This window comes from Perca fluviatilis, chromosome 15 (assembly GCF_010015445.1).
Source record: "Perca fluviatilis chromosome 15, GENO_Pfluv_1.0, whole genome shotgun sequence".
NCBI lineage: Eukaryota > Metazoa > Chordata > Actinopteri > Perciformes > Percidae > Perca > Perca fluviatilis.
In genome coordinates this window covers 6,011,122-6,148,781 of record NC_053126.1, presented here as the reverse complement: position 1 = coordinate 6,148,781, position 137,660 = coordinate 6,011,122, and the positions used below count along the sequence as shown (strand labels likewise).

The 137,660-nt window shown below is 41.7% G+C and overlaps 9 protein-coding genes across 11 annotated transcripts; 2 read left to right on the top strand and 7 right to left on the bottom strand.

The window, feature by feature from the left end:
- Positions 1–652: 652 nt before the first annotated feature.
- pdgfbb (platelet-derived growth factor beta polypeptide b) lies at positions 653–14,122 on the bottom strand. 2 transcript variants are annotated; one of them, XM_039825742.1, is made up of 8 exons: positions 13,183–14,122; positions 7,414–7,510; positions 6,584–6,640; positions 4,696–4,889; positions 4,345–4,527; positions 2,785–3,592; positions 2,092–2,242; positions 653–1,954 (listed from the first exon to the last, which is right to left on the bottom strand). In XM_039825742.1, the coding sequence occupies exons 1-7, from the start codon at positions 13,246–13,248 to the stop codon at positions 2,109–2,111; spliced, it is 1,539 nt and encodes a 512-aa protein (XP_039681676.1). In that variant the 5' UTR covers positions 13,249–14,122; the 3' UTR covers positions 653–1,954; positions 2,092–2,108. The 2 variants fall into 2 exon arrangements, with proteins under 2 accessions (XP_039681676.1, XP_039681677.1); XM_039825743.1 differs by lacking the exon at positions 13,183–14,122 and having other exon boundaries at positions 7,418–7,504.
- Positions 14,123–48,554: 34,432 nt separating this feature from the next.
- Positions 48,555–53,643, bottom strand: tmem150b (transmembrane protein 150B). Its single transcript, XM_039825328.1, has 6 exons — positions 53,219–53,643; positions 51,440–51,499; positions 51,235–51,302; positions 50,858–50,985; positions 50,551–50,728; positions 48,555–48,691 (listed from the first exon to the last, which is right to left on the bottom strand). Exons 1-6 carry the CDS (start codon positions 53,281–53,283, stop codon positions 48,558–48,560), a joined length of 633 nt encoding a protein of 210 aa, XP_039681262.1. The 5' UTR covers positions 53,284–53,643; the 3' UTR covers positions 48,555–48,557.
- Positions 53,644–55,055: 1,412 nt separating this feature from the next.
- On the bottom strand, positions 55,056–66,005 carry adsl (adenylosuccinate lyase). The gene is made up of 12 exons (XM_039826323.1): positions 65,699–66,005; positions 62,103–62,306; positions 61,811–61,855; positions 61,470–61,549; positions 59,565–59,736; positions 59,396–59,442; positions 59,068–59,158; positions 58,346–58,415; positions 57,748–57,895; positions 56,443–56,623; positions 55,729–55,905; positions 55,056–55,250 (listed from the first exon to the last, which is right to left on the bottom strand). Exons 1-12 carry the CDS (start codon positions 65,840–65,842, stop codon positions 55,164–55,166), a joined length of 1,446 nt encoding a protein of 481 aa, XP_039682257.1. The 5' UTR covers positions 65,843–66,005; the 3' UTR covers positions 55,056–55,163.
- Positions 66,006–66,817: 812 nt separating this feature from the next.
- si:dkey-110g7.8 (GTPase IMAP family member 8) lies at positions 66,818–75,240 on the top strand. 2 transcript variants are annotated; one of them, XM_039826322.1, is made up of 7 exons: positions 66,818–66,938; positions 67,469–68,096; positions 68,955–69,510; positions 71,573–71,670; positions 71,790–71,921; positions 72,266–72,856; positions 72,995–75,240. In XM_039826322.1, the coding sequence occupies exons 2-7, from the start codon at positions 68,066–68,068 to the stop codon at positions 73,066–73,068; spliced, it is 1,482 nt and encodes a 493-aa protein (XP_039682256.1). In that variant the 5' UTR covers positions 66,818–66,938; positions 67,469–68,065; the 3' UTR covers positions 73,069–75,240. The 2 variants fall into 2 exon arrangements, with proteins under 2 accessions (XP_039682256.1, XP_039682255.1); XM_039826321.1 differs by having other exon boundaries at positions 66,837–67,233.
- A 1,609-nt stretch (positions 75,241–76,849) lies between these two features.
- On the bottom strand, positions 76,850–79,846 carry atf4b (activating transcription factor 4b). Its single transcript, XM_039826319.1, has 3 exons — positions 79,677–79,846; positions 78,418–78,873; positions 76,850–78,258 (listed from the first exon to the last, which is right to left on the bottom strand). Exons 2-3 carry the CDS (start codon positions 78,767–78,769, stop codon positions 77,258–77,260), a joined length of 1,353 nt encoding a protein of 450 aa, XP_039682253.1. The 5' UTR covers positions 78,770–78,873; positions 79,677–79,846; the 3' UTR covers positions 76,850–77,257.
- A 189-nt stretch (positions 79,847–80,035) lies between these two features.
- Positions 80,036–93,024, bottom strand: LOC120575492. Its single transcript, XM_039826318.1, has 13 exons — positions 92,882–93,024; positions 89,578–89,676; positions 89,340–89,480; positions 89,091–89,246; positions 87,821–87,934; positions 85,925–86,038; positions 85,641–85,727; positions 85,153–85,248; positions 83,157–83,285; positions 82,589–82,663; positions 82,407–82,446; positions 82,192–82,246; positions 80,036–81,036 (listed from the first exon to the last, which is right to left on the bottom strand). Exons 1-13 carry the CDS (start codon positions 92,897–92,899, stop codon positions 80,298–80,300), a joined length of 1,863 nt encoding a protein of 620 aa, XP_039682252.1. The 5' UTR covers positions 92,900–93,024; the 3' UTR covers positions 80,036–80,297.
- A 1,980-nt stretch (positions 93,025–95,004) lies between these two features.
- On the top strand, positions 95,005–104,584 carry napsa (napsin A aspartic peptidase). Its single transcript, XM_039826320.1, has 9 exons — positions 95,005–95,191; positions 95,551–95,704; positions 96,733–96,856; positions 97,890–98,008; positions 98,173–98,372; positions 98,960–99,082; positions 100,677–100,821; positions 102,061–102,159; positions 103,381–104,584. The coding sequence occupies exons 1-9, from the start codon at positions 95,124–95,126 to the stop codon at positions 103,540–103,542; spliced, it is 1,194 nt and encodes a 397-aa protein (XP_039682254.1). The 5' UTR covers positions 95,005–95,123; the 3' UTR covers positions 103,543–104,584.
- A 2,546-nt stretch (positions 104,585–107,130) lies between these two features.
- mief1 (mitochondrial elongation factor 1) lies at positions 107,131–111,524 on the bottom strand. Its single transcript, XM_039824609.1, has 5 exons — positions 111,383–111,524; positions 110,943–111,096; positions 110,628–110,808; positions 109,942–110,213; positions 107,131–108,012 (listed from the first exon to the last, which is right to left on the bottom strand). Exons 2-5 carry the CDS (start codon positions 111,087–111,089, stop codon positions 107,131–107,133), a joined length of 1,482 nt encoding a protein of 493 aa, XP_039680543.1. The 5' UTR covers positions 111,090–111,096; positions 111,383–111,524.
- A 3,177-nt stretch (positions 111,525–114,701) lies between these two features.
- On the bottom strand, positions 114,702–125,548 carry LOC120575455. The gene is made up of 4 exons (XM_039826251.1): positions 125,464–125,548; positions 120,012–120,474; positions 119,467–119,868; positions 114,702–119,100 (listed from the first exon to the last, which is right to left on the bottom strand). The coding sequence occupies exons 2-4, from the start codon at positions 120,453–120,455 to the stop codon at positions 115,195–115,197; spliced, it is 4,752 nt and encodes a 1,583-aa protein (XP_039682185.1). The 5' UTR covers positions 120,456–120,474; positions 125,464–125,548; the 3' UTR covers positions 114,702–115,194.
- Between the last annotated feature and the right edge of the window lie 12,112 nt (positions 125,549–137,660).

Below are 137,660 nucleotides of genomic sequence, written 5' to 3'. Positions count from 1 at the left end.
ATGGATTATTGGTCACAAACAGCATCACCAGTGTGTTTCTACGTCTTGTTACAAATGGAAATATAAAGGACACAAAAACAATATCTACATTTGAAATGTTTGGCTTTTTGATGTACTTGTTTTGACCCTTTTAGTTTTCTGTAATTAAAATGTCAAAAACAATGTGTAGTAGATTAAAGCTATAGTGCGTAGTTTCTGTCTCCCCCATGAGGACTTCTAAGTATTGACAACAAAACTGTCAGCGCGTCCACATGACACAAGCCTTCTGTGACTGCGCACGCGACCCCACCCCTCCCCCACACAGTTGCTAGTAGCCAAGGAGGACACGGAGGATAAAAAAAAAACACGATGGACTCTTCAGAAGAGGTCATTATCTCACTTGAGTTTCTGCGCGGGAAAGTCACCGGACGCCACAATCTTCTGAACATAGCCATACTGAGAAATACAGAGAGAGGTTTATGGAGCTGATAGCCTTAATTATCTTTGTATCAACTCCTTTGGCAATGGCTTGAATGAAACGGACGGTCATTAATATCAAAAAGTTACCCACTAAAGCTTTAATTAAACAAAAACAGTAGGGGCACTTAAAGAAAAATGTGTTGTAGGCTAGGTGTCTTTCCCCTCCTCCCAGAGTTCAAAAGGAATGTGATTGTTTCAGCGGAAGAGAGACATGTCTTTATCAATGAGAGAAACAGATACATGCTTCTACATGGGTATTGAGATGCATGACAGAAGTGTACAGTAGTTGTAGGCACAATCCATTGCACACACTACACCACACACTTAGGCATACAAAACAAACACACAGTTGTTTTTTTTACATATTTTTTACATAGAAGTTTAACACTGCATGATCCTGGGAGGACATCAAAGGTTTTTATCTTTTTTTGTTTTATTCTGTCTTTCTTTCTGTTTGAACCACCCAGCCATCACAAAGCACTGTTACGTATCTCAACCACATCTTGTATGCAGTATTCGTATAAAAAGTTAATCCACAGTAATGGCAGAGATAAATAAATAGGAAAAATAGCACAACGTCAGGTCGCAGGTGTAACGCTATCACCTCGTGTTCAGATAGCACCTTTTTCTTCACACCTACAATGAGATTTTGAAATGCAACATTTTCATGTTTTTGCCCTCCAATCACATCTGTGTAATTCCAGTGTTTGCAAGGAGTTAAATACAATTTAATATGGTTAAAGAGAGACCATCACTGTTTTTACAGAGCTAATAAATGATATCAGGCCTTAGTAGGGTAAATCTACACAGCTTTATCTTCCCAACACTGAGCCCTCAGTATGAATTTTATCACACGTGGAAATATACTGCTCATTTTAGTCAACATCCTTTGTTGTTGCAGTCTATCGATGATTGTCTCTAAGATTATCCAATTACAATACAACAGATTCTTCAATGAAACGAAATTGTTATGTCCATTTTTCCACCAAATCGTCCGTCTCATCGTTGTTACCACAAAAGTCTTTCAGCAACAAACGTCATTTAAACCCCATGTAGACTCGGTTCTGTCAACATACGTATAAGTGCAGTTTCTCTCTGTTGATATCAAAGCAAGGTTTCAAAAAGAGTTTCGAAATTGCACCATTGTCCACAGTTTTACAGCGATGCAGTTTCACATCCCCCACAGGTTCTGTGCTCGCACACAATTTGTCAGTTTCCGGGTGAAAATTGTGACTTCATACCAGCAACTGTTGTTGCAGAGCCAAGCATTTTCTTGACCAGGTCCCCCTTTTTTTATTTATATCCCATTTTCTTCTTGCCCTCCTCTTACTCCACACAGGTGTAGTTACAGGTTCACCAGACAGTCATTAGTAGTGTTACGGAGGAGATCTCACAGGACGAGCAGGTTACTGACACGTGAATAAATACTTATATGAAGGGAGTCACTCTGCTTCACCTCTGGATCCAAGAAATACACCATGTTCACTTTGTGTCCCTGAAGGGGGAAACATAGGAAGAGATATTTTGAACTGCGTACATACTGGCACAGTGAATTGAATATAAAGCACCTTTATAATCAGTAAATATAAATATTACATTCACTTTATCATGTAAATATCCGGGGGAACTCACCTGGCTTTATTTTAGCTTTACATTAGCATTGCTCTCATAGCTGCCTTGCTGATTCGTTTGCGATTCTTCCTCATCCTTTTCTTTGGACGGGCTGGGGGTCTGGGGCCTGCTGGAGCTGATGGCTGCTGTGTAGTTGTTGTAGATGTTGTCGCTGTCGGAATAGGATTTAAATAGTATTAAAATGACCAAAAGTCTATGACTTTTTCTCTTGCGGCTCTGGTTATTGTGAGTTAAAAATGCACGATAGTTAACAGAACAATAAAAATAAAAACCTGTTCATGAGTTTCCTTAGAGCACATCGTTTTATCATGACAGGTTACTAAATGTTAGTATTCTTTAGGGCTGAACGATTTGGGGGGAAAAAATTATTGCGATTTTCCTGCCAGATATTGCAATTATGATTCAGTTTGCGGTTTTTCTAGCTACATATTGCACCTTCTACAATACTGTTAAATAAAGTAATACAAAATAAATGAAAAATCCACTGTTTCTGTAAACAATCAGCATGTATCTTAAGAAAAAACAGTTCATATAATAATGAAAAGAGAGATAACATTTTTTACTTGCGCTGTTCAGGATTACCTAATGGCATTCTTTCAAATCGCGATTTCCATTTGAAAGCGATTCATCGTTCAGCCCTAGTATTCTTATTTGTGTTTTTAGTAACCCACAGTTTTCAATAATGTCTTATACCTGTTTTCTGTGTTGTAGTTGTTTGCAGATGATGATGATGTTTACCATGCAGGTGATGTCTATCCGTTTCCTTTTCTTTCTCCCTTTCCTCCGCTTCACGTTTCATCTGCTGCTGTCTCAGGATCTCCTTCTCTTGGTCCAGCCTCTTGTGGAGAAGTAGAAGCTCTTTTCTCTCCTGCTCCAGTTTTTCCTCCTCGATCTGTAATATCCTCACCACCTTGGGAGTCTCATTGTCTCTTCGTCTCGCCTGTTCTCGAGGCTCTGGATTTGGCTCTTTGGTCGGTCGGAACCTGCTCCCAACTCTCTCACCGGGCGCCTCAGTAGGACTGAGCTTGGCTTGAAAATTTGGAGTGACAGGGTGTGAGGAACCACTCGTGTGGCTCTTTGAAAGTTTGGATCTGTCTTCTTGCCAAAATGGACTGTACGTTTGCGTGCCTTCATCCCTGCTCTCGTTTCCCTCGTTAACTTCCCCTTCAGTGTTGTTGAGCAGCAACAACTCCCCACCTTCTACCAACTGGTTCTTTCCCTCAGCACCAAGATTGTCCACTGAGGAAATGTTCTCCTGAATCTCAGTTTGGTCTTTAGTCCCAAGGAGCCTGGTGGAGTTATGTGCCCAGTGTGGAGCAAAAGGAATAGCCTCTCCAGTGCGAGATGTTTCTTCCCTAACCAGGCTGTATCCTTCTCCAGGCTGAGTGAAGGTGTCTCCTCTGGGGCTCCAGTGATGCTCCAGGAGGTCCTCCAGGTGGGCCCTCTGGTTCTGCTTCAGCTCATCCCACTGATGGAGTTCATCCTTGGAGTGCACCTTGACCTTTCACAAAAAAAAACAAGTTAAAAAATTAAATTCAGCTAGATCTCAGCTTAGTCCATTGATGCTCAACCAAAGTGTTAGTCCTACACATTTAAAGCTTTAGTGCGTAGCTTTTTGATATTAATGAATGTCCGTTACATTCAAGCCATTCCCAAAAGTTTGGCAAGTTGCTACAAAGCTAATTAAGACTCCTCAGCTCCACAAAAATTGATTATGCCTTTAATTGTGAAGCAGGTGCCAGAAGTGTTGAGGTGTGATAATGAACGGAAACAGACACCTTGTTTCTTCAGGCTAACAATATTAGCTTTAGCCAGGCAGGGCCAGCAGCTTTCTGCGGTGAAAAATGGCCGGGAGACGTCGTGATAATGTTGCATTAATCAGGTAATTTAGTTCGTCTTTGCAGAGAACAGAGATGCTGATTTACAAGTTACAGATGGAGTCTGGAGATGATGTGGGGTACTTATTGTTTACATCTTACTTTACACACTTCAGGCTGTTGCAGCTAGCTCAGGGGAGAGACTTTATGACAATAGGTGGTACAGCCTGAGACATGCACAATAAAAAAAATTGCCTTCTGCAGTTTTGTTTTGCTTTTTCCCTCCATTGTACCGATCTCGTACCGAACCGTGATGTCTAAACCGAGGTATGAACCGAACCGTGACTTCTGTGTACCGTTCCACCCCTACTACGTAGTGCAGTAAAAGCATTCCCCCAACACCAGGTAGGATGCAAATTAGCATTTTATATTTTACCTGTCCATGTCCTTGGCTGAGTGTCTGGTTTCGGTGCTGGTGGTTATGCTGTCTGCGAGATGATTTTTTCTTGGGCACAGAGGGACGTGGAGCAGGCTGACATCGGCACTCCACATGATCAACCACTGACACCACAGCTTTAGCGTAAGTGGGTCTTTTGTTGATGTACTCGATCTTCATGACCTGGAGAGGTTGAGAAGAAGATGGGAGTCAGATCAGAGTTAATTCTGAGTATAACATAAAGACAGCGCAGCCTTTCCGGGATGTTGTAGATGTGTGTGTTTGGACATTTGTGTACTGTATGTTTATGTGTGTGTGTGTGTGTGTGTGTGTGTGTCTGGTAATGCTTACCTGCAAGTATCTGGTGTGCGTGACGACAGGGACGCACTGCAGGCTCTTGGTGTTGCAGCAGCCAGAGCAGCGCTGCACCTCGACACAGGGCGGCCATAACAGGAAGTTAGCGTTGCTACGGTCCAACATCGCCCTGGTGACCTCAACCACCTCTGTACGAACTTTACACAGAGCCTGCTGAGCTGGCTGGGCATCTGAGGGATGAGATATGACTGTGTGTGAGTGTGAGCATGGACAGATTATGAAACAAAGGACCCCTGGGCACTGATCCTGAGCATTTCCCCTACATAAGAAAAAAGTCCTTTTGCATCTCTTTTTAGACAATTTGTATGGTTATTTTGCATCTCTTTGTCGTCGGTTTAAGTCTCATCATAGTTTTTTGTGTGTCAATTTGGAGTTGTTTCTACGTTTCTAGTCATTTTGCATCTCTTTGTAGTCGCTTTGTGTCTCTTTGCAGTCGCTTTGTGTCTGTTGTCGCTTTGTGTCTCTTTGTAGTCGCTTTGTGTCTCTTTGTAGTCGCTTTGTGTCTCTTTGTTGTCGCTTTGTGTCTCTTTGTTGTCGCTTTGTGTCTCTTTGTAGTGGCTTTGTGTCTCTTTGTTGCCGCTTTGTGTCTCTTTGTAGTCGCTTTGTGTCTCTTTGTTGCTGCTTTGTGTCTCTTTGTAGTCGCTTTGTGTCTCTTTGTAGTCGCTTTGTGTCTCTTTGTGGTCGCTTTGTGTCTCTTTGTTGTCGCTTTGTTGTCGCTTTGTGTCTCTTTGTGTTTTTAATCCACCCATGTTTAAGTATGACTGGTTGTATTTGTGTTCGTATTAGCATTAGTATTCAGAACATGCATGCATTATAAAAATGATCTTTAACTCTATTTAAATATTGAACTAGCCACTGACTTTAGAAAACCTCTTCAATTTGTGTGTTTGTTGAAGCAATAAGTAAAACACATTTGCCACCGAAATCTAAACCCTCCCAAGTTGCTAAGAGGCCTAATTACTTACGTACAATTCCACTACGCTTACTCATTCATCCACAGTGACTCACCTAGCTTGTTTGCATGGGTATTTTGTACAATAAGAAGCTCTCATCATTGAAGCACAATTCACCATTTTATACAATAGTGGCTTAAGACTTATGCAGCTCACCTACAACTATCCTGCATTCGCACCGCAGCATCCACTACCACCTGTTTCTATCTGCTGCGGATTATAATGTGAAACTCATGCATTTCAAATGAGTATGCCACAACTTCTTCAAAATCCGACTTGTTTTGATTTTTGCATTGTATTGATCTATTACACAGAAACTTGCATCTTTGTTCAGTTCTGTTTGAACATACAAGGTCACATCAAAATATTGGGCATAGTTTGGGGGCGGTGATTAATGTAGAGCCATTAGTATCTCCTCATGCTAGAGGGAATCCAGGAAAGTCACTCAGACTGTTGTAGATTAGTGTCCAGTAATTCAGACATCTGTTTTATCGTGATTGCGAAAAAAGGTTAATGGGAAGAATTTTACCGTGTCACTAGAGCCATACTTGTCACATCAATCAACTCCCAGGAAGGCAGACTGAACACAACCGCAGTCCTCCACTAATGAGGATGGAGTACTTTTACATTCATGAGGAAAATCAGGAATCCTCCATGTCAGCACTCCAACCTTCTATTAACATGTTTATGAGTATGATATCCACACTATACACATAAATATCCATCCACACAAACTGTCAGCCATAGCATGACAATGCTCTTTAAGATCTAAAGAAGCCACGAGAGTAATAGCAGTGATGTCTCTGTATTTCGTGACGTACAATAAATTCACATGTTGAGCGCAAAAAGAAACCCTTCAACCGCTACACTGTGGGGGAATAAAAAAAGGAAGAAGGGGGGGCTTGGCTCACCGAGGCTCCTTGGTAGTCTATGGCCTCCATTTGCTGCAGAAATCCCGTCCTCCTCATCTGAGACAAAACAATAAACAAACATTATTTGACTTATATAAACACAATTTATTCATGAATGGTTGTTTTCGGCATGTGGTTTATATTTTATTCTAAGGCCTTCTAGCGCCCTCTGCATGTATAGAGATAAAACAGGAGCTGAAGACCTTGCGTGTGGGTGTGTAGATGTGAGCATAGACAAGAAGACAAAAACAGGAGAGAGAGAAACAAAGAGGGTGTGGGGGTAGTTCACGTCACTTTGTGCTTATGAGCATGCACATCCCGAGAGAAAGAAATAGAGACTGAGATAGAAAGAGTTATACTATTTTCTCTAGTGTATTTTTCATGAGGGTGTGTGTGTGTTTCTAAGATCATGCATTCTCCCTGCTCCTTGTATCTCCGTTTGTTTGTCTGAATTTTTGATGTTTACAAGTCACAATTCTGGTAGAAAAGTAGCCACTTATTGATAGTTTTCAGTTCCTCATTGCATTGCCCACATGCGGTTTATGTATTATTTAGTGAACTCTTGATCACACGATGTTGAATAAAAAATGCATACAAAAGATTAGGAAACCCACCAGTGTTCTGGTTAGTACTACTGTTAATACATTACATTAGAAATGGTTTAGGAAAGATTCAGTTAGCTCCATGTGGTTATAAAGTTGAAAATGGTTAAAATAAAGATTTGGGCAGAAAGTTAACTGTGTTAGGATCCATAATACCACCCCAATACGGAGTCCGGTGTCAGCATACTGTATGTATCAACAGTAATATGAGAATGCGCTCGTCTTTACCTACGGAGTCAGTGAGCAGCAGCAGCTGAAGGTCCTCTATGGAGGAGATGGGGCTGTTTCTAACCAGCTCCACCAGGGCTGCAGGCAGAGGCTCCCCCTGAAACACACAATGTATAGGAATTAATATAACAGAGCAAAGAAATAACATTTTATCTTTATTATACCATCTTAGAACATGATTATGGGAAAAAAGGAAAAGGCACATAACCATTTTGACTTTTATTTTTTTTTAGCAGTGCACAAGACTACAAGAATAGCTTTTTGAGGATTTCCAAACAACTCCTGTGAGGAAATGGAATAAGACTGCAGCACGTCTGGGGCACAAAAAAGGGTGATCAAAATATAAACAAAATGGTATCCCTTCTATCAAAAACCAACCCCCCTGAGATTAGAAACATGAAGCTGCTGTCAGCCTTTAAAACAAAGACTAACATAAGGTTACCTTAAAGTTCGTGATGCTCTCTGGGGCTGTGAGAGTGACGGCCGTAAAATACTTCAGTTATGCTGAATAAAAAAAAAAAGTGACAAAAAATGCAGATCTTTCTCAAACTCAAATTCAAATTCAGTTTACTGTTACCGTTCAGGCCTTTAAACATCATCTACACTGACTCGTTCCGCTTATAACAATGGAGGAATGTAACACTCCATGCCACGGTCTGGCTTTTATGTATTTTTTTTTTTGTTTTTAGAAGACAATGGTGTTTCATAGCGTGGAGGCTATAAACAATATCAGGTTGTGGCTCCACAGGAAATACTTGATAGTAGGAAAATTCTTTTTTTTTTTTTTTTTTTTGTGTGTGGATAATAACAAAAGGATAAGATAACACCAGCCTTAGCGCCACACCAGAAACCAAGCAACAGCTCAAAATTGTGATTCTATGGACTGTCTGTGGGTTTAACCCCCCCCCCAACCCCTGAGTCATTAATGGTCAAAAGAGCTGAGGGGTGGTTGTTGGTGGTGGTGGTGGTGTGTGTGTGTGTGGGGGGGGGGCATTAACCAAAGCAGACACACAATGGTCACTAAGAGCAGGGTGAATGACTATTGGCGTTGTGTCTTCTCATCTGCTAACATTTAGGGGTCAAAGGAGCCAGGAAGGAGTCAGGAAGTGGGGGAAGGAGTGATATGGAGAGGAGAGAAGGGAGGTGCATCTGAAAAAAGAGGGATAATAGATGAATAAAAGACGGGTTAAAATGGAACGAGGATCAGACGTGGGTCGAGACATGTCCTCACATTGGTTTAAATGCTGTGGATGTGCTTCATTTGGCTCGCGAACCAATGGAGATGATCTCAAAGGAGCAAATGTGTCTTCACTGTCTTATAATTAACATACATCAGCAAATATATATAATATGTGAAAGGTTGCACATCTATTTTTTTTTTTTAAACACAGTTTGATTTTATAATGGATGTCCAGTCCAGTCAACTGTGTGTACGATTCCCTTCAGGTTCTGGAGAATATAATGAATCCCTACGGGAAGCAGGTTTTAGCCAAAGGAAGCAGCCATCCATGCATGGACATGTATTCTCATCCTGCCCCTACTATACACCGTTGACTTTCCCACATTGTTGGTTGGCTTTTCATAGTCAAATAATACAGCAGGGAAATGCTTGCCGCATTACACTTCCATCTCTGTTGCAGAGCTGTTGTTGCCCCTGAGGAGTCATCATGATGATTTCTTTCCTTCGCCAAACGGAGCAAACCCGTCTGCTTGGCTAATTGTGGCTGATGTTAATTATAGGATGTGTGCCTTTGTTCACAGTGGTGCCTGCCTGCTGTCATGACAATTTGTGTCTAAGCGGGAAATACTAAATAAACACTTTGGTTCTGATCAACAAAACAGATGTAAACAGATTCAAAATCCACAGACAGAATGTTTAAACACACAATGGTAATCTTCAACGTGCAACCACGGGATCAAGATTACGATACATTCAGTATGTCATGTTAATAAAATAGGTGCGTAGACGCAAATTTATTATGACCTGTACTAAGATATACAAGATCATAAAAGGATGATATCAGTAAGTAACAGCAGGACCCTATTCATTATAAGAGAGACAGCTGTTTGACAGGCATAATACAAATGTTGGCTTTCTGTCAATCTGCAGCAACACAGGAGACCTAGCAGTACCACTTCTAAGAGCTAGGGCTGGATGTCGTTCCAAAAATTCCAATACCTGTACCGTTACCAATACCGTGACTTCAATACCTGTTCGTAAACGGTACGGCGAAACGACTTTTCGATATCAATTTCATAAAACAAAAAGAAATTACAACATCACACGTTACGGCACAAATCTTTTCATTTATTTTTCAGCTCCTGCTACGTAAGCCACGTCTCTGTGTGTAACATAGACATTTTTCCTGCGTGTCTCTACGACGTGTAACGTTAGACAGCCAATCACCAGCATTATTAGATCTTGGTAGAAGCAAGCTGCATACCTATTGGCTCACTGACGCTAATGAGATTTACTCCTTAGGTATTGAAATTGGGTATTGAATGACGAGGCATTTTTCGGTACTCGGATACTAAGGAGGTAGTCTATATCCACGACATTCCACTTCCGGGATTGCTCCGGTGCCACTCGGAGGTTCGATACCTTTTGCTTTCTTTGTGTTGTAATTTTAAACTCCGGTGGATTTCTGAGGACTATGGTTAACTGCTCCTCAGATCTCTGCAGGGTAAATCCAGACAGCTAGCTAGACTATCTGTCCAATCTCAGTTTTCTCTCGCATGACTAAAACAACTTTTGAACGTACACACGTTCCACCAAAACAAGTTTCTTCCCGAGGCTATTTTGCAGCGGCACCATGGCTCTGTCCGGCGCAGCCCATGACGATTGTGATTGGTTTAAAGAAATGCCAATAAACCAGAGCACGTTTTTCTCCCATCCCGAAATGCTGTGTGGACTAGCCAGACCTTCCTCCGCAGCGCTGTCGAGGAAGGTCTGGCAAAGCGAGACTACTTAGGAGGCAATTCGGTCGGTGCCGACCCAGCCCTACTTAGAACTGTATTGTATAACCAAACTGCTCCCTATATTGCCATATGATAACATTTCCATTTTAATATCATGAGAATTCAAGTTGTCCCGTATACTGTTTGCCATTTTACACGGTCCAAAGGAAAAAAATATTCTGACATAAATAAGCATTTCTAACCTAAAGCATCCTCCCGTGCCCTGAAGGTTTGTTGGACATATTGAGGAATGCCAGGTACAGGCAGCGGCTGCAGTGGCCAGGAGGGGAGAGGAACATCTAATAGAACATAATTAGGGGGTTGAGTTTGCTGCCGGCGCAGCAGCAGCAGCACACGTGTGAGGTTTCACATGTAATCCCTGAAACTGCGCCCACACGCGCGCAAAACTGGAACGTGTGGATGAATGTGACTTTAATTAATTCCTTTGTCATAATTTATCTCTGAGTTGGAAAGGCGCCTAATGCAATTAAGGATAATGATGAGTTTGTGTTCCCTAAATGCAAATGTCTGGATTCCTCTTTGGTGGTCCACAGCTGAATGTACATATGCACTTCTTCATACGTTAGCAGCTTTTAAATTATCATTCACTCTTAAGACTAGACGTGTCTTAAACCCATTCTCTTATGATAATGTGTTGTTGTTGTTTTTTTTAAGTGCGTGTATGTGATTGAACCTTGCATACAGGCTCCATCATTTCACAGCTGCCATACTATAACTTTAAAATTCGACATGGGGGAATTCCTGGTTGTATACCTCAAAGCCTTTGTAACGTTCTCCCTCCAGAACACTTGGCCTGTCAAATTTGAGTTTTCTTTTACGTGCGCCTACACAGGCCGTAAAATAAAAAGACAGGTTGATGACAGGAATTTAAAGTCCTCCATCATAGCTGTGTTTCACCCTAAATCTAGCTTTATGTGAAGTAGTCATGGTGTGATGGTAGACTACATGCATACACTAAATTGTAAGGGTTCAGTGAATGAAAGGAGGAATTAAAGACGCCAGTTCACATCCTGCAAAAACTCTGTGCTTGTGTTCCACACCCCCCCCCCCACCCCCACACCCCTTCTTTTATAGTGGTTTTACTTTAATTTAAAGCAATATCCATAACCCTCCATCTGTCTGGATGGAAAAAAAGGCAAACTCACAAAGGGTTGTGCCCTCTTTTTGACTTGTTTGAATGTCCACTTCCCATGACTGACTTGTTAACTGTGTGTGTTTGACCCTGTTTAGTTTTAAGTGGCTGAAACTGGTGTTACATTGTGGAGATGAATTTCCTGGGTTGGAAACACAGCTAAAATGTCAACGTAGGCAGAAATACAGATATAATCTGATTCAATGTGCATCTGAACCTACTTCTATAGACGTTGTTCAGGCGAAAGATGGAAAGATTTATTTTTTTTTTTTATAAATGAACATAACAATGTCATTTATCATCGAGCCTCACTTGACCTAGACGAGACCCTCAGTTAAGTTTGGTCTTCCTGTTTGACCTCAGCAGACGGTCAGACTTTGCTCATCTATCCCACATCCATATATCACTACTGCCTGTTCATTTTCACAAGTTTCAAAGAACATATTTCACAGACAAATATGTATTAAAATGGAGCAGCAGTGCAAAAGTGGTTCACTGGAGGTGGAAACGGCAGTAATATGTGCATCATCTGTGTCTATATGGCAATATCCCTGTCACAAACTAAACTACAGGTTTTGCTCAAAATGTAATGGGGTTCTGCACTTAAAACATCACTAATGTATGTGTTTTTAGATGCCCGACATTTGGCAAGACAAGTGTTTTAAATTGTGTTGATGCATGACAAACACTTCACACCACAACACACATTTTGTGTCATCTTGCCTCTCGGATAAATTTCACCCTGGGTGTCAAAAAAGTGTCACCGCAAGTGCGGTATCTCCTGGTCGTCTACTGTAACTAACATTTGGCCTTCACAGCATCATGTCACAGTACGATGAATCTCACTGACTGATTTATGCACTCGCTCAACATCTGGAGCCGCATCCATGAGTGCATCACTCCACCACGTGGGGCATCCAGCTGTAGAATGGCCTATCATGGCAGCCTCTGTTTCCTGGCTCATCATCACCCACAGAGGACGAGCTCTGCGTGTCTGTGTGTGTGTGTGTGTGTGTGTGTGTGTGTGTGTGTGTGTGTGTGTGTGTGTGTGTGTGTGCCCCTGGGCGTCCATTCATAATGCCAGTTAATGGAAGGAATAACTGTTATTTTCTGCGAGGATGCCACCCCTCTCAGAGGCAATAAAGGAAAGACTGGATTTTTATTATCACACTAGACTGAAGCAGGTGCACTAACTCCAAAGTTAAAACAAACACAATCACCTGGATTTGATTATCATGTTGGTCTGTCTGTGTGTGTGTGTGTGTGTGTGTGTGTGTGTGTGTGTGTGTGTGTGTGTGTGTGTGTGTGTGTGTGTGTGTGTGTGTGTGTGTGTGTGTGGAAGGACACATACTCTTGATAATGTTATTCATAATTTAGTCCAAAGGAAAATAAAAAATAAAACAGAATTATAGGCCTATACGTGTTCAAGTGTAAAACGTAAAAAAACATACTTTAGGCCTAGTTCATTTTGAAGCAGGCTAATTCTTAGGGGAAAATTTGCTACATAGAAGCTTTTAAACTGTAGCCTAGCTAAGTTTATATTAGCCAGCATACTTTTTATGACAGTATAGGCTCTATATTGTGTCAGTGCTCGTGTATCCGATAAAACTCACTTGGTGCACTAAGTGCTCGTCAAACCGGGACTGATGCAAACTCACCTCGGCTACGCCACACTGCAGACACGCCGCCAGCAACGCGAGCAGCAGCTGGACCCACGAGCTCATCTTGCTGCCCAGCCTCGAGCCTCTTCGATGGACCGGGCATTTATGGAAGCGCGAGAGTCCCTCTCTCCTCAGCACTGCGCGCGGGGGGGGACAGCGGCTCGCCCTGAGGAACTGCGCGCGCGTAGACGGTCTGTCCACACTGTTGTCTCTCCGGTCGAGATATCCAAAGAAGAAGAAGAAGAAGAAAAGCGCTCGTGTTCGCAACGTTTAAGTCCCCCCTTGTAAAAAAAAATAAAAAATAATAATAATAATAGAAGACGAAAATATAGAAAAAGAAGAAGCTCCACCGTTCTGGGTGAATTATAAACCTCCAAGTTTTCAATTCAGGAGTTTCTTCAACGTGTTGTTCAGTCTTATCTGTTTAGTTCAACTTGCGCACAAGTGTGCGTTTTCGTCTAAAAGCGCAATAGCCTACATTGAATTAGCAGAAGACCTAACGGCAAGTGACAAACTTCACAAGACTAAACTATTCAGGACACTCAGAAAGACAGGCGAAGTTCCAAGGATGTTTCTTCAAAAAATACATAATATATCCAATTCACTTCTCTCTTCCCAGTAGCGTCTCTTTAACCGTGATGCGTCCCGAAAGTCCAGCTCACAGGCTGAACGTCTGCAGGAAAACAAAAACGTCGCAGGTCAGCACGGTAGTTTGCGGTCCTCTTCTTCCAAGGAGTCTTATCAATAAGCAAAGCGCTGTGTGGCTCGGTGCGCCTCAGCCCTGGACCTGCCTGATTACGCAGCGGCGGTGGTGGTGGTGAAGAGTCTCTCTCCCGCCCCCTGCCTGAAGAATGGGTGATAATCTGCGTATTAAGAAGCGACATTAGTCCACAAACGACCGCCCGTAAACCAGCCACTCTGAGCAATATTTCCTCTGTCGCGAATCATTTATGCAGCTATTCCCGAGGCTGGGCCAAGTCCTGTGGGCTTGTCTGTTGATCTGAATTCAGTTTCTGCCACATGATCTGGTTTGAAAGGTTAGTATTATTTACTCTGAGGGTGTAACAAAATATCAACCCAGTGTCAGTGGGTATAATACTTGAGTGGTCTTCTCAGGTTTTGTACTTAAGTTCAGTTTTGAGGTACTTTACTTGAGTATTTCCATGTTGTGTTCCTTTATCTACTCCACTACATTTTAGAGAGAAATGCTGCAATACTCCACTACATTTATTTAACAGCTTTAGTTACTGTTACTCTTCAGATTAAGATAATATCTTAATCTGAAGAGTAACAGTAACTAAAGCTAATGTATATTATACAAAGCATATGATAAGTTATAAAAGATGATGCATTGTTGTAGATTAATCTACCCAAGTACTAACTTCACAAACTACAATAGTAAAATGTTTCTTACACATTAATTCATCACTGGTATTAATTATAATATATATGTTGTATTTGTATTTTATTGACTATTTTTACCATGTTTTTATTGTCTATGCATATTGTAAAGCACTTTGTGACCTTGTCTGTGAAAAGCGCTGTATAAATACATTTTATTTACTTACTTACTTAATAATCCAATAATATATGATAATTAAAGAGGTTAGTATGGCAATTTCTTCGCTGTTTTCTCGCTTTTTGTTCACGTTTCTCTATAGAGCTCCACCTACAGCTCCGGAATAGATATTTGGCAACGCAGTTGTAAAAACTCATCGGCGACTCTCCCCCCCCCTCCCATCTTCTCCCTCTGATCACGTGCATGTTTTCAAAGAAGCCGGCGAACGCACAGAGCCATATCCACAAAATATTACCCTTCTCTCCCGGGTCCGTAACATTTTTCCTACAATGGACTTAGAACGCTGTCGGAGCAGAAGGAACTTGCGTTTGCCAAGATCAAGCTGAGAAGAAACTCTGTGGCAGGTCAAGTTTCCGATCAAAGATACTTACAAGTGCAACAGCGAGAACGCCAGGTCAGCGTCGGATTTGCAGGCTTCCGTTTGTCTTAGTTCACTCAGCTCCTATGTTTACTCGTGTCTGACTCCTCTCTCGGTCAGTCTGCCGTTTCCTCTTCCTCTGTTCCTCCGACAATGCTTTCCTAGCTTTCTGCTTCTTTTTTGCCGGCTCAGCCGTGACGATAGTGTGAAAAACTCCATCGCTATACCTTGTTCTTATAGCTAGCCGGTTCCTGGATGGGCGTATGTGTGCAGTGCCGTGAAGCAATTCATTACATCGAGAGACCTGTTATCACGCGGTACTTCCTGACGCTGAGACTGGCGGCTCGCCGGCCAAAAGTTGCAAGGGTGTTTTTTTCCGCTCACAGGCGCTAGGGGGGGGAGCGAGACGACCACCATTCAACCCGAAAAAAAGGTCATATAACCATTCCAATGACTCCGAAGCTGTTCAGTTAAGGCAAGTTAAGCTAAAAAAAACCACTGCATAGTTCCTCTTTAAATACTCACACTCATTTGTCTGCAAGCCAACTATTTTTACTTATACTGCTTTAAATACATTTAAGTAGCCTACTTTTACTTGAGTAAGATTTTGAATGCAACACTTTACCTTCAAATGGAGTAGTACTTCCCCATTGTGGTAATGCTACTATTAGTATGATTATTGCTAAAATACAAAAGTCAAAAAGAGTCGATCTCTGAATGCAACGTTACAGGGAGGAGATTAAAGATGGAAAGCTCCTAAAGCTTAGTTCCATATAAATGCACAGATAATTTGTTGTTTTGTCGTTAGTGAAAAACAATATTGACCTTGTAGTTGAAAAAGGAGCCTCATATAAAAACACTTTTTGACTGACAAGATGACGGCGAGCGGAAAAACCAACCGCTAAAGTGAGTTGTTGAAAACCTTTCTTTTTAGTAAACTCTGTGTACACAAACAATGTTCTCAGTGCTGGAGGTCATGTGTAGAGCCCCTGGTGATACAAAGTTTCATGTTGTGTCGAGCCTTCTTAGTGTTTTAAAAATAGCGATTATGATGCGATCATAGCAGTGCCCCTAGCTCTCCCATTCAAAAGGCCATTTGACCCAAAACGAAAATACGGACAATCTTAAAAGTGGCGCTTCCTTCCTAATTATGCTTTTAAACGAAAGTTTGACTCGGGTACATTCACAAAAAGACCCTAGGTTGCATTTAGGCGAGAGTTATGCTTTAAAGGTGTGTGATCAACTTGCATCCCGTTTTGATTAATTCAATGTATGTAAAACAAAAGATGCTTTAAGCAAAGTCTACATTTATGAATAACCCATGACCCTAAACTCAGCCTATTGCATAACAGACCTTTATGCAGCTATTGCTGGAGAGGTCACAGGGATAGTTGCCATGCCAACTGACTCTTCTTGTTACCTCAGCATCACCGCTAGCTGGGCTATCAGGAAACAAAAGGTGTTTCTAAATATCACAGGAGTTATTCTCAGAGTCCTGACCTTTGACGGTCACTTATGTTTAGGGAACATTTTTAAACAATGTCTGACGGCGACTCTGCTTGTTGAAACTCAGATGACCCAGGCCCAAATATAGCATATCAGCCAGCCAACCTTGTGGACTTCTAACGATATGTGACAGGGGAGAAAGAGCAAGAAAGTTTTTATCGTGGAGGTGCGTTCAAGAACAAATCTGCTGAATTCATACGTTGTTTCGACCGCAGGCATTTTAGACCATTTTTTGATCCTCACAGTTCTCTCAAACACTGCAGCAATGAACAATGTCCCCACAGTTAAGTCTTTTCTTCCACTTCAACCATGGCCTGTGAATAATAGGATGCTATTGTTTTTCTAACAAGAGTCAATGGAGGAAACAGCATGAGCTATGGAGCTATATTTACACTCTGTTTCATATTCACACGTTTGGCCAAGGCCACTGGCAGTATGGGTAACAATTGTGACTAAGGATACCAATGCAATGCAGCACATAGGAAACGGTGGTGATGTGACGTGAAATGATCAAATTGTACAGCAAATCGTCTTGTATAAATAGATGTACAAACGTGCGTATATTGCCATTGGTTTTCAGCCTAAAGTTCCAAAGATACTTCCAATTTTTGAAACTGAAAATACATTTTAAAACTTTACTTTACTCGGGGAAGTCTGTAGACATGACCACGGTGAGTAAAATGTGGGCTTGATTCTCATCACTAATACTATAATGTAATCCTATACCAGGGGCTAAGTTTAACTTTAGGAAAAGACAGCAAAAAAAAACAAGGTTTTTCTTACCCGTACCTATACACTATCATTGTCGCCAGTCTTACAGCCATGCACACGTCATAACATATTTTTTATTTTATGCTCAGGTTGTGGCTCTTAAAACGTGTGTGGCGTGTTTGGTTTCTAAGGAGAAGGAAGAGGAGGAGAAGGAAGAGGAGGATGAGGAGGGAGGGGGCAGGTTCTTGACTAGAGGTAGGGATTTTCCCACCGGGACCTGCATTCGTTTCACACGTTAGCGATCTTTCTCTCACAGACACACACACACACACACACACACACACGCTCACACCTGTGACTGTAACATCTAACCACAATCCCACAGAGAGAAGGCCATCCATCATTATCTACAGAGGCGACAACTTAATAAGAAACATTCATAAAAATACTGTACATGCAACCATATCCTAAGACACGGTACAAGTGCATGCACACATGTATCTTAGGAAAGTTAAATTCTTATATATTCAAGCACATACACTCTTGCATGCGCACACACACACACGCATAACTGTACACACAAACACACAGAAACCCAATGAAATTGCACATGAAGAGCATTCACACACGTTAAACCACTGTTGTGTGGAACAGATCACACCCCTTCAATGGCTCACACACACACACACACACACACACACACACACACACAAACACACACACACACTCACTGTCCCGAGCTGACAACCAATTTCACCATGAACGAAGGGACAGAGGGCCCTCTATGCTTAACAATTGAGTGAGAAATGACAGCACTCGCTCAAATATTTAATAGCCTTTCAGAAGATCCGGAGAAGGTCACAGCACCCTGAACTAATCTCTCGTATTGAACAATGATGCCATTTGATTTTGTACGTTTTTTCCATCGTTGGCTCAAAAGCTTCAGTGGTTAATTTGACGCAGTAATCGCATAGTTGGGTCCTCTCCCCACAGTCAGCTTTTCTAGATGAAAAACTGTATTTGTACTGTACTGTAATGTACTGTATTTGTGTTGTACAAAAGGGCCATGGGTTTGTGCACGTGTGTGTGTGTGTGTGTGTGTGTGTGTGTGTGTGTGTGTGTGTGTGTGTGTGTGTGTGTGTGTGTGTGTGTGTGTGTAGAGGTGCACTTTTGGCTGCTGTCACATGCATCAAAGTTAAGAGGGGAGACAATTGACCCTCCATTAGAAGTGGGGATAGACTCTCTCCAGCGCGTGTCTTTGAGATAATAGAGGATCATGTAGACCCAATGGACTAATGGGAAGTCATTAGTTGGCCCATCGAGCTTCGAGTATGACCGCTCACCCCGGCTCTCAGGTTTCCCAATCTCAGGAGGAGGAATGTGGCTGAATCAGATCAAAAGACAAAACAGGGGAAGATTCAGGTGAAAAGACCAGTGGCTGATTTGTTTTCATATTTAGCCACGGCATAAGCACAAAAGACAAAAAAAGAAGAAAAAAAAAACTCTCTCTGAGCAGTCATATCACAGTAATAACACAGCTTAGATGTGGGACTTTTATAATGATTGACCAATGATCAGTTTGACAGAGTTAAAGCAACTCAAAGCCTTCATGTCTCAGCAAGGATCTGTCAACAGCATCTAACGAACGGGTTTGAATGAGAGAGACTGACAGTGAGGAATTGTTGGAATGCACTCTACTGAAACAAGGACAGAGAGAGATGATGGTATGGAAAAGGAAAGACAGACGGACTAAGATAGGCTTTATAAAGTGACAGATTAGATTGAAACCCAGAGGAAAAGAGGCACAGAAAAAGAAATGACACAAAAAATGACAAAAAAGTCACAGCAAATCTATGTGGAAATATATTGGGGTTCATTTATGGAAAAGAACACACAGTCAATTTTTCTCAGAGTGCCTCTGGACGACAGCCAACAGCATTCCCTCTGATATTTGTAACCCCGCTGTTGCAACTGAAGCTAATTTAAAGGTCCCATGGCATGACAATTTCACTTTATGATTTTTTTTAACATTAATATGAGTTCCCCCAGCCTGCCTATGGTCCCCCAGTGGCTAGAAATGGCGATAGGTGTAAACCGAGCCCTGGGTATCCTGCTCTGCCTTTAAGAAAATGAAGGTTACCTCCCCTTTCTCTGCTTTGCCCGCCCAGAGAATTTGGCCCACCCATGAGAGAGAGACATCATGGCTCTCAAACGAGCAAAATGGCAGTTGGTCAAGGCCACCCCCACCCCTCTCCTCCTCAATAGCTACAGACACAGAAATGGCACATCCTAAGGAAAGCTCATTGTGGGACTGGCTCTAGTGGCTGTAATTCTGCACCAAGGCTGAATTTCAGGAAAGAGACTTCAGATACAGTATTAGGGGACCACTAAGGTCTATAAAAGCATCCAAAAAGCACCATGTCATGGGACCTTTAAAGCCATATACTGTAGCTCTCCCAGCTGATATTGACTCTTTCAGGCTGCATCCTATGCCAGTCTGTACCCCCCATGCAATTAAAGTCACGGTTGACCACACTCATTACTGCCCCATGGTGTTCTAAGTGCTGCAGTACACATAGATTTTTTTTATAGTTCAAAGGGACACCTAAACTTCTGTAACTTATTTATCCGTACACAAGCATATGGACGTGCAAAACTGACTCACAGTATCAGTGTGTATTCTGTTACAGACAGCACTGACTTTTAACGGGTGTCAATACTCAAAATCAAAATATAAGCATTAGTCGGGACATGTTTTTGAGCTGGATTTATCCAAGAAAATAGCCGTGTCACATAATATATTATATTAGAAGTCTAAAGGTATATTGGTAATATTGTGGGAAAATAACCTCAATTATCGCTGACATGCATGAAAAATCATCACCACAGTAGAAAATAAGTTTGTGGATGTTTTAAAAAAAATGTTTGATGTATTTCTCCAATGGCAGGCTTATGGGCTTACATTGACATTGTAATTCCCTCATCTAATTCGTTATTCTTCCTTCAAGCTTTGCCAATATTGAGTGTATGTCAACATTTCTTGTCTAATTTAGTTTTATTTCTGTTGGATGAGCATGCTGCTGACGGTGTCATTATGAAGACACTAACAGCTCCAGTGAGGATGGACCACACCGGGCTGCAGAATATAAACACCTCCATGAGGAATGCTTGGTTTTGTTCAGCTCCAAGAGGCTGCATTCAGCCGCATTCCTCTGCCAGCGTCCCCTCCCTGTCCTGGTTCACAGGGGACTTCCCTGCTCTCTACTGTACTCAAACTACTCTAATGAACACCACGTAGGCTTACTGTACTGTGAATGTCTGTATATTTAACGTCGCCATGCACAGGGCACTTTAAGTGATTTATCCTCAAACAAACACCCCAGTATACTGGAGGGAATTCAACGCTGTCATTCAAGTGGGAATGTGATCCTTTATTCCCAACATACTGTACATGTGCCAACTTGTCAATCATAAGTCACATCTATCAATACTGAGCCCACTCATTGGCTAGTTACTCAATTTCAAAGGCCACATTGCAGTAGGCCTAATACAGGGGTAGGCAACCTGTGGCTACGAAGTCCCACGCAGCTCTTTAGACCTCCCTGTGGTTTTGACAAAAAGTTATGTGGAAATGAAACTTTTTTTTTTTTTTACATTTAAAATTGTATGTATTGTTGTTGTAGGCCTAGAGTGAATCTCCATTTAGGCTACATAACATTTCAGTCAACTAAAATGTGCATGATATCCTACCAAGGGGGTAAGCTTCGCTTCAGAACTCAAACGTCCTATGGCGCCATTTTGAAACTATAAAACAATCACCTCCCGCTAGCATCCCATTGACTGCCATTCATTTTGACGTCACTTTGACAGCGAATAACTTTACATCTGAAGCGTTTAAAGACTCTATTTGTCCATTGTTTATTTCTAAAGAAACACGACAATGTATAAAAGGCTCCATTACCTTGTACCTCACGTTATGGCTCCGTAGTAGACGTTTTTGTAAAAATAGGCTAACGATTGTGTCATAACCAAGCGACTTACTGACGCATAGTAGAGGAATTACCGTATAGTACAGGAGAAGCTCGCAGGCAGTTTCGACTTACATTAGCTGTTTAGGTTTAATTACTAATGTTAGCTAGCATTTTAGTTGGCAATAATTAGCCTGTGCCCATGTTATCTCCTTACATATACCTACACTCTCTGTCTCTGCAAGATTGAGAATGATTGAGATTTCTCTTGGCACAGCTACCAGAAGACTTCCAACTTTCAGACAGGTTGCTTACGTCACGTCTGGTGCCTTATCTTCTAAATGTTGCCAAACCTCAGTAGCGGTCTTGAGTTTCCATAGACTATAGCTATGGATTACAAATCCAACAAAAAACAAAAATCTTGAAAGAAACTTAAGAAATGAATGATGCAAAGACAGATTAATTTGCTTGCTGCTGGTTTACCGCTATGCTTGATCTGTGGCGAGAAATTGTCAAATTTAAAAAGAAAAAAGTAATATTAAAGACATTACCATTGCTGCAGAAAGCAGAGCAGAGCGAAATGTACTTTAAGAGTTGGATCAAATCTACAAACTCCACTACTGCTGCTAGTTTGTAAATTGTGATTGTTCCGAAAAATAAAGATATGCCCCTCTCCGCAAAGACCGTCAAAGACAGGGCCATAAAAATGGCAACAAACATCACCATATTAATGAATGCTCATTTAGACCTATAAAGTAATGTTGATAGGCTAATTTACACTTAAATAGACTGTCTTTATAAGGCTCAAATATGTTTTGCGGCTCCACACAAATTTCTTTTAATTTTTTGGGGCCAAAAGTGGCTCCTTTGATAGTAAAGTTTGCTGAGCCCTGGCCTAATGGGTAAAAAATGCAAGCATGAGCGCAAAATGAGCAAAAAGATGTGTACAAATACAAACACATTAAAGTTATTCTTAAATCAAGTTAGATTTTATGATCCGTTTTATCTTCTTAATTACATATTCTTTATCTTTGTTTTTAGCCGTGGCTCTAGGAATAGCAACCTCAGTCAGATGGCCAGTCTGCCACTTTGGTCCAGAATGAAATATCTCTACAACTATTGGATGGATTAGCATTCAATTTGGTACAAATATTCATGATCTCTCTTCAGGATTAATTGTAATAACTTTGGTATTCTGAACTTTCCATCTAGCTCCATCATCAGGTCAAAACAAACTGAGCAATATGCAGTGACATTGGTGTTAAGTGCTAATTAGCAAATGTAAACATGCTAACATGCTAAACCAAGATGGTGACCACGTTAAACACAGACATCAGCATGTTAGCATTGTCATTGTTAGCATGTTAGCATGCTGAAGGCTGTAGACTCTTAAATCAAAGACCAGAGTTATGCTTTTGTCAACTCTGACATGCAATGAACCTGAAATGCAATGACCATTACAAATTAATTAGATGTTATTTTAGAACTATAGACTCTTGATAGTGTTCCTGTTTCTTTAGTCATGCAAAAAATAGATAAAAAAAGAAACATGGTGTATTCTGTATTACACAGTTATGTTATGTTAGCCTTCACTGTGCCAACAGCCTTAAGAGCAAAAGGAGTGAAAAGGAGAAGGTGAGAGGGTCTAGCAGGTGAGGGACAAAAAGGCAGCCAGGATTCATCACATAAAAACAAAAATAGAAATGGAAGCAGAATTAGAAAAGAGAGGATGGGGGGACAGGATTACAGATGAATTTGTAACAGTCAATCTATAAATGCCTCCATGAACTTTGTTTCTCTACGTTTTTGTTTCTGCAAAGTGGCGGAGCCTCCTCCCAGCCGTTCCTGTTTACAAGGTTGCTTCCTGATGACGTTGTGCTGAGTGTGTCATGGTCCGTCATCTGGTATTCCTCTCAGAGAGCAGGACCCCTGTATGTATGCTGTGTGTCTGTGCGTGTGTGTGCGTGCGTGTGTGTGTGTGTGTGTCTGTGCGTGCGTGCGCAGTGGTGTAGTCTACTTGATACGTGGGTATACGCAGTATACCCACTAACAAAGCTCCAGGATTTCAATATACCCATTTAAAAATGCCCAATGACCCGCAACAACATACTTTCCATTATATTTTTGATATATTTTGAATTGTCATCTGTGTTTTTCTTCTTTACATAGGCTAAAAAAGGGAATTTCCCCCGTAAATTGGTGCATAAAAGGGTACCGGAAATGAAGTCGTTGATGCTCAAAACTTCCCTGACCCCCCAGATTCTGTGTTTTTATTAATTGATCCTGCCCTTATGAATTGCTCCACAGGACCTTTATATCATAGATTTCAGACACACTCCTTCCATCTTTCTGATTGCGGATCCTCAGCAACCCTTTGGTGACGTGTTCACCTCAGCTGTAGGCTACACATGTTCACATCCTGGAACAGAGGACATGACATTGTTCTCTGACTTTATGAAATGACAAATTTGAAATTGTTGCTGTCATACTGTCATAACCTCACCCGTGGGGCAATAACAAAAATGGCAAATGGACACACAAATGTCAGCAAATAATAAAGTTTTAAAGTTTCTATTTTGACAAAGAAAATATACCAAAAGGGGCATTAAGTTGTGAGGTGTATTGCTTTAGTAGTGTACAAGTGTTTCGACAAACATATGTGACATGTGGCTGTTGATGTTTTGGAGTTGTTTAAAGTCACCTTTATAATACAGTTTTTTTTTTTAGATTATTATTTTTTGGGGCATTTTAGGCTTGTATTACATAGCACAGCTGAAGACAGGAAAGGGGGAGACGGGGGGGAGGGGGGTGACATGCAGCAAAGGGCCACAGGTCAGACTTGAACCCCGTGGCCGCTGTGGCAAGGACTGAGCCTCTGTACGTGGAGCGCATGCCGCAAGTGAGCTACCCAGGCGCCCTGTTTAAAGGCACCTTTGATTGAGCTGGGCTAAGTAATAAAAGTAAAGTAACTAATTCCTGAATAATTTGTAAAGTAATCGCATTTTTTCAGGAATAAGATGTAATCAGTAATTAATAACATGTTTTTAAATAACTTAAACCTAAACTTAAAAGTAACTTAAACTTAAACCAGACACATGTTTTCCATTGTGCTGTTTTTGCATTTTTGTATCTATTGTTATCACACGTGCATGGCTGTCTGAAATGTCTGCTGTGATTTGCTACTTCAGTTGCTCTTCTTGCTTTAAATTTGAGGCCACGAAAAGGAGAAATTTAGTGATAGATGTTCATTTTTTTGAATTTGCCTTAATTGTATCTGTAGATATCATTTTATCATTAGACAGTAGACATACTGACATTGCAATTCCCTTTTTAAGAAACATAAAAACTCAGTATAAACTCTGCAGGAGGGTCAGAGGGGTAACGATCATTAAGCACCTGCTTTAAAAGTCTTCACAAAGGCCTGCTGGTTAGTAACTATCCTCTATAAGCACCTCAGTGGGCCGTATGAATCTGTGTTAGGTCTGTTTAATGGAAAATAAAGACTCTAAAGATCCACTGTAAAAGTAAAAGGTCAGGAGGTAGCAGGTAATTCATGTGACACAACCACGCTCGACACCTTTGTAATTTGGTAGCGCTTCTCTTTGTTGCTTTGCCATGCAGCTGCGCACCCAAAGTTGAAAATCCTTAGAGCGCTATAAATTTCACAGATGTCAAGTCCTCCGCACAGATTCTTGGAAGGCTTTTATACAGAGTGTGCACACCTGCATTCACAGCCAAATGTATACTGTACAGCACAAACATGCCTGTGTACACATACACATACTGTACACGCAAACGCACACACACACACACACACACACACACACGTGCCTACAAACACTCACCCATCACTGCAGTCACATGCAGTCTCCGCACGGTATCTCACACATACTTAGTAGGAAGTTTTAATACTTTGGTTGAGCCGAGGACCCTGTAATCAAAGCAAACAATCAGACAGGTCCAGACAGCACAGGGAACACTCAGCAAATACCAAACTGCATCCGAAAATGCCTTAAATATCTCTGCCGTACCTGCTTATTACATTATAAAGGTAATTACTTATCCAATGGATTAGAGGGTGGCGAGGGGAGAGAAGAGAAGGAAAAGAGCAAGCAATGTGGCCACTTTCTCTCTAGGTGATTGGAGGAAGAAATGTGTACTGTGGATGAGCAAAGAAACAGAGTGAGGAAGATGTACTCTCGCACAATATACACATTTATATATGAAAATGTGTCTGTTACCACAACTTTAAAACAAAGGCTGGGAATATTGTTTTTTTACAGGTAAGTAATGAGATTTTGGTCAGATAGCATTGGTGCAATGAGGAATGGAGGAGAAATTTGCTGTCGTAAGTATCCAATAAATAATGCCATGCGGACAGGTTCAGAGCAGGTAGGCCCAGATGAGGGGGGGGGGAGGAGGAAGCTTTTTGAATAAAAGGACATAATGGTTTAACAGGGGAGGAGAGGAAATGAGAGGAGTGGTGCTAAATGAGAGGGTGAGAGCGAGGCGTTAGTTGTTAAAGAGCTAGGGAGAGTGGAAACGGGGAAATCCAGGCTTTACCTCCCAGAAGACGGGGCTGGGAGGGAGGAGGGGGAGGGGGGGGGAGGGTGTTGTTGGCAATGGAGTGTTGGTAGCAAGCAAGAAGACCTGCAACTGACTCTCTAAATGCCCATGAGGGTCGTTGAGTACAAAACCGTTTGGCGTCTACTGCAGCAGTGATTTCCATCCCCTCCTACTCCAGATACAATGAAAATTGTGTCTGCAAACAATGCCATCTGCAGAGACAGAGTGGGAGAAACTTTGGAGTGGCCCAGTTCAGCTGCATGGCAGCCAGGGAACTGTGTCAAGGATGTGATGTCTGGACAACTACAACAGAGCAGGGCCTCTGTGTTCCTTAGGGAAGGGCCAGTCTACGGTGTGTGTGTGTGTGTGTGTGTGTGTGTGTGTGTGTGTGTGTGTGTGTGTGTGTGTGTGTGTGTGTGTGTGTTCTTGTTTAACTATATTCGTGGGGCCCAAAACCGGGAGTCCAGTATACTTGTGGGGTCCCGACAGCTTTGTGGGGCCAAAATGCTGGACCCCACAAGTTTAAAGGGCTGTTTGAGGGTTAAGACTTGGTTTTAGGATTAGGGTTAGAATTAGGTTATGGTTAGGGTGAGGGTAAAGGTTAAGGTTAGGCATTTAGTTGTGATGGTTAAGGTTAGGGTAAGGGGCTAGGGAATGCATTATGTCAATGACGGGTCCCCACAAAGATAGTGCCACAAACCTGTGTGTGTGTGTGTGTGTGTGTGTGTGTGTGTGTGTGTGTGTGTGTGTGTGTGTGTGTGTGTGTATGTGTATGTTACTTTGTGCCAGTCTGTCTGATTTTTTAACAAAAATCCTTTTCATTATTATTATTCCTGTTTTTATTTATTTATTTATTGTGTCCTGAAGCAAAGCTGTATTTTCTTAGACGGCTTTGAGGGCGGAAAGGCGTCGGTATGCTTCTATCTCAAGCTGTTTTCATTCTTCAGTTAGCTACTTCCATCACTTTTTGTGCGACGTATGAATACATTTCAAGAGAGACTGCCTAAAACTTTGAACCAGTATGCCCATATTTAAACCATTATTGCGTCTCACCCCCTCTCAGCTATAAACACTTTTGCCTTCCGATTGAGCATCATTTTGAGCATACCATCACCTTAATGCCTGGTGCAAACTAGAGGATTTTCAAATCTTAATCTTAAAGACCACAGACATACCAACAGGGTTAACTGATTTTTTTTATATTTTAATCGTAACGCAAAGACCGAATGATCAGCACACAGGACCACACACTTTGCGTTATCCTAGACGATTTCAGAGTGGAGATTCTAGGGACTTTGGATCTCACCGAAACTCAACGATTTTTATTTTTTTTTTAATCGAAGACATGGCTGAGAAGATGGAATCAGCATGGCTTATACATTTTGCAGCGCGTGACCTGGAGGTGAGATGGAAATTTTAAAAAAAAGTGTCAAACTGGGCTGGTGCATGCTACTGCTACGAGCTACTGTTAGGCTATTGTTATCTGTACACGTGGAGGGGAGAATGAAACTGGTGATCATTAGAAATATAATTATATATTATAATATTAGAAATTGGTGACGCTTCCCAGTCAGCTCGCTCTCATTGGCTATTGCGGGTTTCTGCTCAATATTCCATCGCTGTTCCTTTGACACTAGTGGATTCAAAATCGGGGAGAGTTCGATCCAGTCGGTAACATTAAAATTATGTCTGTAAACTCTTCAAACGACAAGATGATTTGGTTAGATCATCTGTTCAGACCAACCTCAAATTAAGAACAGCCCTGCGATAGAATATGTCCGTTAAAAGCAGTATTGGTAAACTCACATTTAGCCACGACTTGTCTCCAGTTAACACTGTATTAATTTGGACCTAGAGAGCAATTCGAAAGCTTAGCTGAAAGATTAGCTTTAAAGGTCCAATGTGTGGGAATTTCACCCATCTAGCGTTGAGATCATATATCGCAATCAACTCTCTCTCTCACCACGCAGTTCAAAGTACGTATTACAGCTACGGTAGCCTCCACGCTTCAAAAAGCCAAGATGTCATCCACGTTTTCATCCAGCTTTCCCTCTGGCTATCAGGTCAGTTCGTTTTAATTTTCTTTTTCTGGGCGAAGGAGAAGAAAATTTGGATTTTGAATACGTGTGGTCCTCCATGTTTCCTTCTTCAAACTTGCCGGGGCCGGGAAGCTACGATACCCGTTAGCAGCATTAGCAGCTCCTGTGAGTTTATCATGTGACAGCGAAAACGCGAAAGGCGGAGCAGTATGTCCTGTATGTCCCTTACCGGCTAACTATTTCAAGATGGAGCATGAATATGGAGCGTCTACCCCAGTTCATGCGAACGCAAATGTAAAATTTCAAACCAAAAGGAATACTTGGAATTGATGGTGGTGGTAAATATTCATGAAAAAGGACACGTGTGTGAATAGGCAACACAGATTTTGAGAATAAACAACTAAATATGTTACACACTGGACCTTTAAAAAAAAACGCTCTGCTAACTCACATACCAGCTTCTTCTAAAGCAGCTCAATCGCGATGATGCCTCGCTGACGTGTAAACCGGAACTCGCTCTCTTCCGCGGCCTTCTTCCTGGACTCTGCATGGCTTCAACAGCAGCTGCTCAGCCTCTCTCTCTCTCACTCTCTCTCTGTTTAATTCCCCTCCTCATCCTGCCTCTCCTCTCCCTCTTCTTCCCCTTCCCTCCTCTGGGTTTATTTGTTCTCCCTCAGCTCCCAGGTGTTTTCCTGCACGGCTCCGTGTTCCGCTGAGCAGAGGGCCGCTTAAGCTCCTCTTCCGCTCTGGCTCAGGTACAGCATGGCGATGGCTTCCCCTCGCTGCGACGCACGACACGCTGATCAATACACACACGTGTGACACACCGTTCAAATATTAAATCAGAGCCATAAATCACACGCACATACCAAAAGTATGTGTCTCACACACTCACACACACACACACACACACACACAAGCTGCCTCACTCTTTCTCCCTCATCCAACAATAACACAACAAACCTTGCTTCCTGTGCGTGGGCGAACAATAGTGGGATAGCTTTGATGGCCAGAGGTGGTTTGTTGTAGATACTAACCCTTATCGGCCCCCGCATCGCCAGATCAGCTATAGATCCTGTCAGCATCCCATAGTATGGAAGAGTTTTATTCTTTGAGCAGTGTCAGGATGTCAGGATGTATGGATGACGTGCAACTGCATTAACAGACAGCACATAAAAAAATGGCTTGTTTTTGCAAGCGTTCTCTAATTAGCTTAGGGGATTTCAAGAGCGTATGCATATTGTTATGAATGATAGCCAGTTACATGTAAAGTGATTTTGTTCTAAATACCGACCCTACGAGTGTTACAGCTTAGTCTTATTCTATAGTTTTTTTCCGATCATTTACAGTTTACCTCTCCCAGCTGAATATTTTGTTGGTACATGCCTGATTTCACAAAGCATTCGCTTTTTATAACGAGGTACTTGCAACAGTTTAAACTCATATTGTCATTTGTAAAGTAAATAAAGCTGCACTAATCTATATTGAAAAAACAATCAAATGACTATATGTACGGCATGTGATAGGGTTCGCACGTAGTGATGAACAAACAGAATTAGCATCAAGGTGTTTCCCACAGCGCTAGGAAGCTTTTTAAGCTTATTCAGCTCATTTCTTTTTATAGTTTTATGACCCACAACTTTACTGTTTAAGTTTGGTTCAGCTTTGAGCACCACAAGCCGAGTGCTATTTAGTTATATCATATTGGAGAGAAGACAGACATCTCTACTGTTGATATATCTCCAACACTGGGCAACTCACACCAAAACAATCTAGAGCACATGTGTCAAACTCAAGGCCCGCGGGCCAAATCCGGCCCCTCGCACATTGTGATCCGGAAAATGTAATCATTGTTTTGCTCGATTTGCTAAATTCTAGGATGGCTTTGGAACTTTTTTGCTCTCTTTTTCAGGGCTTTATGTGGACCAAACTGTAAGTGAGAAGACTATATGATACATGCAATAATTGAGTCAAAGATATTTTACTTTAAAAGCAATAAACTCTACATGTCTGGCCCTTGGTGCGATTCTCTTTATCCAGTGTGGCCCTTAAGGAAATTGAGTTTGACACCCCTGATCTAGAGTGATAAATAGCACTAAAGGAAAGAGGAAAAATAAGTTAGTTGTTCATCATATCAATAGGTTGTTTAGGTAATTTAGTGACCTCATCAACTCTGGACTCCCCCATTGTGCTGCACATCCAGGTTTAATAATTTAGACAACCAAGTACAACGTTTTCCTCAATAGCTGTCAAATATTGTGTTGGCTTTCATGATATAACTCTGTCTTATACTCCTGTGTAAAATGCATTTTATCCTGGTTGGAGTGAGATATTTAGTTCATCATACTGGCACATATTTGTTCACACACACACACACACACACACACACACACACACACACATATGCACACGTCCTCACAAGGTTAGAGAATACATATGTGGGACATACACAAACACCAACACACAGGTTCCATCTCATCAACACACACACACACACACACACACACACACACACACACACACACACATCATATAGGGCTCAGAGTTTCAGCATTTTTGTAAAAACAATAAAAGTACACAAACGTAAACTCAGCAATACATAAAGCATACAGACTCAGCAACTAATCATATACACACACACACTGTCCTCTGTCCCCTCGTTCCTCTCCTCTGTTGTCTCACTCTCTCCATGTGTATCAATACTACCATTGATTCAATGAGGCACAGGCGTTAACGGGGTCAGAGCTGTGTTGGGATATCAGTTGCCCCTGGCAACATCTCCATCGGTCCGCCCCCACATCCTACATGCAGCCCCTGTCTCTTTTGTCCATGCACTGCACCCCATGCCCAATGATGCACCGTGTGTTTGTGGATGTGTGTATCACTATGGAGCTCTGGCTGACAGCAGCTGTGTGCGGCTGTTCAAGTGTGTGTGTGTATGTGTGTGAACGGCTGCGTGTGTGTTCTGCGTGGGAGAAAGGAGGCGATGAGTCATAGCACGCATACCACCAGGACACAACAGCTCCCCCTGTTGCCGGGGCAGGGGAAGCCCCAGAGGTGTGGGTGTATTGTCTTGGAGAACAGAGCTGACCGTGACATCATAGGACGTCTCGCTCCTACACCAGTCAGTGGAGAGTGGAGGGGGGGAGGAGGAGGGGGGGAGGGGAGGGGAGGGGAACAGGTGGAGGCAGTGGTTCTTTCTTTCTTAACGTTTCTTAACAGACTGGTGAAAGCAGAATCTGTCACTCATTCCTGAGTTGTAGTACCGTAATACTTTGAGAACGGCAGCTATCATCAGCTATTAACTTTTATGAATGAGCCTCACTGTTTTTATTTCGGTAGGATTTAACAAGAGCACTGATTGAGATGTGATGCCGAGGGAAGAAAACTCTTACTGTTGGAACTTACTATGACATCTACTTGGTGTGTGTGTGTGTGTGTGTGTGTGTGTGTGTGTGTGTGTGTGTGTGTGTGTGTGTGTGTGATCATATTTATTCATTCTCCCATGTAATGCGGTTGCATCAGTCACTGATGATATCATTTTCGTGCGCTGATCAAATAATTTTTAAAATGTGTAGTTTTATTACCTCCGCAAAGAAGGTTATGTTTTTGGTTCGGTTTGTCCAATTCGTTGTTTGGTTGTTTTTTGTGTGTTTTTTGTGTGTTTTTCTGGTTGTCTGTTAGCAGGGTTACCTGCTACTGAAGTACTGGCCTGATTTCCATGAAACTTGATGCAAGGGTGTAGCGTGGGCCAAGGGAGCGGATCCAGATCCGAATTACTAGGTAGATACACAAATCATTTTTCACTTTTTCTAAGATTGCGAGATGTGGGCATTGTGAGGGCAGTTGTGCTGCATTCATGAGGTGTCTGCGCTAGAGTTGGGTACCGAAACCCGGTTCCACTACGGAACCGGTTCCTACGGTCTGATTCCAACGGGTAGTAATCAGACCGGATTAGAACGCAAATTTCGGTTCCTCATTTCGGTTCCACTTAATGTGTTGACTGAAATATTTTCCCTCTGTCGCTCCGAAACAGACGTAAAAATATCACACTTTCTCTGTAGTCTACCGTTAGCTAGCTAATGTAAATGTAGGCTACTTTTAAAATGCCATATTTTCCCCTCTGGACTCACCAAAACGGACGTAAAAGCATATTAACCATTCACTGCACGTGATCGCAGTAAACATATTACACTTGCTCTGCTAGTCTATCGTTAGCTAGCTAGCTATTAGTGCATTTAAAATGCCTAAAGCAAAGCGGTCGAAAGTGTGTCTTTAAACTCTATAAAAGAGCCTTTCTCTGATGTCATTTTTCAGTTTTTCAAGAATCGGTTTGGGAATCGGAATCGTTTTAAAAGTACCAGTTCGGCATTGGAATCGTAAAAATCCAAACAATACCCAACCCTAGTCTCCGCTCCCCGAGTGGCCTTCTACTTTATGTTTTTTTTTTTGCTGGACTCATCTAAGTGTTACCTTTTTTTTGATGAAATGGTGCAAAGAAAAATAATAATTCTTACTGTGACATAGTGGAATACAAAACAATTACAGCAACATGTAGGCCATTAAAATGTATTTTAAAAAGGCACATGCCATGCTGCTACACTACAAAGTGTTGTATCTGTTTTTAGTGTTAAATGATGTCACAACATGGTGGCAACAGGTGATTTCAGAAAGTGTAGCATGTAAAGGTTTGATTCAAACATTGAAATCAGAAACCATGCGTGCGTGTGTGTGTGTGTGTGTGTGTGTGTGTGTGTGTGTGTGTGTGTGTGTGTGTGTGTGTGTGTGTGTGTGTGTGTGTGTGAGAGAGAGAGAGACAGGTCCAGTAAGTGCGAAACAGCATGTATCGCTCTTCAAGCCTCTGTACCTTTGTTGTAAGCCGGCCCAGCTCACTAAAACACAAACACACACACACACACACACACACATTTCTACACAAGGACAGGACCCGCGCACGCGCATCAACTCAAACACACGCACACGCAGCAGGGAGAGGAAACTGCAACACAATGATAAGGTCTGGAAACACAATGGGCTCAGCAGTGCACAGACAGAAGCCAGGACCAGTTTAGCTCGGAAAGGTCAACAAGCCTCTCCAAGCTTTCATTCAGTTCCCCCAGTTATTATTGTTCCACATTATAATGATTACTCTGATGGCCTTTATTTTGCAAATGTGGGAGCCATCCAGAAATACCAATGAAATATGAAAATGCTGGCCGGACCAGCGAGGAGAGAAGGGGGGGGAAAAAAGCGTACTTATTTTGGAGGGTGAACTTCTTTGACGTCAAGTTTCCCATGGATCGGCCCAGCCTTGGATTGGACTTCAGGTTCATCTGAGATCTCTGGTGAGGTGCCAATATACTGCTCATCTGCTTGTATCCACACAAAAGACTAATCCTTTCTATCACGATGGTGAACGTACTATTAGACGAAATAGAAGAGCGTGACATACTATTTGGTTTGTTGAATTGCAGCAAATTGTCAACAAATGTCAGATAATAAAATATACTTTAAAGCTGCACTTTTTAGTGTCTGTTCTTTGTGTCTGATAGCATTTCTACAAAATGAGTAGAAAGCATATATATATATATATATATATATATATATATATATATATATATATATATATATATATACACACATATACACACACACACACACACACACACACTACTGGTCAAAAATGCATGAATCTCAATAAAAACCTGGAAAAAAATGTCAAGGTTTTTATTGAAATTCATGCAGTTCAATGTATTATTGTACTCCGAAATAAAAGAATAGAACAAATGAACAATTTAAGTTAAAAAAGAAATCATGGAATCAATTTATAAACCAAAATGTATTCTACATTTTTGACTCATCAAAGTAGCCCCCTTTGGCAGATATAACAGCTGAACACACTCGTGGCATTCTTTCTACAATGGAAATCAAATATTCTTCAGAAAGTTCTTCCCAACTCTGTTGCAGAAGTTCCCATACATGTGTGGCACTTGTAGGTTGCTTTGCTTTCACTTTTCTGTCCCGTTCATCCCAAACCAGCTCAATGGGGTTTAAGTATGGTGACTGTGCTGGCCACTCCATGTTTTTAAGCTTACCATCTTGTTCTTTTTTGCTAAGGTAGTTCTGGCATAGTTGGACTTATGTTTTGGGTAATTATCTTGCTGTAGGATGAACCCCTGACCGACTAGGCGCATACCAGAGGGTACTGCATGGCGCTGCAAAATGCTGTGGTAGCCGTTTTGGTTCAGTGTGCCTTTCACTCTGTACAAATCACCGACCCTGGATCCAGCAAAACAGCCCCAGACCATCACGCTCCCTCCTCCATGTTTGACAGTTGATGTCACACACTGAGGAACCATCCTTTTGCCTACTCGACGGCGTATAAACATCCTGCGTGATGAACCAAAGATTTAAAATTTTGATTCATCAGTCCATAGCACCTTCTTCCAGTCTTCAGTAGTCCATTGACGATGTTTCTTGACCCAGGCAAGCCTCTTTTTCTTATTCTGACGTCTTAGTAATGGCTTTCTTGCTGCAACTCGACCTATCAAACCTGCAGCTCGAAGTCTTCTCTTTCCAGTTGAAACTGAGACTTGCTTATTACGACCACTATTAAGCTGTGCTTGAAGCTGTTGTCCTGTGAGCCGCCTATCACGCAAGCTGTTGACTCTTAGAAACTTGTCTTCTGATTCTGTTGTGGCTTTGGGTCTGCCAGACCTCTTCCTGTCAGAGTTTCCCCCAGTTTCTAAGTGCCTTTTGATGGTGAAGAATACTGTACTCACTGACACCTTGACTTTCTTTGCAATTTCTCGGTAGGAAAGACCAACATTCTTAAGTGGTATGATGGTCTGTCTCTCTTCCATTGTTAATTGCCTTTTTCCCGCCATTTTTATAGCGACACACTACTTTCTGTAGTACAATACTGTTCAAATAATGCTCACGAGGGTACGGTACCACAGTGTGTTCCAACAATACTTTGGAATACTTTAGGAACACCTGTGGGAATTGGTAGCACCAACTTTCAAGGCTTGATCAACCTCCATTGCTGCAGAACAGCTTTACGTTGTTTACCCATTTCTTGTTCCCTGAAAAAGGCCTTTTTGTAAAAATTCTGAAATGTACATTATTTTTCAGTTTTGGGTAACCTTACTTTTTTTTTTAACCTCAGGCAGTTCACCACTTACCTTTGTACCATTTCAAGCTATTCATTGGACTTGAACTGCTAAAATTTCAATAAAAAACTAGAAACATTGGGGTGTTCTAAAACTTTTGACCGGTAGTGTGTGTGTGTGTGTGTGTGTGTGTGTGTGTGTGTGTGTGTGTGTGTGTGTATATATATATATATATATACATACATATATATATATATACACACATACATACACTACCGGTCAAAAGTTTGGGGTCACTTAGAAATGTCCATTCCACTCCATTACAGACAGAATACCAGCTGAGATCAGTTGCATTGTTTTTTTTAATCAGGGCAGCAGTTTTCAGATGACATTATGTGCTTACATAATTTCAAAAGGGTTCTCGACTGTTGTAGAAAGAAGTGGCTGATCTTTAATGCAATATCTACATTGCACATTATCAGCAACCATTCATCCAACGTTCCAAAGCCACATTCTGTTTACTAATCTGATATCATTTTAAAAGGCTTACTGAGAAAACATTGGAGAACCTTTTTGCACTTATGTAAGCACATAATGTAATCAGAAAATTGCTGCCCTGGTTAAAAAAAAACAATGCAACTGATCTCAGCTGGTATTCTGTCTATAATGGAGTGGAATGGAAATTTCTAAGTGACCCCAAACTTTTGAATACTAGTGTATTCCACACACACACACACACACACAGTGTATTTCCAGTAGGTGAGAGTACTCTGCACATAAATCATTCTGCACAGCAACGGTTAAACATTCAAGCAAAGTAACAATAAGAAAAGCGCATTCTGTGGAGTAGAGGACGACTTCAACTTTCATCAGGGATGAATAACAATGCATTGCCAATTTGACACATTATGTACCGCGTGGCAGTGATAATGACGTCTTTGTTGTCTCACACCGCACAGAGTGATCCTGTGACGAGACGCTCTACTGTAACTACCGATGCTGCATCAAGACATCAATTCAGCCCACGAGTGGCGCCGACCTCGGGGCTCCGTCTGAGCCAACGTCTGACTGATCCTCAAAGCAGTGAAGGAGCAGAGCAGGTCACGGCCCACTCCAAAATGTCACAGCCCTTACATAATTCTGCCCGCTCTGAAGACTTCCAACAAGACAAAAAAGGTCAAGACATTAGAGAGGGGAGAATGGCTCTGGCATGCTCGCCTAGCATCATGTAAAAGGTTATCATGGAGAGTGGGAATTTGGACAATTAGAGAATGACCTAGACCTGACTTTTAATGCTGACTTATTGATTATGTCACAGTTATTGTCTGTAAGCGACCTATGAAGTTTAGCCTGGCTTTGTTAAATTGGTTTGGTGAGTGGGCAACTAGAAGCCTGTAACCTCTCAGATCACTGTCATACGAAGTGACTCATTTGTCAATTTAGTCATTTTAGGCCGGTTACACACTGGATACGTCACGCGAGCGTGTCAGCTGCGTGGCGTGTCCGTTTATATTTCGGCTCCCATGTTAACAGGTTAGAGCTTACACACTGCCTGCGTGACACAGCCGTCTCAGGTGCGTCTCAAGGCCGTTATATACTAGACGCATCCAAAGTGGCGCGCGACATTTTGACGTCAATATGACGTAATATCCAGCCGGCGCGTCCCATTTATGGCGCGCGAGCCGAGGTCGTGCACGGCTCTTTTTTTTTCAGCGGCGCGCGACAAAGCGGAAACGGAGGCCTGAATGAGTTTGCCGACAACCGGATGCCAGGACTCTCAGAGTGACTGCAGGTCTCTCTGGTAAACTTACTAGGTTGAGATGAGTTCTTTTATGGTGAATGAAAGGCTCGATCCGACGAAGCACCTCACTGAATCAAATCGAAGCATTGACGGCAATGCTGCTGCCAGTTCTGCCGTTATTTACCTTTTTCTTCTTCTTCTAGTCTGTAGAAAGAGCAACATCGGTAGCATTTGCTCATTAGCGCCACCGCTGTTCAGGAGAAGACTGCAACTAGTGTCGCGACCACCAGCGCAGGTATAAATACTCACGGCGATCTCATGACGTCACATTTGTATGCGCCAGCTGCATTGCGTCCAGTATATAACACGCTTGAGGCGCAGCACGAGCTGCGCCGAAAACGCGCGCCTGCTAGAAATAGAACCGACGCCTATTTTTCACGCGACACGCAAGCAAGCGTGTTGGAAGCGTTTCCAGGCAAAATAGAATAGGAAAAGATGTTTATATGTCATTTAGACACGAATACATATTAATAAATGACATGTTGATGTTTGAAAGTCTCTAGGTTTTGATATAAATGCAGATATAAATGTAATAACAAAGAAAAAAAAGAAATCGATTTTCTAATATTGCACCTGTCAATACAGAACTAAATATTCTGTAGCTTATTTTGCCATCAATACTGCCGACGTTGTCTTTGCCGTAATCAGATCAGTATATATTTATATTTAACGTGGTATTTCATTTTATTAATGGGAAACATCCATGTGTCCAGACAAGGCTAGCAGCAGCAGCGCCGCGTCAGACACGTTTCTGGTGTGTAAAGACATAGAAAACGCCACGCAGCTGACACGCAACAGAAACCCCACGCTCACGCCACGCAGGCAGCGTGTAACCGGCCTTATAGTCTGGATCAGTGTTTCTCAAATGGGGGTACTGTACTCCTAGGGTCAAATGGGGGTACTGTACTCCTAGGGTCAAATGGGGGTACTGTACTCCTAGGGGTACTTTGGAGGACTGCAGGGGGTACGCGAAAATGTTTTTCAATTACGAGGCTGTAGTTACTTCCACTGTCTTTTTTCTCTCCAAGTTTGTCACCTTTTTTTGAAGGTTTTTTCGCTTGTCTTGACCTATTCTTGCCTTTCTTCCTTACTTTTTACTACTGTCTCTTTTTTCAAAGTTTTTGGTCTGCTTTTTTCAAAGTTTTTTTAAGTTTGTCACTTATTTGAATTTTTTGTCACTTTTGTCGCCCTAGTGTTGCCTTCCTTCTTTCTACTGTTTTTTTTCTCAAAGTTTTTATTACTATTTTCAACCTATTCTTGCCTTACTTCCTTCTTTGTACCGTCTTTTCTTTGTCACTTTTTTTCATCAGCGTTTAAATGTTTTCCAGGTCCAAGGCTGTTTTTTAGTAAATCTATCGCTGACATCGCTGTATTGTTCCTATATCATGTAGACTTTTCTTTTCTACCAACCTGGTTAGGGGGTACAAACAACAAACTGTTCAAAGGGGGAACATTATAAAGCTTGAGAACCACTGGTCTGGATCGATGATGGTTTATTTACCGGATAGTTCCGGCGCCACTGGAACTCCGCCGGATGTCCCTCACTTTGCTTTCTTTGTATTTACGTGAAACTACGGTCGCATCGACGAACGGCAACCGGAACCTCTGAGCAACATTATTATACGCTGAAAATGGCAAGTTTTGAAGAGAATTTGGATCGGGTGACAAGGCAGGCCTGCTTGGTTCTTCCAGGGAATGATTATAAAGATTTACAAAGAATAGGTCTACGGTATTTACCATCTAACTGGGACGTATTGGGACCCATTGGCGGGGGCATTTAACCATGCTAATATAATAATATAATAGATCACGTTACTGGAACAGTTAGCTTCATTAAATATTGTATGTGGCGTTTTTTGTTTTGAGGGGTGCAAATGTTCCACCGAAACAAGTTCCTTCTCGGGACCATTTAGCAGAGCTGCTATTACTGCGACAGGAGCTTAGTGCTGCCCAAGACGACCCCTGACTGTTTTTTCTCCTATCCAGGGTTAGGGTTGGAAATCGTTTGGATTTTAACAATTCTGATTCCAATTCCGATTCTTCCTTTCGATTCCGGTTCTTATCGATTCTCAATTCTCGATTCCTATTCTATGAGGGGTGGAGTTGAAACGGGTCACATGCCTTAGCCTATTTTCACAAATAAGAGGAACGTTTTATTTTGATTCAATGGTGGTTTGCAGTTTTACCGGGCTTTTTCAATGTTAAATAAAGCCACACTAGAGCGCTGCTTACTGCGCTCCAACACAACAAGCGCCACAAACAATCCTCTAAACGATTCCGATAAAGAAACAATTCTACTGGAATCGTAATTTTTGAAACAATTCCAAGTAGGAATCGGTTCTCGATGCCCAATCCTATCCAGGAGTGTGTGCTCCTGTTGCCAGACCTTCCTCTGCAGCGCTGTGGAGATAGGTCTGGCAATGCGAGACTAGACATTTTATATTATTAACACTGAACACACATATTATGGATTCTATCATTTACTTTTTATTGTCACCAGTCATATTAACATGGTATGCTATGAAAAGTTGTATTTTCTTTTTAAATCATTGTTCCATGCCAATAAACCTGACCTCTGCCCAATTCCTTTTTTTTCCTCGGATAATGTTTACCAAAGCTCCAAAGCAATGCAAACCTCTGGGGACAAACAAGCTTAAGATATTGCTGCCAATATCTAAAAACAGAAAAGCCTTATTGGTGATGGCAGCCATTTCTACTTTGACAGTAGTTTCTCACCATCGTCTAAAGCCTAAATATAGTTGTGCAGCCCAGGGTTACATGTGAATATCTTCTCCGAGCTGGATAAGAATCTGTAATTGAAGAGGGTTGTTTTTGTTGCCATGAGAGTGATATTTTCTACCGTATGAAGATCTGTTTTTCCACGTGCCCAAAAGCAGTAATCTCAGCAATGAGGCAGACGATTGGAGCCTCATAAGTGCTAATGACTGTTTGCTGATGTTACAGGCAAACAGGCGGCTGCAGTGATGTGAAACAAAGAAATTCTTAACAGTTTCTCATGCGTGTGCGTGCGTGTGAAAACATCAGGCATGCATGTTATAATACTGCAGGATACAAGGAGAAGATACCATGTGTTGTAAAGGGAATGCACCATATACTGGTTCTGCATGTTTTAGCTGATTAACTACAATGGGACACATTACTTTTCCAAAGTAGTCCGTGCGTTCCAGATTGATTTTCTACCCATCCAGAAAATGGAAGGTTGCCCAGAAGCTAAAAAAATTAGTCGATGCTGTGATTTGAAAAACGTTCAGAACTAATGTAAATGAAGTACTGTAAGTACATTTCAAGTTTAATGGCTACCCACCCACATGGTTCATTTAAATTTCCAGAAACTGAGACATTTACACAAATTTAGAGTTGCGTTTTGACAAAGCCGAATGACTCTTGAACGCAACACAGTCTGTTTAGTTCCCTTGAGGATTAGGACGGTGGGGACACCAGAATGTTTTATCACGAAATACTGTGCATTCCATTCCTTTCTTCCTTTGTTCTCCCTTCCTTTGAAAAATTCCTATTCTTTCCTCCTTTTGTTTCCTTCCTCTCTATTTCTCCTTCCTTCCTCCACCTTTCCACTCCTTCCATCTCTTCTCCCTCCATTATCCTCTCCTGTTTCCCTCTACCTCTCTCTCATCTCCTCCTCCTTTCCTTCCTTTCCTTCCTTTTCCTCTCTCTCTCTCTCTCTCTCTCTCTCACATATATCTTTCCTCCCTCTCCTGTCTCTCTCTCTCTCTCTCTCTCACTCTCATATTTATATATATGCTCCTCATATTTTTTTTTTTTTTTTTTTTTTTATTTTTTTATATGTATTGTATTATGTAATATATATATATATATATATATATATATATATATATATATAAATATTATATATATATATATATATATATATATATATATATATATGTATATATATATATATATATATATATATATATATATAATTACATTATTGATTGTATGGTCAACCATCCAATGGTGTCGTTTAGTATGCTATAATGACGTCTTGTGCTTTGTATGGTTTTATAAGGTATAAGGAACACAATGCCATCTAACAATGTCCCAATGTCATCTGACAGCTACGGATTCTTCATAACGCTTCCCTCTTAGATGATAATATTTCTAGACACTGCCAAACTAATAGAAATAAGAAAGCTTTCACAGGCCCTTCACTGACCCTTCATGAAAGTATATTTCCGTCGTTGTCCATTAAAATAACGGTTGAAGAATACATTTACATCCTAGTACATACAGTTTGAGGTGTATGACAGCAATACAAGAAATGGTTTAAAGTGCTCATATTATGCTCATTTTCAGGTTCATAATTGTATTTTACTACTGCACATTGCTGCAGCTCCTCTTTTCACCCTTTGTGTTGTTTTGGCTACCGAATGAGGCATCTCACTTCTGTTCCATCTTTGTTGGGAGTCGCACATGCGCAGTAGCTAGGTAAGGACTACTAGCCAGTCAGAAGCAGAGTATGAGGGCATGCCCTGACAGTAGCTAGGTAAGGACTACTAGCCAGTCAGAAGCAGAGTATGAGGGCTAGCAGCTAGGCGAGCATTATAACGTGTGTTACAAAGTGACGCACGTTTGTCATGGAAGTAAAGGCTGGACTACAATAGAGCTGTTTGGAGCAGTTTGTGAACAGTGTTTTCTCTGGAAGATGGTTAGTGCCTTTGGGGGGGGACTTTGGGCTTTTTCACTTTGTAAACATATTACATGCACAAAAAAGATATATAACACATTAAAGGAAAGGGGAAAAGCCAAAAAAGCATAATATGAGCACTTTAAGGTGTTTGTGCTGAGCTAACCTAACAGGCTGCTGGCTGTAGCTTCATATTTATCAGAAAGATATGAGAGTCGAAGCAATCTTCTCGTGTCTGTCGGCAAGGACACAAATAAACATATTTCCCAAAATGTTGACGTTTTTCTTTAAAAGGGATCTGGAAATGTGTGTGTGTGTGTGTGTGTGTGTCCGTGCGTGAAAAAATGTCCAGTGGCTCTGCATCAGTGCACATGCATGTAAGTGGGAGGGGAGCCATGCTTCATTGTCCATGTGCTTTTCTCTCGCTCGTTAAAAGCTAATTTCTCCCCCCACCATCTCTCTTCCCCAACACCCCCCGCCCCCTCCTTCTTCCCCCGGCTCGCTGTCTTGTGCGATCAACAATAGTCTATTCTGTGCTGTCCCGTGCGAGTGGAGACACACCCAATGCCAAGGCCACGGTGCAAGGGGAGATTGTTGGGTGGTGGCCAACTGAGCGGGACACTGGCTCAATTCTCGTCTGGGAGCGTGGATCCTGCCTCGATGAGAGGGAAGAGGTGGTCTGTTTGGCAATTCTAGTGGTCATTTAGTGCAGCAATTCCCCAACCAGGCGGACTCCTACAGTTGCCAACGCTACATGGAAAGACTGGGGATTAGCCAAACTCATTTGAAAAAAAATATGATTACTACTTTTCAAAACAAATATCCGTATTGAGCCAGCTGTCTAAACATTTAGCTAAAAGTAATGGATACATTGTTTAAATAGATGAAGCAATGGATAAACAGATAAAAGGGCCCTATTTTAATGATCTAAGCACACGGTGGGAAGCGCATGGCTCGTTTAGGGCGTGTCCAAATCCACTTTTACTAGTTTGACGGCGGAAAAAAGGGTCCGTGCGCAAGGGCACATGGTTTTAGACGTAACATGCAATAAACCAATCAGAGTGTCCTCTCCCATTCCCTTTAAAAACCAGGCGCGTTTGGACCTTGGCGTATTGCTATCATGATGGCGGATTTGCAGCGTAATATTTTTATTTGTAATCTTTTGCATGTTTGTGTGCTGCTGCGCTTCCCTGTGTGTGTAACAAGCATAGTGGGCGCGCGAAGTGCACGAGCCTAGGCGCATTTTACTAATTTGCTGTTTAAATAACAATGAAATGCTGAGTTATTGACTTTAGATCCAGGTTTTTGTTGGTCAATGGCGCGATCACTTCCCGCTGACTCAAGATAGCAATACGCTAAGAATGCACCCTGAACACACTTCCCTGTAATACCAGCACGCCCATGGGCGCAAAGATGGGTGCAGGTGCATTTGCTATTTAAATGACGTGGGTGCTGGACCGTGAAATTGACAACTGCGTCGGTCTTAAATTAGCAAAGACACTTGCGACTCTGTGCTGCGCCAGGTGCAAGATAGGGCCCAAAGTTGTTAACTAAAAGTACAGCTAAAAGGAGAGATGGTTGAAATTGGCTAATTAACTAAAAAAGGGAGGATGAGGGGTCATACCTATGTTCACAGAGCATCTGGGTGTGTATAAACTAACATTTTACGTGATTGGTAAGGGGCTAACTTCGCAGTTCAATGGCAAAACAACGGATGGGGATGGACGTTTCTGCCACAGTGGAGATATCAATGTCTAAAGTCAAGAAAGCTGTCTCGCCCGCAAATTTCAGGCCGTATTGAGGAGTATAACGTCAGTAGGCCATAAGCTGTGGATGCTTTTAACTTCTTACCAAGCGGCAACCTCCGGTGCAAAAAAATTTATAAAATGAAGCCACCGCGCAAGTGCCCCGCTTCACCTCTTCGGCCATTTTTGGATTAGCCCTTAGTTAGGTGACATCAGCCAGGATGGCGACGGCCGCAGCCGCCAAGAACCGCCCATTTTGAGCTTCATTTTGGCTCTTCCGAAACCTATAGGTGAGGTCACGGAGACTACATCCATATTTGATGTAGTCTATGACATTGACCCAGTGAAACATTGAACATTTAACCTAGGGAAAAATACTGCTGAGAATATAAAACCGTTTCAAAGGTCTCCTCTAAATGTATTAGGCGGGGTGGGGAACGTAGAACTCTGGGAACATAAATACGCTCCCAAAAATAGTACTGGATAAAAGGTTAAAATAGATTGAGTAACGGATAGTCTCACATTGCCAGACCTTCCTCCACAGCGCTGCAGAGGAAGGTCTGGTGAGTCCACACAGGGCGGCTGTGGCTAAGTGGTAGAGAGGTGGCCTGCCAATCGGAAGGTTGGTGGTTCGATCCCTGGCCCTGCAGTTCCATGCCGAAGTGTCCTTGGGCAAGACACTGAACCCCGAGTTGCCCCCAATGCTGCGCCATCGGAGAGTGAATGTTTGTCTGATGAGCAGGCGGCACCTTGTACGGCAGCCTCGGCCACAGTGTATGAATGCGTGTGAATGGTGAATGGTTCCTGTACTATGTTAAAGCACTTTGAGTAGTCGTTAAGACTAGAAAAGCGCTGTATAAAAACAGTCCATTTACATTCCAGGATGGGAGAAAAAAATGCAAAATAGCCTCGGGAAGGAACTTGTTTTGGTGGAACATGCGTCCATTTAATAGTTGTTTTAGTCGTGCGAGAGAAAACTCAGATTGGACAGATAGTCTAGCTAGCTGTCTGGATTTACCCTGCAGAGATCTGCGGAGCAGTTAACCATAGTCCTCAGAAATCCACCGGAGTTTAAAATGTCAACACAAAAAAAGCCCAAGGCGGAATTTCCATCAGCAATGGAGCCATCCCGGAAGTGGAACGTCGTGGATATAGACTAATTAATGGATAAACCGATAAAAGCATGTAGATAAATGTAATAAATGTATGTTGAAAAGGCTAAAAGGAGTGGACCAATGGTTATAATATCAAATGGAAAATTACTGGAATTAGCTAATTGGCTAAAAATAAAAAGTAATGGATAAAATGTACACCATGGTAACTCAGATCGTCGTAGAGTACAAATGTAAGTCAAACTGACCTAAACAGGGACAGTTCATATGAAAAATCATTGTGACAATATCCACTTTTAATGCTTAATAACATCCAGCACTGGGCGTCTTCTAGGTTTCCCCCATCTATATCTAGTTGTCGTAGCACCAAAAAGTCCCCACCTCTTCACATATCACAGGATCCCAATACACACACACACACACACACACACACACACACACACGAGGTCATTCTATCAACCCGTTATTCTCTATGATGACAATCTGTTCCTAAGTGCCACAGCTGGAGCCCCCCCCACACACTCTGCTGCCTCCTCTGATAAGACCAGACTCTCTTCATTGTCTAAGAACATAAATGTGACACACCAACACACCATCTGAAGGTCCCTGTCTGCACCAAACAGCCTAATTATATAATTATCCCTTGTCTGATTGTGCATGTGCAGCTGAGACGAGGGAGGGTCTTTGTGTGGCCGGTGGAATGCGGTGCGCTTGGCATTTTTCAGCAAAAGGGCAGCTTTTTGGAAGCCACTGCCAGAGGAGAGGAGAGGAGAGGAGGGTGAGATTACAGCTGCTGGTGCCCACTCTTCTCTTCTTTTCTTTTTTTTCTCTTTTCTGTCTCTATTACTCACTCCATCTTTCTCTTGCCTGTCTCTGGGTCTCTATATCTGTCTCTGGATCTAGCTCTCTCACTTCTGGACAATTCCATCCTTCTTCTGTGTCTGTCACTCTCGCCCTGTCGCTTTTCTGCCAGATGTCCGTTAGCTTACGCTTTCTTTGTGTTGTAATTCTAAACTCCGGTGGATTTGTGAGGACTATGGTTAACTGCTCCTCAGATCTCTGCAGGGTAAATCCAGACAGCTAGCTAGACTATCTGTCCAATCTGAGTTTTCTGTTGCACGACTAAAACAACTTTCAAACATACACGTTCCACCAAAACAAGTTCCTTCCCGAGGCTATTTTGCAGAGGCACCGTTGCTCTTTGCGGTCACTTAGCCCCGCCCAAGACGACTGTGATTGGTTTAAAGAAATGCCAATAAACCAGAGCACGTTTTTTTCTCCCATCCCGGAATGCTGTGTGGACTTGCCAGACCCTCCTCCGCAGCGCTGTGTAGGAAGGTCTGGCAATGCGAGACCCCCCCCGTTCCTCTCTTAAACCTTCGAGTTTGTCAGATCCAGCTGTCTTGCAGATGAAGTGGCCTTTTTGAGATGGAATGCAAAGGATTTGGCTCCTCGATGATAAGAGCTGACAGGCGGTGAGCGGCGGTGTCTGATAGTGAACTTGGAGGCGACTGCTCCGCTGCATGATAGGAAAGCACTGCTATTGTTTCTGGTGGAGAGCTGTTGCGGGGATAAGAGAGACTAGAGCGCGAGCAGGTGTTGGGAGAGATTACAGTATACTGAAGGTCTAGAAAGCATGCACCTCTTTCTTGAATTAAAGTCAAAAGCAACAAGGCGGGCGTCACATAAACCATGTTCTCCTGCACTAGGCCTACAATAGAGGATCCAGACCTTTTTTCTGACATTTATATCAAGGGCCTCCCACTCTTTGCACCCCGCTACAGGTGATTTTATGAGTTGTATTACTTTATGAGACGCCTTTTATACTCACTAATGAAAACAGCAGGGCTAAGGGTATTTTGGCGCCAAGGCTTTCCCTCTGAATTCCTCAGTATGAGCTGCTGTATAATTTAAGAACATATTGTCATTTCAGCAAAGCTGGCCAAGACAGAATGCACTTTCAAACTAAATATTCACACAATCTGAGGTGCTGCGTCAGATCCTTGACATTGAACGTTTATATGCAAGGTACGGCCAACCAAGTTCTCTCAGCTTTTCCCCCAGTGCACGTCTGCATTGTGGAGTGAATGCAGGCGTCACAAGAGCGAGCTGAAGTTCGTGTTGCCGATCAGCTGCAGTAAACAAGTTGATCAGAGACCCGAGACTGCATTGTTTAACCACAATTGTAAAAATCTGCATGCTGTCTGCAGCAGAAACACTGGTAACCAACAGCACTTGAGAAATTCCCATAGAATTCCGAGCTGTCCGTCTGATCCCTGTGCCCGCTCGTCAAAGCCCCCCTCTGGTGATCACACAGCATGGAGTATGTGAAAGAATGCTGCCGGGACATAGCAGGACACTGAGGGCCCAGTATTCCCAGCTCTAGCTTCCCTATATGCTCACAGTGATTTTATAATGACATTAATAAAAGACACAAACAAAAGTGAGAAATGTGATGACAAAGCACGACCAAAAACAGTGCCAACAGACCCTCTAGACAATACGTTTAAATAAACAGAGAAGTTTTGGATGAGAGAAATAGTTTGAGTGCCGGAGCCAAGAGTAGGACCTCTCCCACTATCGCCATAGCTGTGAGAGCCCCATTGTTTTGCCCAATCTCTCAAATAGCCCTGACAAATTGTGCTGAATGTAAAACCTCGGTCTAAACTCGAGGCATCTTCCAAAAACATGGTGGCACGGCGCCAGAGCTGCATTTTCCCATCAGTGAAATGCTCATCAGCCAGCATCGCTCCGCAGCGCCACCGCTGGTCAGTGCACTTACTGCTGATGGGAAGGGCATCTCCAATGTGCAGATAAGATGTATTATTATGGACCAACATGCAATCCGATTAGTAATATTTGCAAAGCCCTTCAAAATAAAAAGCTTGAATGTATCAAATTGTGGGTTCCTGTTCTGATTATGCATTATCAAGAAAGACAATGTTGTGCACATCCATGTAGTTGCTGGTGCAGGACAAAAAAAAAAAGAATATTCAAATAAAGTGAAATAAAGCCTTCAGGCCAAATTGTCGGCCCAAAACGTTGTGTGTGCCTTATTTGCACAATTAAAGTATTTTTCCGGAGCATCCAACTCACATTATCAGATTATGCATTATGTCATATGTTTTTTTTTTTCCTCTCGTTAACAAAACCTTTCCCTCCATCCTCCTTTTCTATTCCCCGTCTTCTATTGTATAACCCAGCTGACAGGTGGAGAGTGACAAAGAAAAAGGCCAAAAGACTTTTCCTGTCATTCACCGTCCATGCACTAATCCTGAGTTCACGTCACAATCTAAGGATGAAGACTATAGTTTATAGAATACAATGCTGAGAGAGTGATGTGATGGATATGTGGATAACTTTCTCATATATAGTTCTATTTAAAAGCTGATATTTGAATAAAAGGCAACACCCTGTGCAGAGTGAATGATAGTTGCATAGTGCCACCATGTGTTAGTTTACACGTATTGCTGTATAGGCCCAAGACAAGTTTTATAAACTAATTTCGATTACATGCAGCTTCCACCATTTTTAAAGCTAAAATAATTAGTCAATTAATCAGACACTATTTTGAATTACTTATTAAGCAATAATGCCCAACCATCTCTTGTTCCTTCTTCTCAATTATGTTAAATTTCTACTTTTTTTTTTAATCTAATGTGAGTAAACTCTTATCTTGCTGGATCTTGGGGTTGAACAAAAAAATCCATTTGATGACTTCCCCTTGGGTTTTTGAATACTATGATCGTTTATCGGTGTTTTAAGCCCCCAACGTCTCCTTCCAGGCAGCGCTGCCTGGAAGGCACTAGGATTAGGCAATGGTTAGGGTTAATGTTAGGGTTAGGGGCCATATAAAGAAATAGAAAGACGTTCTTTATTGTGTTGATCATGGAATGGAAAGGTGACATAAAACGTTAAAAGGTGGTAAATATTACAACACTTGAGACAAAGTATTAAATAAAATATTCAAAAAGGCTAAAATACAGCTTTTGTTAAAAGATTTGAAATGTACACATATCCAATAAATGGGTTATTATTGCATCTAAATATAAGTTGATGTGTACATTATGAAACTAGTGCAGAGGCATTGTGACTACATAAAAAGACAAAACAACAACTGTAGGTACAGTCCAGTTCAGCTAAGTGCATTTGCGACATGACCATTGATTTCTATTGAAGCGGGGCTGCAGTCATTCCCAATACTTGTTCCTATACCGTGAGGTGGTAGTTGATGTGTCTGAACTCAGCCGCAAAAAGGCCAAACAGGCCGAAGAACAACATGACCAAGGCCCATTCACACACAGCAGCCCCAGAGTGAAAGCCTGTGCTGGCGAGAACAATCACTGAAGGAGGGGAGAGCGGTCAAGGAAGAGCAACAATAAGTAAATGCACGTCAAGGTAAATCAAATAATCAAATTATTTTTCCTTGCAGGTTTGTTGACAAAATCTGCACATCTAGGGCTGGGCGATATGGAATAAATTAAATATCACGATATTCTTGAACAAAAACCTCAATGTCAATATTGCAACAGTGGTGTAGGGTTCACAACTGGTGCTTTAATTAAATATTTTCCGATTTTAGATTAATAATCTAACAAACAAAAGTGTGGATATAATGACTTAGTGGTTAAGAACAGCTAGAAGAGTCTGGTAAGTTCAGACAGTTACATCACTTTACTGTAATGCAGCCTTTGGAACCAGGAAAAGACAATACTTACCATATAACGATATATGATACAATATTAGATCACGATATCGATATAATATTGATATATTGCCCAGTCCTGCTTGGGTGAGTGTTACTTTTATGTGACCAATGAGATGTAGAAGTTTGTGTTTTTATTCTCAGCCACTTCTACATCTCTGTCTGCACTGTTATCCTGAATTAGTTGACTTTACTAAGGGTGGCAGTAGCTCAGTCTGTAGGGAGTTGGGTTGGGAACCGGAGGGTCGCTGGTTCAAGTCCCCAAAGTATGGTGGTGGACTGGTAGCTGGAGAGGTACCAGTTCACCTTCTGGGCACTGCCAAGGTGCCCATGAGCAAGGCACCGAACCCCCAACTGCTCGGAGTGCCTTTCCATGGGCGGATCAGTAAGCAAGAAATTGTATCGGACCAACTCTAGTTGATACAAAACTTATTTAAAACTACCAGCTCCAAAAACCTCTCTCTATATTTCTCAGTAGGACTATGTTCAGAAAATGAGGTCGTCCGGCAACTTTCGCGAGCAGAAACTCGAGTGAAGCTAATGACCTCCATCATGTTTTTTTAATCCTCCGTGTCCTCTTTGGCTACTAGCAACCGCGTCATTAAACTTAAAAAGAAACGTAAAAAATATAAAACATTTGGCAACTAAGTGAAATAATTTGTTAATATAGTTTTTCCTTATGACGTATGGTTTTAAGAACATCGTATTCAATACATACTGTATGTTCCATAAAAAGAAAAGCAAAGAATACACTTACAAACACTGACATTTTCCAATGTATTGTACTGCATGGAAAGTTTCACTCAGGAGTCAGAGTTACTTATTTCCAATATGCGTATCTAATACTTGACACTTTGCCGCTGCCCAGAGTCCATCAGTACCCGGTATGACAATAAATGTTGATGAACATGAACACTAAATCAATCATACAAAACTAAAACCCAAGTAACATACCCAAAACATTAACAGAACATTATTAAAATTCACTTTAACTAGGACTGAAACTGTTGTTTTTTTTGTCCCATGAGCCTTTGCATCGCTTCAGCGCAGAACAGTTCAAATGACCCCGCCCCTCCCACACAGAAACTTAACATCCTTAGTTATCTCTGCTTAATATGATCTGTGCACTGATTATTACAAACAACTGATGTGGTTTAGTAATGAATATGGTTTTTCACAAAACATGAACGAATAAGTAGTGACCACTAAAAAGAGCACCTTGGCAGTGCCCAGGAGGTGAACTGGCATCTCTCCGTACTTTGGTCTGTACGTGGATGTCAACTAGCGATACTCTGGTTCCCAACCGAGTTCCCTATGGACTGAGCTACTGCCAAAGACTTCAACACTTAACTACACATGCATTCATTTTTAAATTGTAAAAAAGACAACCCTTGTATTCCTAATAATTCCGTATATTCTTCAAAAGGACACAAGTACCACTTAAGCTTGGATTTTCCTATTTTACCGAATATATCTGGATGGGAATGGGAAGGATACTAACGATGAGAAGGATGGTGCAGAGGGTGCAGCAGGTGGCCCTGGCAGGACCGACCCAGCATCGGTCCTGAGACGGCGGAGCTCTGTAGGTTAGAAACAGCTGGACCCAGAAGTAGGCCAGGCCAAAGAAGAAAGCCAGGAACGCTCCCAGAAGGTGAATACTCCCGAAAACTGATTGCTAAATGGTAAAGGCAGATGAAGAAGGGATTTTAGTGAGCATAGAGTGATTATAATGTGTTAGATGAAAACAAATAGTTCTTTATTATTCTATTACTATGTATTTTTTTTCCTTTTTGTGGGCTGTTACCTGGAAGTTGCCAACGATGGAGATTCCTACAGAGGAGATGAATCCCAAAACCATGCTGGCTGTGTTGGCCTTTCTGTGGTTACCATAGTCCCTAACCTGCTGGAAACGGATCAGCACAATCCACAGGGCTGAGACACACAGACAGAGAGAGAGAGAGAGGAGGGCAGAAGTTGTCCAGAAGTTAATTAAAACCAACTTAAAATTGTACTGGTCCATATGTTTTCATTAAAAGCAATCAATTCTTAATATGTCAATACAAAATAAAATGTTCAAGATTTCAAGAGCAGGTCCACCAAGAGTAGAACATGTGATAGACAGAACTTGAGTAAATAAGGACTCCTACTCTCCAAGAATGGCATAAATATATCTGTCATTACCTAAAAAGGCACATGTGTTGCAGATCTGGGAGAAGAAACAGCTCTGAGGGATGTAAGTGCCACACTGACTAACGGGAGGATGAGAAAATATAAGCATTATCATTCAACATGAACTTGTTCACATGCTGGTTTTGCTCAACATTTTGCTGCATCACTTTAACCATTTTATTTATTCGTCATCATGTCTGAGTGCAATCATACCAACCTGATGTAAGGGACTCCTTCTGTGAGGTTGACTGAGCCATTTGTTACAGCTACAGCAAACCTAATGGGACAAAAACAACCTTAATGTGTTGTAATGACCTAGAGAAGAAATATTCAATGAAGTGCGTGTGTAAGATAAACAACCCTTTGTCATATTTATATATTTACTAGTGCAGTGCCCGTTGAAAATGTGCCTGTTTGGAACGGGCGATTACTTGGCCTGTGGTATTGCTGCTTGTAGAATTCTTCAAAACCAAATTGTACCCCAAAATGACTTACAGAAGGACCCCAAACCACTTAATATGCAACTCCACTGTATAGCCTATACTACTGACTTACAGTGTAGGCTAGTTCTACATCAGAGGAAGACATTGTGCTGCTGTATGTACGTGACAGAGAACGGGGCAGATTCAGAATGTAATCCCAAAATATCACAATGACAATGTGGAGTAATCAGACATTAGCCTCATGGACTTATGGCAGTGTGCTACCCACCCAGCCTGTTATGAGAGCTAATCAGCACCTATCTGCGTTAATCAACCACCAGAACCGGACCCTGTGTGTGTGTGTGTGTGTGTGTGTGTGTGTGTGTGTGTGTGTGTGTGTGTGTACGCACAGAGAGAGAGAGACGTTTTCTCCTGTCGTATGATCGTTAACGAATTTAACATTTCAGCAGAGGTGTTCGTTTCCATACAGGTTTAGTGGCTTGATGGTTAACGGTGAAGTAGGGGATATGTTAGCAGGAGACTTAATTAACCTGATCCAGGGTGAGTCTGATGAAAACTGATGTGTCTGCCCGGTTCAACTCTGAGATTTTCTCGCATTCCACAGCGCTGTGAAGGAATAATCTCAGAGATTACATTTTTGTTCTGCCAGCTCACAGCAATTTAATACAATAGCAGGAAAAGAGTCCTGCACTGCACTTACTCGTACCCGTAGCAAGACACCTGTCAAGTTTGAAATCCATCAGACTAACGATTCGAGAGATATGCGCATAACACACACACACGCACACACAAACACACAGAAAGACGTTCCTGCAATTTATAGATAGATTGCTGTGAGCTGGCAGAACACAACGTAATCTCTGAGATTATTCCTTCACAGCGCTGTGGAATGCGAGAAAATCTCAGAGTTGAACCGGGCAGACACATCAGATTTCATCAGACTCACCCTGGATCGGATTAATTAAGTCTACTGCTAACTTATGTACAACACTAATAACATTACCGTGTGTGTGCACACACACACACACACACACACACACACACGGGCCGGTTCTGGTGGTTGATTAACGCAGATAGGTGCTGATTAGATCTCATAACAGGCTGGGTGGGTAGCACACTGCCATAAGTCCATGAGGCTAATGTCTGATTACTCCACATTGGCATTGTGATATTTTGGGATTACATTCTGAATCTGCCCCGTTCTCTGTCAGGTACATACAGCAGCACAATGTCTTCCTCTGATGTAGAACTAGCCTACACTGTAAGTCAGTAGTAGGCTATACAGTGGAGTTGCATATTAAGTGGTTTGGGGTCCTTCTGTAAGTCATTTTGGGGTACAATTTGGTTTTGAAGAATTCTACAAGCAGCATTACAACAGGTCAGGCAATTGCCCGTTCCAAACAGGCACATTTTCAACGGGCACTGCACTAGTTTAATACAATAGCAGAAAAAGATAGAAGATAATTATGATGAAATAGCAAAACTCTATAAAAAGTTTTTTTTTTTTTTTTTTTTTTACAAAGTGTCATAAAAGGAGAAAGCTAAATACTCACACAGTCCAAATGCCCACACTGCCAAAGACCGCCACACAGACGGGGAGCAGTGCCCACAGCCACATGTTAGTCCAGCTTCTGCCTGGTTCATATGGAGGGAAACATACACCACTACCACCACCTCCTCCTCTCCCTCACCAAACAAAGAAGGTCATTGGTAAAGTTAAAACACCAAACCACCGACTGAAAGTTAGAGTGTAAAAATAGAATGTAACATTAAGTTAACAGTGTGAGAGAGGAGACAAATTTATTGCAGATCTCTAATAAATCTTAGTAGCTCATGCCATCTTTCCCATTACCGTAAGCACACTAACAGATGATGTGAGCTTGGACACTGCTGCACTCTGTCTCTGTCCTGATGGTACACACACCCAAGTCAACTTTGTGTCAGCAACGTTACCATCAATACCAGTGGTTGTGTATGTGGTTACTGCAGGAGGAAGGGTGTACTTTGAGGGGGTGAACAAAGCAAAAACAATATTTGAAAAAGATGAGATTTTAATTATCAAGTGGTCCACTACACTGTAAGGTACGGTAACATGACTGTTTCAAGGGAAGAGCTGGACTGGACTTTGAGCCGTTTTTTTTTTTTTTTCTTATTGCACAACTTTCCTCCCAACTCTAACATGGGTTTCCTCTCCTCAACGGTTTACCTTTTCCTTTCCGTTTACTGAAAGCAAACCACAAAGTCTAAACACTCTAAAAAGGTTCAGGAAGTTCCTAACGGTTTAAATAGTACCGGGTGAAACACATGCCATATTAAGGCCTTGGTGTCAAGGGACGGTCATCATAATAGTGAAGTTATAAAGTGGTGGATTAGAAATTCACTTCACAAGTATTCTTTTTTTTTTTTTTTTTTATTTTAATCGATAGGACAGCTAGGTGAGAAAGGGGAGAGAGAGGGGGAAGACATGCAAGAAATCGTCACAGGTCGGACTCGAACCCCAGACCTCTGCGTCGAGGCATAAGCCTCTCAGTATATGTGCGCCTGCTCTACCCACTGAACCCACTCGGCCACGACATTTCACAAATATTTGATTAGCATTTTTGTTTTAATGACGAAGCCGGTTGTAAAACCCTGCAGCACAACATATGACCCTTGGTTCCTGTCAATAAAGATGATAGAAGCATTACTGACATCATTGATGACGACATTTTAATAAAATCAGTCTGTTTGAGTTAAGGACAATTCCGGGCGCAAAATGAACCTAGGGGTTAATAACATATGTGTACCTAGTCGACAGTTCTTTGGGATATGTTTTCATGCTAATCGAATGTGTCTCTAGCTAGAAACAAGCTAGCGCAAACCGCTGATTAGCTTATAAACGAACGCCGTGCAACCAGTAACAAGTAATGTAGCTCAAGCACGCCGTTCGACTGGTCAAGATGGCGCCTGCTTGTATGTGAATACGTGAATGCTACGGTCTTTATAATCTTATCTTTTTAATAAACTGTCTGTATACTTACAAAGTTCTCAATGCTTCGGTTTACATGTATGGACCCTCATTATGCTACAGTGGAAGCGTGGTGCTATTTTGAGCCTTGTTAGTGGTGTAGAAATAGCGATTTCTTTTTACTTTACCATTTGCCCCGACAACTAGCTTTATAAGCTAATCAGCGGTTTGCGCTATCTTGTTTCAAGCTAGAGACACATTCGATTAGCATGAAAACATATCCCAGAGAACAGTCGACTTGGTACACGTCTTATTAACCCCTAGGTTCATTTTGCGCCGGAATTGTCCTTTAAAAAGTGTATGATTTTGACTTTATTACATTCTATTTTATAACTTTTTAAAAACGCAGCAGGCAGAAATGAAAACACTATGATAGAGAAGAATTCATTCAACAACTGTTCTTTATTGAGGTGCAGAGTTCAGCATGGCCACGCACCACGATGAAGTCTCCTTTTGATTTGTGTGCGACTCATTGTCTCCGTGTGCGCGCGTCAGAGCTCAAGCTCGATCTTGACATCCATCTTAGCCTTGTAAGGCTCCAGCAGGGGGCGGACCTCCTCAGACAGGAACCTGGCCACCTGGACCAGAGGATACATTACTCCCCATTAGTATACATACAGGGTCAAACATTTTCGATACCAAGACAGTGACTTTGATACCGGTTCCTTAGCGATACTTTTTCGATACCAATTTTATGAAATCCATTTAAAAGAAAAAGAAATTACAGCAAAAATCTTTTCATTTATTTTTCAGCTCCTACTAGGTGAGTTTTTCCTGCCTGCCTCTACAGCGTGTAACGTTAGACCGCCAATCACCAGCAACATTATATCTTGGCAGGAGCTGCATGCTTATTGGCTCACTGACTCTGATGAGATTTACTTCTTAGGTATTGAAATTTGGTACTGAATGACGAGGCATTTTTCGATACTCAATACTTTAGAGGCAATTCCATCTGTGCCTAAAAAGTATCAAATTGGGTAGCCAGCCCTACTGAGAGCTCTTGTAATGGTCAGAAAGGCAGCAAGAATAAAGACCAGGGGCAGTTCACGTTTGTACCTGCTGGGGAGCGCGGCCGATAAAGGTCTTAGGGTCCAGTACGGCGTCCAGCTGCCCCAGGATGGGGGCGAAGTAGGGGTCTCGCTGGACTCTGGCCAGCAGGTCGTTATCCCCACCCTCCTGTTTGACCACAGCGGCTGCCTCCTGGGAAAGAACACGGATCTTCTCGTGGCAGTCCTGACGGAACAGAAAGATGTTGTTTTAAGCCCAAAGGCTGATAACACAAGGTCAGGACACGCTACCCATGTATGCAATCCAGAGCTGCACGATATGAGGGAAATATGCGATAACATTGTTGAATATTGCGGCAACGACATTACTTACGGTAAATAAACAGATATTAAAGTGTACTCTGTTTTGCAGTTCTGCTGAGGTCAGTGTTCTGCTTAAATACAACAAATTGCTTGTTGAGTTAAAAACAAAATGAAAAAGGAAATATCCAACATTAACAAATTGAACATTGAATTGAATATTAAAAGGCATCACTTAAAAAGGAATGATAGTTACATTTTAAAGTGCAGTTTTTTTAGTGATATTTTCTTTCAACTTACACAAATAAAAATCTGAGTGTTATGTATGTGTTTCTTGATATGTCGCAGCTTTTCGCAAAGTGTTTATTGCGCCAGTTGATATCGCGATGGCGATAAAAAAAAAGCCCTAATACAATCACATTTATTAAATTAAATTATTTAAACCAAAACTCCTCACTAGTACCTGTCTGTTTCCTCCGGCCTTCACCATGGCCATAATGATGTTCTCTGTGGCCATGAAGGGCAGCTCATGGCGGATGTGTCTCTCGATGACTTTAGGGTAGACCACCAGTCCCTCGGTGATGTTCTGCAGAGTGCTGAGGATGATGTCAGCTGTCAGGAAGGACTCAGGCAGGGAGATCCTCCTGCACACGAGAGAGGGAGAGAGCAAGAATGAGGAAATGTGTACAGGGGGTAAGAGAGTAGGGCTGCAAAGATGAATCCCTTAAAGTGCTCATATCATGCTCATTTTCTGGTTCATCAGGTTGTATCAGAATAGGTTTAATTTAAAAAAAAAACACCATATTTTTGTAGTACTGCACATTGCTGCAGCTCCTCTTTTCACCCTGTGTGTTGAGCTCTCTGTTTAAGCTACAGAGTGAGACACCTCACTTCTGTTCCATCTTTGTTGGGAGTCGCACATGTGCAGTACCTCGGTAAGGACTACTAGCCAGTCAGAAGCAGAGTATGAGGGCGTGCCCTGACAGTACCTAGGTAAGGACTACTAGCCAGTCAGAAGCACAGTATGAGGGCGTGCCCTGACAGTACCTAGGTAAGGACTACTAGCCAGTCAGAAGCAGAGTATGAGGGCGTGCTATGCTAGCAGCTAGGCGAGCATTATAACGTGTGTTACAAAGTGACCCACGTCTGTCTCTGAAGTAAAGGCTGGACTACAATAGAGCTGTTTGGAGCAGTTGGTGAACAGTGTTTTCTGTTGGAGATGGTAAGTCCCTTTGGGGGGGGGACTTTGGGCTTTTTCACTTTGTAAACCTATAACATGCACAACAACGATATATAACACAACAAAGGAAAGGGAAAAAGCATAATATGAGCACTTTAAATCGATTAGTTAGTCAACTATTAAATTAATTGCCAACTATTTTGGTAATCAATTAATTGGTTAGTCATAAAAAAAAAAAAAATGCTTTGATTCTAGCTACGTAAATGTTAATATGTTCAGTTTCTTCACTCCACTGTGACAGTAAACTGAATAAAAAAACTGATCGGCATTTTCCACCATTTTCTGACATTTTATAGACCAAACAAAATCGAGAAAATAATCGACAGATTAATCGACAAGGAAAATAATAATCGTTAGAGAGAGAATAGCCTCTGCAGGATCCAGTACCAAATCAGAACCCGGATACCTTTAGCCGATTCAAAAAACAACTTCTTACGGAATAACCGAGTAACACTGCGGGTTGCCAACACAAGCACATCACAGTATCTCACACATGCGGCGCATTCGTGTGTATGCGGTGGGGCCGACCTGTTGGCGCTGTCGTCCAGCGTCCTCTCCAGCCACTGGACGGACGCCGTCTGCAGCGGGTCGGCCATCAGCGCCACCAGATGTCGGGCCAAGCTGCAGCAACGCTCTGCGCGCATCGGGTTCCTCTTGTAGGGCATGGCACTGGAACCTGGAGGGGAAAGACAACTTCATGGTGACATACGGTTTTGCACAGATACCTGCAATTAGGACTGGGTACCGAATTCAATCATTTTTAAGCACCGACTGAATTGCCTCTAAAGTACTGAGTATCAAAAAATGCCTCGTCATTCAATACCCAATTTCAATACCTAAGGAGTAAATCTCATCAGAGCCAATGACCCAATAAGCATGCAGCATGCTTCTACCAAGATCTAACCATGTCTGTGATTGGCTGTCTAACGTTACACGTTAGAGGCACATAGGAAAAATTATATGTTACGCACAGACGGGGCTCATGTAGCAGGAGCTGAAAAATAAACAAAAATATGTGTGCCGTAATGTGTAATGTTGTAATTTCTTTTTGGTATCGGAATTTTTTGAACGATACCCGGCCCTACCTGCAATACAGGATTATATGGCAAGTAATGAGTGAATGTACCAATCTGTTCTTTCTCAAAAGGCTCCTCAATCTCCTTCAGGTTGGCGAGCAGGCGGATGTCTGTACAGAGCTGCAACAGACAGACAGAACAACGATGAGAAACCAGTCCAAAGCATGCATATTCTACTTCATAAGTCAGGGGAAAGAAAGAGCAGGCTTATCAGAGCACGTGCCAGAGTTCCATCTAACACCACTAGATGGCAACGTTCCTCTATGCCAGGGGGGTCAAACTCATTTTCACTAAGGGCCACACTGGAAAAAAAGAGACTCACACCAAGGGCCGGACATGTACAGTTTATTGACGTCCTTTTTTTTTTTTACATTTTGGTAGCTTTTTTCCTAATTTTTGTTGTTTTTGTTCCGACTTTTTTGTGGCTTTCTCAGACATTTGTCACCTTTTTGTAAATTTGTTGCTTTTTGTCGCATTTTTGTACAAACAACTTGTTTCACAGCCTGAATATGAAAACTCTCTGCTTCTGGGGGAATTTCTGAGTCTCAGAGTCAGCAAATCTGCCATATGTCTACTTTGAATGTCAGGTAATTGCAGTTTTCAAAAACACTTTCCTGTGTTTTTGGTTAGGCGCACAACTAGGAGGGCCAAAATTGATTGTGAACCCAAATTGATATACGGGCCGGTTCTAAATCTGCAACGGGCCGGATTTGGCCCGCGGGCCTTGAGTTTGACACGTGTATTCTACGCGTCTCCAGCTCCGGCAGCTTACCTTGTGGACAGTGGCTCCCAAACTGGCCAGGCTGGCCACACAGTCTACGTCCACCTTACGGCTGTATGTCTGTCCAGTTACCAGGTAGGCTCTGTGGAGGGTGGGAACAACACCATCAGGGCTAATAACAGAGAAACGTCTCCACAACCAGTTTAAATAACACCACGCTTTTTGTGGCCGTGGCATTTAACAGTTTACACAATAACCGCATATCATCTCCACGTCTGCTAGTCTTGTGTTAATAATAATCACATTTCTTCCATGATACTGAGAGAACAGATATAGTATTAGAGGAGGGGAGTGTAAATCACTTTATTACAGAACTTACTTTTCGAAGCCAGCCATCTTTGTCACCATTCTGTCAAGCTCTTCTACCTGATGAAAGAAAAATGATTTTTAACGAGAGCATTGCTACATTTATAATCCACCATAATAAAAAGCTTCTGAATTCTAAATCTTCATCATTGTCTACATGCCAATTTATTAATGATGTATACCTTATCATGGTCCCCCTGAAAGAGCTGCAGGAAGCTGGCCTGGGTGCCTGTGGTGCCCTTAACCCCCCGGAAACGCAGATCATCGCGGGCTCGCTGCAGGTTCCGCATGTCCATGGCCAAGTCCTGCAACCACAGACACGCTCGCTTTCCTACCGTGGTCAACTGGGCAGGCCTGTAGGCCGAGCAGGAGCAGGAGGAGAGGGGAAATATGTAAACACTGCAATGTTCTTTTAGGGGTGTAAATCACAGGTGCTATCACGACACAATATTATTTCGATTCTTTGGACAGCGATACAATATATGCTGATATCTTAAAGTGTGTCACGATGCCATTTCGATTCGATTCGATTCTGGGGCCTGCGATCGATACGAGACGATATCACGTTACATTTACACTGTTCCATTTATAGCAACTCAAAAAAAGCAACTTAAATAGGATTTGACAATTTCATTAAGGAGTACTTTCAGACATTTTAATTTAAAAAATCTTTTTAATAAAAAGAATAAATATAAAGTGGGAATCTAAAATAAAAAAGGCATCTTACAGACGATATGTATCGATATTTTCACTTTGCATCGATGATATTGGATCGTAAGGGTGGGGGGGAATCGATACAGCATAGTATCGCGATATTTTCCGTGGTAATACTGTATGGATACACAGACGCCAAGTATCCATCTATTATTATATATGTGTTGGTATGTTTGTCTGCTTGACAATCCCATTTTGCAGCGATAAAATTCAAGTGAGATGAACAAACAAAAAATGTATCTTTTTTTGGGGGGACAGCATTTGAAATTGGGAAAATGTTGGAAAAAAAGGTAATAAATTGCAATATATTGCAGAATATTGCAATATGTTTAAAATCGCAGTAACATCGTATTGTGACATACTGTAAGTACTGTGATGATTTCGTAACTTGATGATTTCGTAACGTGATGATTTCGTATCGTGATGATTTCGTATCGTGAGGCCTCCGGTGATTTCCAACCCTATTGGATAGTGGTCCACTGAATCGATAGATCGATCCAGATCGATGTATTGTTACGCCCCTAGGGCCCTATCTTGCACCCTGCGAAGCACAAAGCCCGACGCAAGGGACTTTGCTAATTTAAGACCGACGCAGTTGTCAATTTCTCCGTCCAGCACCCACGTCATTTAAATAGCAAGTGCACCTACGCCCATCTTTGCGCCCATGGGCGTGCTGGTCTTACAGGGAGGTGTGTTCAGGTGCATTGTTGGCGTATTGCTATTTTGAGGCAGTGGGAAGTGATCGCGCCATTGACCAACAAAAACCTGGGTCTAAAGTCAATAGCGCAGCATTTCATTGTTATTTTAACAGTGAATTAGTAAAATGTGCCTAGGCACAGTGCACGCACACTATGCTTGTCTCACACACACACACACACACACACACACACACACACACAAACACCACACACACACACACACACACACACACACACACACACACACACACACACACACACACACACACACACACACACACACACACACACACACACACACACAACAATATTGCGGTGCAAATCCTCCATCATAACAGCAATGCACCAAGGTCCAAACGCGCCTGGTTTTTAAAGGGAATGGGAGATGACACTCTGATTGGTTTATTGCATGTTACGCCCAAAACCACGCCCTTTTGAACCACGCGCCCGGCGCACGGACCCTTTTTTCCGACGTCAAACTAGTAGAAGTGGATTTGGACACGCCTGCGCCATGCGCTTCACGCCGTGCGCTTAGATCGTTAAAATAGGGCCCCTAATGTTCCACATCAGCAAAATCAGGTAAAGAAGGAGGCCCAGGCCAACTGATGAAGACAAACAGTGTTTGAAAACATGATGAGGCGACGCTCCGAGAGGGGCAGCTGTATTCAGACTCACTGGTAGTGTGTGAAGCCGAGCGTGGGAAGGTCGGCGTATTTCTCTGCAAAGTTTGCCAGCCTGTCAATGACTCTGGCCAGCTGTGGAGCAAGAGAACAAAGGGTTTTAGCACTGAATTATTGCATAATACGTATAATTGGTACGCATGTTAAGCTCATTCATGTATTTTGTGTGTGGCGTGACAAAACGTTTCAAAGAAATTATTGCGATGATTATTTCTACATTGTTGACTTGTTACTGAACAGCTGAGGCTTGCAAAGGAAAAAATAAATCATATACCAATTTCATAGATGTACAACTGGATGGGTGTGCGTGTTTTCTGGCAAACAGCTGAGCCTCACCTTAGGCAAGAGAAGGTCGAATCCGTCACGCAGCATAATGAGATCCTGGGAAAAGAAAAAGAAAACCACTTAAAGAACATGAGAACTTAAAAAAAAAGAAAAAAAAATGCATAACCCCAATGCAGTACTATAATTTCTAGCTGGGAATTCTTTTTTAAGTGCCAAAGCTACTGATCCTTGTGGATGCTGTTTTTATATCATTACATGACAGGTTGGAGAGAACATATGAGAATTCTGATGTTGCATGTTATCAAAAGATTATCATTATCATCAAGATGTCCATCATAATTACAGTATTGTCTCCCACGTAGCAGGAGGTGGCACCGAGGTGGATGATGGGAGCAGCAGTGGGGCAGCAGTGTGCGAAGGTGTGGACGTGGGCCATGACGTCGTGCCTGAGCTTCCGCTCCTCCTCGGCCGCCATGGCGAAGTCAATGTCCACCTCATGGCTCTCCATCTCCAGAATCTGGGCGTCGGTGATGGGCAGACCCAAAGCCTGAGGAAGGACATGGAGAGGAGGGAAAGAGAGATAGGGTGAGGAAAAAAAAAGGGAAGACCTTTTCTTTTCTTTTAAAATACAATATTATCACATCACTCTAAGAGGTTTGAAGAGGAGACAGACAGCCGGATGATGACATTAGTTATCCTCCTGTCTATTCTACAGGCATGTGCTCTCCTCGTGAGATCCTGATTAGATTGGAGTATTTTGGATAGAGCAGTCCTGTGATGGGTGATGGAACTACGGAATGGGTTAATTGGGAAATTGAGCCCAACCACTGAAAGTACCTCCCTCCCCTTCTCTATGTTACAACACAGGACAGTGACAGGTCAAAGGTCAGACATGTGGCCAGGCCAATTCCAGGCAATCAGTGACCCAACATTAGACACGCAGGGTTCAACAATAAGGGTTACCCAATGGCCCGGGGCAAGTAAATGGAACAACGCACCCATTTGCCCGTTTGGGCATCATGGTATCATAAATGACGTTATTGGTCTCTTACCCTCATCGGAAAAAGCTTGTTGAACGATTTGATTTGATTGTGCCATTGGCCAACAGAGAATTTAGTTGGTGCTTTTGACTCTTTTTTTTTAATATCGCTATTTGACACTTCTTTTCAGCGTTTTTTCCAGTGTTCTTTGACGCTTTGGATGAGTTTTTTTTTCCCCAAAAAAAAAAAAATAATTTGTATAGGGGTCAGTAAAAACATACTTGGGGCAAATAATAAATTTAAAAAACAAAAAAAAACTCAAATGACAAAAACACTACCAAGGCTACAGAAGTTAGGCTGGGCTTTAGGCTACTAACATGCAGCCTCTCAGGGGACGGTCTCCTGTTACTGTGACATTCTCTGCATGCTATTTTCACACACAAGCCACAATGTGGCAGCCACAGGCCTCACTAAACTCTGCACAGGCTAACTAACTGTAGCAGAGCTAACCCCCTGAAGAACATTCTCGGAGTACAGGAATAGTAGAAAAGACGGACTCTGATCAGTTCTGATTAGCGCGTGGTCATGTGAGGTGACGCATGTGAGAGAGGGTCTGTTGCCAGATAACCCCCCACCCCCTCCCCCGCCCTCTTTAATATGACAAATGCAGAATTCACTCTGAGCAATTATAAGATTTGCCGAATTGAACGTTTCAACGGTCCGAGATGTTCTTGTATGAATCGGTAAACCAGAGGTTTGGAGCAGCCACTGAAAAGGCTCGGCCACCTTCATTTTTCGATGACGCCCGTGTGCTAAACATGAGCTGGGGGACCTTAGGGGGATCACATGGCTGTTTGGTTAGGGAGCTAAATGTCAAGATGTTTTTAGAGGGTATTTTCTATTAAGCCCTGAAGCCATCATTTACAGACACCGTCTGTGCAACTAAACATTGTTCGAACCCACATTCCTTTATTCTTAATTCTAGTTTAGACCTCAAGTTTCCAAAGAAACCAAATACGACAAATATTTGGGGGGAATGTTTCTAAAATGATGTACAACACATGTAGAATATTTCCATATTTAGCGGTGCTGGGAATCCTGGGTTTGACTATTTAAATCAGTGTAAACATTATAGAGCTTATATATATTAAAAGGTCCAGTGGCATGAAAATGTCACTTTTGAGGTTTTTTAACATTAATATGAGTTCCCCCAGCCTGCCTATGGTCCCCCAGTGACTAGAAATGGCGATAGGTGTAAACCGAGCCCTGGGTATCCTGCTCTGCCTTTGAGAAAATGAAAGCTCAGATGGGCCGATCTGGAATCTTCTCCTTATGAGGTCATAAGGAGCAAGGTTACCTCCCCTTTCTCTGCTTTGCCCACCTAGCCTTTTACGTTTTTACTGTCACATGATAAACTCACAGGTGCTGCTAATGGACCACTAACTTATTCAAAATCCAAATTTCAGGAACAGGAGTCTTCTTTTTCTTCGCCCAGAAAAATAAAAAGGAGATTGAAAAGAGCAAGAGACCAGATTTTGGAACCGTGAAGGCTACCGTAGCTGTAATACCTACTTTGAACTGCGTGGTGCGAGAGAGTTGATTGCGATATAGGATCTCAACGCTAGATGGGAGAAATTCCCACACATTGGACCTTTAAGTAAAAGTATGTGAGTATTATCAGCAAAATATTCTTAAAGTATTAAAAGTACTCAATGCAGAAAAATCCTCGCATGTAGAAACTGGAAACGATCCAAACAGTGTTTAATGGTCTAATCATTTCAGCTGGACTTGTAGGCCTATTTACTGTTGGGTAGTTTAATTATTAATATCTTAATGTGTAAAGTAACTAGTAACTAAAGCTGTCAGATTAATGTAGTGGAGTAAAAAGTACAATATTTCTCTCTGAAATGTAGCGGAGTAGAAGTAGAAAGTGGCATGAAAAGAAAAGACTCAAGTAAAGTACAAGTACTTCAACATTTGTACTTAAGTACAGTACTTGAGTAAATGTACTTCGTTACATTCCACCACTGCTGAAAGGCGAAGTGACTATCTAAATGCAGGACAATATAACCTTTGTACTTTTACCAGCCTCCATTTTTATGAGCGGTCCATGGAAACAAGTAGTATTCGGAATCCTAAAATACAAATAATATGAGTTTGCAGCTGTAAATAAGCTGTATATAACTGATATTCCTATTGTGATTGCTAAATTTCATATTCAAAAGTTAAAAAGGGTTGATAAAAAAGGAAAAGTACATTTTATTTATAAGATAAGTTAAGTTAAACAATATTTTCATTTAGGCTTCAGGTGATTTTTGTGTAAATTAAAGCTGTTAAAATGGAAAAGACTTGAATTAGGATTCCATATTTTTAGGAATGCAAGTCCCACCTCGCCTAAAACTGTTTATTGTTAATAAGAATCAGCTTTATTTGCCAGTTATGAGGACACATACGAGGAATTTTGATTTGGATTATACAATGCTTACTCATACAAAAACAAACAATATATACACACTATAAACAGAAACAATATAGACAGGTTGAGGCGGTAGTGCAATGAAGAGTGCAAAGTGTGCAGGAGTAAATTATTTTATGATAAATTATTATTATTTTAATTATGGAGCATAGTGCAAAGGATGCTGGAATAAATAAGTATTATGTTATTATATAATATAATTTAATTAATAATGTAATACTTCACAATGTGTTTTTTTCCTGCTTATTGTATGGTACAAGGAGTAGTCCTAACTCTGCTTAGCTCAGGACCTGACAACCAGGCATAAAGCTCTGAAGGGGGGGGTTCTCCTTAAAACTATATTTAGAGAAGGGAACTTGAGAAGGGCTCTGTGAAGGTCGAAAAAGACCCATGTAAGACTTATAAAGCACGAAAAGGTGTGCACATAAACACAACACTAGCAAGAACACGAGGTTGCCATAGTACAGCTACAATATGTCCAACCTTCTCAGCCTTAGCCAGGTAGATCCACAGCTTTCTCCAGGTGGTGAATTTCTTCCTGTCACTGAAGTTGTACGCCATTTCCTTGCTGGCATACCTCGACACCAGCGGGGAACGGTACTTCATGAACTCGTCGGCTCCCTCCATGTTTGTAAAGACGAAGTGGTGTCCGCTGAAACACACAAAAAAGTCTGCCCTGCACCTTCACCAACACACACTAGCTTTCCAAGTAACGGCGCCGTCTTCGGCTTGTAGCATCACGCATGGGATCCAGGGAAGATTCTTCTTTCTTCCTCTTTTTCTTTTTTTTTTGGCAGATTATAGGCTACTTTTGTATTATACCGCCATCAACTGTACGGGAGTGTGTACGGGAGCATGAACTTCATAGAGTCTAGGCTCGAATTAATGCAAAACAAATAAAGAAAAAAAAAACACAAATAAAGAACATTTAAAAAATAATTTAACAACTATTAAAAAAAAAATATTCTTTTCATTAAACCAGTATATTATGAAGAAAAATAAATAAAGCTTCAAGTCTCTCCCTTGTCATACCCTGTTCTTCAAGTATATCATGTATTGCGTTCTCTCCTTCCGTTTCCTGCCAGTTTATTCTACTATCATTATATTTCTCACATACAAAAAGTACATGTTCTACATCTTCTTTGTCTTGGCATTCTATGCATTAGCCAGTACCAGTACCTATTTGTAAGGTAGCATTCATTCCTGTGTGACCTAATCAAGTCTGGTTTAAAGACCACTTCTCCCCTTCTGTGTAAACCAGAGCCTGTCTATGGAGAGCCTGTTCACTCCCTACCTCACTCCCTATTAGCCCCATTGTACCAACCCGGAATTTTCCAGAGAGTGGAAGTTCTCCCCTTATTAGACATTCTCTGGTGTAAACTCAGCGAAGTAACCCTTTTCCCGGTCACAGTCTTCTGTAATTTATGGTAGTGTCTAGCATTAAACTCTGCCTCCCATTCAGTTTGCCATCTTTGCATATTTTCCCCCAGTGGAACATCAATTCCTATACATTTGTTTTTCAGCATCTTTTTCGCAATTTTATCCAGGGAAGCTTTTTTTTTTTTACGACACTACAAGTCGGCGTACGGCGGGAGGAAGGCTACGTGAGTACGACACGTTTTACAATGTACGGAAAAGTGGCGTCATCGCCCTAATTGCTCTTCAGTTGTTGGTTCGAAACAGCTGCGACGCTACAGACTTAAAACAACGCCCCAGTCCGAAAGTACGTCAACAAAACGTTATGAATTGTATCAATATGGTTATTTTTATTCTTTAAAGTGCGTACAACTAATGTTTGTTTTTAAACGTGATTTTGCTTGGGTCCGTGAATGTATCCCGCCACACAGCGTACATGATCAACCTGTTAAGGAGCCAAGGATGGGCTCAGACGTTCAGGATGATTTTTTATCATTTTTTGAGTTCAACATCCTTCAGAAATGACTCACATTTTGATGACAGTGCTTGGAATTCAATGCAATTAACGCCATCTGCTATTTATGGGAGCTTTCATGTATTATGTAAGCTGCATGGCTGCATAAATATCAATATTTAAATGTATTCATGCAGTATACATCCCCTCCCCTGCCTCAATGTTTCTATGTCTGCAGGCATCATATAAATAGTTGTGTTTGTGCATGATGCAGCATCTGGGGAATATGTCCAGCTGTAAACAGAGAACAGAGTGCTCCCTCCCTCTCTTTCTCTCCCTCTCTCTCTGTCTATCCATCTTTCTATCTGTCCTCCTGACTGCAGTCTGCATACGGTGCCACGCTGCTGCTGCTGCTGCTGCTGCTGTGTGATACAAGCGAGTGGGAGGAACAGCTTCCTCTGTTTTACCTAAGAAAAATGACGAGACGTCTTCGTGGAACTGCTGCAGCAGAGATAGATTTGGCTTACAGTCTCCTGCATTGCACAATCTTTCCCCTCTGCTTGGCCAGATAAATAAAACAAAAGACGGAGCATAGGGAGACGAGGAAAAGGGGAGAGAAGCTACAGGGTAAAGGACAGAAAAGAGCCATAGTGGGTAGAGGGGGTGTGGAGGAAAACAGATTTAAAAAAAAAAAAGAGAGAGAGAAGAGAGGGGGAGAGGTTGAATGGCAGAGGAGGTATGAAGAGAGAAAGGAAGGCAGGGGTAGAAACAGAGAACAGAGGATAGAGTGAGTAACACTGCAGTAGAATGAGGGTTAGAGTGAAAGAGAGAGCCAAGAAGCATTTGAGCTGCCAGCCTTTCGCACGCCACTCAGGATCCATCGCTTTCTGAAGAGGCAAGAAGAGGAAGCCACCGTGGAGGCGAGAAGGAGAAGGAGGAGGGGGGCTGAGGAGGAGGAAGCCAGAGGTTCTACACACAAGATGGCTGCTGTGTCCTCTGCCTCTGACACTGGTGAGTGGCTTTTCATTCTTAGCTGCACACCTCGCCGCATGTTCCCCCCATCATCACCATTCATTCATTCAGTTGCAGCGTCGGGGCTTAACTCTCAGAGCCACTTCATTATATGGACCACAACATCCATAATACTGTGAAACTGTTGCTTGAGTCAACTTTCTGTGTTTAGCAGCTCACATGGAAAGTGTCAGCAGTGGTGAGTAACAGGGGTAAATCCATAAACTTCCCTCTCCTCCCTCTGTGTTCTCCCTCTCTTGTCATCCACACAGGCCAGGCGTCGTTCCTCTCGGCAGCCTCGGAATATTCGTATTCTTCTGTGATGCCGTTAATCAAAACTATATCTTCTTTGTGTACCTTTTACTAAAATTCATTTTCTGTACACATGTCATTCTCTCTGGGAGTCCAAGGTTCCACCTCTCTGACCCAATTTTCCCAAAGGCTATAAGGACGGATGAAAACAAAGAGGAGGCAGGCTGGGAGGGAGGTTAGGGGGAGAGAATGGGATAAGGACAAGAGTGAAAGTGTAGGCAGTTAAGGAGAAGAGGTATAATGTTACATGGAACTCAGATAAGAAGCGCCCTTCTCAGAGGAAATCTGTCGAGTGAGGACAGAAATGAGGGAGAGTGCACAAGTTGGAGAGGGATATATGTTGAAGTGAAAAGAATGCAGGAGCTATGAAAAAAGCACTCTGTGGACCATACTTTAGAGACAGAACCGGAGATTAAAGCAAAAGAAAGGATAAAGAGCATTTCCTTCGGGGGACAACCGCTGTGCTTCATGTAGCGGCCAGAAAATTAAGTCAACAGACCCATCCTTGTGGGGAACCTCCAGTTTAATCTTGCTGTGTTTCAACAGGGGACCCCAGGGGCCGACACCCCCCTGAGCGCAGGCTGCTGATCCTGGGGGGACCACAGTCTGGTAAGACCTCCACCGCCAACAGCATCCTGGGGGATGAGGTCTTCGACGTTGGGACAGAGACCACTCACAGCAACGTTGGCCAGACGGAGATCTACGGCCGACGGGTCACTGTGGTGGACACCCCGCCGTGGGCCGTCCCCGGTGACCCAGAGGACAACGCCGAAGCTGACAACGAAGACAATGCCGGCGCCGAGTCGGACAACCCGCCACGGGCCCCGCAGAGCCTGGACAGCGAGGGGCCGTGCATGGGGGCCATTCTCTGCCCTCCTGGGCCCCACGCCATCCTGCTGGTGGTGTCGGTCACCCAGCCCTTCAGCGAGACGGAGAGGAGGGCCGCAGAGGAGCAGCTGGGGGCCCTGGGTGGAGGGACCTGGAGGTACTCCATGGTGGTCTTTACCGGGGTGGACAAGCTGCCCAAAGAGGTCTTCATTGAGGAGCACATCGAGAACACCGGAGAGTCCCTGCAGTGGCTGGTGGAGAGATGTGGAAGCAGGTACATTGTCTCTCTTCTCTCTTTGAGTTAGCCATCTGTAAACAAAGGAACGTGTCTTTGTTAGTGCAAGCACAATGATCACAGATAATTACTGAATCTTGTGGTTGAAGCAGCAGGTAAATAGACAGCTTAAAGGGGAACTCAAAGAGTGTAGCAGCAGTTAAATAGCATCAAAGCCTCTGTACATGTCTCAGGGGAGTACTACTGCATATGTGCAAAAAGTTGTATAAAGTCTTTTGCGGATCCAGAAGGAGTTGTGCAAACTCTGTAAAAATGCCTCATGTCACTTGAGTCAGCATCGTTAAGAATAAAAGCTGGGGGTGTCGAGCAACATTAGCCGCTACTAGCATATGGCACTTTTCCGGTGCTGGCTGAGCGTTACTGCGCAGCCTCCAACTGAGCTTGACGACGTAGATGTGACGTGAGCAACCTGTCTGAAAGTTGGAAGTCTTCTGGTAGCTGCGCCAAGAGAAATCTGTTTGTGGATAAATGTTACTTCATATGAATTCACTTGCCAGACACCAAAGTATTTCCAATCCATCAAAACGTTGCTGAAATATTTTGTTCCGATGCTTTCATGGACTCTCTATGGGCTTCTCCCTTGACTGTATGCCTCCACGTCCCTCCAATTGCCTGCGAGCTTCTCCTGATTATACAGTCATTTCTCTACTGTGCGACAGAAAGTTGCGTGGTGATGACACAATCGCCTATAATAGCCTATTTTTACAAAAACGTCTGCTACGGGGCCATAACGTGAGATACAAGGTAATGGAGCCTTTTATACATTGTTGTGTTTCTTTAGAAATAAACAACGGACAAATAGAGTCTTTAAACGCTTCAGATGTAAAGTTATTCGCTGTCAAAGTGACGCCAAAATGAATGGGAGTCAATGGGATGCTAGCGGGAGGTGATGGCTTGTTAGCCTCAGAATCTCCCCATAGGAGGTACGCTTTTCCGGATGCTCGCTTACCCCCTTGAGCGTAACACACCCAAATCTCCAACTAAACTGTTAGCGGTTGAGTTGCATTGTGGGTAATGTAGGTGGAGTATTCTTTTCACAGGCTAACTTCTGCATCCATACACATCTGATCTTTTAAACCTGGTACTCCAGCGATTTAGTATTGCATTTCTGTAAAGTTCGATGACTCACGACATATTCAAAAAAGAACAAAGCAGCAGAGATATCCTGACTTTCTAGTCCCTATTATCTCAATCCTACATTCACTTGATAGTGTCAGGCTTTAAAGGACAATTCCGGCGCAAAATGAACCTAGGGGTTAATAACATATGTGTACCGAGTCGAACACTCTCTGGCATCTGTTTTCATGCTAATCGAATGTGTCTGTAGCTTGAAACTAGCTACCGCAAACCGGGGCTTAGCTGCTAACGCTAGCTTTCGGGGCACAGGGTAAATCACTATTTCTACACCACTAACAAGGCTCAAAATAGCACCACACTTAAACGGTAGCATAATGAGGGTCCCTACATGTAAACCGAAGCATTGAGAACTCTGTAAGTGTACAGACAGTTTATTACAAAGATAGATTATAAAGACAGTAGCGTTAATGTTTACATGCGGCCGCCGTCTTGGATAACAGTCATGAGCAGTCGAATCACGAACACTGTGTTTGAGCTATGTTACTGGTTACTGGTTGCATGGCGTTCGTCGTTCAACTGGTTATGACTGTTTTCCAAGATGGCGGCCGCATGTAAACATTAACGCTACTGTCTTTATAATCTATAGCGACAGACACATTCGATTAGCATGAAAACAGATGACAGAGAGCGTTCGACTCGGTACACGTTATTAACCCCTAGGTTAATTTTGCCCCGGAATTGTCCTTTAAGTCTCAAGCCCAAGCTTTGATCACCCCGATGACATCACTATGACATCACCGGGGTAATTTTTTTGAAATTTTGGAAAGCTCCCTTCAGAGCTGCAGAAGACAGTATACAACTGTTTTCACAGGCTGAGTATGACTCCTCATAATGAGTGAAGTAACCTTTATGTGTAAAATTGGCGGAGTGCCCCTTAAAAAATGTATTTGTTTTTCACCCGCAGGTACCACGCCTTCGATAACACTCGGAAAGACACAGAAGACAACACACAGGTACCCGAGCTGATGGAAAAGGTGGAGGAAATGATCACTGACAACCAAGGTTTGTTTGTCATATTATGTAATATTCATATTAAGTCATATTACTGCATTACGGATGAATACACTGTCTGTGTCATAGACCTGATTGAAAACAATAGATCATTTATTGCTGTCGCGCAGGCTGGTACTTTGAGGTGAACGAGTTGATTTTACTGGAGGAGGAGCAGGCCAGGAGAGCTCTGGAGGAGGAGAGGATGAGGATGGAGGAGCACGCCAGACAGAGGGACCAGATGATCGGAGGACCTCCCAGAGGTGGGTGGGTGGGTGTGTGTGTGTGTGTGTGTGTGTGTGTGTGTGTGTGTGTGTGTGTGTGTGTGTGTGTGTGTGTGTGTGTGTGTGTGTGTGTGTGTGTGTGTGTGTGTGTGTGTGTGAGTCATGCAGTGAGGAGAGAGATGAGTGCACGTGTCATAAGGCTTCTCCAGAGAAAACAAAAGTCCTGAATTGGTGTTCTAGGAAACAGCTTACTCATTCTGGTCAATCAATATACAGTATATATATATTTTTTTCTATTCCTCGCAGTTTCTCATTCTCTCCCACTTTTTCTCTCACTATCTTCTACTTCATATCTCATTCTTTCCTTGTGTCCGTCTCAACAGAGTTGAGACTGCTCTTGTTAGGCTGGAAGGGTGTCGGAAAGAGCTCGGTGGGGAACTCCATCCTAGGCCGTCGCTACTTTGAATCGGGCCAGGAGACGGAGCTGTGCCTCAGGAGGCAGGCGCTCGTATCCGGCCGTCGGATCACAATCGTCGACACCCCTGGCTGGGATTGGTTCTCGGTGCGGCGGACCCCGAAGCGGATCCGCCAGGAGTCCCAGCGCGGCGCGGCCCTCCTGCGACCTGGACCCCACACCCTGCTACTGGTCCTCCCCGTCGTCTCGTCGCTCACCGCCAGGAAGAGGCGGACGCTCCTGGCTCACATAGAGACTCTGTTTGGTGACAGCGCGTGCCTCCACACCATGGTGCTGTTCAGCTGTGGCGATTGGCTGGGCCGCACGCCCATCGAGGAGCACATTCTCCGGGGTGGGAGGGAGCTGCAAAGACTACTCGAATACTGTGGGAACTATTACCACGTCCTGGACAGTAAGATACCCGGCAAGGACAGGAGCGTGTCAGTCCTGCTGGATAAGATGGAGGAGATGATCAGAGAGAACGGTGACAAGGCCTTCCTCCCCATACAGACAGAGTGGTGTAAGTCGCACAAGTTTATTTTCATGAATATTTTCCAAAGTTAATAAGCGTTTAGGGTGTTTATGTCTGAGGTTTGTGTCTAAACACTGATATGTCATATTATACTCCTGTCTAACATACCTGTGTTGCATTTGACAGTGAGCGAGGACAGCTCTTACTCTTCTGACAACACCGAGCCGGAGGATGACTGTCGAGGATGCCAGCTACAGTGACACGATGGCACTTAAAGGAAAGTGGTCCAGCTTTTCATCCACGAGTCTTCTTCAACAGGCCCAAACGCCACCTCGCGTTACTTAAACCTCATCTAGATACAGTATCTCGCTCTAACTCCAAAGAGTTTTAGGGGAAACAAATGGCTTGGAACGGGGGAGTCTCGCCACGATCAGCTCTTTGTTAGAAAGGCCGAACTGATCACTGAGCAAAAGGGCCAAGCTGGACTGAAAGTGCAAACTCTCCTCAAGAGGAGGGGACATATTCTGCTTTTGCTTCAAGGGATCAGAGATTGATTCCTGTTCGTGAGCATGTACACAGATATCATAACTGCTGCTATAGAGACCCTGTTTTAACACTGCAGAGTAAATACTTACTCGTCATTGTAACTATGCGTTCAGACCACTCTGATACAAGTTGAAAGCGTAAAATCAAAACCAAAAGAAGACAGATTTGGCGGTAGGACTCACGTCTGCAGTAGGTGTCACTCTTGGTTATTGTAAGCAAGAGGACTTAGAGTAAGTTCTATATATAAATATATATGACTTGTACCATGAATTTGGACGATGTTTTAAAATATAGTCATCCCCTTCTACATTAAGTGCCATTTTTGTCATTCACTTCAAATTAGTTTGGTTCAAAAAAGGGTTCAAAGGAAATGGTGTGAGTAAAAGCGACCGATTGAATACCAAACCGGCAGTGGGACAAAAGATAATAATGTTTACTGTAATGTGTGCACTCAAATGTAAAAAAAATTAAAATAAAACGAGTTGTTTGTGCACTCCAGTATCATAAAAAGTACACATTCAGACATGAGTGGTATTCAAATTCTGGTCATTAACATTTGATTAGTTTCTGCTCAGGGAGTCAGGGTTGAATTTGCTTCCTCCAGGGCAAAATCTGGTACATTTACAGAAACGCTGATTAATGCCGATTGCTAAACAGCAGACGTAAGTCACATATTAATACAGAGTGGAGTTTTTTTATTATTATTATTATTATTTCAGCATTAGCTTTGGTTTGCTGGAAGTAAAAGAGAGTCAGTGTTTGCACTTTGGTTGTAATTGGTTCCTTTGGTTCTCTAAAAAAAAAAACTAAATTGAATCCATTTACAGACGTAAATGTAGTCATTCTGAGCCCACCTCTGCCGTAGCATCCAATGTTGCGAGCTGCTCAGAACAGTTACAGGAAAGGCCGTATTGAAACTGTGTGCAGTCTCAGATCCCTGCGGAGCAGCTCGGGCTGGCTCCGCTTCGCTGTCTGTGGTCATGCATCCAGCGCATTTATCGACAAGGTAGATTCAGCTACGTGCCTCAGCATCAAAGCGGGAGAGTGGGAGTACTGTACAGGCCTGCGGCAGGGCAGTATCCTATACGCTACATCAAGCTTTCGCATGCTACAGAAACAACATAACCTCATGAACCATTTGAGCTCACATACTGTAGGGCTTTTACTACCTTTTTCTACATCAGTGAGACATCTGTTCCTGACATCAATAGCGATGTTTTGAAATAATTCAAATATATATATATTCAGCTCTCAGAGGCATGTTAAGACAACGCATGCAGATAAACGAGTGCCTATAGAGTTGAAGGCAACCTCACTTCTTATTGCTCTGACTCTTGCTTGAGCAAGTCTGTGTGAATTTCTGCTGACATTACATCCCTCTACCTTTTTTGACTGCAAAAAAAGAAAAAAGAAAAGACAAAAGTACCCACTCTGAAAGGTAAAAATCAAAGCATATATAATATGTGACCGATACCACTGCCGTGCTGTAAAATGTTATTTTCTACCAATGATGTAGCCTATAAAAGGAACCCCAACACTGCTTCCCATATGCTTCACTGACTCTGTGCTTCATCTAGTGATGTAGGATAGCCTACCGCAGCACTTTGTGTGACAAGCATGACTTTACAATTTGATATGAGGATGTTTCAGACATTCATTTGGAGTCTTAGAGTCCCACTTCACCTGTGAATATGTTGTAGAAGCCGTGTATATTTGCAGTGTCAAACATCGTACGCTTTTAGCGAAGCATTTTGCACTGTGTAAGTTCTACCACTTTAGTGTGGCCAAAGTGATGTTACTTCCTGTGTGGTCCTTCCCAAATGGTGATTGTATCATCAGTACTTTGCTCATCGTCAGACAATAATAAAAGATATGGATATATTGTGTATTTGTGGCTTTCATCTTATTCCCATATTGTAAAAAGTGAGATTTCCATGTTATTTTTTTTTTGTTAATATAAAGCAGGTCTAGGTGTTCAGAATCTGTGCCTTAAAAAAAGCGGTGAGAACTTCTGTACGTTTGTGATGTCACAACTTTGCTATATAGGTAGAAAGTGCCGCTACAGAGCCGTTACTGTCATTCCCTGGCTTCGATGACGGTGCATATACGCAGATGTGGAACGCCAAGAAACGCTGACCAATCAAGAGCTGACTGGGCCTTTTTTGGAAGAGGGACTTAAACATGTTCTAATTGAAACCCAAAATCAAAGTATGAACCTGAATATGAGCATATGGGACTTTAAACTTTTTTATTTATTTGTCATGTACATTGCTCCCACTAATGGACTGTAATACTAAATACTTCCCTGTGTACTACACGCTCTGTGGTGAAAGTAGTAACTGTGTGGTATCGTCACTAGGTGGCCCTGTGGCAAGCAAATTTGCTTGCAAGAGCATACCTACAGAGTACTGAGAATGACACAGAATAGTTTAAAAAAAATTATTGAATAATACATCTTGATGATCTTTTATGCAATTACAGACAAAAAAAGCCTTTCTTTAATTAAGGCTCAGGCAGTACAAAGTACCTTAAGGGCAGTAAAACAAAAAGGGTTTTAATCTTTTAACCTATCAATTTTAAGTTTACCTTGCCAAAAATGTGTTAGTACAGTAGAGCACAAGTACTGTATTTTTCTATTGTTTTTTCTTATTCTAAATAGCTCTGCACCATCTTGACTTTGGCGTGCCTCCAGATAAAGATTGTCTCTAAGCTATCTGGATGAAAGCCTGGACCAATTACAGTGCACATTCAGGGCCAGTTGTAGGCTGAACGCTCACATTTTTGTTGGTAATATTATTCAAGCTGTGCCGAGGTCAGCACTCTCTTTATTCCTCTCACAAGCTCTTCTCTTCTCCTACAGACTATGACAAATACACTACATCTTCAGCATCTTAATTAGGTGATCAGCAGAAAGACAAAATACACTGAAACATGACGTGTTTTTTATCTGAAACTGGTCCCTTGCACTTAAAAATTGCATTTTAAGCTCACATGACTGTTGGTTGATTGAATACATGTGTCCGCAGCACGCTGCTGGTCAGGAGGGCTCCATTATCCTCCTCTTGTTTAAAAAAGTCCCCACTCACATGGACAGCCACAGGCTCATTGTAATGTATTCCCACACTGGGAACAAAGACTCTTTGTGCGGGACAAGGTTACATTCAGAACAGACTGAAAACAAAACGGGTCACAGACTTGTGCTTTACCAATGTAAACTTTAAGTTGACTGTATGGGTTATGAGACAAATCACCTGCAGTGCAGTGTAACATTTGACCGGGGCCACGCTATGCAGTAGGGTACAGATGCCATTTAAACTGGCATTTACGAACTTGAGTACACTAAATGAGTACTTACACAGTATATACCCTCAAGTTTGATTATTCTAGCATGTTAAGTGAAGCATACAGACATAATTAATTACCCAAGGGGAACAAGTGCCTACCACTATCCTCCCAACATAATAAGTGTCCCAGAAGTAATCACACCAAATTGGATTAGTTTTAAGACTCTTTATTAAGAGATTCATAATACAGATGGTCCGGTTATACTATAAATACACAATTTTTGTAATACATCTTACTGGCAGGTTACTGAGGCCCAGAGATAGGGCACATACATTATAACAACACATTTCATACAGTGTGGAAAATACTTGTTTCCATATAACTACTCTAAACGTGACTAAATTATTCTATATTTAATACCAGTGTTTGATATTTTAAAATGGAATTCTGAAAAAACATCAGTTTTACTGGATTGTGAATCCAAGACATGCTGTGTGGACAAAACACATACTTTACGGATACTTGTTTGCACAAAAGAAAGAAAATCTGCTGAGCTCGCTTTCTCAATTGTCATTTCTGATTACACACATCGTCTGTCATTGTTGTTAGGTCCAACCACTAGGGGTCTGCACCAAGACATTTTTTAGTCTTGGCCTGGCGGACCTCCTCCATCAGCTCTTTGAGGTACTCGATTTCCCTGGCCATGGATTCAGCCTTCTCATTCAGCTCCATGTTCTTCCTCTCCAGCAGTGTATGCTCTGCAAGAAGTGAATCCTGCTCAGCTCTCTTCTTCTGCCTGTAACGTGTAGCGGCCGTCTTATTCTGCTGCATCTTCTTTAGTTTCTTGGCCTTTGGTGCCTTCAAAGTTGCCCTTACATCTCCATCTGCAACCTGGAGGGACTTTACTTTGTCACCGGTGGGACTGGGAGATGGTGGACTAGCTTTATAGGTGGGCTCAGGGTATGGTCTGCTTTTGGAGGACTTTGGTGGAGGGGAGGCAGGAGGGGAGGAATGAATGATCTGTGATGTAGTGGTTACGGTGGTGGTGGTGATCCCGATTTCATTTTTGGGAGCCAGCACGAGGACGATGCGGGTTGGTGAAAGGGAGAGCACAAGCCTCGGGACCTGAGAGACCACAGTAGCTACCGCTGGCTTCACCTCGCTCTCCGAGACATCCACCTCACTGCCCAGGTCCAGGGTGTAGGCTGGGGAGGAGGGAGACTCAACCAAGGGGGAAAGGGGTTCTGGGGAAGTGGGCTCAGACTTGATTTCCAGCTCTTGTTGTGGCTCAGGGACACACAAGGGAAGGTAGGGAACATCCTGTGCTCCAATGTAGGATTCATGCTCATCAACTGTAATGACAGAAGGATCTGAACAGACAGCGGGAGGGGTAGGTGTACTTGGAAGAGGATCAGAGGGAAGACTCGAGAGCGCAGGAGTTGACAGAGTGGGCAATGGGAGGGAGTCGAGCTCCATGGGGCAATCCAGGGAGGCTAGGAGGTCTTCTGGATAGCTGGGGGACTCTTCCGTAGGACTGCAGGAGCCAATCAGAGAGTCCAGGTCAAACTCGCTCAGATCCACTCTCTCAGCCATCCAATCCAGGTCACCGAACATATCCTCTGTGGAGGCAAACAAGGCAGTATATTAATGAGCAGTCTGATTTTCCTGTTACACTGGCAATGATTGTCTTTCCCAAGAGTTGGTGCTCAAAAAGGATTTTTAATATGTTAATGAGGGTGCTCAAAAGATTGCTTTCCAATTTCTTTTACACTCATTACCTTTACTGTCATCTGAGACTGTCTGTCTCAGCTGACCATGGTGGCCCAACCAGTGGAGGGAGAGCAAGTCGGACTCTGTCCCAGCTTTGTCCCCCTGGAGGAGGACGGCTGGAGGTGAGGGAGGAGGAGAGTAAAAGGGAGGAGGAGAGGAGGAAGAGGACAGTGATGAGGAGGTTAGGGGTGACACTGGTGAAGCGTCCCCCTCCAATGAGGTTCCTCCTCCTTCCTGATTTTCTTGCTCAAGGCCTGAAGATAGGAAGCTCTCGGCGTCAGCCATGGGAGAGGAAGGTCCCCAGAGAAGGGCCTCCATGTCTTCCAGGCCAAACTGTGAGTTTGTCATCATCATGGTCATAGTGGCTGTTGTTGGTCACGAATGGAGTGCGTATCGATGATAGTAAAGTCTCGAACTCTTTTATGCTGTCGAATGCAGCAGTGCTGAGGGTTTCCACGTAGGACCTGAGGATGGGGAAAAAAAATAAAAAATAAGACATTTGCAATGAACATCTGAACATCAATACGGTGGAGATATATTGATCAAAAGTTCTAGACTTTTAAACTGGCAACACTACTCTCATAAATAATTATGTGGGTAAATAACATTGTGTTTAGTATGAAAATGATTCTGATCTCAAAAGGCAAATCCTATTTTGGTGCAACACTGCCCCCATCACTGCAATGCTCCCGTTGCACGTCACATGCTTCCACCCAGCTACCAGTCTTGTGACTCTGACGTCAGTCTGTCTCCGAACAGGGTCACGGAGTTCGTCATCGTGCCTCGCTATGCAAAGCCACACTTTTGTTCTCAATCCGCCAACATGAAGCCGCCATTTTAACACAAAGAGGAAACGGACCATTTTATAGTTGCCACGTAGACACTCGGGATAAAACACTGATTCTTTAACGTTATACAAATGTAGCAACGGAGTCTTTCACGATTCGATTTGTTTAAATCGTCTCGGCACATTGTATTAAATACAACCTGTAACCTTTCATATTAATTTGACGTTTTACGTCATCTCTGCTAGCTAATCCTGTATTATGTATTATTCCTGTAATACATCCCCACGTCACTTTGCAACTATTCGACGATTCAGATAATGTCAAATTGGTTATAAATGTCAAAACTAATTTTAACTGGAATGTTAAACGATGTAGCTAGCTTCGTGCTAGCGGTAACGTCAGGTTGCTGATGCGCGTGGCCACCGTAGGCCGCACAGCGGTCATCGACCAAAGAAAATAATAAAAAAAATAATACTTACGACATGTTGCTGAATTAGAAGTAACTCAGTGCACTGGCTGGATGCACTGTTTTGTTGGCTGCTGAGTCGCGGCACTTTCACACTGCCATTTCGGCCAATAGAGCGATGTTCAGCAATGGTGTTTCCTCAGTTGTTTGCTCCTCGAAAAGGAAAATGGCGCATGTGGTGGCGCGGTGCTCAGATATAGTTTAAGGAAGGACTGGTGGTATCCTTCCGCACAGCCCATGTTATCACTCCGCCAGTGTTTTTCTTCCACATTCCGTGCATACAGGTACTCTTCTACTGTCAGTGTCAAACTAAAAAGTAAACACTCGTAGGCCCTACTTGTACTACTGGTGTTATTTTAACAATGTGGGTGATTGCCATTCATTCAGCGCTTTTATTTAGCACAATCATGAATGGTAGAATAACTACAATCTTGAACTTTCTTTAAATACTTGCTTTAGTGAACCACACATTAGGTTTTAACAAATATTCAATGTTTATTAAAATACAAGTGATAAAACACACACACACACACACACACACACACACACACACACACACACACACACACACACACACACACACACACACACACACACACACACACACACACACACACACACACACACACACGATTCAACTAAACACTTCCCACATACGATTCAGATGATCTAGCTCATCTGCTAGATTATTTGCCAGCAGGCGAACTCTACCAGAAAACCTGCTCCTCTTCGACTTCTTCAGCTTCTGATCATCCTTTTCTGTAAAATACTGATCCATTTCCTTGACAAAGTCCTGGAGCAGCCTCTCAGAGGACATCCCGCCTGCGTGTGCATTGGAGGTCTTCCTATCATTGTTCATGTTAAACACCGACTGTGACAGATGTGCCGTCTTCAGTGCATCAGGCTGGGCTCCTGCCCTCTGTAACCTGGCAATGTCGTGCCTTCGCAGCTCATTCATCCCAGAGAGGATGAACCCCAGACAATGTTCCAGCTCTACAACATTTCCCTTATATTCATATACTAGTTTCTCAACTGTCATCTTATTCACAATCTTCTTGTTGATTTTAGCAGTGTGGGCTCCCATGCCGCCAGCGGACGCCACCATACCAGCACCAACAGCTGTAGCAATAAGCGAGGTACCAAAGGTGACAGGAGCGAAGACGACACCCAACACTGCAGTCACCCCTCCAACAGCACCTGTGGTGCCTCCAGCAATGCCCATGGTTTTGGCCGTCTTCTTTATCTTGTCCAGGCTGTCAGAGATGGAGCTGAACTCACCGATGATGGTCCGCAGGCTTTCACTGCGCTTCATCATGAGAAGGTTGTAGAGACGCAGAGCCTTCCTCACATTTATCGCCCTCTGATTAAATGATCTGCATAGGGACAATGAAAAAAATCTTTTTATTTATCCAGCTCATTTGGTTAAAGGCAATGTTGTATTTAGGTATCAGTGTTTCCTAAAGATTAGAAAGAATTTGTGCCGGCGGTGCGGGGGGGGGGTGACACTTATTTTCATAAAAATAAAAAAAATAAAAAAACTGAGGAGAACACACCGTTGGATGCCGTCGTCCTCTCCTACTCTTTCTTCCATGCCAAATTAATCTATTTCTCTCCCTGAACCTGTCTAACTGCTTGAGCAGCACTGGTTGAAGCCTGAAAATATTGTAAACAAAATAATAACATAACTAATTACACCGGTCGGACTGTTCAGCTCTGTTTCAGACCGATACCTCCCGTTCAGGCTGGTCCTCATCCTCAACACGTGCCTTTGTCAGTGTAAGAGTAAAAAAATGACATAACATTATTTATAATAAGTTTATTTGATTCACAGCTGCTACATATGGTGTTTTGACCTCGACAACCGAACTGCATTTTATCGCAATCTTGCAACTAGTTAACTTTCTAAAGCATGCGCAATCGCTTGTTTGCTAAGAGTCGGGTTGGGACTCCAACATTAAATCACTGACAACATTGTATTCAGAATCTAAAATATTTTTATAGCACTTTTTAACGTGTGATTGTGTAAATGTGTTCACGAGATACCAACCTTTTGTGAACTTGTGAATTTCGCCAGCCGTCTTCTCTCATTTTCATGGAGACAGACGGTGTGTGCATGGGGGGAGGGGCTGTGTGTGTGTGTGTGTGTGTGTGTGTGTGTGTGTGTGTGTGTGTGTGTGTGTGTGTGTGTGAGTGAGTGAGAGACGCAAGTGACAGAGAGAGAGAAAGAGCAGGGAAAGGAAATGCAGTTACCAATATGCTGCGTGTTTTAAATTGCGTTTATTATTATTTTTTTATTAATAACGAAACTCAATGCGCGGCGGCAGTTGTTGGTTGCGCGGCACACCGCCACAAATTAGTCTGTGTGTGGGAAACACTGGGTATTCAAAACTGTTCACTAGAAAATTGTAGCCTTTCCAAAGTGTACATCTAATTTAATCTGAAGCATTATTTTCCTCTTAAAAAGTATGAAGTACAACTTATGGCACCAAAATGACGTCGCCAGTACAAATATGCATCTGTGTGGTTACCTTATTTCCTCCTCTAGACTGAGGCCATACAATGACGGAGCCATGGAATCAGATTCTGTTGGAGTGACAGCACAGACAGAGATAATGTACACTTTGATTAATGCGCTTTGTTCCTGAGGACAGTGTCATGTTTTGCTTGGTTACTGGTGTATTTATTGCACATTTCTTCTTTAGTTCTCAAGAAAAAAAAAAAAAATAAAAAATAAAGTACTTACTTGACACACGTATCAACCATCTCAACATCCCAGTGATTTCCTGAGGAAAACAGGTTATTTTTTTCAATAAAAATCCATTGCAGAAACCTCCTTACACTTAGTACAAAATTAAATTGTGCAAAAATCACTGTTTATTTGCTGGTGAAGGAGTGGATAAAGTGAACGCTTTAGAAAAGCCGTACCTCTTTATCCTCGGGGGTCTGTTGATGAGGGGAGCAGCCGTCACTCTGGTAGCGTACTGCTGGCCTCTCTTTTGTCTGGTAGTGTGTAACACACAAAGATTAATGGATCTGAATATTATTAAAGCATACTAATTGTCTACATCAAGGGTCTTCAATGTTTTTATAAGCCAAGTACCCCTTAACTGAAAGAGAGATGGGAGAAGGGACCCCCTACTACATATATTGTATAAAATGTTGCATAATAAAACGGGGCCTACAGTAACATGTAGGGCCTAATAGTTGTTGGCATGATTTTATAAATCATATTTTAATGTTAAACATACATGTGGCACAGTGAATCGTTAGCATTAACTGTATCTGTGGATTGCCTCAGTGACCACATTACCTATAGGCTAGTAAGCAGTGGGGGGGATAGATAGATAGATCGACACATAAAAATTAACAATAATTTTGGAGGCACCCCTGCATTGACTCTGGGGACCCTCTAGGGGTCCCGGACTCCCTGTTGAAGATCCCCGGTCTACATCTATGTGTGTGCATGTGCGTGTGTGTGCACGGTCTCTCTCACCCTGTTATCTACATCCCCTGGCAGTATGTCCAGGTAGGGAGGATCCTGTATCTCACTGTATCTCACTGACTCCAATGCTTTCCCTTTTAAAGGTGGGGATGGCGGGCTGAATGAAGGCGGTGGAGGTTTCTGTAATAGACAAAGAAAATTAAGTTGTTAATTGACTGTACTGCACAAATATACAACATTTGGAGTATAACTTAATGGTTTTATGTTTTCCTTACACAAGACAGAGGCCAGATGATGAATCCTGCTGACTTTTTTTCTTTAAGGTTACCATGAGATATACACTTCTGTTTTTGAGTGAAATGTTCATGAGAGCAAACTGTGTGGCCTTATGTCAAAAGGATGACGAAGAGGGTTAAGTAAGTAATATTCCACGAACACCTGAATAGGAAGGTTATGTCATTATAGGAAGGAAAGTGAATCTCTTTGTTGAGTGGATAATCAGAGCACTTGACCCACTTAAAGATCTAGGGAATGATCCGGAGGACCCCCATGAAAACGAGATGCTGCATCTCATGGGGCTGATCCTATAATAAATGTTCATAAATAAATAAATAACTCTTTATATAATTAGCCTCTTTTCGACCAAGTAGTTATAGGAACGTAGTTATAGGAACAGTCCACTTCTAAACAGTTCTACTAAATACTCCCCCTCCCCCCCAAAAACATTTTTCCATTTTCCATCCACTGGCCAAGTGGCCATAGGAAGTGGTAGGAGGGGTGAGTTCAGACAAAGTTGTCTGAATGCCAGTGTAGACCATTTGTGATGAGAACACAAAAATGTCACAAGAATGTCAACAGGTGTGACTAGATGGCTGTGTGAACACAAAAGACCTTTTGTTATTATAACACAGCCATCTAACCTTCACAATGTTGTGTTATGATACCACAGCCATTTAACCTGCTGCTGCTCTTTTTAATCAAGCAGGTAGGCCTACCTTCATGTGTGCATGTACAAATAACTGTAGTAACCCACTTTTCTATTAAATATTTTATTTATATCAAAGTAAAAACACAACACCAAACATTAGAGTGCAAAGATAAACTTAAGACGTGTTTACAAAAGCAGAAGGCATGCTAAACCGTGAAGTTAATAAAATATTAAAAAGATGCGGAAAAGGGAAAAGACCCTGCCCTGAAGTAGGAGCTGAAAGAGTTACAGGAACTGCGGTCAGAGGAATTTAATAATCCCCAAATTGGTCAAGTCGGAACAGGAGAAAAAAAAAAAAAAGTTCTAGGAACTGCAAAAATCACTCCAGTCGGAAAGGGACTATTGTCTCAGTTTCTCCGAGGTATAATCACCTTGGTGCACAAAAGGTGGATATCACGTTCCGTTAAGAGCACTTGGGCCGGCCCTACCAAACTCTGGGTTTCACATTGACTGAACAGTGTAAAATGCAGCCAAAAAATAAATAAAAATCTAAGCCATATGTATCTGATTTTCCATGACAACAGCATGACAAACAGAGCATGTATTTCTGTGATTTGTGTTGGTGTTTTTTGCTCCTGGACAAGCAAGGTTCATCACCAGTAGTCTGCAGTGGTTCTCATACTTGTAAAGGGGGTCGGCTCACCTAAGGCCGGTCAGTGGTCAGCGACCAAATATTGTTAAAAAGAAAAATATTAACAAAATGAACACTTACGACGAGATGTTGCTGTATTAGAAGCGCACTGGCTGGATGTACGGTATTGTGGCTGCTGGGTCGCAGCAATTCATAATGGTTGTTGTTGAATCATCTTGGTGCACCAAAGGTGGATGTCACGTTCTGTTAAGAGCACAAACAGCACCCGGGCCGGCCCTACCAAAACTCTGCATTTCACACGGACTGAACAGTGGAAAATGCAGCAAAAAAAGTGAAGCCATGCGCATCTGATCTGAAGACGACCGCATGAAAAACAGAGCATGTGTTTCTGCTCCTTTTGCTGCGGTTATTTTGCATCTGGCCAATATGGTTCATCACCTGGCTGTAGTCTGGAGTAGTTTACATACCTGTAAAGGTGAGGTTTCACAGATGGAGGCGGAGCAGGGGAGGGAGGATTGCCTGAGTCGAGGCGGAACTGCAGGTCTGTCAGTGCGGTCTGTGGCCTGAAAATCAAAGACATTCCTATTGTGGTTGCATAATGCTGTTGAATATAACCAAAACCTAGATTGTATTCCAACAGATCTAGGAAACTCTTTATACAATAGTCTCAGTTTCTCCGAGTCACAATGGCTGTTGTTGAATCACCTTGATGCACCAAAGGCGGATGTCACATACCGTTAAGAGCACAAACAGCATTTGGGCCAGCCCTACCAAAACTCAGCATTTCACACTGATTCAACAGTGGAAAATGCAGCAAAAAAAGTGAAGCCATACGCATCTGATTTTCCATGACGACAGCATGAAAAACAGAGCATGTGTTTCTGCTCCTTTTATTGCTGTTTTTTGCAGCTGGCCAATATGGTTCATCACCTGTAGTCTGCAGTAGCTGACATACCTGTAAAGGCGAGGTCTCACACAAGGAGGCAGAGGAGGGGAGGGGGAACTTCCTGAATCGAGGCGGGACTGCAGGTAGGTCAGTGGCCTGAAAATACAAAGACATTCCCATTGTGGTTGCATAATGCAGTTGAATTTAACCAAAACATAGATTGTATTCCAACATTTCTTTTCAAACAACTTGATGGGCTTTTATCCTGTTTATTGTTGAGTTGGAATATTTATTTATTACCCAAACGCACAAAAACAAAGTCAATAATGCATAACTTTTAGCTTGCAGTTTACCGTATTAAAAGTCCCGCAGGGGGTCACCTCTTCTTCAGAAGCAGCTGAGGCAGGAGATTCTTGCATAAAGCTCATGTAGTAATGGCTGGATTGCTGACTCTCATCAGTGTAGCTCTTTCCAAGACAGTGATGGAAAAAGTATTAAAATCCTTTACTTACAGCAAGTAAAAGCACCACTACACCACTGTAAACATACAAGTAAAAGTCCTGCATTGAAAATGTTAGGAGAGACTGGGGATAGTTTTTTTTTTTTTTTTAATTGGAATTAAATTAATAAATTAACAATTACATGTGTCTGCTATTAAATGGTGTAGCTGTTATACCTGCAACCCTAACAGAAAATGCATGGTTTACTCTCAAACACAAGGAGGAAAATGTTACAATGTAGCTAACCCATTGTCCGGGTTAGTTGTACCATATCCTGGGGCGATATGTAACATTATGATATACACTGGGGGTGAAATGTAACATCATGAAATTAGGATTATGACAATAACTCGATATTGAAACTTTTATTCAACACTTAAATGACTTTTTAACATAATAGTTTGGGATAGGTTGTAACATTTCGTAGCCGCAACTAACCCAGACTGTTGTTGTCATGAACTAGCTTAATTTACAGCTAACAGCTAAAACATTAGCAAGAACAACCTGCATGAAAGATATCCATATAGGCACACAAAAAACATAATTTAAGTTTGTTGGGTTTACCTACAAAGCTGGCATTGCTATCCCAAAAATAAGTTTAAAAAAAAACTTTCCTGCCTTAAGAGTTTTTTTTCCCCCTTTCTAAAATGCGCAGTGTCTGTCACAGGGAGCCGACTTGTTCCTTATGACAGAAATTGGACGTGTTACAACTATCCCCAGTCTCCCTACTTAAAGCTTTAGTGCAACTAGTTTTATATTAACGCACGTCCGTTACATTCAAGCCATTGCCAAATGAGATGATACAAAGCCAATTAAGACTAATAGCTCCACACAACTCAATGTGTATTTCTCAATATGGCTATGTTCAGGAAATGGGGTCGTCCGGCAATTTCCGCGCGAAGATAAATACCTCTTCTGAAGACTCCATCTTGTTTTTATTTTTGAATCCTCTGTGTCCTCTTGGCTACTAACAACTGGATGGAGGAGGGGTGGGGGCGGTGCGCGATCACGGTAGGCTTTTATTATGTGGACGCGCCGACAGTTTTGTTGTCATTACTTAGAATTCCTCATGGGGGCGACAGAAACTACGCACTATAGTTTTAAGTAAACGTATCATCAGCAAAACTTACTTAAATAATAGAAAAATTAAAATAAAATAGAAAATAAAATACAGGCCTACTCAATGCAGAATTATTTTATTTACATTTTAGAAAACTGGAAACGATCCAAACAGTTCTGTCAATCAACTAAGTGTTTAATTGTCTAATCGTATCAGCTGGACGTGTAGGGCTATATATTGTTGGGTGGTTTCATTTTTAATAAAATATATTATTTCATAAACTACATGTGTTTTGTGTGCAAAAAAAATAATTGTAAAGTAGCCTAACTAGTAACTAAAGCTGTCAGATTAATGTAATGGAGTACAAAGAGGTACAAATTTAAAAAGTACAAATTTCCCTCTGAAATGTAGCAGAGTAGAAAAGAAAAGACTCAAGTAAAGTAGGTACAGTACTTAGTACTTAAATGTACTTAGTTACATTCCACCACTGATCCCAAAAAAATATTAGCATTATTAAACATATTTCACATTTTTAAATCAGCAACAGATGATTCAAATGTCTGTTGATGTCTAGAGGTTGTTGGGAAAACTCCAATATGACTGTCAATCACCATCAGATGTGTCTTAAAGAAGTCTAAGAAGATGTGCTACAGAAAGGTTGGGATGCAGTGAAACACGTTAGCCCTTACCTCATATTTTGGTCCCATTGTAGAATGTGGTCCATAAAAGCTGGAGGGAGAAGGGCGGCGTTCAGGCCGAGGCGGAGGAGGAGATGGTATTTCCTCAGGAGTATCAGCTGGAGGCTTGCAGAGAAAATAAGAAGCATGAAGTAAGCGTTAATAATAAATCAGACATTTGGAAAAGTAAATTGGTATAGGCTATATAGGCTATAGGGTTTAGTTGTAACCAACATCATCATTATAGTCCGTAGTCATTATTTAAAAAAAACTGTAATAATGTGAGCAACATTTTAAAGGACTCGTTCAACTTTTCTAAGAAATGTGCTTTTTCGCTTTCTTGCAGAGATGTGTTGCCTTTTTGATGTATAGCCTACCCTCCTGTTTTTACCTCTTATGAGTTTCTCCTAATGTCAGCAATTGATTTCTACTCTCATATCTATCGGTTAGAGGAAACTGCTAGCCTGTTTACCAGCACCTCTAAAGCTCACTAATGAACATATTATATATGTCTTTTGTTTCATGCAAAACCCTGAAGGGGGTAATGATTTCTTGGCCAGAGGCAGTGACTTCCTGGTGTCTCTGATGATTGCCTGTCTATCAACCTCACAATGACAAAAAGACCTCAGGAGTGCAGAGTGGTATTGTTCTTTTCATCGAGAAAGCTCATATTTCCCAGAATGTCAAACTATTCATTTAAGATGAGTCATATTTCTAGTAGTCTATATAGACGACGTTCCATTTCCGAGATTACTCCGGTGCCACCGGAAAGTCCGCCGGAAGTCTTTCTTTTCGGCCGGATGTCCGATGTCCGTGCTTTCTTTGTGTTGTGATTTTAAACTCTGGTGGATTTCTGAGGACTATGGTTAACTGCTCCTCAGATCTCTGCAGGGGTAAATCCAGACAGCTAGCTAGACTATCTGTCCAATCTGAGTTTTCTCTCGCATGACTAAAACAACCTTTGAACGTACACATGTTCCACCAAAACAAGTTCCTTCCCGAGGCTATTCTGCAGCGGCACCGTGGCTCCGTCCAGCGCTTAGCACCGCCCAAGACGATTGTGATTGGTTTAAGGAAATGCGAATAAACCAGAGCACGTTTTCTCCCATCACGGACTGCTGTGTGGACTATCTAGACCCTACTCCGCAGCGCTGTGGAGGAAGGTCTGGCAATGCGAGACTATTTTTGCTAGTATTAAAACACACATTTGGCAATCTTTTCAGAAGTAAAAGAAAGCTTGTATTTACATATCTAATATCAAAAATATCAAAAACAAACTCACAGTTGGCTCAGAGTTTGAACTTATACAGTGATTGTCTTCTTCGACTGCTGCTTTGAGTTTCATGGAGGTCATACATTTGCTCAGTGGTGGTCTGGGAGGAGGACGAACAGGGCGAGGTGCCTTATAGTCTGCAGGATATTCACCGAGTTGGGAATTCTGACGACAGAAGGACATAAAAAATAAATACGTGCTGCTAAATGAATACGTGCTATCATGAGTTCATTTTATAGAGACACTATCACCACTCACCACTGCATTGGTTGTATTGCTAGTTGTGTCTGCAGAGTAAACGATGTTGATATCGTCATACTGGGACTGGGATTGTCTGGACCTGGGAGGAGGTACAGGCTTGGCTTCGACCTCTGACTGGCTTCCATCTGTGACAGCAGGCTGACAAAAAAACACAACAGGATAATAGCAGCAGACACAAACATAAACCATTCATGCATTCAAAAATGGACCACAATTAGCTGGTCCTCATATTTACCTTCGGCGCATCCAGGTCTTCGTAGACCGGCTCTAGGACGTCATGGGAGCTGGTGATGGTGGAATTCATCAAGTACTTTGTCCTGGGGGGTTGGAGCAGCTATGGGGTTAAATAGTGACACAAATTAACTGTCTAATATTATAACTACTTAGATAAGAGCAAAGGCTGACAAACAACCAATCAATGGTTTGTAAATGCTACCCGTGCACTTCATGATTACATAAAAACATGTGGCAGGAATGTTCTTGTTATCTGTCACCATGGGCGTATCAGCATCCTGGAACCCTTTTTTCTCAAGAAAGCAGGGGTGGAGAGGTGTTATCGCTCACAAACATTGACTGTAACTAAAACTCCTCAACACATTTGAGTAAATAATTACCACACATACCGTATCCCTGATTTCATTTATGGGTTTCGGATTCTGATTGTGCTAAATCAGCAGTTGTAACCATCGAGGATGTATAAATAAGGGTTCCTCAGGGCAAAAATGAGCTGCTCTGCCTCTCTTAATATTCAGTTATATTGTATACTGTTGGGGTCTGCAAGCTTTTTAATATGAAGTGCCATTTTAAAATGTTCTTGTTAACCCTCCGTGTGCCATATCAGCATTAGGCCTGCCATCATCTACCCAGCCCACTCTGGCAGTGTTATTTTTGTACTTTGTGACGTATTCTGTGAAAAAGGCAAAGAGTACTAGCCAATCAGTGTTTGCAGAATGTGGATGGGGAAAAGGTCATTCAAACTGCCGTAAATAAATGTGAAAGCGGTCATTTGGCATGCGGATTGGAACATTTTCCAAAAAAAACTTTAGCACACTTTTTTTTTTTCTCCTATGTCTACTTAATGTGTATTTGTGTTATTCTGATGTGTGTACATTGTTTTTCTTTTTTCTTTTGAGCTGCTGTAACACAGGAATTTCCCCAGTGTGGGATTAATAAAGTCTTATCTTATTGCCAGTGTGCCATTGGTTGAACTACCATGTGTCAATGGTGGCCCGCGTGCCTGAGGCTGCTGACCCCTGGTCTACGGCATTCCCATGCCTGACCTTAGGTTTGCTGTATAGTAATTCCATTAAAAACACATTAATTTAGCAATCTGCAAAATATGAGCATAATGAAGGATAGGTTTTGACAAAGGGGCCCTCTTTAAGACACATCCAGAAGCCACAAGAGTCTCAGCTTTCCAATCATACCAAATGTATGCAACTCTAAGACTGTTTAGGGACCCCACTAAATATTCAAATTCACCATTTTAGAATAGGCGAAAATAACACATTTATACCGAATGTGAAAAACTGCATGGTTATTGCCCCAAACTGCATGGGATTAGCATGAAATGGGCATGTCTGTGAAGGGGAAACTCGTAGGTACCCATAGAACCCATTTTCATTCAGATATCTTGAGGTCAGAGGTCACGGGACCTATTTGAAAATGGCCATGTTTTTCCCTAACCTAAATTTAGCCTACAATTGGATTGTTATTTAGCGTATTCCCAAGAAGCTAGCAACACGGTCATGGTGGTACTAATGGATCCCTTTATTGGAGTCTCCCAGCATAAGAGTTTCACATTTGTTCTTGTATAACCAGTGTAACGATAAACATTTAGAATTCTAACCAACACTGTCAATTCTTTTTTATCTGATGGAGTTAACTGGTTATTCAACATGCAACCATGCGATGACATTTAAGCACCGTTTACCAACCCAACAATAAAATATGATTGTTATGCACTGAGGAAATCGCGTGACAAACCAGTCGAGGTGAGATCAGAATTGTTTAACAATTTTAGCCTTACTGATGTGAAAGTACCACACACAAGCAACACAGGGAAATCCACCGGCAATATAATTAGTGCCTCTCGTTGCCGTCTTCATATTTCAGTAGACGCAAATTGTGTTGTGTTTTTTGCGTTGTAGCCTACTAAAAGCAGTTTATTTATACAATAGTTGGACAGTTATTTGAACAGTGTGACTACTGCAAGATGTCTGAGGCCTTTTAAGCACACCACCATGCACGGCTGTATTCACACATTCACAACACTGGTTTGTTATGTTAAACTGGATTCCCACATTGACTCATAGGTTGGACTATCAATCTTAAGGCCGTTTTATGGTTGTGCGGAGGCTCCATGCAGAGCTTTCGGCGTAGCCTACGTAAGTGGCCTGATGTTTATACTTGTGCGCGGATGTGTGCGTCGAGCCGGCGTGTGTGTGTGTGTGTGTGTGTGTGGGGAGTGTGTTAGAGCGAGGGAGAAGTGAGAGAGTGACGCGGATTAGCTCCAAAAGCGTCTCCCCTGTGTTTTCTGAGCACGGTGGGAAATCTGGAGCAGGAAAAGTTCACCCTCTCCTTGATTTCATGTTGTTTATGGAGAAGGAGAACCAGGAAATGAGTCCGGGGAAATGCAACGCTACCAAGCCATGGCGGAGCGATGCGACGCGTAGTTAAATTTTTCGCGGTGCACGTCAGACCACGGCGTAGGGTCCGGCGTAGACGCAGAGGGGTCTGCGGGGGTACGCCGTCAATTCGACGCAGAAGCATAAAACGGCCTTTACTGGCTAATTGATTCTGTAACTTATTAGTGTCCAGAGCTCCAGATATAATATCCAACAAGTTATAGTAATATATTCAGTGAAGTGGTGGTACATGCCACACCAGTGCTGGAAGAAGTATCAGATCTTTAACTTAAGTAAAAGTAGCTATACCACAGTGTATGTAATACTCTGCTACATTAAAAAGTCCTGCATTTAAAATCTTACTTGGTAAGTTCAAAAGTATTAGCATAATATACTTAACTAAAAGAAAAAGTACTCATCATGTGGAATTACCCGTTGTAGAAAAACCTATATATAATATCCCTGGATTATAATTAGTAGTGATGCATTGATGTTGCATCACTATTAGTATCATTATTGTTGCAGCTGGTAAATGTTGGGCTCATTTTTATTACTTTATACAATGCTGGGTATCTCTATACCTAATAACATTAATAATTTATTAGTTAATTTATATTTTGTTCTTAATAGTCTGAACCTGCAAATTAATTATTGCTGTTAGATATGAGTAAAAAGTACAATATTGGCTTCCAACATGTAGTGGAGTAGAAGTATAATGGAAATACTACTACTAATAGTAAGTTGAAGTACCCCAAAACTGTACAGTACTTCCATTTCACCACTACATGCGTCTCACATGTGAGGCTTAGATTAGAGTTTCTCTCTGCCATGTTAGGTCCAACGCTTTTCCCAAAACATATTTGACACATTTGACTATTTACATACAACAGAACAGAAAGAGCTGATTCTTACCGTCATGTTCCACTTCATCAGTTATCAGTCCTCTCTGTTTTATTATTCTGTTTCATCCTTTATTTATGGAGCCAGTGTAGGAAAATGGCTTTGATTTTTCCGGTGCGTTTACGTGCCTGTATTTCCGTCAGGCCGCAGATACCATAAATGCCTCTGTCTCTGTCGTCAAGTCTAACTAGGTGTGATCTCCCTGCAGCGTCACGACAGAGAGAAGAATGTGTGGGTGTGGATCCTCTTTTTGTAAAACTTCCGCATTGACATTAACAGGTGGAAAGAGTCAGAATCAGAATCAGAAAAAAGGATTTTTTTTTTTTTTTGCCAAGTAACAGTAACAAAGAATTTGCCTTGGTGGTTGGTGTATACATAAACAAACATATTAAACATTATTTTGAAATAAACAATAAATACAGCAACAAATATATACAAAATAGCTGTTTAACATAAGAAAATAAGAGACTGAAACATCAAGTCTTAACGGTTTAGCTTGTTGGGGACCAGCTTTTCTTATTGTCAACAGCTCAAAGTCGGATTGATAGTGATGGACATTGTGTGTGTGTGTGTGTGTGTGTGTGTGTGTGTGTGTGTGTGTGTGTGTGTGTGTTTTTGTGCATGCATCAGTAATAATGTTCAAGCGTTTGTGTTTTCTGTGTTAGGGATTCCATCCAAAGCTCGTCCAACAGGCCAAGTGAGTGTCTCCTTTGTGATCGTTTCTGTGAATGCTTTCACGCCATTCGGGGCTGTTTCAGGAAGGGCAGCTGTTGAATGGTAGCTTGGATGACTCATCGAATTTGTATTTGCTGTCGTTTGGATTTGAAACTCTTCATTTATCATTTATAATTGCATGTTGTTACTTACTGAGTGTGTGAGTTAGTGATTCTAGCCCATGGCATGTTTTTGTCTGATCTTAAAAAAGAATACTGTACTTCAACATTTTGGGAAATATGCCCACTCACTTTCTTGCCGAGAGTTAAATGAGAAGATTGAAACCACTCTTGCATGAGAGATTGGTATAAATCTTGTCATGTAAATCAATGGCCTCTTTAACAGAAAGCAAATCGGTAGGATCCTGTTTTTTAAAGCTTGACCCATGTTAGATAATATAAGTGTTGATCACTATTTTTGAGTTTCTCCCAAGGCCCAAATGTAATGGAATTGCAATCCTAAACCACTGGAGTACCTCTTTCATTTGTTTAAAGTGCTCATATTATGCTTTTCCCCTTTCCTTTATTGTGTTATATATCTTTTTGTGCACGTTATAGGTTTACAAAGTGAAAAAGTCCCCCCCAAAGGGACTTACCATCTCCAACAGAAAACACTGTTCACAAACTGCTCCAAACAGCTCTGTTGTAGTCCAGCCTTTACTTCAGAGACAAACGTAGGTCACTTTGTAACACACGTTATAATGCTCGCCTAGCTGCTAGCGTGGCACGCCCTCATACTCTGCAACTGACTAGCTAGCAGTAGGCTACTTACTGCGCATGTGCGACTCCCAACAAAGACGGTACAGAAGTGGGATGTCTCACTCTGTAGCTAAAACAGAGAGCTCAACACACAGGGTGAAAATAGGAGCTGCAGCAATGTGCAGTACAACAAAAATATGGTGTTTTCTGAAAATTAAACCACGTAAACCTATTCTGGTACAACCTCTAAATACAATTCTGAACCTGAAAATGAGCATAATATGAGCACTTTAAGTGTAGTGGCATTGTCATTCATTAGGCTTCCCAAATGCAAGTAATTCTTCGCCAAAATTGCAAGATTTGATTAAGCCGAGCCAAGGCAAAAAGCATACTGACAAAGGCCTATGTATGATTACTGAACATCTGTAAACTTTAGTCTGTGTGGTTATGTTTATAGATTATCTGGGTAAATGTATTCAGTAAACTGTTAAAAGAATGTTGTCTATTATATGAAACGTGTTCTCAGCTGGAGTTTCAAACATGAACACTAATGTGTGCCTTATCATTCGCATTTCACAGTCACAACAGCCTTCAACTCGTGACCCTGTAGAGACCTTTTTACACCGGTTTGTGCGGGGATGATGGCCATCCTCTTCCACCAATAGAAACACCTTACTGATTATTTGTCCTCCAATCACTGAGCCGCATGACGGGGAATAGCCTACCGAGTAAATCCGGACATTGCCGAATCGCTTTCTGCGTCAGTTGAAATAGTGGTCTGTGCGCTCGTTAGTTGCGGAAACAATTCCAAAGTGTGAGTTATTTTTTTTACGAGGACAGAAATGACACAGCTAACGGGTTTTTGTATCATCGGGGCGCTGCTGATAACACAAAGCGCCGCCATCTTCAGGTACGCTGGTATTTTGGCAACTATATATGAGCTGATATTACATTTCAGGCTAAATGTATCACTTCATTGCAACAGACAAGTTGGCTTGATTGATTGCAGTCAATGTATGCGCGCGCGCGTGTGTTAACTTCCTTATCTCGTTCTCTGGTATGTGCACGTTTCCAATGAAAGTGTCTACCTGTAATAGTGACACCAGTGCACTTTCACTTAGCCTAAATGATAGCTTAACAGTTCACAGTTACACCATTTGCATGAAAGTAGACGCGCGCGCTCTGTACCAGGAAGCTTTTTTTTTTTTTTTTCGAGTGCAAGGCGCACGTTGTGCCCGTGACATTTAATTCAATATTCCCTCATTTCAGAGTTCCCCTTCATAAAACCAGAAGCCTACGCCGCCTGATGAGCGACAATGGGATGTCTCTGGAGGAGCTTCAGGCTTTAGCGAGGAGCACCGGAGCACCGGACAGCTCTCCCTCCCCCAAAGTGCCCGTAGAGAGGCTGACCAACTTCATGGATGTATGGATACTACACAGTATACTTCATTTGGCAATTATCAGTGAAAGGTCCCATGACATGGTGCTCTTTGGATGCTTTTATATAGACCTTAGTGGTCCCCTAATACTGTATCTGAAGTCTCTTTTATATAGACCTTAGTGGTCCCCTAACTGGATCTGAAGTCTCTTTTATATAGACCATAGTGGTCCCCTAATACTGGATCTGAAGTCTCTTTTATATAGACCTTAGTGGTCCCCTAATACTGTATCTGAAGTCTCTTTTATATAGACCTTAGTGGTCCCCTAATACTGTATCTGAAGTCTCTTTTATATAGACCTTAGTGGTCCCCTAATACTGTATCTGAAGTCTCTTTTATATAGACCTTAGTGGTCCCCTAATACTGTATCTGAAGTCTCTTTTATATAGACCTTAGTGGTCCCCTAATACTGTATCTGAAGTCTCTTTTATATAGACCTTAGTGGTCCCCTAATACTGGATCTGAAGTCTCTTTTATATAGACCTTAGTGGTCCCCTAATACTGGATCTGAAGTCTCTTTTATATAGACCTTAGTGGTCCCCTAATACTGGATCTGAAGTCTCTTTTATATAGACCTTAGTGGTAACCCTGAGGTTAATATAAGTGTGTGAGTGCAGCCTTATTGGAGGGAACCAGCTTCTTATAACCCCAAATATATAAAATGTAGGCCTACATCACACTTCTTCACTTAATCCAAGAGTTTACTAGCTACACAAGGCAATGTGGGTGAAACAAAGTTAAATATTTGAGCAGTATTGCCAGTGAGAAACAGGAGGGAAATAAGTAAATATTATAGTTGGGCACCCATGATATCATGGGTTGACATTGGAGCTTAGAGCTGGGCGATATGGAGAAAATCAAATATCAGAGTATTTTCAACTAAATACTGTAGATAGATAGATACATAGATAGATAGATGTGTGTGTACATATGTATATATGTGTATATGTATATGTGTTATTAGTCCCAGATGTTACCCAGCCGATCTCAGTGTTATGTATTGTCTCCTCAGGCCCAGTACTATGGGATGATCAGCATTGGCACCCCTCCACAGGACTTCACTGTGCTGTTTGACACCGGCTCCTCCAACCTCTGGGTCCCCTCCATTCACTGCTCCTTCTTCGATGTGGCCTGCTGTGAGTTTTGGGGAACTGACTCATTCAGCATGCTCTATATGTGTATCTGTGGGCTATTTCCTGGAAGATGCTCGCTGTATTTCCCAGCAGCAGTGACTAAAATATCACACTTCTTCTTTGTTATTCCTTTTTAGAGTTTGCTTTTTACCTGAAGTATGCATGCACACCTTTAGCTATATCCTAGGGCTGTTTTGACTTCTTTAGTGTCATTACCATTAACTGTTGAGTAATATTCATCCACAGGAATGTATATCTAACATAACTGCTGACTTGTACAGTTAAGTTAGTTTTCTTTTCTTTTTTTGGCATTATTGCAATTAAAGTACAATACAATGTATAACATTACAATGTACAGTACATTGTAAGTAGGACAGATGTTCAAAAGACAAAAGTTACACAAAGGACTGTCCTATTTAAAAAAAAAAAAAAAAAAGGCTGTAAAACCAAACCTTGACCTTTTTTAAAAAGATTCCAAGAAGCGGCCACATTTAGGAAATGAGTAACACTGAAACTCAAATAAATTCAAAGCCCTAATTCTTGGTAATAATGAACACTATTAATAGTTACATTGTTTATTCAATGTATTAATTGAATGTCAAACAACTTTAAACATTCTAATATTAATAAATAGCTGATATTTACCAGATTTGTGTTAGACAGCCAGAGCTAATTACATATGAGTCAAGTTATTGGTTTTATAAGTTTTAACACACAGGCCTAAATCAGACAATGCACAGGCAAATTAGCGAAATCCCTGCAGTTGTGGTCTTGACCGGACTTTAAATAAAATCCTCTTTATCCGAGACCAAGACAAGACCGAGGAAAAAATGTGGTTGATTCCGAGGTGAGACTGAGACCTTCAAAAATGGGTCTTAAGACCGATCTTGAGACCAAGACCAAGTTTGAGTACTGCAACACTGAAACCCCCTGGCTCTGATTCAAACTGTTCATGGTGTATAATAACTAACGATCCAAATGAAAATGTTCAGACTACAAGGATTCAGGAAACCGATCGTCTGTCCTCTCTCATTAGGGCTTCATCATCGCTACAACTCGAAGAAGTCGAGCACATTCGTCCAGAATGGCACACAGTTTTCCATCCGGTACGGCAGAGGCAGTTTGTCTGGCTACATCAGCGGCGACACCGTCTCTGTGAGTTTGAGAAACGCTCACTCACATTCCCTCGCTCACTCACATAGCCACTTTTGTTTAACTGCATTCCTCAATTTTGGTGGTCACGCCATTCCTATCATTTCATCAGAGAACTTTTTCATTTTATTTTTCTACAAGCATTGATATCTCTCTCCTGCTTGCAGGTTGCAGGTCTGCCTGTTCCTGGCCAGCAGTTTGGTGAAGCGGTGAAGCAGCCTGGCATCACATTTGCAGTGGCACGGTTCGATGGGGTCTTGGGCATGGCCTACCCCTCCATATCAGTAGCTAATGTCACCCCGGTGTTTGACACGGCCATGGCTGCCAAGCTGCTGCCCCAGAATATTTTCTCTTTCTACATAAGCAGGTTGGTGTCTGGCAGCAGGAAGTATGGAAGAACAGGCTTTGATTTTTATAAATATTATAATCAGCCAGCTCGAAAATTACTGCCTTCTGTATCAAACGTTGGTCAGAGAGACTTTGTGGTTTATCAACTTGGTCTTTACTTTGTTTTGCTCTGCTACTGCCAGTTATTAATTCAACAATAGTGGGGGTTTTCCCAGTTGTGAAATGAGTTTGCACATTTGGGCGTTTCTTCTTAAAGGGATACGCCACAGTTTGTTGAAATAGGGCTCATCACGGTCTGCCCTAGCTGTAGATAGGTGGGCCAACGCACTTTTTGTGCATACATTGTTTTAGTCTGGTGCAACACCGGCAGCGCCTCCGCTAGTTAGCTTAGCGTAGTGAATGGAATCCTATGTTGCCGGTTAGCATGTTGTGAGTAAAAGTGAGCCAACAAAAGACAAAAAAACAACCTAATTACTTGCGCTGAGACAAAAATGCGTTGGCCCACCTATCTACAGCCAGGGGAGACCGTGATAAGAACTATTTCATCAAACGGTGGCGTACTCCTTTAACGCAGCGAGTTATGCTTCTGTCCACCCTGTCTGTTAGAGACCCCAAAGCAGCGGTAGGAGGAGAGCTGATGCTGGGTGGGACAGACCCCCAGTACTACACCGGAGACCTGCACTATGTCAATGTCACACGAAAGGCCTACTGGCAGATCACGATGAGCGGGTAAAACAAACCTTTTTTTTTTTGGCTACATTGTTACAAGGAACAGAAATAGAATAGTGTTTGTTTGTGTTCGTAATGGTATGATGCATTTCTTTTACCTTGTAATTAAAAAAAAAATAGTATTCTCACTGATGTGTGAAAACTTGTTCTTCTGGTCAGTCTTCACATAATAGAACAACCCGTGAGGGAGGGGGGAGAGAAGAGATGAACAATGTGTAAGGGCTCCTGCACGCTGCCTGCGTGGCGTGAGCGTGGCGTTTCTGTTGCGTGGCGGCTGCGTGGCGTTTTCTGTCTTTGCACACCAGAAACGTGTGTGACGCGGCGCTGCTGCTGCTATCCTTGTCTGGACACATGGATGTTTCCCATTGATAAAATGAAATAATAGCGTGTTCTTCAACTTTATTTTGTCAATATTTTGTACGTTTGATTTGATTACAGCAAAGACGTCGGCAGTACTGACGGCATAATAGGCTACAGCATATTTCGTTCTGTATTAACTAGGGTTGGGCATCGAGAACCGATTCCTACTTGGAATCGGTTCAAAAATTACAATTCCATCGGAATCGTTTGGAGGATTTGGTTTTAAATCTGATCATGGGTTCCAAATTTAACATGCGCAAGTTTTGGTTTCCGTAGCGGCCAGACGCTTGTTGTGTTGCAGCCACGGAGCACAGTAAGCGGCGTTCTAACGTGGCTTTATTTTATATTGAAAAAGCCCCGTCAAACTGCAACCCACCTTTGAATCAAAATAAAACTTTTCTCTTATTTGTGAAATAAGCATGTGACCCGTTTCAACTCCACCCCTCAAAGAATCGGAATCGAAAGGAAGAATCAGAATTATTAATATCCAAACGATGCCCAACCCTAGTATTAACAGTTGCAATATTTGAAAATTTATAATTTATAATTATAATTATAATACTTGCATTCATGTCAAAACCTAGAGACTTTCAAACATCAAAATGTCATTTATTAAATGTATTTGTGTCAAAATGACATATAAACATCTTTTCCTATTCTATTTTGAATGGAAACGCTTCCAACATGCTTGCGTGTCGTGTGAAAACTAGGCGTTGGTCCTATTTCTAGCAGGCACGCGTTTTCGAGAGACGTGCGTGTCACGCAGGCGGTGTGTAAGCTCTAACCTGTTAACATGGGAGCCCAAATATAAACGGACACGCCACGCAGCTGACACGCTCACGCCACGCAGGCAGCGTGCAGGAGGCCTAAATGTCAAGCCAGTTCTATGTTTATCATCCACAAGGCCCTCATCTTATCTTCACCTCCGCACACACACAGCCTCCTCACACTTCAGTATGCCAAGTGTGATCAATTCCCAAATCATACATTCCTTAATGTGATGACAATACATTTCGGCCACGGGTGCATGCATAAAGAGTGAATTACTTATAAAAAATGGTGTCTTTTGGATTGCTTAAAATCCTAATCTTGTTCAAATGAGTGTTTTCTTGGTCGTTAAAGGCTGCACTACAGTAGCACGACAAAACATTTCTAATAGTTGGTAATAACCCTAATGCCTCTTGTCTCTCCTGCCTCGCCCTGCTGCTGCTTCCTCTCTAACCTGCCCCCGCAGAGTTGATGTTGGCAACCAGCTGACTCTCTGCAAGGCCGGTTGCCAGGCTATTGTCGACACGGGAACGTCCTTGATTGTCGGTCCTGTGGAGGAAATCAGAGCGCTGCACAAAGCCATCGGAGCTCTGCCCCTGCTGATGGGAGAGGTAGAGCTGACACATGTCAAACAGAGCTATTTGACAAAAGACACGACGCCATGCATAAAGTTTAATCCAGCCAACTTTATGCAAATGAGGAGCGGCCGGCTCGGCTCGACTCCTCTCAAAAGCTGACGAAAATCTTTTAAACTGACCTTTGTCAATCTGAAATAAAGACAGATTCAGCAACTGCATGGCAAATAGTAAAATAAAATAAAGTAAAGTAAAATGAGAGATCATATTCCAAACAAGCCGCGAATGTGGTCGTTTTTTAAATCCGGGAGCAGACCGACCAACGTGACATTCGTCCAATCAGCTGCAGCCATCGCGGTTGTAGGAGGGTTTAGGCTGTTTTCTTTGACACGTACTATTAGTCACACTTAAGTTGGATTTATGCTTCTGCATAAATACCTGCGTGATGTGTACCTCTCAAAAAATGTACAATAACTTTATGACCGGCGCACAAGTATAAACTTCAGGCCACTTACGTAGGCTACGGTATGGCGTAAGCTCTGCGTGGAGCCCAGCAGAAGCATCAGTCCTGCTTCAGTCAGTACGTTTTCTGGCATTTAGTATGACGCCGCTCGCCACGCGATTTCCTCAGTGCATTACAATCATATTTTATTGTTGGGTTGGTAAACAGTGCTTAAATAGCATCACATGGTTGCATTGTTGCATAACCAGTCAACTTGTCCATCACATAAAAAAAGAATTGTTAGTGTTGGTTAGAATTCAAAATGTTTATCGGGACACTGGTTATACAAGAACAAAGGTGAAAATCTTATGCTGGGAATTTTTTTTCTCCCAACCACTCAACACCAAAGCACTTTTCCTCTTCGGCCCCCCCCCTACAGGTCGGAAGCGGAATTGTCCATTACCGCTGCCGTTTTTCTGTCATTCGAACTACAGATGTAGGCAAACTTGCATAGCGCGGTTATAGCCGATAGAGGGCCGCAAAGCGAATGCAGACGTGCCGTTCACCCTGTTACGGGTTGATGAACCACTGAAACGATTTTGGAAACATTATTTTAAGGTACAAAAGAATCTTTGGTGTTGCTTTAACACTTACGATATAAAGTGCTTATGGTGAAGGCATGCACTAAATGTCATAGGTCATGTTATATCTAGACTTACTCTTAATATTGCACACCTCCAAAAGCTGCATCTTTGACTCTGCTGTGGTTTGATGAATTGTCTCGATCTTGAGATCACTTCAGTGCGTTCTTCCCTCCTCTCCTTCCCCTCTAGTACTTGATTGACTGCAAGAGGATCCCATCCCTCCCCGCCATCTCCTTCAACATTGGAGGCAAGACGTTTAACCTGACGGGAGAGGATTATGTCTTGCAGGTAGATATTACTCCTTTCATATGGATAACATTCACTTTTATTTTGTCACTGCCAGTTATTCAAACCAATTCAAAAGGAGGCGTGTACTTTTTCTCAGAGGTTCTGTAAATAAACGTACACGTGGCGGTCTTTGGAAGAGATTATGCTAATGCATCTAGAATGTAATGCGATCCAATACAAGTCTGGGGATGTATTATATTTTCTTATTGTCAACAAATCCCATGAAAGTACCAAAAACAGCAATGCATCGGCCCTTTTTTATAACAAGAGTGTTTACATTACATTACATGTCATTTAGCTGACGCTTTTATCCAAAGCGACTTACAATTCTTACATATCAGAGGTCACACACCTCTGGAGCAACTAGGAGTTAAGCGTCTTGCTCAGGGACACAATGGTTGATGTATCTCAGTGGGAATCGAACCCCGGTCCCAAAGGCATGTGACATATCCACTGCGCCATCACGTTGGGCATTTCCTGTTTAGGCAGCAAATGCCCAACGTAGCTTATTCCTCTGTGCTGTAGAGCTCAATTGTTATTGTATTATAAAATGCATCAGTGAGTCACACCATTGCATTGTGTGGCATGTCCCTTGTATTTATGAGACTTTGAGTTTGAATATTCCTATGGATGCAGTCACTTAGCTTTAAAGGACAGTTTGACATTTTTTTCAAGTCTGTCCTAATAGGGCTGCTTGATTATGGAAAGAATCATAATCACGATTATTTTACAGGATTACTCATTGACTTTTGGAAAGACGTGATTATTGAATTTAAAACAAACAGTTAAACAAATCAACAGTGAAAACACCTTGAACTGTGAAATTTCCCACTAATACTTTTCCCGTTTTTGAGCTTTTTTTTCCTCTCCATTCAGAACACGGGACAAAATAAGAGTTGGCTTGCAAAACGCAATGTGCAAAATAATCGTTTTTCTCGATTACTCTGTTTTTGGGATAGTTAAGAGCAGAAATCATAATCACGATTAAATACCGCTTAATTGCACAGCCCTATGTCCTAATATAATTTTCCCATGTACGATGAACAACATATTGGTCGCTGTAATTGTGTATAATCTCCATACTGAAGTGATCAAATGGTGACAAATGACTTTCAGCGTACATATAGGCATGGGAGTACTGTCTTAAAAAAAAAAAGTGTGACCCTGTCTTGAAGGTATGCTCGCAAAACTGAATTTGCTTTGTTGTTGCTTTTGACGCAGGAGTCTCAGCTGGGTAGATCAATCTGTCTGTCAGGCTTCATGGCCATGGATATCCCACCTCCCGCAGGGCCCCTGTGGATCCTGGGAGATGTATTCATCGGGAGGTACTACACGGTGTTCGACAGAAACGCCGATCGTGTGGGGTTTGCCTCCGCCAAGTAGATTACCGAACTCTGTTTGTGTGAAATATGTTGCACTGTTCTAATGGTTTTTTTACTTTCATGTCACACCAAGCCAAGCTTACTTTCATCATCACCGTTGCGTTATTTAATTCGCAGCAATCAAAAGCATTTAATGGTTGTTGTACATCACTGCAAGACCTGGCTTGCCACATAAATATCTCACTTAGAATGTTTTTATGAGAAAGTGGCTGATGATGAGCAAGTGTGGATGCTATATTAATAGTTGAGATGTTTTGTGTCACTCAACAAAGGCACTGATGCACTCAGTTTCTTGCATTTGTCTGTGAAGCTGCTTTCAGTTTAGGCTTCCCCTTTTGATATGACAGGATTCAATCAGAGCTATGCATTTTAAAGTGTTTGTGCCATTTTAATTTTTGTAATGGTTGGGAACAAATGCAACTTTTTGTTGTTGTTGATGTAATCATTTCTAACAACTGACCCACATTTCCAGCTCTCAATGTATCTCAGCATGCTTCTCTTAATATGCCTTTGTGTTATCAAAACTCCCTGAAGAAAGCTTTAAATATTTGTTTTCAAATTTTGAATGGATGGGTTTAGATTGTGATCCGCCATTGAGTGTAAAATAAGTTTTTCACACTGCTCCCTTGGGAAAACAAACAAAATAAACCTACAGAATGTTATTTGTAACATTTAATGAAGTATACAAAGTGCTGCAATGTCTATCTCCACTGCAAAAATACACAGCATGCAACAAAGCATATGGCTAGTATGAACTCCACAATGTAGAGGTAGTGATCTACTTTGGGTCTTTGTTTTACAATAACATTACAAAGGTGGCACAGTGACTTCCCTTCCTTCAGAACAGCAGTCATCGGTGGCATAAAGTAGGCCTGCAAAGTAAGACTTAATATGCAAACAAAAGATCTACTGTGGTTTCATTTTTATATCTGTACATCCAGGACTTAAGCACAATAAGTGGTACTTTACACGTTGAATGGAACGGAAATAAATAGTCTGCTCTTTTTTTGGTTACAAATGTACAATAAATACAAAAATATTCACCTGTTTCTCAGTTACCTGGATGATTAACTCAATGCACAAGAGAACTAAACAACCCTTCATATTGTACACAATACAAAACAGTGGGCTGGGGATTGAGAGGACACTTGCTCCATATCACTGCATTTCCTTTTCATTATAAGGCTACAAGTGAGAACAAAAACATGTCATTATTTTTGGAAATCACGTTAGAATGTCATTTAGAGAGAACACACAAACTCCACGTCTGGCAGCTATTGCTGTAATGACTCCACCTGCTGTCACCTGTAATGACTAGCAGGCTAATCTAACGTCAGGAACCTCTGCTATCAAAGCTGCTTTTATGTAATGGAGGATCTGTGAGTAGATCCCTACCAGATCATGATTTAAAAGAGATAAGCACCTGTAATCTATTAATATACACGTAGTCCTGGCAGACAGAAGCAGCCTGTGAATAGTGATCATCAGTACAGCTGATGTGTTGTTGGTACACTTCATGTACAGGTCCAGGACTGACCAACAGCATAGCATCGTGTACTCCACTAATCCATGTCTGGCTACCTATTCTAGACAGACTGGGCACCTATAATGTAATCAGGGCTTAATGTAGACTTAAAACGTGCACTGGCGTGCATACAGACGCACAGTACTGAAACTACAGAGACTGGCTCAAGGCTCTAACAGCAATCAGGCCAGGAAGTTAATACTGAGACTAATTCACCAAATGACAAACATGAGTACAATGTTTTCAGCAGCGTGCTGTTGTATTCAGCCAACGGTGCAGGATTTGAAGTACCCATGTCAATATTAAAAAAGGTTATCATTTAGAGACAAGAGGATCTAAATTGGATTTTAAATTAAAGCAAAAACCAGTAGACAAAAGCACTTTGAGTGTCCTACAGAAATCTTTTTGACCAACTTACTAACATTTTGACAGTGCAAAATAACCAGTGTTGGAAAAACAATTAGATAAAGCATATCAGACCTGTGCACCAATGTAACAAATGGTGAGACTGAAGAAGAAACCTCCTTTTCAGAACAAACAAAGAGCAGCTCTGTATTAGACAGACAGACAGACAGACAGACAGACAGTCACATGGAAACATTTTCCGCCTAAATAAGCGTATGAGAAAATGGAGGCGCTGCGTTGTTCAGACTTCATGACTCCATAAATGGTAGTTATGTTCCACTTTTTGGAAGTATATTCAACTTTTCAGATTTATAGTTGAATGGTGAGAGTTAGAAATATTACAAAGAGACTGCTTCTAGATTAGGTAAATATAACACATGCAAGCTACACACATTCCAATCACAGCCTAATGTTCGTTTTCACAGATCCCAGGAAACATGGACAGCATCATACGTCCTGATCGCAGCCACTGTATTAATGAAGTTCTTACAAAACATTCATTTCAAACTGAATATCAAAACACTAGCAGTACTTTTTATATGTACTAACAAAAAGGAGCACGAAAAGACAGCTTGTCTCCTTAGGCCGATATGAATTTATTAGCTTTTAGGTTGGCATACACACAATCAACATTACACTCTGTCCCTTGACACAGTGGCTTGGACTTATCTCAAAACAGAATATACAACATTTACCTGCATTGGACATGTCAGTCCTAAAACTCCAACAAGTTAAAAATAACATACCCCTTCCACTTTAAAAAGGTCCCATGGCATGAAAATTTCACTTTGAGGTTTTTTTAACATTAATATGAGTTCCCCCAGCCTGCCTATGGTCCCCCAGTGGCTAGAAATGGTGATAGGTGTAAACCGAGCCCTGGGTATCCTGCTCTGCCTTTGAGAAAATGAAAGCTCAGATGGGCCAATCAGGAATCTTCTCCTTATGAGGTCAGAAGGAGCAAGGTTACCTCCCCTTTCTCCGATTTGCCCACCCAGAGAATTTGGCCCACCCATGAGAGAGAGACATCATGGCTTTCAAATGAGCAAAGTGACAGTTGGTCAAGGCCACACCCCCACCCTCCTTCTCAATAGCTACAGACACAGAAATGGCACATCCTAAGGAAAGCTCATTGTGGGACTGACTCTAGTGGCTGTAATTCTGCACCAAGGCAGAATTTTGGGAAAGAGACTTCAGATACAGTATTAGGGGACCACTAAGGTCTATATAAAAGAGACTTCAGATACAGTATTAGGGGACCACTAAGGTCTATGTAAAAGAGACTTCAGATACAGTATTAGGGGACCACTAAGGTCTATGTAAAAGCATCCAAAGAGCACCATGTCATGGGACCTTTAATATGATCAACCAATGCAAAGTACAATCCCTATATTCCAATGTATCAGGCCCTGACGCCATGTCTACTCTTAACTTCATTAATACAATGGCTTTAGTGAGAGCCATGAACTGTAACAGGGCTTTGCGTGATCACACCACATACAGCTTTCACGTCAACACTCATACGGTTCTCAACACTAAGTAACTGCTACGGTTTGTATCCCATTTTCTTACTGGTGGCATTTAAGAAGGAACAGGAGGTAGTGTTTTTCAGTGGACCTCAGTTGCTGCGTAAAATCAGTTGTTGAGATAGTTGAATGCCTGTTACTGTTTGGTGAGGTTATCTAAGTTAAGTTTGAGGTTGTAGGGAATTGCTGCAGCGCGGCCTCTAGCTGTCCACTGGCTTCGTAGCAGCGTAGGAGAGCGTGTATCGGCGCTTCCGGGTCGCCGCCTTCTTGTTGGGTCAGTCAGCTCACAGAATAAGTTAACTTTAGGGCTGAGGGAACACTGCAGCCTCCCGGCCTCTAGGTGTCCCACTAGCGCTCGTAGCAGCTGTAGGAAGCGGTCGGCCAGCGCTTCCTGGGTCCAGTCGCCTTCTTTTTCGCACAGCAACAAGATGGTGTTGGTGAGTTGGCTGGCGTTCAGTCGGTTAAGGGCAGGGTTGAGCTTGCACACGGCCTTCGCCAGCTTTAGGCAGGCGCACCGGCAGCCTCCGTCCTCCTGGTCCAGGGCCCTGAGGCGCGCCGTCTCAGCCACACGGAAGCTCTGCCGCCACAGGTTTTCGTGGCGCTCCGCAGCGAGTCGATGTGGTTTGGCGATCAGCGAGGTTCCGTCCTCCATCACGAGTAACGGTAGGAAGTCCACGTACAGTTTCCGGTCCGTCTCGTACTGCACCTCCAGGGTCAGCGTTTCCGAGGGAACCACAGGGCGAATGATGTAGTCGAGGACACTCCCTATAGCTGGCCAGTTGATGGAGCCAGCCACGAGCTTGTCAAAGACCTCGAGGACTGATTTAGGGGAGAGGTAGCCTCCGACCATGCAGCGGTCCCAGTAGCTGCTGTTCCGCGGGAAATACTCCAAATTCTCCCGGCGGACAAGCCAGAAACCCGGGACGTTCATGATGGTGTCCTCCCCGGGGATGGACGACCACAGGTTCTTCTCCAAGATGAGAGGCACCATGAGCTGGGCGTGGTCTGCTGTCACCACCTAAAAGATGGAGGAAGGGGATAAAACTGAAGAAGGCACAGCAGGTTCTCTTTTCTCAAACCTAACTATTAGGGGAGGGGAATTGTGACAATTTTTAGAATCTGTTCTTTTCCCTAGAATCTGTATTTAATTATTCATTATTTACCAATAATTCACCTAAATATTATCTGTTTATACCAGTGGTATAAAATGCAACCATTTGACATTCAAATTAAATAACAGCAGCCAATCAGAACGACTAGATATGTAACATTCAAACTATAAATAGGTATTATCAAAAGACCTGCTGCATGGTGTGAACCTCAGCACCTTTAGAAGAGGACTATAATTTGAAGTGACCTTGGGTGTCATGAAATTAGCTTTAAATAAAATGTATTATACTTATTATTATTATTGTTATTATTATTACAAACACTAACAGTAGCCAATCAGAAACAGCTAGCAATTTAACAATCAAATCTATTTTTCATTCAAATCTAAAATCGAATTGTGCCAACGGAAAACAAGCTGGCACTTATCAAGGGGTAAAAGCAGAAGGAACGCGGCACACACACACACACACACACACACACACACACACACAGCGTATTTTGGTGATGACAAAACGACTTGAAGAACGACACCTACTGCCGAATGGACATAAGTTTACAACCTTTGAAAGTTAGTGAGAGGGTTTTTAATAGCTTAGAAGAGTCTAGCTATGTTTGCTATCGCCTGTCTTGGGAGTAAATAGCAGAAAAAAACGTTTGGAGAAAACGCACCCCCCATCAGCGCTGTGTTTTGTGGAGGTGTGAGAGTCCCGGTACAGTAAACAGTGACATCACTTCCTCTATCGCTTCCATAAGAAAGTTTTAAAACACCAAATATAAGCCCTGAACTGCCCGCGGGTTTATGGAACAGCTGACTGTTTGCCAAACAACAAAGCACAGTCGATATCTCGCACGTCTCTTTTCTTTCTCTCTTTCTCCGTGAAATGAAGCTGCATTCAGGTACAGTAGGAAACGTTGTGTAAACCATCTGACGAAAAACTGTTACTGTGGTGTGCTACATTGGGGAAAAGAATACAACAGGACGTCGCAGCGATTGCTTTTTTTTCTTTATCTGAACGCAGCTTCAGCGTAGTAGCTACAGAGCTCATTTAAAGACGATACCTGACGGCCCCTTTCCATGAAGGCAGCGCGAGCTGCACCAAACAAAGCTGACAGAAGCACAGAGAAGATACCCGTCTGGTCCAGTCGCAGTGCTGTAAACTGGCAGCTTTTAATGTGCGGACCACTTATTCTTTAGTAGTTTTTAAGTGTAAACATGTATTGTTATTGTGAATCTTTGGTTTAAACTAGCTTTCAAACAAACGCCCCAACGGCACCTCAAGCCCCCTTTCCAAAATATTGCTTCACGCCCCCATCATCTTCTGAACGCCGCCGAGGTGATTACCGCCGTTGAGAAACACTGGTTTATACGGTACCGCTGACGGCAACTACATCATATCAGTTTCTAGCTTTACGGACGGAAAGCAGAAAATACATGTTATGTTCTTCTTTACAAATGAAATAAATGTGACTGACTGACGTGCATTCTTTAAAAAAAAATAAAAATAAAATAAAAATTGTTAGTAATGTCGTATGATATATCTTCTCTAGAAGTGTTTTATTCAACTCTTTTTGTTAAAAAAAGAAAGAAAAAAAAGAAAAGAAAATTGCAATACTCAATACTATTGAATCGCAATACTTCTAGAATTTCAATAATTAAAAAATACGCAATACAAATCTATTGGGCACCCATGTATCGTGAAAGAATGAAATCGGGACAAAAGCATATCGTCCCATTCTTACTAACTATGTTGAGAGAGAAAAATAAATATTATTTGGCTCTAAGCTCAAATTATGACTCTTTTGTCTAAAGTAGGACCAAATGTAAGTAAGCTCTTACCTGCAGGTCATCATACAGACTGCCACTCAGGTACATCTCCCTGAGGGGCATGTCAGGCAGTTTGGCATGAAGGAACACTCGGAGTTCGGCGCAGATGTCCAGCGCAGCCCTCCTGGCTACAGCCTGCTCCTCAGCAGGGATGTTCACATTATTTTGGTAGAACTCCCACAGATGTTCCTGCAGGGACAAACGCATTCGGGCCCGCTGCCGGTCTGACTGAGTGGCACCGCTGCCTCCCACAGCAGCTCGACCCACAGCCCTCCGCAGACAGTCTGAGGAGATTAGAAGCAACTGAAAGTTAAAATATCTTCTCTCTTCCACCATTTGAAATAGTGTTAAGTTAAAAAAAAAACAGGAGAGGCATGAGTGCGTTTTCAAAATCTACAAATACAAAATGAAGGTGCTTCTACAGTATCTGAGGAACTATAACATTAAAAAGGTTCTACATCATATCAAACTAATATAAAACAGCTGGATGACCAACTACTGGACTACAGAGAGCCAACACCCACTGTAAATGAAGAGCAAGAATCTTCCAAAAAGGCTGTCTGTCAACAGATAAAATGACAGCTAGCTGAAAGTCTAAACAACAAAATATGCTGGTCAATACTGCATTATATAAACACGAAAAAGACATGAGACAATGAAGTGGGGCAAATTTAACTTAACTTTTAAAGGGCACTTACCTGGTTCAAAAGCATGTGAGGAAGTAGGCAGAGACTGTAGAGACCTGCTAACTGTGGACTTCATGTCATGGTTCAGTACCCGTGGTGACGAACCCATCCAGGCGGGCTCCTCCCAGCTTCTCTGTCCCGTCGGCTCCATATTGGTGGGGCTGGTGGGAGCGCTTATAGCACGGTCATACATCTGCACGACAAAGAACTGTGAGCACATTGTTCACGCTGCCATGTATGCTTAAGTAAGAGCATTGTTTTTTTAATTTCGTCATACATGGGAGTGAAGAAAATAAACAGTTGGGAGATAAATTGATTCTCACTTACTCTTTTGACAGCAAGTGTTGCAATGCCGAGCATGGCTGCTCCTCCCACTCCCAGCACAAGCTTAGCATTGGAAAGCATGAAGTCAATGGCTGTGCCAATCCCATTGTCATCTTTCTTCCCTTTACGGTCTCCATTCACCCCCGCCATCCTTTCACTGAACACAGAGGAAATAAAGAGAGTAAGACAGGAGGATACTGACAGGATGAGGATAAGGACAGAAAAAGCACCTTTTTCTGTTGCTGAGCTTAGAGGTACAGATTGAATGTTGCACTTACAGGAGGAAAATCTATGAGTAGCCACAGCCAACATGGTCTTACTCATGACCTGTGATCTTTGCCTTATCCTACACTTAAATAGTCCACCATTCCCCACAAAGAATGTCTCAGATCTAAGTATTTGCATTGCAGACATAAAGAGTAGTTTCTTATAGGCAAACCCACCTGGGAGATAAACCTCCAGATGACCTTTAACCCGTGACCCGTTCCCCTACATAAGTCCACCCAATCGGCTCTTGAGGAAGAACTGGCCCCTCTTCAGTGCGTCCTCCTTATCTTCAGGTACCGTCAGGGCTTGGCAGCGGCGAAACTCGCGAGCCACGGCACGACGATAGTAATTGCGGTCAGTGTACTGAAGTTGACGCCCTGCGCGGAGCAGCGCCCGGTACAGCTCCAGCACGGCACTGCGAGACCAGCCGCCCATTAGGGACCACACATGGAGAGGGGGGACACCCTGGCACCTGGGAAAAGGAGAGCAGAAATTGTGTGATGAAGGGACAGACGTTAATAGATAAAAACGTTGCATCATTTTTTTTTTATTGAAATAAGCATTTGGATTGCAAAGCAACCATGTCTAAAATATTAGAAAGCTCATGTGGGTCACAAATTCTGGTCATCATGCTGGATCAATGGTCATGGAAGGATGCAACTGGTAGAAAGAAAGAGTCACAGATAGTATGGGTGGAAAAAGAGAGAACGAGAGGTTTGCTGCTGTAGAAATAAACTTTACAAGTGTATGTACTGCACTTAGAAATTATGCAAAAGGCTCCCAGGGAAAGCTACCTGCCTTTCACTCTTGGTTGGTTACCACTCTGTCCTGAGATATAATAGTAGTATTTAGGGATGCAAAAAGCGAACATCATCCCACAGCGCATCGACGACCAATGCAGCACATATTGTTGTTCAATCGGTCTCTGCCTTGCAAAGAGTATGGTCATAAATTTGATTCACATGAAGAGCACGCCACCTTTATACTAACGTTAGATGCCAAAACAACCTGCTCCTCTGCCAGCTTATATTTCGTCTGTGGCACACATCCAGTCGCACTCAACATTAACGTTACTGTCTCTCAAGTGCAGTGATAAGCGTTTGCTACGGTTAGAGACCATCCAAATGTGACCACTTAGCTAGCTAGCTAGCTTAACACCGTTGCTCACTGTCTCCCTACATTTCCAATGACTGTTATGTGACCACTGCGTCTACCCACTGTACAATAATGGAATTTAAATCTGCAGAGGTTCATTTGTCTTCAGAAAATGGCTGGCTCAACGGAAAGTCACACATTCGCTCACTCTTGACTAGCATGTTAGCTTAACGCGCTAACTAGCCGTTAGGCTACAACAGCGCTGACCTTACCTTTAACCAGCCTTATTGACAAGACACACACTGGTAAAAATGTGCGGAGGATAAAGTGGAAGCAAAAACACAAGTACAGACAGCACAAAAAAAGCACGCGCAAACCTACGTTTCAGAAATTAGAGCAAATATATGTCTTCAGACAGAGGCAGCGCTCTGCTCAAGCCGGGGGTCAGATTCGACAGTGACAAACGGAAACAAATACTACTACTCACATACTACATCCGGGTTATTATATATATTTTTTTTTTTTACTGTATTTAGCATAGACATAATAGATAGAATATAGAATATTATGTCTATGGTATTAAGTATTACCTTATTTTTTATGATTTAGTTGCAACATGTGATAGATCTTACATGATGCATTCAAGAATTTTGGGAGTTTGTATGTCTCTATCATTGAGTTGTTTTATGATGTTATGGTTATTTCTGGTTTTTGCTATGTGTCAATAAAAAACAAAAGATAAAGTGATGGAAAAAAAATCTAGACTGAGAGGGGTAATGTCATTAGTTCTTTTCTGAAAACAGATTAAAAAAAAAAAATTCTCTCTAAGTGTTATTTATGAAATATCTATATCCCACTGGAAAGCAAGATAATTACAACAGATTACAATCTATAAGAGATAAATCGCTACACAACTGAGCATCCGGCACTGTTTTTTCTATTTTAACCACACAAATGTTGCCGGATGGTGTTTCTGTTCAGATGTCATATTAGGTGGTTTCCGCTTGAAGTTACACCTCCACTATGCCAATGATGTAAATGGTTTACAGGACAAAATGTGTGTGTTATAATTGTGCACACCACAATTGTGTTTCTAAATAGTCGATCGATCAAATATTCATCAATCAAATATTAATCAACATATTTGCAGTGTTGGCCCTTATGGTGTTTATTTCATATCAGATGGCCACATGCAAATCACAGGCCAGAGACGTTCAAACACACTGTTGGGCTTGCTATGTTTGATTTTATTCATAAACATTGTCTTGATACTTAGATAGAATAAATGGGACAAACCTTGCAAAAGTTGAGTTTCATGTACAATGGAAGCCTTTGCAACATTACCTTGGGAAAGGGTGATGAGTTTGGGGAGGGCGACATCTTCAAAGCATTCTTTATAAGGTTAAAGGTGAACTGAGCCATTTTCACTGAGATTGTACAGCCTTAATAAAAACATCCAAATTATCTTCTTTTAAGTTGCATAAAAAAATATTTATAATTTGAACATTGAAAACTGACTACCTGTAATGTCAGAGTGTTGATAGAACTGGTGACCCAACTTTGCAGATCAATGCAGAGTTCAGCCACTTTCATCACATGGCTCAGGTATGCATGGTAAACTGATAAATGGTTGTACACTGACATTGGTCAATCAGGTCTGTTGTCATTTTAAAGACTAACTTAACATCAAACTGAAAAGATGTTTTTTACTGTCCTCTCTGATTGAGTATTTCAAACCTGTTTCACCTCTGACCACATCAGCAACACTGATGAGTGTAGTTGGGTGTAGTCACAAGTGTGCTTTCCTTGGTGAAACAAACTAAAAAAAAAGAAAGAATAAGTGTGCTTTGGTGTACCCGTTACCGCACCCAGCTGTGATGTCATAGGGCCCTGGAGTACAATTGTACATCACTACAGCAAGGTAAGAAATTAAACCACTAGGAGGTGTTAAGTTACTCTTTAAATAGTTGGTATACGCTGTGTAATTACCTTGTTGTCCTTGAGACCATGATAAATATATTTACCAATCACACTCTATCCTATCATTCTTTATCTAAAATTGAAAATGCTACATTTATGCATACACATCTTAGCTTTGTGATATTTGTCTCTATGCAAAGGGGCCTATGAATGTCTGATCAGAGGCTTCTGGGAACAGGTCCTATTGACCTTGTCATTATTCCATCCAGATGGTGCTGATATCTGTTTCAAAAGTCATTATTGGTTTAGCTTAACGATCCATATGACTTTCACAAAAATCCTGTAATACAAAGACTATGATAGATATAAAACAAAAACATATTGAGGAACAATTTGCTTGCATAAAAAATTATAAAACATCTAGGGCCAAGGACTTAAACACATGTTCACCTTCATGTTGTCTTACATATTCTGGAAAAAAAGTATCCATTCACTTTAATTATTAAATAGTTATTAAGTCTTACACCAAGAAATGAATATGCTGAAACAATTCAAGTTGTACTTACACAATTTATGTATTCTCTCTTTGCATTTACATTGGTACTATAGCTTTACCACCAAGAAAAGAAACCAACTCTAAATGTTAACATTTAACAAACAACTGCTGATTTACTTCCTGTAACCTTTAAATTTAATTTACTGCAATGACACCTCCAGTCTGTGTTGCAGTGCCAAAGCACACATTTTCAGAAACATTATACTTTGAAGAGTACAAGGGACGGGTAGATTAAAGGGTTGTAGTACGTTTTCTCTAGTAATCTACAATGAAGGATTATAGGACACTTAAAGCTGGATGAAAGTCCAAAGTCTGGACTATTGAGGCGTTGTTATGTATAAAATCCATATTGTATAATATCTGGCCCCATTATTACAATTATATCACATCTAATGGCTTGTAGACCTGTGGATTACATCAGGGCATGTACTTCATTCCTTTCATCCTAGGAATGATATGTATGTCTCTGATGTCATCATGCTGAAGCAGCCAACACAAATAGCGCTCCGTCCCCATGCCCCATCCACTGGAGAGGAGTGGTTTCACTTGACGCATGTTAGTGTACCATTTGTAGGACTGCTCTGGCACTGCATGGTGCCTGAGGGCCTCCAGTACCATCTCAGGGGTGGAATGACGTTCACCTAGACCCACAGTCTCACCCAGCCCCAGGAGAAGGTCAGCAGCTTTGGCTTTGCACCGTCCAGTTCCCTCCACATAGGCCTGGTAGAAGGGAACTCCTAGATGGTCCATCTCAGTCAGCCAAACAGCGCCACCATATTTCTCTATCAAGACACGCTCTCCTTTGCGTGTAAGCTTTCTGCCAAAATGCGGCTGGCCATCTTGTACCCAATCTAAGCAGTCAGCAGATGGCATCATGGGAATGGCCTGGTCTAGAGGGACTCTTGGGAGTGGGGTTTTTCCATCCAGCTTACTCAGCATGGCTTTGACATGTGTAAGGGTCCCGGCAGTGTTGAGAATCATATCTGAGTGTTTCTGCAACATGGACTTGGTGAGATGAGCCAAATATCCCTCTGCTATGGAAATGGCATTGTCCATGTCACCCAACAGTTCACACTCCACGTGGTAGAACTGGTTCAAGTGTGTGGCATCAGGATCTTCCCCTCTGAAGCTGGGGGATATGTAATACGTCCCCGGCAGGTTGTCTTGGAAGCGAAGGAAGTATTCAAGTACAAATTGCATTGAGTCAGCCAGATAGATGTCCTGGCCCAGCATGTTTACAGAAACTGGTTCTGAGTCAGATCCCAAGCCCATTGGCGAAGAGATGGTGTCTGTGGTGAGAGGGGTTAAAGCGTAGGAGTACTGGCAGGAACTGTGGAAATATTCCACTGTGCTGTGGAAGAGAGTGTTTTGAATCTGGAACAGGTTGCGATACCACTGGCTCTTGATGGCCAGCGTGGAGTGAGACTGAGGGTCTTGCCATGAATGAGGAGGCCTGCACTGGGTGATTTTTGTGTGGATCCTTTTGATGGACTCTGGGTCAGCAGCTGGGCCATCCAATGATGACACATATCCAGGGTAGCTTTGGTAGCATTCTTTTTGCAGCTCAGAAGGCTTAGTGCCATCTGGTGAAGGTAACAGAGGGATTAGCTTGGCATGAGCATAGTCAATCTCAAAGCCCTCAAAGATCAGCGCAACACCTCGAGCTCTCATTCCGTCTTTTAGAAGTCGGGCAACTTTATAAGTGGCTAAGATCAGAGTGTTGAAGTCAGCTTCCTCCAGTTTAAAGATGTCACTGGACAGTTGTTTGCGTGGCACTACAACTGTTAGTCCAGGACTGTTTGGGTACGGTGTCAAGAAGGCAACATGCTCACTGTCTTCCCACACTCTCCACTGTTGCTGCTCTCCGCGTACAATACGACTGAACAGGTTATCATTGGAAGCATCTCCAAAAAAGTCAAAGCAAGAAGGTGCATTTGGTGTTGGCAGTCCGTTTCTAATCTTGGCTTGAACCTGGGCCAGTGCCTCCTCATCCCAGCGGGGGCCACTTTTTGAGGTGCAGTAGCCAGGATCGTGAGTGTGGAATTCCTCTTCATTGGCAAGATGGGGCTGCCACTTTGGCTCTACACCATGAAGTGGGAGCAGTCTGATTTGTGCTGGCTGATCAGGGGTTGGATTGAAAACCAAGGCACAACGCTGCACTCCCAGTCGCTCACATAGCAAGCTTGACACAGCTCTTGCTCCTTGTAGTATTGCCACAAAATCAGGTGAAGCCAACTGGAAGATGCTGCTTGCCCCACTAAGAGTCTTTCTAGTCAGAATGGTTGACCCAGAGATCCAGGGGTTGGGATTTAGGTAGGCAACTAGCTCATCTGTTTCCCAGATCACATCAGAGAAGCTCTTCAGGGGCCGGAGGACCTCTACTCGTGAAATGCCACCTATCATTGAGGCCACAAACATCACTCCAGCATTCGTTTCAATTATAGCATCACCTTTCGTGTCCACAGCAATGATTCCTGCACAGACCCCATCTAGATTTTCAGCCATCACTTCTCTACATGCCTGCCTAAGGCTATAGCCTTTGTGGTGGTAGAGACTGGCTATTTTCTGTGCAACAGTCTGCCTCAGAAATACATCTCCATCTCCAGAGCAGGTTATAGCTAACTTGTCATCAGCATATATTCCTGCCCCTACTACTGCTGTATCCCCAACTCGCCCTTTAAGCTTTCCGACTAATCCCCCTGTTGACGATGCAGCAGCCAACCCATGCCAACGATCCAAGGCCACAGCTCCAACTGTCTGAGGGTGATTGTTTTTTGAGGTGTTTCCAACAGTGAGCTTTGCAGTTAACTGTCTGTAACGTATATCGGTGTAGAAATACTCAGGCCCAACAGGTTTCTCCTTCTCCTCAAACCCTTGCAGAAAGTCCTCAGCTCCTCCTCCCACTATGAGTGAATGTGAGCTCTTCTCCATGACACATCTGGCTGCTTTTATTGGGTTCTTCACACTTTGCACACAAGCAACAGATCCTGACCTCATTGCATTGCCATCCACAATGGTTGCTTCCATTTCATTTTTGCCATCTTTGTTGAATACTGAGCCTTTACCTGCATTGAACAGGAAGCAGTCCTCCAGAGCTTCTACTGACTTCTGAACTGCATCCAGACTCCTTCCACCTTGTTGAAGCACTCGGGATCCAAGGGTTAAGGCTGTCTGTAGAGCAAACTCAATAACGCCAATCACTTCGGTGTTCAGCATTATCTCCTCTCCAGCGCCACCATGGATCATCACAGTGTAGTCTGTGCTCATGCCAGAGGTGGAGTCAACAGTAGTTTTGCCATTGTTTGGGATTTCTGGACAGTGATTTGTCTCTCCATTCATTTTCTCTGTTTGAACCTGATTCAGTAGATGCTCCAGGGCTCCCATTTGGTGTGCAATAGCATATCTAACAGCTAGAAGCATCACTAACTTCAGATTTATCTTCAGGCTTTCTTGAAGCTTTTCCAGTGCCAGAGCAAAGCTCCCCTTCCCATTAAGCACAATGCGGACCTTGTCTCTTTTTCCAAGGTAGGTTACAGCCAGCTGATCTTGTGCATAAACATTCCCTACTCCACACTCCACGCCCTCCATCCGATCTGTACCTGTGAGGTACACAGATGGACATCCAAAGGGGTCCAGGTAATTCTTCAATGGGTTGTCAAATGGCAATAATCGGCGCAGGGCAGCTAGGTGGGGACCAACTCCTTGACCACTTTTGGTATTTCTGATGAGGCTCTTATGCTCCAAAAATGCAACATGGAACAAGCGTAGGAGGTCAGTAGTGTATTCAATTGTGTTATCTGGGCCAATGCAAGACGTCAAGGCACCTACTAACTTTTGAGAATGCCTAGTGAGTGAATAAGTAGGATCACAACGGCCATGTTTGTAGTGGCGCATATGGGTAGGTGTAACAAGCATGTGATTGGAAGCAGATTCCCCAAGAGTCTGCCTCAGGGAAAGCTGCAAAGAGAAGTTGATCCAAGCATCATACAGGCCTCTCTGCCCTCTGAGAGCAGAAAAAACATCAGGATAGGAAGACACATCAAAAGTGAGAACTGGGTGTGTTGCTTTCAAGTCACGGCTCACTTTGGGGGTAATTACTCCTTGCAAGGGGAATGTTAGGGAAGTTGGACAAACACTATTAACATTATTTACTGTGACAGACCCATTCACGTTTACTGTGTCAGTATGGACTAGGTCTAAATCAGCAGTCTCAGACAGATTGTACACATGCTCAGTCATAAGCCCAGCCACCATCCCATCCACAGCGCTGTGCTCAAACACCATCCCAGCTGTGCTGTCCTTGAACACCACCAGGTTCACCACCTGTCAAAAAATAGAAAAACAAAAAATAGTTTTATTTCATTAGTATATATTAAAATGTGTGATTTGCTGACCACCTCTAATAGCACTGATAACATACTGATGTGTTCAGTCGTTGAATTTAGCCTGGTATGAATATTAAAATGCACATTTAACCAATTTGTGACACACTACCATTTCAGTAAAGGCAACAATACAATTCCCAATTACTGCTACTCTGGGGCTTTTTATGCCATTATTATTAATAAATGCAAAGTTCAACAGTATGAGAGAGAAAGAGAGAGAGAGAGAGAGAGAGAGAGAGAGAGAGAGAGAGAGAAAGTGTGTGTGTTGTGTGTGATAGAATCTGATCCAGATTCTATTCAATACCTTGTCATAGTATCTCAGATATGGACCGTCTCTTCCTCCTCCCAGTCTCACTGCATTAAGAATATCAGCCAGTTCAGAGGGGGCATTGCAGTCTTCCAGACAGAGTGTCAGCACGGCACTCTCCATCAGCCCCAGGGATGCCGCTGCATCCCCTCCTTGTCCCAGGATCTCTTCCCTGGTGGCAGCCCAGACTTTGCGCCCCAGAGCTGAAAGGCTGCAAATTGCAGAGGGATCATTCTGTTTTCCTGCACTGGGTTGATCCATCACCTGAGCCAGCTGGTTGTAGATGTCAATGAACGGTCGAGCAGAAACTGGCCCACCAGTGCTGGGACGCCACAGTATGTCAACAGGGAACACTCCTCCAACACAGGTGATGATGGCATGTAGGCTATCTGGGTAGACCTGGAGATAACAAAGATTAAAAATAACTACTGATTAGAAATAGAGCATGTCTGACAAATTGATAATTGAAAACCTCTAACTTCTCTTCCTCTTTTATTTTGCTTTGATAAATCTTACCAGTTGTGCCCTGCCAGTAATCTCACCTTAATCTCATCTTGACTCCTGCCAGGAATCCGACTGGCAGCGAATAACTCAGACTGCTGTGTGCGCTCCATTGGTGCATTGCCTTCCAGTAACATGGGCTCACTGTACAGCTTTGCTGCTGCCCAGAGCAGAGCGGCTGCCCTCCCCAGTTGGGTACTTCTCTTTGCTTTGGAAGGAAGAAGAACAACAGGGAGGGCAGTGGAGGTGGGCAGGGGGTCATCACAAGACAGAAGACCTCTCTTGAACTGCTTCGTCACCCAGTTTTCTTGGCCTGAAGCAATGGCTGCCAATTTTTGCTGGGCCTCTTGAAGGATATCCCTCTGCTGTTCCAACGTACTTTTGAACTCTGGGTAAAGGTCTGGACCTAAAGTGAGCTGCAGGACACGGCTCACCTCTTGCAAGGTAACATCCAACTCTGGAACAGGGTAGTCGAGAAGGGTCATCCTGTTGATATGGAGGAGGCTTGATAGAGAAGGAACAGAGAGAAAGCATGAATGGTGATGCCAGGTTACTTGATGGGTTATACTGTGAAACAGAATTAGAAGCATATGAAGAGCACAGAGAAAAGCTGTTTTACATGTATACAATGCCACTTAAACACAAGCAGAAACAAAATATTTTCACATAAGCAGGAGTTGAATATGGGCACTATAATCAGCCAAAGTCAGCACAACAAACTCAAAATCGTCAGAAGCTGCTAAGTAGGTGTGCTCTCCTAAATATATTTAGGTAGCAATGAATAGATACAGAATATAGTGGATAGATGGGATTATATAACCTTTCTTTTTAGAGCCAAGAGCTCTAAATCCATGCTGCTTGCGTGGCACTAGGCATGCATGTGCAGAGCAGGGGGGGGCGATGAGTGCTTGAGCACCTGCCCCTTTTGCCCTCAAGGCCAAATTGCCCTTTTCTTGTCCATATTTTATTTTTTCTCATATTCTTTCTTTTACAATGGTGGTCCATTTAAGAAGAATATTTAACAATAATAACTAGCTAGATAAAACAACTTCCTGCCAGGCCTGCCACTTGGACACAAGTTAGTCCGTTGGCGGCCAGCAAGAGCGAGAGAAAGTTGGAAGTTAAAGTGCAGGTAAGTGGGCTTTTGAAGTGAATGAGAATGCATGCATGCATGATGCACATTTGGTTTGTTATAGTAGCCTCTATCCGCTGCCCCTAGTTAACGAGTCTCCTCCAGGATGAAAACAGCCAGCAGGCAAGCTAAATTTGTGGCAGAGGCAGCTAACTTTGAAGTAGTGACATTTCGCGGTAACTGCACAAGCTGCCGCGGCCACAATTACTCGTTTTATTAGGGCACACACTAGAGTCATCGTGTGATAGCGTGAATAGCGTCACCGTTACATTTTGTGATAAACAAGAAACGACAGCAGCAGTTCTCTGTAGGTTAAAATAAGTGTGTGTGTGTGTGTGTGTTCCATCTGCTTTCTGCCTCTCAACCAGCAGCCCACTTAAAAGAACATGTCACTTCTTTGGGAAATTAGTTTAGTTTATTTGTAGTCTACGGTGTAGGTTGGTGGTCTATACATTTTGACTTCATAATAAAGGACATCCTTATATTTTGAGAAAATAATCCGAAACATGCTGCGTACCTTTGCAAATCCCTTTCTGATTCAAAGTCTACTAGCCCACTGCTACAGAAATCTGATAGTCAGCTCAGGTTGCAGTTATAAGCTGCAATTAAACTGTTTGTTTTTGATATCTTGTGATCTTGTCTCTTTTTGTAAATCTTGATATTGAATTCTGCTACAGTGCAAAGATGCCCTAAAGAAAAAAAAAGAGAAAAGGAAGGACCGCAGGAGAAAAAAAAAAAAAAAAAGAAAAAAAAAAAGACCGCAGGAGGCAGCAAAAGACAGTGGATCCCTAAGCAGCTGGGTTATAGGAGCACCACAGGTTATATAGTGCTTCACACAAGAATCTGACATGTTCATACACACTTATTATTATAACTTTCTATATATACTGTAGTTTGGATACTGTATGTAAGTTTACATTTTGCTTGGACAACGGTTGCATTTTTTGGATACATTTGTGTGAATGTAGTCTAATGTAAGGCTCCATTTAGTATTATGTAAAAATGTAAAATGTAAAATATACAGTTTTTTTTAAATAAAGATGACATATATTGTTAACAAATCTTGTTTCATGTGCCCTTTTTTGAATTTGAGCCCCTGCCCCTCAAAAGGTCTCTGCACGGCCCTGGCACTAGGAAAGGCAATGCCAGTCTATGCCAGTTGGTTGATCTGTCCACTATACTCTGTTGAGGATGTCAGAAATGTTGATAAAAGGGGTTGGTGATGTAATGTAAGGGATGCTGATGTTGTTGTTGACAATGGTCATTGTTAATTATATTGTGTCAACGTTGTAGGCTGATATGCACTTTTTCTTTCCCTATGTAGGTTACTTTGACGCTGCTATCCATGCACCTTTTACTGGTATTTATTGTCCTTGTACTGTTACGGTTGTGTTCCAGTTGGACTGTGTTTAGAACTTGTATGTATTTATGTGTCTTGTATGTGTTTTATACTTGCTGCACACCTAATCGCCCTTCGGGGACACAAATAAATAAAGTTGAAGTTGAAGTTGAAGTACTATAGTGGGACTGGAATATGGGTCCTAATGACTTTGGTGACTCCCTGACATTTCCTTTTGTGCCACCATGAGGTGGTTTGTGTGAAATGTGTCACAACAGATAAGGATATTGGCATGAAATCCTATACTATGTTCCTGCAATAGAAGAAGCTGCAGTTTCAGGACTGCAGTCCTAGGATAGCTTTTTCACAACCCTAGTTACCAAATGAAACAGTCATACTGTGCAAGTGCCATCACTTCCTTAAGTTAGCAGCTAGCTAGCTGTGAAGGGTTAATGTAATGTTTAGGTTAAAAGACATGGTTTGGGTTCTCTCTTCATGTAACGTATAATGAATCATAAAGTATTGCTGCGTTTAGCCTCATATTTATTCACTACAACGTTGGGTTGTAGCAAGGTTAAAAAAATGTTTGGTAACTACATTCTAGCATCCACCTAAAAAACTAGGGTCCTAGGAATGTGGTCCTGAAACTGCAGCTTCCTCTTTTGCAGGTACATGCTAATCATACAATTTAAAACATCCCTGTTCCCCTCAGGATGAGTTTTGACAACAGTTTGGTGAGCTGTTAACTTTTCACCTAGCGTCAAGTCAAAATTGTATTTCTCCAAAAACTTTGGACTATGATCAAATGCCTGCAAAACCATTGACATTCCCATCAGCCTCAACTGTGCTTTGTGTTTAGTGCTAATTAGCACATGTTAGGATGCTAACATATTACATGTAGGGGGGGGGCAGCAATTGCATCAGGGTGGCTGTCCCCCATTGCCCCCGTGCAGCACCATTGAGCATTGTCATTGTGAGCATAGGCATGTGGACATTAGCATTTAGCTTAAAGCATCACTGTTCCTACATACAATCTCACAAAGCCACTAGCATAGCTGTAGTAAAGCCTGAAGTGTCAGGTTTACTGACATACAGTACAAACACACACACACACACACACACACACACACACACACACACACACACACACACACACACACACACACACACACCATGGGCCCATCTCATTGCCCTTTACATTTCCTTCACATGATGTCCAACGTTTCTCACATTAGTGTAACCAGTAATTCAATTATCTGATTTTTGGTAAGGGACAGCTGTGTCTAACACTGGTGTCTTTGTGTATTAATGTAGTAAACAAGAATGGAATGCATCCAGATTTTACTTCTTTGTGAAACAATACCCCCTGGAATCAGTAGCTATACGGACCCAAGTAATGACCCATCTGCTCTCACGTGAAAGCAGTTATTCCCTTTAACCACTCCTCTGCACAAAACTAAAGCTGGGCAATTTTTGTTGTTGGTTGTCAAGGGAATGCATCTCACGCTGTATGGAAATTAGATTTCTCCTGATTTGTCTCATCAGTTCGAGTCCTCCACACAATGCTGGCTGTCTGTGCTCTATCTGATGATGGATTCAGGTTTTGCAATGATACTGGTCTTGTGATTCCATTAGCCCATTTACTCAATACAAGCAGTACTACCAGTACTACTGCTTTCATAGGTTTTTTTCTACATCTGGTCTATATTCCGTAAAATTTGGATTATCAGATTTTGTGGACATTAAAGTTTTTTTTTTATCATTCTTTTTTATTTGAAATTATTCAAAACATTTAATAAGTTTCTCTTTAGTGCTCTTACTTTAAAGGGCCAGTTCACCCAAATTGCATGAAGAGATGTTTTCTCATTTAGCCCCAGTGGTGTCAAGCCATGCAGATTTTTATTTCATCTGCTGAGGTTTTGAGATTTCCATCTCTGACTTTTCGTTGCCATTGCTCCAGTGCAATCAAGGTATAGTAAATGGGATTTAGTTTGTGCGGCTCAAGGCATTGCAAACTTGAAGATCTTTTTTACAGCAACCCTTCTTTCCAAAACCAATATCCCAATATCTCGGGATAAGCCACAGAAATGGCTATCAACAGTTTACTTTTGAGTAAAAAAGAGAAAACACTTTTTACCAATGAAATAATACCTATAAAAAACTGTTCATAGTGAAGACTGTGGATTCATGACACTGTTTGTGAAAAGACACTGTGCTCTTCAAATTGTTAATATGCAATATTCATAGATTTCAGGTTTCATCCTGGTCTCCTTTTTCATTTGACCCCTTTTCAAAGTGCCTATATCAAAAATATGGGTTTCTTTCAACCAAATTGCCCAAAAATAACATGGATAGTTCCGTACACGAAACAGGCTGTAATTATGCATCAACATACGTTCCTCTGATCTTAACTAGTAGCTAAAATAATTCAGAATTCCTGGGTCTTTTAACAAAAAAATGTAGGCAGAATTTAATATGAATTAGTTTTATTGACCATGACTTCAAAAAAAATGTGTAAAACTAGCGGTGATAAGTTGGAATGAAGTTGGCTAAGAAGATTTAACACTGAATTAGTTGATAATTTACACTTTAATGCTTAATAAAACAGACCGCATACATTTTTACCATGGTTGAAGACAACACAAGAGATAAAACTTAAAGAAACAAAATACAATTTCTCTTATAAAAGAAAATTACTCCATCACCAATGAAAGAACTGTTGACATTTATAGAGACGGTGATATTACTGTAAAATTTGTAATCATGATTTGTTTTCCATTTAAAAACTATTCTAAATAAAAAAAAAAATCCCAAAATCCCCAACCATAAAACTGCCAAAAAGCAATCAAAGTGACAGTATTTTTCATTTTGGTCATTAGTGATATATCCCAAAATTATTTTATTTACACCTAAAGTACAAAAACAACAAGATTTAAAGTTTCAAACTATTCATTCAGAAACACGTGCTTCACATCTGAGTACATCATTATAAATACATCATCTATTCCTTTATTCAGCTTACCTCAAAATGGAAATTTCTGGAAGATCTGGCCAGTTGGTAGGATGGAACAACAGTCCGTGGACGGAAAACTTGGTTGGACTACAAACACAAGGGTTTGCCTGTAATATAGAGGCAGTGACTCCAATTAAGCAATTAAGTGTCTTGTCCCTCTCTCTTTCGCTCTCTCTCTCTCTCTCTCTCTCTCTCTCTCACTCTCCCTCTCTCTCTCTCTCTCTGTCTCTTCCTTGTTTGTTCGTGCGTTTCACATACAGTTAGTGAAATAATACAGTTAGTGGTATAAAAAAGAAATTTACTCTCTGCCCCGAAAGCTAGCATTACAAGCTAATCATCGGTTTGCGCTAGCTTGTTTCTAGCTACAGACACATTCTATTACCATGAAAACATAACCCAGAGAACGGTCGACACGGTACACATATGTTATTAACCCCTAGGTTCATTTTGCGCCAGAATTGTCCTTTAACTCTTTTTAAAAGCATAGACTGTGGTCAGCAGTGGTGGAAGAAGTATTGAGATCCTTTACTTCAGTAAAAGTACTAATACTACACTGTAAAAATACTCCTGTAAAGTAAAGATCCTGCATTGAAAATGTTACTTATGTAAACGTGTGTAAGTATCATCAGGAAAATGTACTTAAAGTATTAAAAGTAAAAGAACTCAATGCAGAAAAATCCTCATATTGTAGAAACTGAAAACGATCCCAACAGTTCTGTTTAATGGTCTAATCATATCTGCTGGACTTGTAGGCCTGTATAATGTTGGGTAGTTTAATTTATAATAAAACATCATATTGTATAAACTATATGTGTTTTGTGTGCAAACATCTTAATTTTGTAAAGTAATTAGCAACCTAAACTTTCAGAGTAATGAGTTGTATTATTATTTAGATGATTTACTGTTGGGAGCTAACCTGAGACTGAAAGTTCAAGGACAGTTTCATTTTTACTCATTTCTTTGCAAGCTCTGGTCACTCTAAGTAACCCAATCAGTTCTTAGAAATGAAGCCCATTATACAAATATTAATGTCACCAAGTTAATATTTGTATAATGGGCTTGATTTCTTTCTTGATATGCAGTAGTTAAAAGAAATCTCAGGGATAAGTTGGCCTCCAATAGCCTCTATGATTGTACTTTCATTCCATTTTAATTCCACACAAAAGAATGATGATATATATGAAATATTGAATATCTTATCCAAAAAGTAGCCAAATAACCCAAACCAGTAATGGGAATATAAAAATAAAAGTGCATGACACAATACACTACAACCCCTTTCAGAGTCTTTTATTACAGTATTGCATTATATTAGTGGATTGTTATTTCTACTGCATTCAAATCAGAATCAGAAAGAGATGTATTGCCAGATAAGTAGCACTTACTCGGAATTTGTCTTGGTTGAAGGTGCATAAAATAAAAACAATATAAAATAAACAAACAATATATACAGAAACAAATAACACATACATACATAGAACTATTTAGCAGTACTGTAATTGGGTTAGTACAGAATGTACAAAAATGTAGAGGGATGTACCAAAGTTTAGGATATATGGAAGAATATCAAAACACGTAGGAAACATTTTACTGTTACAGTATTGTAGTGGAGTAGAATTAGCATTAAGTACTTGCAGTAGGTGAAGTAAAATGCCTGGAAATGATTCTGTATGGCTCGATATCTCAAGGATTAAATGAGAAAAAGGTGTTTTTGTAATTTGGGCAAGACTTTTCTCTTGAAAACATCGGATTTACTTTGATTTGATTGATTGCATTTTCTAAAAGTATCAATTTGACTTTACATATAAAGTCAAATACAACGGAGGAGAGAGATTTTAACAAATTAATCTCATTAGCACATGATCGACATGAGTCGATTCAGTGGTGCATAAGTAAGGGACTGATTTACATGGAAGAAAAAAGAAAACGTTGCATGATTATAAATGTAGGGGTTACCGGTACCTTCACTTTTAGTTTTAGTTTGACAGTGTGTGTGTGTGTGTGTGTGTGTGTGTGTGTGTGTGTGTGTGTGTGTGTGTGTGTGAAAAATAGCTTTATGTTATATGTAGGATATGATCCCGGAGGCACTACAACATCTAGTATTGTAATGCAAAATATTGTCACAGTTAACAATCATTTTTAACATAAATAGTCTGAATTAAAATAACATTGCCCCCGTGGTCACAATGGAAACCAAATACACTAATGAACGCATTCCAAGCTGTTTGAGAGTCGTGTGCATACTTTTCAAGCTGATATGGAACTGGCTACTTTGTTCCCTGTGATTACAGTTTCCTGCAGAGGCACGGTCAGGGCTCTGGTTAAAGTGGCTTTATCTTTACAGAAGCCTGAATCACATCAAGACTGACAAATGTATTATTATAATATAATATAATTATATTACATACTTGAAGTTGTGTGTGTGTGTGTGTTTGGTGGATACAATAAACATTAAAATAAACAATAAATCAAAGTACTGCAACAGTCAAGAACATAAATATACAATAAAACATATGTAAAATACCATTACAGATACTTATAATATAATAAAATTATAATAATCAGAAACGCACGTCAAACTCAAGAGAACACAGATTACATCAACAGAAAATAAGTGGTCATTTAGGACTAAAGGTACATAGATGTTCATACAGATGTTGGACTTTTCGAAATTACGCAACATTTTACGTATTTTTGTGGACAAGTATTTCCTTTACAGTTTTTTTTTCGATTGCTAAACGACAGTGGGCACAACTGGAGTCACATGTGCAAAACTCTAACTCCAGTCTGCACGACCAACAGTCACCTGAACTAAACAGTTCACATCACCTGCAAAACTCATTCACAGCAACTCAACTCTACACACACGTCTCAAAACAGGCTCAGTGCAGCCAAACACTGAGATAGCACACACTGTCACTCAGAACACACTGAGATAACACACACTGTCCCTCAGAACACACTGAGATAACACACACTGTCCCTCAGAATACACTGAGATAACACACACTGTCCCTCAGAATACACTGAGATAACACACTGTCACTCTGAACACACTGAGAGTAAAAACACTCACAAATTACAAACTTTCTCATCTTTACAGTTTGAACAATTTGAGTGACTTCACACTACTCAATAGTTTCTTTAAAGAAAAGATATAGATTTTAGAATATACCAATCTTTACGTAAGGTAAACAAGAAGGAATGGAAATCAGCAGTTTTCTTCAATATAGTATTTTGTCTCTAGTAATTTATGAAATTACTGGAAAAAACTAAAAGGTACATACAGTACATAACAGTAACAAAGAATAGTGTGACTAATCCTGCCTCTCTCTAGCATCACGCGGCAAGTTTTCTTCATCACATTGGATGTCTGCATCATCTCTAAATACTAATGAATGTGGTGTTTCCATTGCTTTCACCTCCATTACTTTCTGAAAAACAGGAAGTCCACAGTTTTACTATTGTAAAGATAGAGTATTTTCCACTTGTTTTTATAGCTGTGTATATAACCTCAGACATCTTGGACATCTTGGTATCTTTGCTCTTTTACTTGTTTCTCTCAAACGGTACAGTGTATAATTGTTTCATTCTTATTTGGTGTTTGTATACAAAAAAAGGCTTTTTGAGCTTTCTCTATATAAATACCGTATATATGTTCACTAACTAGTCTAAAACAAGACACCTGCTTAGGCTTTCAGCTGAAATTGCAATCAGCAATTCTGTTTTGAATGTGTGGTTAACAGTTTTGACAGCAGTGTGTTAGCATTTGAACAAAGTGCTGTAATCCACAGTGTTGTGCATGTTGTGGTTAAAGTCATGGGATAAGTGTGCAGAGTTTTGAAAACTGTGTTCAAGCGATGAAAAAGGAACTAGAGTTTGGTCCACATGAACTGCTGCCATGCAGACTGGAGTCAGAGTTTTTCATGTGTGGCTCCAGTTGTGCCCACTTTTGTTCAGCAATCGAAAACAACTGTAAATATGCAGCAAATATAGGAATAGTTTTTTAAAGTTCTTTGTTTACAAAATAGTTTGCCAAAATAATGAAATTATTATTATATACTATATATAAAATGACTGGTAAATTCTTGGAACTTGTGTTTCCTCTTCAAGGTGTGTGTGTGTGTGTGTGTGTGTGTGCGTGTGTGTTTGTGTGTGAGTGTGTGATTGGCCACTAACAGCTGCAGCAAACCATGCAGTCTGTGGTGTGGTGAAGTTGGCGTTGTACAGTTTGGGAAAGTTATTTAGTAAATGTTTGAATAATTTCAACTTTTTAAAATGCATTGTTTTAAAATCATTTGGATGGGGAGGAGTGGCGGTGGCTTTTTATTACGCAACTGCATTTTTCCATTCACATGATGGGTATCAAATGAAGTACTCCCGAGGCATCGATATCACCGTAGAGGCATTCGTATATATCGTAATTCTGTAACAGATACAAAGCCCTAAAGACGAGACTGTTCTGTGTGTGTGTCAAGTCTGTGATCTGTAATTTTTATTTCCTTTATTGCACAACCAAAAAGGAATGTGTCATATTCAAGAGAACACAGAGAACATTAACAGAAAACAAGAGGTCAATCAGGCATTAAAGGAATACGCCACCGTTTGTTGAAATAGAGTTATTCACCGTCTCACAAGAAGTAATTAGGTTTTGTTTTTGTTGTTGTTGGGTCACTTTTACTCACGACATGCTAACGGCAACAAAGGATTCCATTCATTACGCTAAGCTAAGCTAGCGGCGCCACTGCCGGACTAAGAAAATGCATGCACTGAGACAAAAATGCGTTTGCCCACCTATATAAATATAGAGGAGACGGTGAATAACCCTATTTCAACAAACGGTGGAATATTCCTTTAAGGTAGACATCAAACTAAGATTTCAGAATCAGAAGAATAGGATTTACTGCAAAGTAATTGTTCCTGTACAAGGAATACGCGCCACTGTTTGGCACATTCAGTAAACACATTACAAGGAAATACTGTAAACAAAAAAAATCAAAGTCAGAGTCAAGAACATAAATTTAGAATAGGTATATACGGTATTACAATAAAAAAAAATTGCAAAAGACACTATAACAAATATGTACTACACAGGAATAGTATAATCAGATTAGTAATCAAAAAGGCACATGTCATATCCAAGAGAACACAGAAAATAAGTGGCCATTTAGGAATTAAAGTAAATAGATGTTCCTATAGATGTAGGACTTTTTGAATTTTACAACATTTAGGCTACATATTTTTATGTTTTGTATTGTTTTGTTTAAATATGCAGCAAATATAGAAGTAGTTTTTACAAAACCACATTTGTGTATAAAACAGTTTGATGCAAGAAGTCATTACACAATTAAATCCTGTTCATCATTTTGTGAACTTGTGAACTAAGTGAACTTCTTCTTTTTCTGTTTTGAATGTGTGGTTAATAGTTTTGACAGCAGTGTGTTAGCATTTGAACAAGGTGCTGTAATCCACAGTGTTGTGCACGTTGTGCAGTCCTTCCAGAAAAACGCGGAGTTTTTTTGTGATTGTTGCTTGGCAAAAATCCTTGATTATGCTGCACGTTTTCTTAAAAAATGCGATGGAATATGCGGGATATTTATGCAATTTTATGCGATGAAATTGCGGGAACTTGCAAAAAATGCGGTTTGATGAAAAAGAGAAGAAAAAGTGATTCACCCAACACCCTGCTTTTTTTAAACTTAATTTCCAAAAATAGTTTACAGATATTCAGTCATTGCAATAAGTAAACAAATAAGATACAAAAATATATACAAATAATATAATATTAAAGTAAAAATAAAAGTAATAGGCCAGAGAGAAATAAAAGATACAAAAGAGACAGACTTTCAAAAATCGTTAAAGGGGTGATAGAATGCAAAACCGATTTTACCCTGTCATAGTTGAATAACGACAGTTCGGTGGGTAAATAGGACATACATAGAAGCTCAAAGTCCCACTGACACCCTTTTACTATGAAAATCTCATATTTTGAAACTGCTGCTGAAAACGGGCGAATCTCAACAAAGCTGGAAGTTGACGTCAACCTCCCAAAAACCGGAACCTTTGTCAGCCCTTGGGTGTATTAAGAGAACGGTCACGCCCCAACATTTACATAGGTTACACAACTGACCTGAGATCAGGTAGTCTTCTGAATCTAGCTAGGTCACGCAGATCTCTGCTATTCAATTACAAAATTCACTTCTGAAACTTTTTTATGCGAGAAATCATACGTATAGTACAGGAGAAGCTTGCAGGCAGTTTCGACTTACATTAGCTGTTTAGGTTTAATTGCTAATGTTAACTAGCATGTTAGTTAGCAATAATTAGCCTGTGCTTATGTTATCTCCTTACATATACCTACACTCTCCATCTCTGCAAGATTGGGAATGATTGAGATTTCTCTTGGCACAGCTACCAGAAGACTTCACACTTTCAGACACGTTGCTCACGTCACATTTACGTTGTCTCCGTCAGTTGGAGGCTGCGCAGTAAACCAAGGGATCACCGGAAAAGTGCTTCTAATAGCCTTCACTGGTCTCCGTCCAGAGCAACGGGATCTATTGGTCCATTATATATATGTCAATGTATCCAATAAGAAAGCTATCTTAATATCTGATCTCTACTCAAATGTCTTTGTTTAAGTGCTCCTGCTGTCTTTTATTAAAGGGGTGATAGAATGATTATAGGGTATTTTACACTGTTCCTTAAGGTCTCCTAATAGGGTATGTAACATTGGTTGGGCTGAAAATTGCCTGAATGCTATTTTATTAGGCCCTTAACTACCCTGTGAATATGGCTCTATTTGGAACAAGAGCTTTTCTTCCAAATATGGTATGCTCATGAATATTCCGAATGAGCTACGTGCTGATTGGTTTGAGCAAACTACATAGAAACACATGGGAGACTCTCATATTTCAGACACTGCAAAGTTATACATTGTTTATCGGGCTATTCCATTAAAAAATTCACTTCTGAAAACTTTTTTATCGGCGAAATCAACTATGTAAAGCTCAAATATGGGCCGCTTACGAAAATGGATGGCTAATTGCAAATTTTGTCCGACTGTGTGCGGAGTTCAGCGCGGTGCTGCCTGTGTTGCTGCCTCGCCGCCCGGCCTGCCTTCCTTCACAGACCCCGGCCTGTTCTGAGGTACTTGGAGCTCCGTCAGACTGGCAGCCCACTGCACTCCATACCGCGCAAAGTCACCGTCTCTTGGGCTAATGACAACCAAATGCCCCTGCCCTGACAGAACGCCAGGGCCTGCAACTCCCCTCTTCCTGCTAGCTAAATGCCCGGTGTATGAGTGAGAGCGGTCAGCGAGCTTGCAGTATGCGCCACTCTTACCACAGGTTTCAGTTAATCTTTTAATGTGTGTAATTATAATGTGTTGAGTTACTTAAACAAACGATTGGGGAAATAAACGCTGCTTGTCCGCGAGTCTCATTGATAGAGCCTGCTGCTGGATGTAGCTCTATCAATGAGAGCTAGCTAGCCTCCTCTTAGAATTCCTCTGGAATTCACAAATATTCATTAACTTGAAATTGGACACCGTTGTTAGCTTTATAAGACATTTAGTTAGATGTTGTATACGTGGCGTGACGAAATTCAAACTGTAAATATACTCGGAATGACGCCGAAAATGAAGCCAACTATCCGTGATTTGTAGCTACAAATCTACATCCAGCCGCAGGCTCTATCAATGAGACTCGCGGACAAGCGGCGTTTATTTCCCCAATCGTTCGTTTAAATAACTCAAAACATTATAATTCACCGTTCGCAAAAGCCACGCCCCCTATTTATTGTTACTACGCCCGTCAAACAATTGAGAACCAGACACATAGCCATAGCGGACCAAATGATGCCTGTTTCTTGTAGTCTTGCGCTTAAGTCCCGTGGGAATTCAGTTGTAGCAGGAAAAGGTAAACAGCAGTGTGCAGATCGGAGCATAGTGTGTGAAAAGTGAAGAGCGGAGGTGTTCACAAGGGAAGAAGCTTGGAGTAACTATGGAGCTAGAGCTAGCCTTCAGTAACGCTATTACTGTACAAGAAACAGGCATAATTTGGCCCGTTTCCATGTAGTTACATAGTCACTGATATGATCATAACCACTACAGTGCTCAAATACCTATTTTTGAGGAGGGAATAAACTTCAAAATTTCGCCGCAAAAGCATGAACTGTCCTCTGGAGGACATCCACCAGACCAGCGGCCGCCTGTGGATTGTTGTCGGCCACGGCAGGCGAGGGAGGAAGTAGAAGGATGCCCGGTCGGGGCTGCTAGCCTGGCTAAGGAAACTACCACACAATTCGCCACTGCAGAGACTCATATTCACCAACGCCAGATGGATCGCACACAAAATGGATATATATATATATATATATATATATGCTACAAATACACGATGGAAACACTGATGATTATTACCGGAGCCCCTGGCTAACACACTCACTCATCCCAGGCGGACGCTAGCAGCTAAGAGGTATAGGTGAATTTAAACAATGGCTAAGTTGCTAAACGCATCTTGTTGTCATGTAAGGGCCCTGTTCATGTTGCACATTTTAATTGCATTTTGTGTCTGTTAAGAGGCACAAAGGCACTCTTTATCTTATGCCCCCAAAACTGCCGTTTTAGCTGAGTGGGAGCTCTCGGCATTAGCTGCAGCAGCTCCGTGTTGCTATAGCACCGATTCGGCTCATTTTTCTTGCTATCGACAGTACTCCTATACATATAGCGGTCAAGGTTAACGTAAAAATTGCCCGGAGTTCTCGTTTAATCAGTGTTCAAAAAGGACAACGTTTAGGTTGTTTGGGGTACGTTTGTACCATAGGCGCATCGTTTCACGATCTTGCTGAAATCGCAATGTTTGACGGGGGTCCTTCTCCTTAGTTACAGTTGCTGAGCTAGGATTGGACGAGGACCGTTCGAGGGCGGGGTTTTGCGAACGGTCAATTACACACATTAAAAGATTAACTGAAACCTGTGGTAAGAGATTGCTGGCGTAACAAGCTTGCTGACTGCGCTCTCACTCACATACACCGGGCATTTAGCTAGCAGGAAGAGGGGAGTTGCAGTCCCTGGAGCTCTGTCAGGGCAGGGGCATTTGGTTGTCATTAGCCCAAGAGACGGTGACTTTGCGCGGGTATGGAGTGCTGTGGGCTGCCAATCGTGACGGAGCTCCAAGTACCTCATAGCAGGCCGGGGTCTGTGAAGGAAGGCAGGCCGGGCGGCGAGGCAGCAACACAGGCAGCACCGGCGCTGAACTCCGACACACAGTCGGACAAAATTTGCAATTAGCCATCCATTTTCTTCGTAAAAACATTTTTTAGAATACAACAGTATACAAAATAAAATGTGAGTAAAAGTTTCAAAATTTTTCTCATAGGCTTTGACAATTATTCAGAGTAGTAGACACCACTCGTAAAACTGAACTCTCTCTAGCTCTTTAGTTGTTTAAAGGTCACAGGTATATTGTTAGGGCTCCTATTAAGACTCTGATATCTGCAGTCTTTATGTAGGCCTACTTCTAAATTTTGGTAATTACAGCCTAATCTACAGTAACTCTCCTCTTCAGTCACTCAGAATGACTGACTGAAAATCTAGAATGTAAAAAGGATATTTTGAAACAGAATCGACACAGATTAGTCTCTGTGATCATACTGATTTACATGCTGAGAGAGAGAAAAGGCGACATACTTGTCATACGCTACTAGTATGCAACTTCATAAATACTAGCAATTCCTTCCCAAGGTGACCATATAAAACTGAAATGGGTTATAATGTTGTGAAAATATAAATCTCCAGTTCAACTCATTTGTGTCTGTCTACACCACACTCTGCCTTCCCTCTCTTTTGACTCCTCCATTTCCATTTCTCTTCTCTTGTGGGAAGAGCTTCTGCATATATTAAATGTTGTTTTAGTCTCTTGAAAATTAACAGTAATATTAACATTAAAAACAAAATCTAGTGTCTTGATAAAACACGGCCTTGTAGTTTTATGCAATTTAACGCGAGCCCACTTCCTCCATTTTGGTTTGAGATCATAATTCCAACAGAATTTTGTATTTGATAAGCTTTCTTCTCCTCTTGCCCCTGGCCTCTTTGGGATTTCGAAGAATACACATGGCACAACCTGCTGGTGCTTCAGAGGAAGTGCACGTTAAAAAGATGTTTCTTGGAAGACTTTGTAAGTCCAGTTTGTCGTTACTACTTCAGTTAAAGCCTAAACTACCTTTAAAAAAGCACCTTAAATCAGGTAAATATATTTGCTCCAATGAGTTTTGATATGTGACTTACAATGAATCCATTGTTTTTTTATGTTCACAATGTCTTCTTGCTTATTAAAAGCACATGCAATAATGTGTGGAGTTTTTTTTTTTATTTAGCCTAACTTGTTGTTGTAGCCTACATGCAAAAAGCTGCTTTTATTGTTGTAGGCCTACATTTCCATGTTGTCTTTTAACCCTTGTGTGGTGTTCATATTTTTGTTACACAGCCAATGTTACCGGGTCTGGTGGACCCACCACATTATTAGGCTTTTAAATCAATACAGCCATAACAATTGATGTAAAAATACATATGATCATTTTCGTTTTTTGTGAGAAAATAAGGAAATTCAATTATAAAAAGGTTAAAAAAAAAATATATATATATATATATATATAAAGATTTTTGATCATTACTGGCGCTTATTTTTTAGAACTTAATCAGAACAGGTGAAAGTGCTTGAAATGTAACAATTTTGTTACTTTGTGTGGGAATAGCAGGTGCAGAAAGACAACATAGTTTCATAGCACCTACATTTAAATACACTCGGGTCCAGTAGACCCGAACATATGTAGGGTGACATCAGCTAAATTGGGCCACTTTTTGGTAAATCGTTTGGGACAATAATACAATACCATATATGCCTTTTCCATGTGTTTTTATGATTAATAATGACTGTTTTTGATAATTTTGTGTTGAAATTATGTAATAAAATATAATTATTTAGGCCCTACAGTTCTTGAAACATCAGCTCTGCCAACATTTGTTGCATGAGCAGTTTCAGGTAAAATGGGCCACAGCTTCAGGTAAAATGGGCCAGTCAAACTCCAAAGGGAAATAGTCATTTATCATCAATTTTAATTTTAAAACACAGTTGCTTATACAGCCACATAACATTTAAACTGCATTAAACAAAAATTCATATGTGCCATTCAAAAAACATTTTGGGTGCAAACCCACATATTCAAATGTGCAATTAAAAAAATCCATTTTGGAACAGCATAGATCAGTGAACTGTCAGTGGTGTGTGTGTGTGTGTGTGTGTGTGTGTGTGTGTGTGTGTGTGTGTGTGTGTGTGTGTGTGTGTGTGTGTGTGTGTGTGTGTGTGTGTGTGTGTGTGTGTGTGAACAACACATTTAGAACAAAATGTGCCCACAAAATACAAAAATTCACATTCCAAATTATTAACTGATATGTTTGTGTGAAAACTTTTCAAACACAGTCTTTGCAAATGAAACCATCGTCAGCACAGATACCATTGTCTTCACCACAGCTCTCATGAAACCAGGCAGAACATGGAACACATTTTAACCATTCCTCAGTAGCCTTAGGGTCATTTGGGTCACCATAGTGGGTGTTGCAGACTTTGCAAGGTGATTTGCTTCTCTTGCCTCCCTTTTTTTTTTTTTCCTTTGGTTGGGGGGGGGGCCCAGGTGGCTTGCTTGGGTTGATGCTTGCTGGATGATTTTTTGTTTGAATATATTCAATGTGTTGCTCACTTGTTAGGTTATACGATGGTGGCTTCACTCTCTTTCTGATGGCCCTCTCCTTTGCGGCATTGAGATCAAGTCATTGAATGTGACCGATCTCACAGACTGAACAGAAAGAAAATAACAAAAAGAGCCTATATTATTGCAAGAAATAGAATAATTATTTGGTGTACATTTTATATGATTAGGGACTAAATTGTGTGTATGTATGTGTGTGTGTGCGTAGGCGCTGCATGATGTGTGCGGCATGCTTGTTGAGCATGCATGTGTAACATGTCATGTAGCCTAAGTTTGAAAAGTAGTATAAAATATCACTTACTGTGGAGGTTGAAGGTCCCTCATCCTGGGAGTGGGTTTCTTCCTGTGGTGTGAACTGATTGAAGAGGTCATTATCTTCTTCCGGTACATCCTCCAACACAACCTCTTCAAGCACCACCTCATCTTCTGGGAAAAAG

Bases quoted from the DNA above. Each gene is read 5' to 3' on its own strand.
- mief1 (XM_039824609.1), bottom strand. From the start codon at position 111,089: ATGGCGGGGGTGAATGGAGACCGTAAAGGGAAGAAAGATGACAATGGG. The intron at 110,809-110,942 runs GTAAGTGAGAAT...TTTGTCGTGCAG, and splicing joins CAACACTTGCTGTCAAAAGA to ATGTATGACCGTGCTATAAG. The intron at 108,013-109,941 runs GTAAGAGCTTAC...TCCATCTTTTAG, and splicing joins GTCTGTATGATGACCTGCAG to GTGGTGACAGCAGACCACGC.
- pdgfbb (XM_039825742.1), bottom strand. From the start codon at position 13,248: ATGAGCTCGTGGGTCCAGCTGCTGCTCGCGTTGCTGGCGGCGTGTCTG. The intron at 4,890-6,583 runs GTGAGCCAAGCC...CTCATCCCTCAG, and splicing joins TAGACTACCAAGGAGCCTCG to ATGCCCAGCCAGCTCAGCAG. The intron at 4,528-4,695 runs GTAAGCATTACC...CAACCTCTCCAG, and splicing joins CGCACACCAGATACTTGCAG to GTCATGAAGATCGAGTACAT.
- tmem150b (XM_039825328.1), bottom strand. From the start codon at position 53,283: ATGTGGCTGTGGGCACTGCTCCCCGTCTGTGTGGCGGTCTTTGGCAGT. The intron at 51,500-53,218 runs GTGAGTATTTAG...TTGTCCCATTAG, and splicing joins AGTGTGGGCATTTGGACTGT to GTTTGCTGTAGCTGTAACAA. The intron at 50,986-51,234 runs GTAATGACAGAT...TGTGTGTCTCAG, and splicing joins CAACACATGTGCCTTTTTAG to CCCTGTGGATTGTGCTGATC.
- LOC120575455 (XM_039826251.1), bottom strand. From the start codon at position 120,455: ATGACCCTTCTCGACTACCCTGTTCCAGAGTTGGATGTTACCTTGCAA. The intron at 119,869-120,011 runs GTGAGATTACTG...TGTTATCTCCAG, and splicing joins GGAGTCAAGATGAGATTAAG to GTCTACCCAGATAGCCTACA. The intron at 119,101-119,466 runs GTATTGAATAGA...ATTTTTTGACAG, and splicing joins ATCTGAGATACTATGACAAG to GTGGTGAACCTGGTGGTGTT.
- adsl (XM_039826323.1), bottom strand. From the start codon at position 65,842: ATGGAGGGAGCCGACGAGTTCATGAAGTACCGTTCCCCGCTGGTGTCG. The intron at 58,416-59,067 runs GTAAGCTGCCGG...TGTCTGTTGCAG, and splicing joins TGGGAGCCACTGTCCACAAG to CTCTGTACAGACATCCGCCT. The intron at 55,251-55,728 runs GTACAAACGTGA...CCTCTGGTCCAG, and splicing joins TCGGCCGCGCTCCCCAGCAG to GTGGCCAGGTTCCTGTCTGA.
- LOC120575492 (XM_039826318.1), bottom strand. The intron at 89,481-89,577 runs GTAAATATGAGG...TTTTTTTGTCAG, and splicing joins AAGACCTGGATGCGCCGAAG to CCTGCTGTCACAGATGGAAG. The intron at 82,447-82,588 runs GTACGGCTTTTC...TGTTTTCCTCAG, and splicing joins AGACCCCCGAGGATAAAGAG to GAAATCACTGGGATGTTGAG.
- si:dkey-110g7.8 (XM_039826322.1), top strand. From the start codon at position 68,066: ATGGCTGCTGTGTCCTCTGCCTCTGACACTG. The intron at 71,922-72,265 runs GTGGGTGGGTGG...CCGTCTCAACAG, and splicing joins GATCGGAGGACCTCCCAGAG to AGTTGAGACTGCTCTTGTTA. The intron at 72,857-72,994 runs GTAAGTCGCACA...TGCATTTGACAG, and splicing joins CCCCATACAGACAGAGTGGT to TGAGCGAGGACAGCTCTTAC.
- atf4b (XM_039826319.1), bottom strand. From the start codon at position 78,769: ATGACCATGATGATGACAAACTCACAGTTTGGCCTGGAAGACATGGAG. The intron at 78,259-78,417 runs GTAATGAGTGTA...TTGCCTCCACAG, and splicing joins AGTCTCAGATGACAGTAAAG to AGGATATGTTCGGTGACCTG.
- napsa (XM_039826320.1), top strand. From the start codon at position 95,124: ATGACACAGCTAACGGGTTTTTGTATCATCGGGGCGCTGCTGATAACA. The intron at 95,705-96,732 runs GTATGGATACTA...TTGTCTCCTCAG, and splicing joins GGCTGACCAACTTCATGGAT to GCCCAGTACTATGGGATGAT. The intron at 99,083-100,676 runs GTAAAACAAACC...CTGCCCCCGCAG, and splicing joins TGGCAGATCACGATGAGCGG to AGTTGATGTTGGCAACCAGC.